General features: G+C 36.8%; 1 protein-coding gene across 1 annotated transcript; it reads left to right on the top strand.

Moving 5' to 3' along the window:
* The first annotated feature begins 29,976 nt into the window (after nucleotides 1-29,976).
* Nucleotides 29,977-143,412, top strand: CaMKII (Calcium/calmodulin-dependent protein kinase II). The gene is made up of 5 exons (XM_073975508.1): nucleotides 29,977-30,639; nucleotides 113,450-114,421; nucleotides 114,849-117,142; nucleotides 139,149-139,168; nucleotides 141,111-143,412. The coding sequence occupies exons 3-5, from the start codon at nucleotides 115,677-115,679 to the stop codon at nucleotides 142,580-142,582; spliced, it is 2,958 nt and encodes a 985-aa protein (XP_073831609.1). The 5' UTR covers nucleotides 29,977-30,639; nucleotides 113,450-114,421; nucleotides 114,849-115,676; the 3' UTR covers nucleotides 142,583-143,412.
* Nucleotides 143,413-144,179: the final 767 nt, after the last annotated feature.

Genomic DNA, 144,179 nt, shown 5'->3' with positions numbered 1-144,179 from the left:
TTTTCGCATTTGGATGCAGATTTCTATGAAGCTGTGCAGACTACATTCACAATATTCCTATCAAATAACTCAGAATCGCAAGTACTACAATCCTATATATGGTTTTTATAAAAGCCTGTTTGCGGAATGAAATTAGAAGAAAATTTCAAAAAACACTGTAAATCTGGCTTCAAAATGTCAGCATCATTTACTAGTAGAAGCAGACGAAATTTTGAAAAGTAATACATTAGTGAGGTGATCCTAATTTAGTTTGCTTCTTCTTTTACTTTGACAGGAAACTCGAGAGAAGTGTGGTTTACTCACAAACAGTGAGATAACAAAAAAAGACATGGTGGCTTCAACCCATTTTCATCAATTTTTTAACATAAATATAGCCACAGCTTCCTCGCAAATTATCTTTTAAGGTCAATATTTTTGGCCACGTCCAGAAACATTTCATTTTATCCGAAAGTATTTAATTTGTATAATATACAATCACGAGTCGCGTGTTCTAAAAGGGTAAACCTTGGCTTCAGCTATGTTAAATTTTCAAAAATATTGGTGATATACTCATCAAGGGCTTTTAAACCAAAAAGGAATTTTCCAACCCCCAAAATTTCGGTTCACAGTGAAATCAGAACTAAGAAAAGGTTTTTCGAGGTTAAACATCTTCCATTATATTCGTACTTTAACCGCTACCGCCGAACATCCTTTGTCCTGTACGAAGTCCGAAGTATACTTCAGTGGTAGTGGTAGAATAAGGTCACTGAACTAAGCAATGCAAACTACGATGTCTTCACAAATCCCACGGCAGCGGGTTCTTTCGTACCGGATTGACCCGGACCACACAACATCAACGTTCCTGCCGGCGGCTGGCACCTCAGTGTACATATGTTTGTACAATTTGTTTCGTTTTTCTGCGTTGGAAGCAGCATATCTCGGAATGCCTGCTTCGAATTCTTTTGGTCCGTGCCGGGACGGAGGAAAACCCATGACAAATATATTTGTGCTCGGTTCGCCACATCCGCATATTACCCCATATCCAATCTTCGGTGAGATGCAATAGATGTTAGGAGTGGGTGCATCTAAGGGGTTGCTCTGGACTTGTCTACGTGAGGGGCTACGACAGGGACTATGTTGCTGCATGCTGCGCGAATACAGTCCCCAGTGAGTTGTCATCGGATTACGAAACTCCCTCGTCGTCTGACTATTAGACTCCCCCACAGTCCCATCGTCAATCATAAGAAAGCTGATTGGCCGAGTTTCAGAGAGTTCACCAATCACCGCATCAGAGAACTGCCCAATCCTTCTGATGTTCGGGTAGCGGAAAGGATGTTCCGAGACAACATCACTGTTGCATCCGTTCGCCATATCCCTGCTGGTCGAATACCCGATTAAGACCAAACTTCCCAGCAGAGGCGACGGGATTAGCAAATGAGCGTGATGAGCTTCTTCAAGCCAACCCCAATGACGCCAGAGTCAGGGAGCTGACACTAGAGGTACACAGGCTGGTCGGCGAGCATAAGCGGAACAAGTGGTTAAACCATTTGAATAGTTTCAACATTGGAGCCGGTATAGGTGAATTGTGGGCAGCGGTTAAGACACTCTCGAACCCTGGAAGAAGGGAAGATAGGACCTCAGTCACGTTTGGCGACGTTACGTTGACTGACCGGAAGAGGCTATTTAAATTTCAAGAGAGTTATTTCAATCGACAGTTTTTCGAGCACCCCGAGAGTGACAGGGCGAAGAGAAGAGTATTACGTCGCATTACATCTCTTCCTGCCGAGGATGAACCACCACAGTTTACAATGGATTATGCCAATGCCATCAGGAACTCTAAATCATCCAAAGCGTTGGGCCCTAATGGAATCTTCATGGTAATGCTGGAGCAGCTGGACGAGCCGGGAGTGGAGTATCACACTAAAGTTCTCAACTTGTCGCTAGACACCCTCATTGTTCCCGAAGTCTGGAAAATGGGCTGGTCCCACTACGGAAGCCAGGCAAGGATGCCAGCAAAAGTGAATCGTACAGGCCGATTTCGATTTTGTCGCCCGTAGCAAAGACCCTTGAGGCCTTAGTCCTCCCCAATATCAGAGATAGGTATCAAGTTGCCGATCATCAGCATGACTTCCGTAAGCAGCACAGTACGACAACAGCGCTGCACGCCATTACCACATATATTTGTCAAAGACTCAGAGACCGCCTTGTGCTAGAGCAGTGATGGTGGCGCTTGACTTATCAAAAGCTTTTGATACAGTCAGGCACTGCCCGCTGTTTGAGGACATTGAGCAGACAACCCTCCAGCCAAGCTTGAAACTTTGGATAATCAATTATATGTGTGGACGCCAGTCGTACGTGGGATTCAGGAACAAGAAGTCCAAACCCCGTAGAGTGAAACAGGGAGTTCCCCAAGGTGGGGTGATATCTCCGGAACTGTTTAACCTTTACCTCTCCTGTATTCCGCCCCTCCAGACGGCATCCAGATCGTAACGTATGCGGATGATTGCACGATCCTGGCGTCAGGTACCTTCCCTGATGACATCTGTGAAAAACTGAAGACCTATTTAACCGATCTTACCACCTTTTTCCACTCGAGGAATATGAAGATTTCCGCCACAAAATCTACAGCCACTCTGTTCACCACAGGTACAGCGCAGTTTGAACGAGAGTTGAATGTCATGGTCGACGGTAGCAGAATTCCGACCGCAAACTGCCCCAAAATTTTAGGGCTCACATTCGACACTACATTCAAGTTGTGCGCACACGCCATAGCTATCTGCGACAAACTGAAAAGCAGGAACAAGGTCCTCAAGTCCCTAGCCTGTAGCACTTGGGGTGCAGATAAAGAAACCTTGTTGACCACGTATAACGCGATAGGTCGGTCTGTGGTAAGCTATGAGGCTATGAGTTTGGTCCCAGGGATTATGCGATACGAATTGGAAAAAGATTCAAACCTGTCAGAATGCCTCCCTGAGCACAGCAACATGGTGCCTCCATCTACATGAGGAGGCTAAGATTCTTCCAGTACAGCAACACAATAAGATACTTTCGTTGCAGTACTTGCTTGCATGTTACCGTGAGAGCCATCCCAATCACCACCTGGTGGGTATGGCCGACACATTCAGGCACATCAGGAAGGATATATGTACACGCTATAGAGGGAGAAGTCCAACAATACAGAAGAGAACGCCTAGATCAACATGCATATCAAGCAGGTTTAAATAGCATTCCCACGGATGCAGTTGCTAAGGCCACAAGCAAATATAGTGTGAATAAAGTTCTCGGGGTACATCCCTCATCTATCGCAGCTAAGGAGTGTCAGCTGCCTCGACAAACCAGAGTAGTTTTGGCTCAACTAAGCTCGGGATATTGCAGTCGCCTATATCCTTTTTGGGCGGAAAACGACCGCGCCGTGCAAGACATCTGCTCAGTATGCGGCATGGGCCGTACGACGCAAAGCACCTTTTCAACTGCCCCGCGAAACCTACTAATCTAACTCCAGTGAATCTGTGGCTACATCCCATTTTCCTGGAACTGGAGATTGACCCAGACCCAGATTGAACAGAAGAACGAACATACAAACATAATAATAAACACTGTTACAACAACAACAACTTCAATTCGTCCGGAACAAGGTATAGACGTGTGTAGTAGGTAGGAAGAACTTTAACTTAATATTTCTATACTAGCAGACTCGGGTTCCGCGTTACTGGCCCGTCGTATTGAGTTCTAATGACAACCTTTTATGGAGTTTATGCTTTACAATTAAAAAATATGTATTTTGTAACTCATTTCTTCGGGTCCATTGTCAAACCGCGTTATTCATTGACGATTTTAAATTTATCAACAGATTTTGTCTGTAACCTTTGTTTGTTCTTACGGACTTTGTCTGAGTTTTTCGCCGATTGAAAGCGATCTATTTATAAAAGTTAAAAAAATGGTATAGACGAATTCTCCCGCTTATTCAGACTTATATGTTTTTAGTTTTTCATGGCTGATGGATCGTTGAACTTCACCATTTAAGAAAATTAGGAAAAATATCGTTTTTCTTAACAGGGGAGATACCGTGTCACCTTCATGCCTACATGTATCACGGCACATTCCACAAGCAAGTTCGGTAAGACAATGTGGCTAACCTTCAAAATACCGTAATACGGAAGGCACCGTTCTAGGGGGGTTGATCTCTACTTACACATTTTTGGCGGAAATTTTGTAGACTCAAAGAAGATTAAATACCAAATATCCGATATTTCGGTAAAACCTTCAAAATGCTGAAAATCAAGAGGTACGTTTCTATTGGGGATATATGAATCCGCGGATCTATACTGATAATTCTCTTCTGGAATATTTAAAAACCCCATGGAAGACTAAATAATAAATTTCAGTCTTTCGGTGGGATATTGACGTCAAAACCTTTAGAATTACGAAATGTGGGAGGTACCGTTGTATTGTGGCTATATTGAAACTTGAACCTATAGCGACGAATTTCATTAGAAAGGCTTTTACCTCCAACAAAGACTAAATACCAAATTTCAGCCATTTCGGTGAGTTGCTGTGTCCACAACCTTCAAAATACCAAAAATCGGGATGTATTGTTCGATTGGGGCTATATGAAGGCATGGACCTATACCGACAATTTTCTGGGGGAGTGATATCGAGGCTAAAACCTTCAAAATACCGTAAATCGAGTGGTACCATTCTATGGGGGCTATATGAAGGCGTGGACCTATGCCGACAAATTGCATATGGAAAGTTTGATACCCCAAGTGAAGACCAAACGAGGACGAAGTACCAAATTTCAGCCATTTCGGTGTGATATCGAGGCTAAAACCTTCAAAATACTGAAAATCGGGTGGTACCGTTCTATGGGGGCTATATGAAGGCGTGAACCTATGCCGAAAAATTTCATGTGGAACGTTTAATACCCCAAATGAAGACCAAATACCATCACCAAATTTCAGTCATTTCGGTGAAATATTGAGGCCACAACCTTCAAAATACAGGAAATCGGGAAGTACCGTTCTATGGGGGCTATATGAAAACGTGAAAATATAGCGGCAAATTTCTGGGGGAGAGGTTTGTACACCAACACAGACTAAATACCAAATTTCATTTCATTTCCATTTCGGTGGGATAATGAGGCGAAAACTTTCAAAATACCGAAAATCGTGAGGTACCATTCTATGGGGACAATATCAAAACGTGGACCGATATAGCCCATTTGCAATACCAAACATCCTAGGAGTAATACAAACTTCTATACCAAATTACAAAAATTGCGAGCTGTATCTTGATTTCAACAGACGATCAAGAATATATATACTTTATAGGGCCTTCAATGAATATTTCGGCGTGTTACAAATGGAATGACAAATTTAATTATACCCACCATATTATGGTGGAGGGTTTAAAAACTGGCCGTGGTCGGGACTTCGAGCACCAAGAAAAAACATTTGATTGGGGGCGCAACCATCGTTGTCTCGAATATAAATTTGCAAGTCGATGCATTCATAAGTTTAGCAAATATAGCGACTATTAAAATAACAGGCCCCCGAAATTTATCAACAAATATATAGCTGTTTGAACCAGTAGTTTGGAAAAAATAATGTACTGAAAAGAGTGGGCCGATATTTTGGCTCCAAATATGTACCTAAAGTCGGAGACACCAGCGCATTGTCTCCCAAAATTAATGCTGAAATGTACCCCCATACTTTGAAATTCATAAAATATACATTGCCACGGCAAAACTTGAGCATTTGCTGCAAATTTCATGGAAATCGGTTCAGTAGTTTTGGAGATGTAACACATTTAAAAAAGTAGGCGTGTTCGGGCCTTTAGGCCCAAAAGAAGAAGATACCTAGATGCTAGATTAATTTGTAAATTTTCAAACCGATCAAAAGAAAAAAATTATCCAAATCCGTCCAGCCGTTTTTAACTTTTGCAATTACCAACGAACGACATTTGAATTTTATTTATAAAGATATGGCGTTTTTTTAAATACAGTATAGGGGAGATACTCCGCCATCTTCAAAATTCAACAAAACATGCATCCTATGCATCCGGCGACAGTTTTGTAGATATAACATACTATAAAAAGTCAAGTGTTTGGGTCACAAATAAGTAAGTAAGGTCGGAGACACAACTACAATCGTATCGCAAATTAATTTCCAAACCGATACATTCGTAATTATTGTAAATATAGCATTTAAAAAAACGCTGTAAAAATATGTTATAGGGGAAGTACCCCTCCCCCTCCGAAATTCAACTAATAATTTCAGGAAAATCGGTTCAGTAGTTTTTGTAGAAAAGATTAAAATTTAAAAAAAAAAATGGGCGTAAAAGTCGGCGCAGCATAAAAACCTAAGTTGGGTTATGCCGAACATTTAAAAAATAAATCTAAATCCGTCCATCTCAACTGATCCAATTACCAACGAACGTCATTTGATTTTTATTTATAAAGATATATTTCCAAGAAGAACTAATTGGGACACGTACACAGAACTAGGAACAATTGAGAAGCTTAATAGATCTATGAACAACTTGACAAACACTTTTCTTTGATGTCTTAAAGGTTCCTGTCCATACAATAGAAACAAAAACACATATTTATTTACTTTCTACTAATGTAAGACCTCCATCGGGAAACGCTAGGCCTATTCTTTTTTATAAGTATTTTGTCTCTTCGCTGCAAATCAAAGTAAACTAGGCAAAGTGCAAAGAGCAGGTTCAATTCTAACAGCCACAACTTTCAGAAAAACACCACAAGCAGCCGTATGCAATATGGAACTTCCGGCAAATGGGACTCAATATTCAATGTCAGGCGGGAGGTAGTGCTCAAAGGTTAGGGAGCGCGAAACCAACTGTGGACATGGATGTATCCAAAGGGTTCTAAATCTTAAATATTAAACTAAGTCCTCTCTGGAAATTCAGCAACTATATTAGTGTTGGGCAACTGAACGACCTAGTTCACTGTCCTAGTTCAAAAACGTATGAGTAAGTCCCAATTTACATTAGGCGAGTTTACTTGCGGCAATTGTCAGTTTGTTGGTGAGAGAGGGTGCTGAGAGGCAAAGGGTTACCATGTGCCTCACCTCTCTCTCCTACAAAATGACAATTGCCGCAAGTAAACTCGCCCAATGTAAATTGGGACTAACGTCATACAAACTACACTTTGTTTATTATTATTTAAATGATGTCAATATGCTTTTGTATCAATATGTTTGTTGTCAAATATGTATTCATATTTTCTGTACAGTTCAATAAACGAATTCAATTATAACAGTTATGGGCCGTTTAAATAAATTTGAAATGGCTGCTAATAATATTGCTTTACCGCTAGAAAGATTGCGCCGACGAGAAAATTTTGACGTGTGGAAGAGGCAAGCTCAATCATATCTGGTTATTAAAGGATGCTGTAAGGCATGTGTTAATAGTGCGGCTGATTTGAATGCGAAAGCTTTAGACGAAATCACACTGATGTTTGAGCCAGACAACTATGGACATATTGCAACTGCGACTACCGCGAAAGGTGCCTGGTGCCTGAATGCATACGAAGATACGGGCCTAACCAGAAGCAATTCGTTAACATCAAGTTACAGAACTATGGATCCATTCAGAAATACGTCAATGACATCGTAATAGTGGCTCTTAAAGTGAAAAATGCTGGTTTAAACATTGACGATGAGTTAACCGCATCTCTAATGTTAGCAGGATTAACGGATGACTTTAAATCGCTAGTGATGGCCAAGGAGAAATTGACAGTGGATAAGGCGAATAATGTTCTACTTCAAGATGCGAAATTTGATCGAGCTTCGGAAAAAGAATCGGCGTTACAATCCAAAAGTATCAAGAAGGGTAAGAAGCAAATCAAATGCTACAATTTTAGTGGTCTAGGAGACATCTCGAAATCAAATAGTAATGGAGCTACAAAGAAGCACGGAAAGAAGTCGGATGTTTTATTTGCTTCAAGTACCGATGTGAGCGCACGTGCCAAAGCTACGGAATCAACATACAGGTATGTGATGAATTTCGAATCGATTTGGTATGAAAACGATTTGTCCAAAACGAGTGAATTTTATTTAGATGTTATGGGAACCGCATCGATTTTCAATTCCACGTTGTTTCAATTTCATTAAATTCCCACATACAAAAAACGGACTAGTGATCCCGAATCTCCAGCTGAAAGCGACATAAAATACTTTTTGGTAAAAGCCGAAATAAAATTTAATGGAAAATAAAATAAATGTGTGTTCTTATTTAAATTGGCCTATATGAGAGTTTAGTGAGGAAATTTTTGTGCTATTACATGATGAGAACTACAAACAGCGCATAACATTGGAGATGTTACAAGTAGAATTTTTGTTCTGTGTTTTTTTTTTTATCGAAATCTCAAATATTTTGTTAACAAAATATTCCAAAAATAAGGAAAATAAATGTTAATTTATCATTTTAGTCCTGTTCTTACATTTCAAACTCTTTCTCATAAAAAATCTAACCAAATTTATTACATCGTTTTTCAATCGAACACAAAAATATGACCGTTTCCAAAACGAAAAAATAAATGATTATCGGATTGCATCACACGTCTCATCAATAGTCTCAATTTTTCCATAGAACAAAATGGAATATGAAACCGATATCGAAAACAATTCGATGTCGAAAATGTACATGCATCACACCTACAGTCGTTTTTGACTCGTTTTGAGTTCGAAATCGATTTTCATCACATACCTGATAAAGTTCAGACTGTTTGAATGCCTGGTAGTGGTGCAAGCAACCACATGACGAACGAGAAGAACCACATGTACAACATCCGTGATGCTGCAAATAAAAAAGTAATTATTGAGGATAAAAATGGACTTGACTCCATTGGAGATGTTGACATTGAAGTTGGATCTGGAAAAAATAAGAGACGTGTTACAATCAAAGACATGGGGTATGTTCCAGATTTGCGCACCAATTTACTCTCTGTTCAACAAATGGCTAATACCCTAGACAGACGGCAGCGTTAATTTGCAATAACTGCCTTAATTCAAATTAATTCGTGCATTATCCACATTCTTAATGCACAAAATCAAACTGAATTTAAAGGGGCATTTAGGTATTTCAATATGGCAATACCGTAGAAGAGAGTCCACATTCATATGAGGGAGAGAGCATATTCATGCTCTGTCTAGGGTATAAAAATTGACAAATTGTGACTTTTGAAGGTGAAAAATGCAGCATTTCTGATAAAAATGGACGTGTTATAGCAACGGCAAGTACGCAGAATCAATTGTACCGGTTCGATAGCAAATCCAAAGAGGAAAGGGGTAAGGCTTTTACTCTGGTCAACGATTTTAATTTGTGGCACCGAAGGATGGGGCATATCTGTAATGCGCTATTGGGTGATGTCAAGAGCGCAAATGTTGGCATAAATTTCGGCAAAAAATTTTCTGAACCATGTGTTGTCTGCGTGAAGGGAAAGCAAACCCGAAAAGTGAGTAGAGAAGTCGGTACTCGAGCCAAAGAGTTATTGGAAATTTTTCATTCCGATGTGGTTGGTCCATTAAAAGAAAGTTCGTTCTCGGTAGCTCGTTTTTTGTTGACATTTGTGGATGATTTTTCAAAAAAAATGTTTATCAAATGAAGAAAAAGTCGGATGTATTTCAAAAATTTTTAGAATTCAAGGATTTGGTCGATAAAAAACAGTGTTCTAAAAACCCGAAAAGTGAGTAGAGAAGTCGGTACTCGAGCCAAAGAGTTATTGGAAATTTTTCATTCCGATGTGGTTGGTCCATTACAAGAAAGTTCGTTCTCGGTAGCTCGTTTTTTGTTGACATTTGTGGATAATTTTTCAAAAAAATAGTTTTTTTTATCAAATGAAGAAAAAGTCGGATGTATTTCAAAAATTTTTAGAATTCAAGGATTTAGTGGATAAAAAACAGTGTTCTAAAAAACAATTTTCTCAATTCTTAAAAAAAGTGGAATAATACATCAAAAACATGTCTATATGCACCCGAGCAAAATTGTGTCGCCGAACGAATAAATAGGACGATTATAGAAAGGGTAAGATGTATGCTTATTGACGTTTTTGGGCAGAAGATGCATCTACAGCATCCTTCTTGATAAATAGAGTTCCACGATGTCCTGAAGAATTATGGTCAGGCCGAAAACCAAATTTGAAGCACCTCAGAGTATTCGGATGTCCAGCTTTGGTCCATGTACATAAACAAAGGAGATCTAAAATTGATCCAAAGTCATTAGAATGTATTATGGTTGAATACAGCATGGAAAGTAAAGTCAGCCGTGACGTGGTATTTCTTGAAAATTGTCACGCAAATAATGAAAAGTCGTATTCTAATATGTACTACCCTTTGCTAACTCAAAATCCGGACGAAGAAAGTCATAATGTTTTGGACCAAACAGTGAACACTGTTTCAACAAATATGGGTTAAGCGAATTAGATGATAGTAATGAGATTCATAATGAGCCTCGTAGTGATTCTGAAACCGATAGAGAGATTGTGGACTCAGATGTCAAGATAACAACGATTATGTGGACCCAAATGATGAAGAATGGGAACCAAATCAATGTAATTCACGACCAATATCTGAAAATATTAGAAGATCAGAAAACAATATTCCAATGGATTATGTATATGGAAATTGTTTTTCCATGTTTTTATACCCTCAGCATTTAACGGTGTATATATAATACACGTTCATACGAGCAAAATGTGCCTCATCGAAATAAAGGTTCTAGACCTCAAGTATGTTTGGACGAAATCCGTTTCAGACAATTTGGAGTCGATTTAGCAATGTCCTTCCGTCTATCTCTCTGGCTGGCTGGAGCGGATTAACCGTATATTTTGTCCAAACTTAGTTTAAGTTCGAAGATAGGCAATATCGGTCCACTCCCTCGGGTACCTCCTCCACAAAAGTTAAATTTTTTTTGCAAAAGTTGTGAGCACGATATCTCTCGAAGGGACTAACCTTTGCACATCGTAATATTTTTACCAGACATATATCAAGTTCGAATATGAATCGGTTAACATCTTCGGGTACCTCCCAAACAAATTTTCGGAAAAGTGCATCCTTTTGATTTTTCTTGCAACAGATGGCGCTCAAGGCCCCTATTACGATGGTGAAAATATGGCTAATCCATACCTAAATGACCTGAAAGCTGTAAAAAAACCCTAGTGCGGAATGATTCCCATAATAAGACTCACTTGCAAAATGGACTATGTTGGTCCGTTCCTTAGGTATCTCCCCCGCATAACTTTGAGTTTTAATCTAAATCAAAATTCCGAAAACACCCTAAATACATAAAATACATTCACACAGGCTGAAGGTATATCTCTGTCGGCAAATCCGACTGATACTTTTTACTTGTTAAACCTAGATTTGCTTCACTTAGGGGCTTAGAATTGCATAGGCTTACAATATGCACATATGCATATTACCTTTTCAATTTTCTCTATAAGGACTTTAGTTGCCGATTCATTTCGATGGATGTTTATCGGGATGACCTCAATTATAAGTCTTCCAGTAAACGGGATTCTGAGAAGTCGCTAGTGGTTTTTAATTCCTCTTGTGTCCCTCGATGCTGTCGTGTTTGCATTACTCGTGGCTGCGTTTTTGACATTCTCGTTCTCGCCGATTCTTTCCCTGCCTACTTTGAAACATATGGCATTTGAGTATGACCATGGAGAGATCGTCAAGTGCCACCTTTATTCACCGCTCTATGAAAGACCTCCCATTTCTTCACGTACCATTTCTGGTTTTGGTTGTCAAAGATTTCGAGCATGTGTTCCGTCTCGAATTTTCTGCTCATTCGTTAACTAACACATACATACATTTTTCGGCTGTCTCTCAGTTGTCCATAATTTTTTCACAAACAGTCGGGTTGGGAAATTTTTGACATTTTTGTGAAAAAGAAGTGAGATGATAATTTAAATGTGTTGAAAACAAAAGAATAGGCACAAAAACAAAATATGTGAACGGAAAACAAAAAGAAATCTATGATTTTCATTCATAATTTTACAACTGTTTTTGCAGTTGTCTGGACGCCTACGTCACAGAGGCAAGTTCTGGGGTTTTGACAATCAATACATGAAGTCAACTGTCCTGTCTTTTGTAAACGCATGGTTAATATTTCCCTTTATGCCCAATACTGATGATTGATTTTTTCTATGATTTTCTCATGGTCCTTATGTAGCCTGCCAGACATTCTACCGCATAATATAGTTCGTCCTTGTATTTCCTTTTGGCTAATTTGGTTGATGGCAGGCCATTTCTTGTCTTCGCGGCAATCTTCGTTTACTGAGAGGTCCGGGATTTTCTTTCAGGATTCCAGTCATATTAGAGGATTCAGAGGTCGGGCTCATTACCACTTTTTCAATAGTTTGCTAATAGTCGCATAACACAGTTCGCCTCTGTATTGCCTTTTGACTACATTGACGGAAGTTAATGGCGGCTCATTACCTGTCTCCGCAACAATGTTTCTCTTCAGTAGTGCGATTCTCTAACTCATTTTTTGAGTTACCGACAAAAATCGGTAACATTAAAACGCAAAATTATGAATGAAATGTTTAAATAAAAGTTGACAACACTGTTGCTAACCGAATAACATAATTAATTACCGAAATTATAAGCGTTTGTCGGTAACTCCAAAAATCTGTTAGAGAATCGCACTACTGAAAGCTACGGCATTTCTTCAGAATCCCTAGTCTCTCCAGAACATTCATTTTCTAGCTCACTGTCAAAGGATACCCTGGACAGTCTTTTCTACGTGGGTCTTGACGAGGTTTACTCGGGGCATTTGAAGACAGGAACATCTGTTTCTTCTTTGCCTGTTGTTCTTTAGCACCATCTGGTTCTTATTAAAATTGCGACGTTGTGCCCTGGCAGCTGTTACTTTTTTGTGAGCTTTACAATACTTTTGCTCACTTCGTCCACCATCTTATAAATACCCAATTTAATAGGGATCTTTACGGCGGTTGTGTTTGTAAGTCTATTGCTGTCGGATACAGATTCTGAGTCACTTCATGTCCCTGATGGTCCTGATGGTGCGGTAAAGATTAAATTTCCCCTGAGTTACTCTGTCTTCTCCTCCTTTTGTTTGTCAGTAGGATGTGTGCTTGTAGCAATACCTTCGACCACAGACGCTAAGCCACCTACATATGCGAGAGAGATTTGCTCATTATGGGAAATCACTAATTACCGGCGGTTCTGGGTCATTTAGTCCCTACACCCTAATTTTTTCCTTTGGTTATAGGTACTCGGACATTTATGACGAACAGACTGTTATGACCCCATGACCCATTGATTCAGCCGCCTACAACATTCGTATAACCATCATATTTCTGTTATTGAAATTTCTTTGATGGACTTATTTGGTCAGATTTAAAAACAAGTTTTTATTTCTATTTTTCCACTCAACGTTTCGTTGCATTTATTTTCAACTTTTTCAAGAGCATTTATTTATTGGCATTTATTACTTATAAATATTAAAAACTGGAACAACAACATTAACATAATATATAATTAAAAGAAAATAAATAAAATCACAGTCAAAATTAAAAGCTAAATCATCTGATTACACGAATCGACGTGCGATTTTTTGCGAAAACCACCTGTTGGACAAATTGAAGCATTCGGTAGATGCCTTCTCTTTCTCCATATTATCATCAAATTTTAATACAGGAAGTGATTGCATGACGCTAATGATGATTTTAATTTTATATCAACCGGATGTTTTTAAAACGAATTACCCAATATCCGTTAAGCATCATCATCTCCGTCAAACCAAAAAAAAATACAACTCTGTTCTTTCTATTCTTTTCGCTGTTTCGTTATTCTGCAGTATCGAAACGAATATAAACAATACAACAATGTCGTCGTTCTTTTTTGTTTATGATTTGGGGTTTTTTTATTCATTCACTCTCCTCATGTGAGAGTGGCAGATTTGTTTACATGCTTTGCTGTTCGAACATTGAGCAGAGGAATTGAGAATTGTTCAAACAAAACTGATAAACTAAGCAGAGGAAAGTGAGACATATACATACATCCATATGTACATATGAACGCCTTGTAGAGAATTATCGGTGCGATATGCTACCACTAACGATTCCAGATAAACGATTGCTTACAGAGGCCTCTGTCACTTTTTTGGCCACTGGCAAATAAACAAAAATTGCCACTGTTTTTTTCTGTGCTGTTTGTCTACCCACAAGATGCAGATGTGGCGAGGGGCTTGTGTTTACAGCTCTTCTTCCCATATCTAAAGAAAAATATATGGTCCGAAAATACCTCAGGCGACAATTGCATACTTAGGCATATTGTTCGTAAAGATTCACCACGGGTGTGTATTATGGTCACATGGGTCAGTAGCAGCAGCAACGGCAGAGCCATTAGGGAGTTTGGAAGCAAAGCTTAAGGGTGTTATATGTAAACTCCATTTAGGGGTATAATATACATTGGAAGATTTACCCCCGGGGACCCACAAACCTAGTTTCTGTTTTATGAGTAGACATCAAAAAAATGACTTCAGTGGTTGATGGTTGTCGGACTGTAATGTCAAAATATTTACATATACAAAAAATCTTGTTTAGAGAAAATTTCTCGATTATATTGTGTTTTTATGTTTGTTTGTTCGATGATTGCTTTATTTGGAAGTGACCCAGTACTTGTTATTGTTTTTGCTGTTGCTGTCATTTATAATTGCCTTCACAATCTGAACAATGACATATTCAAATGTTCTTTTTTATTGTTTTTTTTTTCTTCTATAATTTCGGCATCATCGTTAAGTGTCCTTGATACGAGTGCAATTGTAAATTTCCTTGAAAACAAAACAATTTTTGTTGCTCTTTTTGAATTTCTTGGCGATTAAATATTTTTTAAAGCAGTCTTTTGCCTCTCAATTATTTATTCTCTTTGACAGTCATTGCGCTTGCTTTGACTGTTGTTGATCTGTTGCTTTTGGCGTATTTTTAGCAGCACCACCACACGACCATACACAAAAATTCAACCGGTGCTATGTTTGCTGGAGACAACCATATGGATAGGTCTGGTAAAGACGACATGTGGAATATTGCTGTCTCGTTTTGTTTGTGGTTATTGCGATACAGTGGATATTGTTTTAAAATAACTATGTACATATCTCATGTTTGGAAATTCCTAACCAGACTAATATAGGCCAAACATGTAAAAACGGACAAAAGGCTTTAACTAAACACTTTACCTACTTTGTTAAAAATTATTTCAGTTAAGTTTTAATTGGTATATTTATTCTGCAGTTTTTAATTTGCATACAATTTTTTCATTCTATATAATATATTCGTTGGTGATAGTCTTCTGAATTTTGCTGTTCTAACGTACTCAAATAGGTCGATCGAGCCTGTCCCTAACAAAAGAAATAAAAAATGAGAGAAAAATAAGTAATAAAGTATCAGTCGGCTTTTCGGACATAAATATGCCATCAGCATGTGTGAATTGAAACACCTTTTTCCCATAACACGTATTTATTTAGGAGATTTTCAAATTTTTTTCCGACAAAGAATATGGATTTTGCGGTGGAAGTATCTAAAGGAATTTACCGACAAAGTCCATTTTGGAAGTGGGTTTTATTTTGGGTGTCATTCCTCTCGATACACATCGCGCCCACCAGTCATTTCAGTTTGTCCCCATATAATTTAGAGCTTTTGGACCATTATATAAGGATACATGGACTTGCCCACGAAAACCATAACATCATAAACAGGGCCACTAGGAGTTCCTTCGGAAAAAGTACTTAAAGACAAATCTTGAACATTTGTATGGGCGGTACCACAAGCAGTGGACCGATAGGGCCCACCTTTGAACTTAAGGAGTCAACCTATAAGCACCACCTTCGAATTTCACCTAACATTCAAGGATATATTACGATACGCAAAGTGTGGACCGACGCAATATTCGGTGCAGCTACTACACATGCTGGGCATAGTGGTTTTTTACAGCTTTCGGGTCATTTTCTCAAGAAGTGTGGACTTGCCACTCAAGAGCTTGTACCATCGTAATATGGGCCTTCAATGCAACCTGTTGCAAGAAAAATCAAAACTATTCGAGAGGAGGTCCTAAACTGCACTTTTCCGAAAATTTGTGTGGAATGTATCCGAAGGAGTTTACATACATATATAGTCTATATTCCAACATGATCTATGTCTCGTAAAAATATTATGAGGTCCAAAGTATGAACCAAATCGTTTGCTGTTATCGTTAGTTATCGTAAGCACCATTTTATCGAAAGGTTTTGAACTTTTGTGGGAAAAGTACCCAAAGGAGTGGACCGATATGGTCTATCTGAGAACTAGATTTAAGTTTGGCAAAATATTATGACTGCCAAATTTTGGACAGATTCGGTTTATCCGTTCGTGCGCTCCATCCACTACACATGGTGCCATAGCGGATTTTTACAGTTTTCAGGCCATTTTCTCAGGAAGTATAGACTTGCTCCTAAAAACACTGCACCGTCGTAATGGGGACAGCGAATACAAGTTGTTAAAACAACAAGTAAGAAAGCGTTAAGTTCGGCCGGGCCGAACTTTTTATAACCTCCATCACGAGTTGTATGTACCAATTTACATTAGGCGAGTTTACTTGCGGCAATTGTCATTTTGTAGGAGAGAGAGAGGTGAGGCATATGGTAACCCTTTGCCTCTCAGCACCCTCTCACCTACAAACTGACAATTGCCGCAAGTAAACTCGCCTAATGTAAATTGGGACTATTGAAGTAAAATGGAAAAATTAGTTTCCTTTCGTTTATGAAAAAGAGGGAATACCAAATTTAAGCAATTTCGGTAAAATAATGAGGCTAATTTTAGTCGAAAAGGTTTTATACCACCTACGAAGACTAAATATCAAATTTCACCTATTTCGGTGGAATATTGAAGCCACAACCTTCAAAATACCGAAAATCGGGGGTTACCGTTCTATAGGGGCAATATGAAGGCGTGAACCTATATCTACAACCTTAAGATGGAAAGTATGGCCTCAACATTCCACCATTGAGGTATATTGAGGCCACAACCTTCAAAATACCGAAAATTGAATTATATGAAGGCGTAGACCCAAACCGACAAATTAAGATGGGAAACTTGAAAACCCCCAACGAAGACTAAATAGCAATTTTCTGCCATTTTGATGAATTATTGTGGCCATAACCTTCAACATACCGAAAATCGGGAAGCGCCGTTCTATGGGGGCTATATTAAGGCGTGGACCTGCACCGACAAATTAAGAGGGGAAAGTTGAAAACCCCCAACTAAGACTAAATACCAAATTTCAGCCATATCGATAGATTATTGCGGTCATAACCTTCAAAATACCGAAAATCGGGAGGTACCGTTCTACGGGGGCTATATGAAGGCTTGGACCTATACCGAAAAATTTCATATCGAAAGTTTTGTACTCCAAATGAAGACTAAATACTAAATTTCAGCCATTTCGATGGATTATTGTGGTCATAACCTTCAAAATACCGAAAATCGGGAGGTACCGTTCTATAGGGGCCATATACCAACAAAATACTGGGAGAAAGTTTTCTGCCCCCAACGAAGGCTAAGTACCACATTTCAGGTATTTCGGTGTGATAATGAAGCTAAAACTTCAAAATACCGAAAATCGGGTAGTACCGTTCTATGGGGGCTATATCAAAGCGTGGACCGATATAGCCCATTTGCAATACCAAACATCCTAGGAGTAAAACATACTTCTATACCAAATTACAAAGCTTTATCTTAAAAATTGCGAGCTGTATCTTGATTTCAACAGAGGAGCGGACGGACTTAGACTTTTTCCTGATCAAGAATATATATACTTTATAGGGTTTCCGGCGAATATTTTCATGTGTTACAAACGGAATGACAAATTTAATTATACCCTCCATATTACAGTGGAGGGCATAAAAATAGTGGAGGGTACAAATAAAAATAAATGGACTATTTTCAAACTTGATATATGTCTGGTAGAATTTAAGAGACCAATTTTGAACTTTTGTGGGGGAAGTACCCGAAGGAGTGGACCGATGTCGCCCATATTCGAACTTGAACTAAGTTTCGACAAAATATTACGAATGCCAAATTTTCGAGAGTTATCGTGCGCAGCAGCCAGATAGATAGACATACAGAGTTTGGCTAAATCCAAACTAAATCCAAACTGTATATTACTTCGTTAGCCTAAAGGCTGAGGGTATAAAAACTCGCAAAGAGTCATTCAGGACGATTAATATTGTAAATTCGAAACTACAACCAGTGAAAATATCAATGTTAGCATATGCCGACGATGTGACCGTAATAGCTCACAATCAAGAAAACCTGCAGCTAATGCAAACAAAGGCTGATAGTTGCACAATTGTAAACATTATTGGCATAACTTTGTTGGACATCGAGATGTATGTAGATGCGGTCAAGTCTTTGCAGAAAAAAGCTGGTGAATTTAAAATTTTTGATTGTGGAAACACGCACATCTCGTGTTGATTGCAAAATGGCAAGAACTCCATTTAGTAAAGTTTATGAGTCAAAGTCAGCCGGACCAACTATACGAGGGCTGCACGAAAACTATCTGGCCTAGGCGCCATTTGAAAATTTCTTTGGAAAGTTTGACAGTTTTTACGTACTCAGGACAGTCTGTCGTACGACAATGATGTGTTGTTTACAGTGACTTGAAAAAATCGCATTGCAAAAATGGAATGGAATTTACTCGTAAACATTTTCGTCCAAGAATTTTTCACATCTTTCGATGTGTATAATCACGACAATAATGCATCGATCAAATTAAATCTTTGTATGTCGATACAGGACCTTCTATGAAAAACTGGTTTAATGAATTCAATCGTGACCGGCCCTCGCCAAAAAACGAAGGTGCCAGAAAAGAAATATGTCGTGCGTGACGTTAGATCCAGCAAAATTGGACAATCGCTTAAAAAAGGCTCTTGTGGATTGTTTCAAAGAAATTGTGCATAAAATCGATGCTTCGAACAACTTTTATAAGATCGTCACAGGCGACGAATCTAGGATCTATGCTTAAGAGCCCGAAACAAAGCAGGAATCGGCCGTCTGGGTCTTTGAGCCAAATCCAAGGAAAGTTGTTCATCTAAGAAGCACTTCGAAGCAAAAAGTCGCCTGTTTCTTCGGCTAAATGACCGTGTGGCGACTATATGAATTGAGAAATGTAGGAAGGTTAATTCTGAGTATTACACTACAATTTATTTGCCTGTAGTCTCCTGAATTCGAAAAACGAACAAGAGAAGACGAATCGTTCTGCATCATGACAATGCGAGCTCTCACACATCGATTCAAACCAGCGCCTGTTTGACTGGACAACACGTGGAATTGATGGGTCATCCGGCGTATAACCCTGACTGGGGATCCAATGACTTTATTTGATTCCGGCACATCAAGAAAACCAGTGAGCAAAGGCTATAGTCGGGACGGAGCCGACCATGTGATACCCTACACCACTACCTCTGTGCAAAAGCTTTTCACTGGTAAACATTTCTTTTAGGTAATATAATCCGACTGCCACCAAACCTAATATGCCTCTTCTCTCTGGGACCCCAATAAGCAACCATAATTTCGTGACCACCCGATCAAAATTGCGACCTGTAGCGTGATTGCAAAAAAATGGAAGAATTGGATGCATTACCGACTTTTGTGGTATCTCCCTTGTTTGACCACCTTCGCCAATCTACTTTACACCAATGTAAAGGTAATATTTTCTTCTTCTTCTTTGCCGTTGAAATAATCCTACTAGAAACCGATATATTGACAAAGAATACAACTTTGAATTTGTCTCCACATGAGTTTTTCCCATTCCAACCCCTAAATACTATCCGACTATCATCAAAATCAATAGGCTTCTTCCTCTGTGGGGCCCCCATCAACCCCAAAATTTCGTAACTCCAACCTGTAGCGTGATAACAAAAAATGGAAAAATTGGATATATTACTAACTTTTGCGATATATCGGTTGTTTGCCCACTTACGCCAACATACTTTGCATCAGTATAAAGGAGATCATTTCTTCTTCATCAAACTTAAAAGGCTTATTCCTCTGTGGGACCCGAATCAACTTCCGAAAAATGCGTGACGATCCGATAAAAATTGCGACATGTAGCGTGATTACAAGAAAATTGGAAAATGGGATGCATTACCGACTATTGCGATATCTCTGTTCTTTGACCATCTACGACAGCCTATCGTTGTAAAGGTTGTATTTTCTACTTTCCTTGGCAGGTTTTGCTTTTGATATACCTCTTAAAGAAACAGAGCTATTGGCTTTGAAATAAAACGTTGACCTTTTCTCCAAATAAATTTTTGCCCATTCCGAACCTTAATATTATCCGACCATCATCAAAATCAATAGGCTTCTTCCTCTGTGGGACCCTCATTAACTCCCAAAATTTCGTGACGATCCGATCAAAATTGCGACCTGTAGCGCGATTTCGAAAAAATTTAAAAATTGCATGTATTACCGACTATTGCTATATCTCTGTTATTTGGCCACCTACGCCAACCTACTTTGCATCATAGTAAAGGTGGGATTTTCTACTTTCATAGTCAGGCTTTGCTTCTGGAAGCTCCCCAACCAAAGCTGTGTATTCGTCATGATTATTAAAATCGCAAAAATGATTTACAGACGGACGGACGGACACACATAGCCAGATCGACTCAGCTCGAGAGATTCATTTTGGTAAATATAAGTATGGGTCTACGACCATTATTTCGATGCGTTAAAACTGTTTTGCCAAAACCAACTTATTAAAATCCCTCCCCACATAGTGGTGTTGTAGGGTATAAAAAGGCGGTATCAACGATTTTTGTCGCCTGAAGATGCTGCAAAAGGGTTCAAAAACCATGTTTTGGAGGGTGTAGGGTGTAAAAAGGCGGGGTCAACGATTTTTGTCGCCTGAAGATGCTGCAAAAGGGGTCAAAAACCATGTTTTGGAGGGGTCTCAATCCGAGTCGAACAAGTGCTTCGCCAAGTGTATAAATCATGCTGGAGACTACATAAGAAAACAATAAAACCGTTTTTGATGGTAAATATTCGCGTTTTCTTTGTTAAGCCAGATAGTTATCGTTCAGCCCTCCCGTGATACCCTACACCACTAATCACGGATAAACATGTCTGCTGCCCTGGCTTTTAATCAGCAATCGGCACACAACAACAAAAAATTGAGCAAACACTGCACAGTGGATCCACTTGTATGGAGAAAGTGGCCAAAAATATTTCCCGTGTAAATATCAAGCTAATGCGCTGGTTACAGCTTTGTGCTGCTGCGAAGAGTGTTTTAAGAAACCACGAGCGTAACATTCTCCCCCTTTCCTCTCTGGAGGGGGTATACGGTAAGAATTGTTTTATGCTGTTAATGCAAAATGACACGAACAAGGGTCCCGATTATCTTACGATGCAAAAATAGGCTTGGGGAAACAAAACAATCTCCAAAACAATATAAAATCCAACCAATTTAGCGGATTAAAAAAATCAACATTTTTGTCTTCCTGGAAGGCACGTACCGCCAACGTAAGATAAATTTGGAAGAAGATTTCTTGGTCAAAAATATTTCCCGTGTAAATATCAAGCTAATGCGCTGGTTACAGCTTTGTGCTGCTGCGAAGAGTGTTTTAAGAAACCACGAGCGTAACATTCTCCCCCTTTCCTCTCTGGAGGGGGTATACGGTAAGAATTGTTTTATGCTGTTAATGCAAAATGACATGAACAAGGGTCCCGATTATCTTACGATGCAAAAATAGGCTTGGGGAAACAAAACAATCTCCAAAACAATATAAAATCCAACCAATTTAGCGGATTAAAAAAACCAACATTTTTGTCTTCCTGGAAGGCACGTACCGCCAACGTAAGATAAATTTGGAAGAAGATTTCTTTATCTTGCCACTTATGTTAATGTACGTGGTCAGATAACAGAGTTATACGCTAATATATCCATAGAAACCCTATTCTAGGGCAGCTCTAGTCAGCGGCCCACCGTTTATAGTCTGGCACTAGATGGCAGCTGATTTTAATACTGAATAATCTTAAGCTCTTGAGCTACTTTGGAAAATTATTCCCGAGGTGGGCACTGGTGGGCATCATGACTAAAACCTTAGGTCAAATTTAAGTATATGGTCGAAGTGGCATTACAAAATACACTAAGAAAATATGCAGCTAACTAGAATTCCACAACACGCTAAAACACTATTTTTTAATGAAAATTAAATTATTACCTCCCCCCTTGAAAATCCACTATAATATTTAGCTATACATATTAGTTTCGCGATATTTTGAATATATTTACTTGCACTTAAAATATAGGTTGTACTCACAACAAAAAATATTAGTCAAATGTTCCGACTTTTGAAGCTATTCGTAAGAAGATCGCGTTCGAATGAAACAAAAATTAATATATTCTTTAAAAGGTCCATGTCATAGCTGTCAGAGTTGCCAGATGTTGTACCAAAATTTTGACATTCATTTTTTTATTTTTGGCCAATGGGTGGATCCACTGTGCACCGTGTGATTGCATTGTTTTTCAATGCGTTAATGGAGAGAGAAGCTCTCTTTGCTTGCTCGCGAGTGAAGGGGTGCGGAATGCTGCTTTTAATACAAGATGACTTGAGAGTAGAGACGGGCGCGTGCCTAAGAAATTAGGCACGAACATGCACGAAACACGGCGTTTTTCAAGAAGGCACGAACACGCACATTCACGCACGAAATTACAAAAAAAAAACAAATGGCAAACAAACATCATCTTTTTGTTCTGGCCTCTCTATAACAAAACGGCAAACAGTACAAGACTACAAAATCGAAGCAAATAATTTTAGGAAAACTATAGTTGGTGAATATTTTGGTCGGTTTTAAATTCTTGTTCGATTTTTGTGTTTAGTATGGTCTCTTGCACGACTTCTAAAGGGGCCCAAAAATTTAGCACGATCGTGGCACATAGTGCAGAACAAAATTTCAGAACTATCCGAGAGGAGCTCTTAAACTTCGATTTTTGTGTGGGAGGTACCGGAAGAAGTGGAAGGAACAATACGATGTGCAAATTTTGGACCAAATCGATTGCTCCCTTCGAGAGTTATCGTTCACACTATTTTACAGAAAAACTAAGTTTGGACAAAATATTAATATACCCAAAATTTGGTTCGAATCGATTGATCCGTTCGAGAGTTATCGTGCGCACCAGCCAGCCAGGCAGACAGGCAGACGACTCCAAATTGTCGGAAACGAATTTCGTCCAAACATACTTAATTATTGCAAAACCAAAACTATTACAAAATTTTAAATAAAACACCATTTTATTGGTATAAAGTCTAAAGGGTGTGTTCAATTTGAAAAATGTGCTAAAATTTCTCTCAGCGTATTAAAATAGCGGATGTTTTCATATCAGATTATCTTCCTCTGATTGTGGAGCATATTTACAAACCTTTAAGCGGCGGACTTGTTCGCGGAAAAATCATTTTATTGAACAAAACATCAAGTTTTTATAAGAAATTTTGACGAACCACTCGATTGTATCCGTCGAGGTTGTCAGTGTTATATTCTATCTTATTGTGAAGAAATATGACATAACTGGGCGACACCTATTGATATTCCGAGATGTTTCTATTACCTGTCAATTTAAAACCTTTTACGCTCTTATTTCGGTGTTCGCGGAATTATTTGTAGGTTTTCTTTGGTGAAAAATGATTAGAAAACCATGCTTTATCGACTGAAAGAAAATTCTCACAAATTCGTGAAAATAAAATGACTGTTCTATCCTGATGACTCAAAATAAATGCATATTTTTCAAAGTACTATCGGAAAATTTATCAGAAAAACATTTTGCGAAGAGCTAAAAACATAATTTTTTCTGTGTTTGATATGGAACATTATCGACTTTAAATCTTTAAAAACGTAGATTCATTCGCTTCGGGATAATTAAGCTAACATTACCAAAAATTTAGGTGTTCTATTCTACTGACGTAAAGTGTATTCGTTGGAGAAGTAGATACATATATTCTTGATCAGCATAAAATTCTAAGTCGATATGGCCATGTCCGTCCGTCAATATACAGCTCGCAATATTTAATATAGAGTTTTACAATTTGGTATAGAAGTTCCTATTACGCCTAGCATGTTTGCTAGTGAAGAAATTTTGCAATGACGAAATTAGCTTTCATAAAATTAATATTGGAAATAGTATTGTTGCGAATGTTATATTTATACACTTTCTACTGTTTACACTACCAAAGAATTAAAAATGAGACAAATATATTTGCAATGTATGTTCATCTCTCTTTATTTCCTGCAGATATATATTGGGTAGATATGATATATGCATGTCACCGCTACATAATTTGATTGCTCCTTCCGTTTGTAACATAATTGCAGTGACATTTTGTTAGGTGGAGAAATAAATTTGTCTTCGGTCGAAGCATGGACGCAAATGACGCTGATGTTATAGATATTCAATTTAAAAAGTACTACTTATAGAACATTGGTGGCTTTTTTATTGGGACATCTGTTGCATTTTTTATTTCAAAATAGTATGGCTTAATCCCAGCCTTTTGTTTTAATATGTTGAAATAACAAATTTGTTAGTGGAGAAAAGTTGGCATTGTTTCGAATCTTGTTACAGATTCTCATCAGTTTCCTTGTTCTTTGCTTGCGGATATGCTCAGCCGAATTTACTTTTTCAACAACTTCCTCATGTAATCACGGTGTTACGTGAAGATATACATATGTATATTCCTGGTAGAGCCCCCATATGGTATAACATTTGTCATATCTCGATGAGATCATCCGCTTGTCTGTACATTAAAGACCGCAATATGGACCGATCAAAATTTCGAAATTTTCACGATTAAGAAATTTTTAATGGAGGTCGGAGTTCGACCAGAATATAAACGATTAGTTATTAGTGATGTTCATAAAATATTTAGTGGATGAAATCGACAAAATCTATTTTTACCCGATTTTAAATATGGTTTGATTTTATGACAAAGAAGTAGTTTTCAATTGTATATGACGGACCTTTTGTGTGGGAATTAGTAAACTTTTTTTGACTATATCTTTATTTCTGGTAGGCACGTCCTACTCACGTAAGATACCAGTATATTTCGAAGAGGATAAAGGTCGAGGTTAGAACTTAGATCGAGGAAGATGTGAATAATTCTGAATCATGATCGTATATATTATTAGCGGGTGATCCTCATCCGCTTGTCTGTACATTAAAAATGTTTATCATATCTCAGACCGTAATTAAGAAATTTTTAGTGGAGGTCGGGGTTTGACCAGAATATAAACGATTAGTTATTAGTGATGATCGTAAAATATTTAGTGGGTGAAATCGACCAAATGCATAATTCTTACCCGATTTTAAAAGTTGTCAATTGTTTATGACGGACCTTTGGGTGAAATTAGTAAACTTTTTTGACTATAACTTTATTTCTGGAAGACGCGTCCTACTTAAAGGTTTTCTACACGGTATGTTTTTTTACATAATTGTGCATACCAACTGTCACTTTTTACAAATCTGAATTTTTTACACATGGTGTGAACCATACAGAAATTTCAATGCATCAAAGTGTTATGTGCATACATATGTATATTTTTCGAATAGAACGCGCTCTATTCTCGTCTGTACAACCAAAGGTAAACAGCTGTTTTGTTTGTACGCGATATAAATAAAGAAAACAACAGAAAACGAATGAAAAATAAAATTTTGCCGTGCAGAAGGAATTACATATGGGCGAAAAAAAGTGACAGTTGCTATGTATGAATATGTAAAAAACATACCGTGTAGAAACCCCATTACATATACTCGTAATATGTCGAAGAGGATAAAGTTCGTAGTTATTAGAGCTGGCAAACTATCGATAGTCTGACTATCGTTTTGATTGCTGTCGAAAAACAAGGGTTACATCGGCCACCTAAACAAGCTACTTGGATTATCTGTAGTGGAATTCTGTAACACATTTTTTGAGTTACCGACAAAAATCGGTAAAATAAAAACGAAAAATTATGAATGAAAAGTATCACTAAAGGTTGACAACACTGTTGCTATCGGTAGGACTTAGCGACGGCCTTATTTTAATTGTTAACTTACCAAAAAGTTTCGTTAATTACCGAAATTATAAGCATTTTAATTTTACCGATTTTTGTCGGTAAGTCAAAAAATGAGTTACAGAATTCCACTACTGATATAAACAAAGCTTTCCGATAGGGATCAAAACGATAGTCCGACTATCAATAGTTTGTCAGCTCTAGTAGTTATAATTCAATTCTGACCAATTTTTGTACGAGGTTAGAACTTAGGTCAAGGAAGATGCGAATAATTCTGAATCATGATATATATATATATCATGATATATATAGTATATATTATTAGCGGGTGATCATCATTTTTATGTGAAAAATATCCAAATTATATTTTTGGTCCATATTTCTGTGAGCATATTCCGGTAAAGCCGCTTATATATAGATATACATATGTGTTAATTTACATGTATTAGGGCACGGGTTGGTTCCATATTTGGGATTCCTTTATTTTATATATCCTACACCACTATGTGGGGACGGTATTATAGTTGGTTTTGGTTGGTTGCAACACATCTAATAATGGCGGTAGACCTATACTTACATATGTACATATATACATGTACCAAAATTAATGTCTCGATTAGCTGAGTCGATCTACGAGTTTCCGACCGTCCGTCTGTCCAACTAAACGTTGTAATCACGCAACAGGTCAAAATTTTTGAACAAATCGACACGAAATTTTGTGTGTTGATGATATCTCCGCTTCTAGTAGGGGTATTCTAAAAGCAATCGAAGAAGGAAAGATCGCCTTTACATCGATACAAAGTAGGTTGGTGGTGGTCGAATAACGGAGATATCGCTATAGAAACTGTATTTTTTGTTATAAATTTCGAGATGCATTTCTGGCCACGTCCCTGCAACATTGGTTTGGTGCATTTCAACAAAAGTAAATTGATCCCGATTGCATTACTTAGATATAACTTACATATAAAAATATTGTGGAATTTTATTTCCATGGCGGATATCTCTGCTTGTTGGCAATAGTCACATATAAAATTATTTTTTTATATTGGTTCAGTTAGCCTTATGTCGGTTATGTGCTATAAAAGCAAGGGTGGCTGATAACTTTAGCATCACCCTAAAAATACGTTTACCAGTGAAAAGCCACCACTACTAAGTGTAGGGTATCACATAGTAAACCCGTCCTTTATAGCCTTTGCTCAAATGTTTGTTTGTGTTTAAAAAACTCCATTTTCCTTCGATACTACAAAACTAACAGGCCCGGGTCCACGTTGTTGGCTCGTAGTTTTGGTAATTTAATGACAACTTTTTATGGGCTTTATCATTTCTTCGGGTCTATTGTCAATCCGAGCTATTCATTGAAAATTTTAAATTTATCAACAGATTTTATCTGTAATCTATAATTTCTCTGACGGACTTTGTTGGATTTTCCCTGCTATTGATACTGTTTAGAATTGATAATCGTCCCTATTCCCTATATTTATCTTAATGCGATTTATTTGTAAAAGTTTCAAAATAATTGGTAAATTCGAATTCTTCCGCTTATTGAGGCCGTATATGCCTGCTGATGAACAGATCTACGCTTTTTGCATCGTTGAACCTCACCGTTTAAGCCAATTTGTAAATAGATTGTATTTTTAAAGAGGAGAAATTACCGTGCTCCCTCAGAAATTCATGCCCGCGTGTACCACGACACATTTCAGAAAATTTCATAAAAATCTGTTCTATAAATTTTAAGATATAACATATCGCTCATTATATCAAAGAGTGACATAACTCAAAAATGCGCTTTCTGAGTGAGCAAGTTCTATTTTTTTCTGCGAAATGTGTAAAAATTTTTTTAGTTTTGGAACAATGTTTATATCTCTAAAACCCAACGAGTTACAGCTTATTTACTAGGAGTTTGGCATTAATAAATAAAAAAGTTTGTAGAGTTCATAAGCACTACATTTCAATTCATGCTAAATTTTATTCAACCTCCATTTTCCGAATAATAAAAGATATGAAGTGTTTAACTTTTATTATATTTTGCTTCATGTGTTTGGAGTAAACTTAGTCATTCCTTTGCATTCAAATCGAATTTATATAAGAACTAGCGGACCCGGCGAACTTCGTCTCGCTATTAAGGACTAAAATTTCATACAAAAACTCAATTTTCGATTTTTCCAATTTTCCGACTTTTCCAGAGAGATTTTCCAAAATTTTCTTCTGTAAAGACCTTCTCCTCGAAAATACGAATAACTGACAAAAAATTTTACAGAAATCGGCCTAGCCGTTCTCATTTTATGAATTACTATACATTTTTTACACCATTTTTATATATATATAAGAATTATACAAGAAAAACAAAATAAAGTCAAAAATTAGAGTAAAAAATTTGGCTCATTTGAATAGAACCCCCATTTAAAACTTGCGAATACAGAAAGGTTGTATTAGAATATCGATGCATATTCACTCTATATTAAAAATGAAGTACTTTCAGTGCTATTCAGTAAACGTATATCCCTCCTGATTAAGGATACACCCGTATATCCTGCTTTGGCAAGGATTCTTTAAATAATCAGGTGTAATACGTAACAAAGCTTAATTTTTTCTGTCAAGAAGTTTATTTTTGGAAGCGTACTGTCTCCTAGAGTCGTAAATTTTACGCATAAGTCATTCCCATACAGTTTAGAAAATATTTACCACTGTACAATATGTTGGCCCTTCCAGGATATCCGCATTTCTATTCAAATCTTTAAGTTTTGATGACTCGAAGTGTAAAAATGTTTATAAAATCGTGATGAAATTGCCACTCGGGATATCCGAAAATGTTCCTCAATACTGGAAATGCCTGTTTTAGAACTCCTTTGTAAATTGTCGTGCGCATTTAGGGTAAAGGAAATTAAAGCCCAAGTCCTTCATAATTAGTAATGCGTTCCAGCACAATAAAAAGACATTCATCGCTACAGAAACAAATTAGAAGATTGTCTTCCATTTAATAGACGCGAAAATAATAGTTATATAGTTATGCAATTGTTTACTTAATGAGGAGAGTCCTTAATAATTATGAAGGACTTGGGCGTTATTTTCTTTCACCCTAAATGCGCACGACAATTTACAAAGGAGTTCTAAAACAGTCATTTCCAGTATTGAGAAACATTTTCGGATATCTCGAGTGGCAATTTCATCACGAATTAATAAACTTTTGTACACTTCTAGTCATCAAAACTTAAAGATTTGAATAGAAATGCGGATATCCTGAAGGGGCCACCATATCCTGCAGTGGTAAATATTCTCTAAACTGTATGGGAATGACTTATGCGTAAAATATACGACTCTAGAAGACAGTACGCTTTCAAAAATAAACTTGTGAATCCTTGCCAAAGCAGGATATACGGGTGTATCCTTAATCAGGAGGGATATACTTTTACTGAATAGTACTGAAAGCACTTCGTTTTCAATATAGAGTGAATATGCATAGATATTCTAATACAATATTTATGTATTCGCAAGATTTAAAGGGGGGTTCTATTCAAATGAGCCAAATTTTTTACTCCAATTTTTGACCTTATTTTGTTTTTCTTGTACAATTCTTATATAAATAGAATTTGAATGCAAAAGAATGACTAAGATTACATGAAGCAACATATAATAAAAGTTAAAAACTTCATCGCTTGTATAATTCGGAAAAAACTGGAAGTTGAAAAAAATTTTGCAGTGGTGTTCTATTCAAGTGAGCGGCAGTGTAACTTTAATGTTTTTTTTTATAGATTTTATTAAGCTTCCTGTTCCAATTTATTTTGAATATTTTTAGTCGCAATTCTCTAAAGAAGGGTGTCCAACAAGTCCATAATGTCTACCCAATTGAAGCATGGCAAGTAGAAATCTTGCGCACTGGACGCTTTGGCTGGCATCAACAACAACCACGAAATGTGTTGATGGCGCTGGTGTGGTGGTGGTGGGGCTAAATATCTGTTCTGTTCGGTATACACCACCAAACAATCAGCTGATTGATATGATTCCCATGAGTACCATGAGTATGCCGTCCAAGCAACCAACGCGTTGTTCTGCGCCGTATATGCTCTCGTTCTCTGTCTCTCTAAGAAGAGTTAACTTTTTGTTGTGTTGGAACGATATCTAAAAATAGGAGAAGTAATAGAGACTGAGGAGGACTGAGACTACTGCTTGCTTTGCTTGCTTGCCGATGAAAAAGAAGAGTGAAATAACAAAACTATACCCAAAAACGCGACGACAAAAGGAAAACATAGACACACACTTTTTGCCGAGAGTTCTCCGTGAAAGCGACCCAAAAAATTGTGAAGAAAAGATTTCGAAAAAAGTGAAAATATTATTTTAAAAATATTAAAAAAAAAATAAGAAAAAATTAACACACAAATTTATTGCAAATTAAAAAGCAGACAAAGTTTAACAACAATTTTCGCTCTCTCAATCGAAACGTTTGTTTGTCGGGTATCTCTTTGGAAAACGTAGTAGTAAAGTGAAGTGAAGAAGAAGTTTACCCGTTTTATTTGTTGTTATTTTTTGCGGAATATTTTTCACTTGTTTGGCGCTGCAGACGACGGTCAATCGGTCGACGATTGCAAACAACGTAAAAACAAAAAGTATGAATTAAAACAAAAACAAATCAACAATCAAATCAATCAACAAAATAAAAGTTATTGAATTTTAACGATTTGCCAAGCCATTGCAGAACATCGAAGACAGAAAGTTGAAGAAGCAGCAGCAAACGGTGGCTATGGTGGTGGTCGCTCTCTCCATTTGAGGAGCTACCGTTCGGTGCTACTGTTTCTGAGTTTTTTTTTTGTTTTTTTGGGTGGGTTTTGTGATTTGGTGTCGTGGTCGTCTTCATCGTCGTCTTCGGCTGGCTGGTGGTCCTCCTCATCTTTTGAATTGAATTTCAAATATTTGACCTCCCATTTGGATTTCTGTGTTTCAGTGTGGCCCGAACAAAAAGCAAGCAAAAATCTTTGTCTATCTACCCCGAAAAAGTTTCGTAAAATAAAATAAAATAAAATAAAACAAGAAAAAAAATATAAAAATAATAAGAAATTCTTGGCACGATGCCATTCAAAACGGCTGCACAGTGTCTAGAAACCACAGGGGATTTTTGGAATTGAAAATAAAGGAAACGCAGAACAAAAATATGATTTAAGAAAAATTAAAAATCTCACACTTATTGTCAACGAACGAACAGTCTGCGGTATGTAAAGCGAAGAAGTATTATTGATTTTTTTGTACCAAAATCTACTTACTAAACGCCAACAACTACAACATCATCGGTATTCCCGAAAAAATATGCATATAGTATAAGTGTAATTGTAGTAACACCATGTGCCTCCTCTGCCGGCCTGTAAACGGAACAACGAAGAAGAAATATTTCGTTCTAGTTTGTTAGTCTGGGCGCCGTTGGCCAAACGGCTCCTCCACCTCATTTGGCCTGATCATTATATAGTCATCCATTTGCCTGTTTATTTGCCTGCCAACCGGCCTCCCTGGCAATTGCTGCCATTGCCGTGCCGTTGTTGCTGCCTGCCTGCCAGCCTACCTTCTTACCATAGCATCGAATGTGAGAATTTCTATTTTTAAAAGATTTGGTGGTGGTGTCCAGGTTTTTTGTGTTTGTTTTTGTGGTATTTTTTGAAAAAAATAACACAGTCCTACAAAACTTTGTGAAAAAATACAACTTCAGATTTTACGACGTATTTATGACATTTCTGAGCGCCAGTGTTGTGGAAATGAACAAATTTTTCAGGACTCTAATAGGAATTTGGAAAACGAAATGATATATATATACATATCTTATAGTGGTAAATTTTTAGTATGGGTGTTAGGGTGGTTTTAAAAAATCGATGTTGGATTTTTTTATGTGACACTCCCTAATGTGTTTAGTTATGTTAGATTTTAAGATTGCCAAACTTTGAGCACAATCGGAATATTTTAACACGTGCCACTGGGGCCTCAAAGTTTCCATAGTAATTTGTATCGGGTCAAAGGTGAATTTTTACGAAATTGGTCTAAAGGCCACATTTATTGTCCAATCGATGAGAAATGTTTACCAGTTCATTACTGTTTCTAGAAAACGAATCTTAGAAAAATTTATGAAAATCGGGTAATATTTTGATAGTATATTTGGCCAATTGGGGCCCTATAATATAGCCTTAAATAAAAATCCAGCCGATTTTCACAATTTAGGTTTTAACCTCTATTAATCGGTATCGGAAGGTTGTTTTTTGTTTTTTGGTACATTGACGTCCAATATATTCCTCTAATATATATTGTCGGCATATAGCCCACACTGCATTCATATCATGAAATTTTTTATCCTCCACCATGTTATGGGGGGAATATTGAGTTTGTTTTTCTGTTTGTAACACATGGAACTAATTATTTGTGACCATATAAAGTATATATCGTCACCATAAATCCCCGAAGACGTAACCGACATGAAAATTGAAATTCGTTTTTTGACGTAATCTGATACATAAAACTAAAATGCATGCTCTGGCAAAATTTCAAGCTTCTACGTTCAAAAACAACGATCCTATTCAAGAAATGGCATTTCGGAAAATGGGATAATATTGCAGATTTGTTGTAATGACGGATCCCAAAACCAAGCGTTTCCGCGGTTTTGGTTTCATTAATTACTACCATTCGTGTAGGATTAATAATATCCCGAATACTCGCCCTCATAAGATTGATATCCCATAAAACAGTTTTTCATTTAATAACGTTTTTGCTTCTCCTGTAAAATTTTGATTTTGTGGGTTACGTCTTCGGGCATTTATGGTGACGATATGTATATTCTCAATCAGGATGAAATTCTAAGACGATCTATTCATGCTTGTCCGTCTGTTGTAATCACTCCAACGTTTGCAATAATTGAGATAGAACGCTAGTCTTTTTTCCATAGGCAGTTCAAGTTCGAAGATGGGCTATATAGGCGCACGTTTTGGTATAGCCCCCATAAAACGCTACCACCCGATTTATGGTATTTTGAGGATTTTAGCTACATTTTTTTTGACCGAACTAGCCAAAATTTAGCATTTTAGGTTCCTCAATGGCCAAGAAGTTTCTCCACTAAAAATTGTCAAGATAGGTCCACGTTTTAGTATATCCCCCATATAACGGTACCTTTAAGTATGTTGGGGCTTTTAGCTAAATTACTGATCGAATTAGCTGTAATTTGACATTTGAGGTTCTAAGTAGTCCAGCAACTTCTCCACCAAAAATCGTCATTACAGGTCCATGTTTTGGAATAGCCCTCATATAACGGTACCTCACGATTTGAGGTATTTTGAGACTTTTAGCTACAAATTTTCACCGAATTAGCTGAAATTTGACATTTGATGTTCCCAATGGCCAAACAACTTCTCCACTAAAAATTGCCAAGATAGATCCTCGTTTGGGTATAGCCCCCATATAACGGTACCTCCCGGTTTCAGGTATTTAAAGGCTTTTAATTACATTTTCTGACCGAATTAGCTGAAATTTTACATTTGATGTTCCCAAGGACCAAAAAACTCCTCTACAAAAAATTTCAAGATAGGTCTACGTTTTGGTATAGCCCCCATATAACGGTACCTCCCGATTTACGATATTTTGGAAATTTTACTATTTTTTGTGACCGAACCAGCTGTAATTTGACAGTTAAGATTCTCCGCGGTCCCGAAACTTTTTCACCAAAAATCGTCAATACAGGTCCATGCTTTGGAATACCCCCCATATAACAGAACCCTTCGATTTTCGGTATTTTGAGGATTTTAAGTACAACTTATAACTGACTGTAATTTGACACTTCTCCAATAAAAATCGTCAATATAGGTTCATGTTTTGTTATAGCCCTCATACAACGGTACCCCCGATTTTCGGTATTTTGAGAAATTTAGCTACAATTTTTAATTGAACTAGCTGTAATTTGACACTTGACGTTTTCAGCGGTCACGAAACTTCTCCACCAAAAGTCCTCCACATAAGTCCTTAATATGGGGGATATTAGGTACCAGAAGATTGAAGACATTTTTAGATATTTTTTGACCAAATCTAGGCATTTTGGGTATCCGTGGTCGAACAATTTTTGCACCTAACAGGGAACTAACAATTTCGGTCCGGCCGAACTAATGTTTTTCCTTGTTTTTTTTTTTTTTTTTTACACATTGAAATAAACATTTGCGACCCTATGAAGAATATATATACATACAAATATGATTGACATAAATTCTTGACCAGCATACGATTCTGATTCGATCCAGATATGTCCGTCCATACCTTTGTCGTAATCACTCTTGCGTCCACTATAATTGAGCCCTATATAATGGTGCCGATCGCTTGAAGACTTTTTAAGATACATTTTTTGACCTAAATTGTGGATAAGAAAAAAAAAACTAATTTTTCAATTTTAGTTCAGTAGTGCGATTTTGTAACTCATTTTTTGACTTACCGACAATTGTCGGTAAAATTAATGCTTATAATTTCGGTAAAAGAAAGTAGTCGTAAAGTTCTACCGATAGCAGCAGTGTTGTCAACTTTTATTTGAAATTTTCATTCATAAATTTTCATTCATAGAAAATCGCAGTACAGGTATGAAAAGTTCGGCCCGGCCGAACGTAAATACAAACAACACACATACGTTAAAGGTAGATCAGTGGAAACCGCGTTACATGAGATATTCTTCGATGAGAAAGTGCATATACTCGCTGCCTGAATCGACATCGAATATCGTTTTCAACATCGACGGCAGTGAAACGTTGATCCAACCCTTAGACGAGTTTTAGGTTGGATGGGCTCCTTAGAAATAGATAAACCATATGCGAAGAGATATATGGTTAGTCTGCTTGCTGCATGACTCAACAATAAGAGACAAAGTTGGCCAAGGTATGCCACAGGGGGATTTTATCACCTCTCATGTGCGATACAACCATAAATAGTCTATTAAGAAACCTTACCGAACTGAGGTTTGAATCCAGTCTGCTATGCAGACTATGCTGTAATACTTCTGAGATGAAGAAATCCAAATTTTCCTTGCAGAAAGGTAGGAACGGCCTACTGGACTAGATCGAGAGGTCTTAACGTCAATCCCGAAAACTGGAATTATGTCTATTCATTAGAAAAACGAAACTCGGACCATTCGAGCAATCAATTCCCCTAAATAAGATGACAAAATTTTCTAATAAAGATCTAATTAAGCACCTGGGAGTAATATTAGATAGGTAACTCTAATGGCAACTCGTTATCCAGGGAGGGCTGAATAAAGCTTAATGATTTTGGTCAACAAATAGAAGGGCAATAGACTCAAAATATGGGTTTTAATCCTAGGATAAGACGCTGGCTATAAAGAGGCGTTTAGACCAATTCTAACGTACGCAGCTGTAGTATGGTGGAACGCTAGGGACAAAAGTGTAATGTAAAAATTCTTCAAAAAGTCCCAATAATGTGTTAATTATGCATCAGCAGGGCAAGGGCACCTGCTAGGACATTTGAAACAATTTTATTTGTTCATTCCATAGAAATTCAGGTAAGTTATGAAGTGGTCATCGCAGCCATAAGACATAAAGCGATGACTGAGTTGATCGAAAAGAAGACCACCGAAGACCATCCGTCTGTTTGTCTGGCCATAACTCTCGAACGGATTAACCGATTTGTTCCAATCTTTGGCTTTTGTAATATTTTGTTTTCGTTCGAAGGTGGGGCATATCGGGCCACTCCCTCGAGTTCCTCCCCCACAAAAATTCAAATATTTTCGGAAAAATTATGCGCACGATAACTCTCGAAGGGACCAACCGATTTAGTCCACACTTTGCACATCGGAATATTTCTACCAGACATAGATCAAGTTCGAATATAGACTATATCGGTCCACTTCTTCAGGGACCTCCCACACAAACAAAAAAGTGCAGTTTAAGGCCTCCTCACGAATCGTTTTGATTTTTGCTGTAGCATTTTGTATTCGCTGCTCCAATACAACGGTACAAGTTATGTCAGGGGCAGGTCCATACTTCCTGAGATAATGGCCCGATAGCTCTAAAAACCAGCTACGCTATGGCACCATGTGTAGTGCATGGAGAGCACGATAACACTCGAACGGATAAACCGAATCGGTCCAAAATTTGGCAGTCGTATTATCATGCGCAAACTTAAATCAAGTTCTAAGAAGGGCTATATCGGTCCACTCCTTTGGGTACCTCTCCTACAAAAGTTCAAAACTTTTCTTTAAAATGGTGCGCGATAACTTTTGAAGGCAGTAACCGATTTGCTCCATACTTTGCACATCGTAATATTTCTTTGAATCATTGATCCGGTTAGAATATGGACTGTATATATCAACTCCTTCGAGTACCTCCCACACAAAATTTCCAAAAAGTGCAGTTTAGGATATCCTCCCGAATAGTTTTGATTTCTATTGCAACAGGTTGCACTCAAGGCCCCTATAACGATGGTACAAGTTTTTTTGGGTGGCAAGGCCATTCTTCTTGAGAAAATTACTCGAAAGGTGCGATATCTATCCAGAGGAATGAATCCAAAATATGACCCATTTCCAAAACATACTATGTCGATCCATTCCTTTAGGTGCCTCTACTGCAAAACTTCTGAACTTTAATCCAAATCCATATTTTTGTCGGCAAGTTCATACAGCCAAAATCCTGAAAACCCTCTAAATACATACGTTTTTTACCCTACACCACACTGTGGTAAGGGATATTATGTCTTTGTGCATTTGTATGAAACGAAATAGACCTTTTGGGGATATACATATAATCACTTTCTGAGTCGAATTATGCATGTCCATCCGTCCGTCTCTCTGTCTGTCCATGTATTTTTGTTCACAACGTACAGGTCGCATTTTTTGTGCGATTCGGCTGAAAACTGGGTAATATAATTACAATGTGTAGCACTGAAAATGCAAACAACATCTAGTGGGCGTTTTCTGAAAGTACATATTGAGACTACAAAACCCCTAGTTGGGTTTCGTGTTTTTAAATCGGGTTCGGATTTTATGGCCTCATCTAATCCAGGCTAAAACGACACATTTCCATTGATCTGGGCTTTATCTCAGAAACTAATAAGAATTCTGATTTACGGTCTTCAGCAATATTGTAGTCCTAAAGTAGTAAAACTTAAGTGTCAAGTAGACGAAGTAGGAAAAATCGCATCTAGCGCATCAAAATTGATAAAATATAGGAAAATTTACATAATTTGTTGAATTATGGTCAGTAACAGCTAAACTATTGTGAGTTGAACCATGTAACATTTAGAAAATATTTTGCAAATAATGTGTTCAGTAATTCTTCAGAACATTCTGAAACTGTAAAATAATTATTTCATGTTGTTTAGGCGGTATTTCATATCATAAATTCTACAAAACATATTTCAAACAATGTTCACACAGGCTGTTTATTCACATATTTGAGATTTCAATGCATTGTTTTATAAAATTGTCGTTCAAAAATATGCTACAAATAAAGTTCAAAAATATGCTACAACAACAGAATGTTCTGAAGAGTTGTGTACTTCTTTCCTGCAAATATTTTTCTCAAAGATAACACTACAGAAAATTTAGCGGTTTAGAAGATATGGAATTTTTAGATATATTATAAAATTTGAGGCAATAAATGCAGTTATTCGAGTTCATTTTTACTACAAATATTTTCTTTTTGTTCTTATCTACAAGTTTGCTGTGGATGTCATTTCAAGATTCGTATTGGTTTTAGAGATATAGCCCCGATTTTCTTAAAAATGTCAATATTAAACCGTGTTTAGATAGGGCCATAAAATCCGAACCCGATCTAACAAAACAAAATCCAAAAAGGTATTTTGTCGATAGGGTCTGTACTTTCATAAAAACCGCATTAGAATTTGTTTGCACAAAATTACCTTGAAAATGTTGCACAGTGTTATTTTAGCCATAGGAGGAACGCTATTTCTTTTGGTGAAAATCGGTTCAGATGTGGATATAGCTCCCATATATATATTCGTACGATTTGACGTATTTGCTGCAACAAACACGCTATGTACGTCCGATTTTGATGAATTTTGGAAGGTGTGACTTAATTCAGTCTAGAAATAAGTGTGTCAAATTATTTCGAAATCGGTTCAGATTTGGATATAGCTGCCATATATATTTTCGTCCGATGTCACGTATTTCCTGTACCAAACACGCTATATGTGTTTGATTTCGATGAAATATAGAATGTGTGACTGAATTCGGTCTAAAAATAAGTGTACCAAATATTAAATAAATAAAATAAATTATTTCGAAATCGGTTCAGTTTTGGATATAGCTCCCATATATATTTTTGGCGATTGACGTATTTGCTGCACCAAACACGCTATATGCGTACGAAAAATTGTATTTTTTCTTAGGCATTGTGAAATCTGTCAGTGGAAAATTTGGTTCAACTCTATTTGATACCTTCTACATTTCGCTTGCTGGACAGTGTAATCGTTCATACTCTAATATTTTAATGGTTGTTGAACAATCAAAAATTGATAAAATAGGCGTCATTTAAGTTTGATGTTAGGGTTTGCTGGGTAACTGTTCTAAGGTTCTACCTTATCGAGATTGTATATTTCGGTAGTTTTTTTGCGATTTTATGGCTGGTGGTAGCATGATCGACCGATTGTTGGAAAAATATCGTTTTTTCCGGTATCTATGAACGCAACAAACCCTAACAAGTTTTATAACTGAACGACCTCAATATAATCCCTTGCTGCTGCTGTAGCACAGTGTAATCAAAAATCTTTGTGTATACTACACACGCTCTAATATGTTTGATTCTTGCTTCTTGTTCAGACAGTCTCATTCAGTTAGAAAATTTAGAAAAATCTAAAAGAAAAACAATTTTCTATAAAATCCCATTCACACCCGTCTCTTACACGGTGGAGACCACCATTATTGCTCAGTCTATGGTGATTATAAAGATGCTGCTGATGAGGCAGGAGGCGGCTGGCTGTTCAGAGCCACAAAATAATAAAGATGATGGTGATGGCGATGATGATCAAAACAGCAACAAAAACAACAACCTCATCTACAACGATGATGATGTGATAAATAAAATTTCAAAATAATAATAAAAAATTGAAAATATACTGCTGTGCAGCCAATCTGCCAGTCAGTCAGTCAACCAGCCATTCTGTCAGTTAGTTAGTCAGTGAAAAAAGTGTGGATATAATTTTGTTGTTTGTATTTTAACGGTTCAAGAATGAAAGAAATGACATTGCTTCAAAGTTAAAAATTTTCAAAATTCAAAAAACAAAAACAACAAAATAAATATTTATACATACCTATAGAAAAAAAAACCGTGGATGTATGTAGTGGACATATTCTGTGATACAAACGTATATACACATGTACTACAAAACATTTGACAAAAAACAAAAAATACAACAGAAAATGTGACGTCGTGTTTGCCAAAAAACAAAAATCTTATGTGTGTTTTTTCGGTTTCTTTAAAAAAATTCTAAACACCACGATCACAAACAACAGCAACAACATCAACTGTTTGAAAATCTTATTGTGTGAAAAACAAAGGAATGCTTCTAAACGAAATATCGTTGTTTTTTGTTTCAACACAGCAGAGCAAAGTGATATAAAATTTGCCCCCAAAAGTGAAAATACCAACACCGACAGATATGAATTTAGCAAAAATTCGAAAACAAATATAAAAAATACATACATTCGTGTCACAACGTCCTATATCTATAGCTTCAAATCATTTTCAGGTACCCTACTGTCAGTTGTTTTCTTTTTTTGTTTTCAGTGTGTATGTTGTGTGTATGCTTGTTTGTGATGTGTCCTGTAAATACGAGTATAATATCAAAAAATGAAACTGGAACTAAGGGATTCGCCCATAGCAAAAAATTCAGTTTTGTCCATAATTTTGATTACATTTTGATACGATCAAACATATACCTCGACCAAATCTGTTTCAGCTTATTTCGAGTTGAGTTATCTATGTCTGTCTGTCTGAATTTATGTTCGGTTGGTCTGCACGATAATTCGTAATGGGGATGTCTGATTTGTTTTAGACTGTGAACACCGTCATATTTAGTTCAAACCAGGGTTGCGGAGTCGACCCAAAACTCCGACTTTAGCAGAATTGCTCGACTCTGACTCGTAGGCTCAGATTCCTTGCTCCAAGATCAAACTTGAAGATGAACTATATCAATCCCTAATACGGCTATATCGCCACAAAAGTTCAAAATTCGTTCGCTTAAGGCCAGTTCTAGGCTTGAAATCTGATCGTTTTGAAATCTGATCGTTATTGTTCTGATTGATACAGGAAGCTTTTCTTGAAAATTGTTCGCTTAGGCGGTGTTGAATCTGTCATTCAATTCAAATTAGACCCACTCTGTGTGGTATACTTTCAAAATTGACGATCTCGGACCGTTTAGTTGGATACCTCTAACTTAAAAAAAAGAAATGCGATATAAGGCCTAAAACCGAATCTTAGAACAAATGTTGGATCTTGATGTCGAAGTTGCCTGAAGAACTGAATCAAAAAATAACACGAATAGATCGAACACCAGTTACGCGTACTAAATATTAATTCTTCACTCTGATGGATACCGGGTTGTTGGCATGTTTGCCAACAAATTATAGTCGGATATCGATGTAAGATTCTATTTTTATACCTTTCACCATAGTATTTAAGGTATTTTGAGGATTTTAGAAAATTTTTTTTGACCGAATTAGCCGAAATTTGGCATTTGAGGTTCCCAATGGCCAAGAAATTTCATCACTAAAAATTGTCAAGATAAGTCTATGTTTTTGTTTGGCCCCCATATAACGGTACCTCCCGATTTAAAGTATTTTGAGGATTTTAACTATATTTTCCGCTAAATTGGCTCCAATTTGGCACTTAGAGTTTCAAGATGTCAAAAAACTTTTGCACCAAAAATGGAGATAGATATAGAGATATAGCCCCCATATAAGGGTACCTCCCGATTTTCGGTTTTTAGCTACAATTTTTAACCGAACTAGCTGTAATTTGACACTTGAGGTTTCCGCGAAACTTCTCCACCAAAAACAGTGAACATAGGTCCATGTTTTGGTATAGCCCCAATATATAAGTGCCCCCGATTTTCAGTATTTTAGCTACAATTTTTGACCGAACTAGCTGAAATTTGACATTTGAACTTCACAGTGTCCCCGAAACTTCTCCACCAAAAATCATCCACATAGGTCCATGTTTTGGTATATACCCCTTACAAAGGTGTCAATTTAAGAAACAATGTCTCTAAAATGGTATGCATGATATCTCTGGAACGGGGCAACTAATTTGGTCCAAATGTTGGATCTCCTAATATTTCGTCCAAATTTAGTTTAACTTCTAAAATGACCCTTGTCGGTCCTCTCCTTGGGGTACCTCCTCCACAAAAGTTCAACATTTATCTCTAAGTGCAGTTTAGGGTCTGTTCGAAGATCCTTTGGAATTGTATACCGATGCTGTTCTTTGTGGTCCTGTTTACAGCGATATTATGTTTTTCGTGGACAAGTCCATGCTTCCTGGCATTCTGGTCGCACTGAAATGACTAGTGGGCGCGATACCTATCTAAAAGATATGACTCCCAAAATAAGATCCACTTCCATAATGAACCAAGTCGGTCCATTTCTTCAAGTACCTCCTCTGCAACACTTTTGTACTTTTATCCTAATCCACATTTTTGTCGGCATGTTTAAATGTCCAAAAAGGGCCAAGAATTTAAAATACATTCCATCTGTCCATAGATGAACGTTTAAATTCACATCGCCTTTTACTTGTTTTTACCTAATTTGGTCAAACGATTTTTGCACCTAACAGAAAAGGAATTATTCCATGTTAGTTCAGAAATTTTTATAGTGGAGGGTATAAAAACTTCGGCCCGGTCGAACTTAATATTTTTTACTTGTTTTAATTTAACTTCAGAATTAGTGAAACATTTTTTTAATTATTGTAGCGGGGGTTCCAGAAGAGGATGGACATCTTCCAACTTATTTCGTTCTATGTTTGGAAAAAAGGGTGCCCTTGCCGAGATTTATAGTGCTCTACAATTATTTTAGTTGGTGGCCGTAGAGTATTTTTAGACCTATGGACTTCCATAGGAAAAATGTCATATCATTCTGATTTGGACCAAAAGTTCTATTAACGTTCCATGACGATTCTCAAAAATCCCTTAAACTCAACGTAAATAAACAAAATGTTTAACTTTTATGAGAAATGCACCCGAATGAGTGGACTGGTCAAATCCTTCCTTAAGCTCAAATTAAGTTTCGAAGAAATATTACCAGATGCAAATAGTGGACCAAATCCTCTACTCCTTGCCAGATTTATCGTGCACATGGCTAAATCGATTTAGAATTGTCCGCAATGGATTTTGGTGGGTTCTAAGGCCATTATTTCGGTACATTTTTATCGTATCAATGGCACTCATTAGCCATGAGGCTGATGACATATGATTCCTGAGATCATATTCTTTCTCTGCGTTCATTAAGAAGGAGTTTCAATAGCATTGAGTTAAAAGTAGAGAACCACTCTTCTGATATGAAAAAATTCACTTCCTGTATCTTTTTATTAATTTTCTCGTTTAGAGTTAAGCTTGATGATCGAAACTTTTTTGCAAGTGAAAAAGGAAAGCCAAGTACTCGAACCCACACAGCCACCAAATTAGGTGACCTGGTTTCGCTGTTAGTTGAGCAGCTCTTCAGACATATCGACTGTGGAATGGCTTCTCTGTCCTAGAGCTTTTGGTGCAAATGTGTTTTTATACAATAACGAATATTTGACCGTTGAATTGTATTTCTTCATGACAAACGCTTGTTTTTGCGCTGCCTTTGAAGTTATGAGTTTGGCTTTGAACGCTAACACGCCGTGACAAAATGTTTTCATATGTTTTCAAGGACGTGGGTTAAAATCCCAGCCTGTTAGGGAGAAGATCATTTTTAATAATTTTTATTAATTTTCTCGTTTACTGCATCCTTTATAACCTAAAAAGTCATTTGAATACGGACCTACTGACCGTTTCAACACAAGGGAAGACAGAAACATTCAAGACATTCTTAAGTGAGTGATCAAAATGTGTGTCATTCCGTTTTTAACTATATAAAGCAATCATGGTGGAATGCCGAACACACCCGCCTTGCATTCTGTGTGTCCGGGTTCGATTGCCAGGCAACATCACTTTTTCAACGGTATCAAAAATATCTCTCATCGTATTCTTGTCGACATTTCCAGAGTATCTACTTTTTTAAGCCGTTCGGACTCGGCTTTAAAAAATAATTCCCATAGCATTGAGCTAATATGAATCGGGGTGCACTTATTTATATGTTCGTATGCAGTTTAAAAACAGTTTGAGAATAGTTTTGAAATTTTTTCCGAAGGTAATCTTTGTGGTTCTGTTTGCAGCGATATGTAGTTTTTCCTGCGCAAGTCCATGCTTCTTGTCATAATGGTTCAAAAGCTATAAATAATTCCACGATGGCCAACTAAAATGGCTGATGGGCACGGTAACTACCGAAAGGAGTGACTGAATTTGGTCCATCTTTTGCACATCGTAGTATTTCTCTCAAACTTTAATCATTGATCTACTATATAGGACAACTACATCCGTTATTTCCAAGATTTTCCCATAAATGCGGATTAAAAAGTGTTCGAGGTTTGTTTTGATTTTTACATTCTGCATTTTTTTTCGAAAACCTCAAAGTAATCCTATGGTTACCAAAGAAATATATGCACGATAATCATCGAAAGAATGACTTTTAAAAATAAATCCAGTTCCAAGGTGGATTATGTCATTCCATTTTTGCAGATTTCAGTCCCATTTCCCAACCGAATTGTTTATTAATTGCAATTTTGATGATTAGTAGACCATGCCGCTTGCGAGCTAGAATTGGGCAGCGACACAATGCCGTCATTGTTAAATTTACTGCTAAAAGTTCTAATGTTAGAGAGCCCGGTAGGTAATGATTCCCGTCATTACCCTAAATTCTTTTTTGCTTAATTTTATTGCGGACTCTTTTGTTGATTAAGTTGGTCAAATGGCTCTTGCACCTAGGTTCATTAAGCCATGCTTCTTTAGCTCTTTCACCAAAGAAATTTTCAACGTTTGGAAAAAGTACCATATAGGTTGTTTGATGGATACAGTGGTTGCTAGACTTGTTGATTGTAATCCACACCTAGCTAGTTCATCAAGGATCAGGATTGATGCTAACGGCTTTGATGACTTTAAGAGCTTGACTATTAACAAAAACAGTCACCGGTTCAAAAATCTCAGCATCTAGACTTTTTTATCAATTCTGCTGCCTTCCTGATTGCGTAGATTTCAGCTTCAAATACACTCGTTGTCCAAATTTTATAACTATTCAAGACCTAGCATTATACAGTAGACACCATCTCCGCTACCTTCTTCCATCTTGGAACCGTATGTACAAAAGGCCAGAATGTCCAGAGGAGGCTTAGTTCGATTCCAGTTATCTCTATTTAGGATAAATACGTTAACATCTTCGAATGCGAAGACAGGTGAGATATAGTCTATAAATTGCCATCGAGGGTCCACTTTAAGGTCTGTTCCTAATTCTAATAACCCAGCAAACCAATAGTACCGACATCGTAACGAAATCGGAACGAAATTCGGACGATACGTCCGATATCTGATCCGAAATCGTAACGATATCTTAACGAAAGTTGTATGAAGTGGTTGACATAATTTCGGAACGAAATGTCGGAGCGACATCGGATCGATTTCGGTCCGATTTCGTAACGAAATCTGAAGAAAATCCTTGGGAAATTCGGAAAGGAAATTTCTTTCCAACATTCGTTTAGAAATCGGAACGAAATCTGAACGACGTTGCTTCCGAAATTGTTCAGACTTGTCGGACATCCGACATTTGGTTTGCTGGGAAGATTCAGTACGGTGAACTGAATCATAGATTCAGCATTGCATTCAGTGGTGCTTGTGGAGTACTTCTAAGGGTTCCCGTTCAGCATCTGATTGTAGAGTCCTTCTAAAGATTCCCGTTATTAGAGTCCAGGCTGCTCCAGACGGTCCAGAATTGTACCTAGGTATTTAGCTTCGGGGGAGAGCTGTAGTTGTACTCCGTTCAGTACTGGTAGAGCAAAATCGCTGAATTTATATTTTTTTGTGAACACTACCAGTACTGCCATCGTTGTATTAACTCCAAGGCTGTTTGCTTTGACCTATCGCGACAGCTTTGATAAAGCAACCTATATAAGTTTCGAAATTGTAGCCAGTAATCAGTAGTACTACGTTTTTCGCTTAAGCATCGACTTTAGTGCCCTGATTGCCCAATTCCGTCAGAATGTTGTTGATCACGGGTAGCTACAGCAATGGTGAGAATACCCCCACGCTGAGGTGTACCTCCAGTTTCTGTTTTCCTAATGGTCGTCTCCTTAATACTTCAATTAAAATTCTGCTTTCTAGCATTTTATTAATACAGCTTATCGGGATTTCCAGCGTTTTGACATTTCTAAGTGAGAGGACTTACATAATTAAAAGCTGAAGAAAAGCCGTCAGCGTAAGGTTTGAATGCTCCATGTTACACCCAATATAGCCCACCACCACAGGAAAAGCTGTTTCTAGAACTTTACGACTACTTTTTATCGTTCGCTAACTTACCGAAAAATACAATAAGGATCAAAGTCCTTGCTGTCTGGAAATGGGTAACCGCTAGTAGGCGTAGAATGTCAAGAGTCCAAGTACCATATGGTTTCTTGATGCTCCCAATGGGCTTCGGGTCTTTGGAGAGTATTCTTCGAAACCTAGCGGCGTCGTTTAGTCTTTCTATTGACTTTTATTAAAGCTCGACTTTTATGTGTTCCAATCAATGTAGTGTTGTATCGATGATTTTCCTTAGTTCGCCAAGATCCTTGTTCCGTCACACCGGTTGGAATTTCCATAGGGAAATTTTGGAGCCAATTCCTAGAGTATACCTAGAACCCGGTCTAACCCGGTTATACAGTAGAACCGGGTCTAACCCGGTTTTAAATCAGGTCTTTCGGGTCAAATAACCGGCGGACCATTTCCGTAATCAGCGCAAGAAATCCTACCTTTTGACAAAAATTCAAATTAACCGATTTGGTCCAAAATTTGGCATTCGTAATATTTTGACCAAACTTAGTGTACTTCCTCCACTTCCACTTCCTCGGATACCTCCCCAAAAAAGTTCACATTTTTTCGCAAAAATTATGCGCAAAATAACTCTCGAAGGGATTAACCGATTCGGTCCATACTTTGCACCCCGTATTATTTCTACAAGACATAGATCCGGTTAGAATATTGACTATATATGTCAACTCCTTCGGATACCTCCCACACCAAGTTTCGAAAAAGTGCAGGTTAGGACCTCCTCTCGAATCGTTTAGATTTTTTAACCCTACACCACACTGTGGTAAGGAGTATTATGTGCCAGTGCATTTGTATGTAACATGCATAAGGAAAAGAGATAGGCCCATAGTTCCTTCTAGGGATATGTATAGAAGCACTTTCTCTGTCCGTCCCTCTGTCCGTCCGTTCGCAACGTACAGGTCACATTTATTGTCCGATTCAGCTGGAAACTGGGGAATATTTTTTTAGCAATAGGAAGAACGCTATTGCTTTTGGTGAACATCGGTTCAGATTTAGATATAGCTCCCACATATATTTTCGTCCGATTTCACGTATTTGCTGCTCCAAACACGCTATACACGTCCAATTTCGATGTGAGACTTAATGCGGCCTAAAAATATATGCGCCAACTTATATCGAAATCGATTCAGATTTGGATATAGCTCCCATACATATTTTCGGCCGAATTCACGTATTTGCTGCACCAAACACGCTATATATTTCGATGAAAATTGGAATGAGTGACTGAATTCGGCCTAGAAATAGAGGTGCCAAATTTGAGGGAAATCGGTTCAGATTTGGATATAGCTCCCATATATATTTTCTGCCGATTTCACGTATTTAATGCACCAAGCACCCCATATCTGTCCAATTTTGATGCATTTTTGAATGTGTGACGGAGTTCGGTGTAGATATAAGTGTGCCATTTTATATCGAAATCGGTTCAGATTTAGATATAGCTCCCATATATACTTTACATATTCACAGTGGTGTAGGGTATCAAATAGTCGGCCACGCCACGTGTACGGCCACGTGTACGATGGTACACGTTTTTGCAGTGGCAAGTCCATACTTCTTGAGAAAATTATCCGAAAACTGTAAAAAAATCCCCCTGCGTTGGTCCACACTTTGCATATTTTTTCGAATATTAGATGAAATTAGAAGATAAGACCCATCTATAAAACCCATAGGTCCACTCCTTCCGGTACCTCCCCCCAAAAGTTCGAAAATAATCGCTAAAATGCTAAGCGCAATATCTCATAAACGGAGCTACCGATTTGGTCCAAACTTTGGATCTCGAAATATTTTGTCCAAACTTAGTTTATGTGCAAATGTGGGCCCTATCGGCCCATTCCTTAGTGTAACACCCTTACAAATGATCAACATTTTTGTTTAAGTGCGGTAAGGGTCTTTACGAGTATCCTTTGAACATTTTTAGCGATGGTACTCCTAGCAGGCGAGAGGAATGACTCCCAAAATAAGACACACTTCCAAAATGAACTATGTCGGTCCATTCCTTTAGGTGTCTCCCCAGCAAAATTTTGAGATTTTATCCTAATCCATATCTTTGTCGGCAAGTTCATACGCGCGAAATTCTGAAGACCCCCTAAATACGTACGTTTTTTGGGAAAAAGGTGTTTCAATTCACACAGGTATCACTCGGCTTTGCCGACAGAGGTGTACGGCAAAGCCGAGTGATACTTTTTTACTTTTTTATTTTGTGTTCCGACTTGTTTCTGTCTGATTCTTAGTAGATATTGAAAACTGACATAAAATTCAATATTTGAACAATTTGGAAGTAAATGTTATAAACTAATCTCAAATGACCAAATTTTAGCAGTTTTTTTACAGTTGTAAAGTTGATGTACGTTTACTGTTCGTTAGTTATTGTGCCCACAAGCCAGCCAGATGGACATTGCCAGATTGACTCCAAATTGTCTGAAATGGATTTGGTCCAAACACATGTGGGTTTTAAAAGCCATTATTTCGATTAGTATTAAAGTGTACGTCATAACGCCGAGGGTTTACTTGTTTATATTTTACTCGAATATTCATTCATATGTAAATACAGTTGCTCATCGTAATTTGTTTGCATAAGCAAATTTTTCTGGTAGGATGACACATCTTCATGAATACCTTATCTCAAGATGCAACCATTTTATTTCTCATACCTCAACTTCTTCTAAATAGAGACTGGAAACTACATAGGCATGAGTGGGAATTTTTGCCGAGATAAGTTAATAAGTACATTCAAAGGGTTATTGACTCACCGAGAGTCACATCTTATTTATATATTTATCACAAATATAATCATTGTGTTTTTTTTGTTTTAAATAAAGTTAACGTCACTAAGATGGAAGTTCCTGAACCACATACAGTTCTCAAACAAAATCCTTCATGCTCATCATTGGGTTATTTATCTATCCGAAATTCCAAACTGTAATCCAGTTTTTGTTGAAACAGTGGACGGAAATAGACATTTGGATTAATTCATCTTCGATAGGTCCGCCCACAGATAATTTTCTTCATATAATTAATTCTCTTCAATTCGGTTTACTACCCAAAAATAAAAGCATTAGTTTTCTTCTCCTTCTTACGTTACTTAGGGAAATGGTGTAGTAGTTTATCTCTTATGGCCATTTTATAGCAATCGATTTGTATTTTATGTTTTCCCATAGGCAATTGGCAAGCATTTCGATTGCATACGCCTGCTGCTGCCTACATCAACAAAGCACAACAAGAAGTAGAACAACAAAAACAAAGTGAATGTGTTAATCAAACCATGAAAAGGCAAAGTGTTGTTGTGGATGAACTAAAAGTAATTAATTTATAACAATTATAATTTAATTAACAACCCAAATAAGAAGAAGAGCAACAACAACAACGACAACATCATCAACTACCCAAACAGCAATTCTATTGATATGTGAAATCGATGGGATTGGCTAAAACGCCACCTTAGTGAACAAATGAACCCATTAATGGGCCAATCAAATATTTTGTTAGCCACGATTATGATGATGCTACAGCTAGTGAATGTGTATGTGTGTGCGTTTGGTGATATTTTCCTTTTTCCCTGTTGTGTAGTTAGCTTTTTTACATCAATAGCCATTGACAACAATGGCTATCAATTAAGAGACAAAGCGGTTTTCTTGTATTGTTGTTGGATTTCTAAGGATGATACTTTTGATAGTTTCTATTAATCGCTGGCCTTTAGCAAATGCGTAGACATTTGGTCCACGTCATGTTCTCACTTTGAACACCTTTTCTGTTTGAAACAAAACACTTGTAGTTCCATTGAATGTCTACATCTGTTCCCAGTCGTTCCTGCCTGATGGTGAGAAGATATTGAAAAAGCTAAAAACTCAAATAGAATTCAATATTTAAACAATTTGGAAAAATCTCATAAACTTATCTTAAATGACCAACTGTTTTTGCCATATGTGAAGGTATATTAGGGTGGGAATAGGATTACTTTTTTATGAGGATCCACAAAAAATATAATAATCACGGATTTTTCTTATATAAAACCATAATAACTTCTTTTAGAAGACCACAGGGTTTTCTTATGGAAGATCGCAAGGTCTGGAAGACTATAAGGTCTTTATATAGAAGACTTTATAATCTTCTTATGGAAGACTACAAAGTCTTCTTATAGAAAACTTTAAGGTGTTCTAATAGAAGAACACAAGGCCTTCTTATATAAGACCAGAGGGTCTTCTTATGGAAGACCACAGCATCTTCTTATAGAAGACTGAAGCTTCTTATTATAGAAGATATTTTGATATTCTTATAGAACACTAAAAAATCTTCTTATGGAAAACCACAAGGCCTTTTGTTAGAATACCAAGGATCTTCCTATAGAACAGGCCACCAGGTCTTCTTATGGAAGACCACAAAGTCTTCTTGTAAAATACCACAATATCTTCTTATAGAAAAGGCCACAAGGTCTTTTTATAGAAAAGGCCACAAGGTCTTTTTATAGAAAAGTCCACAAGGTCTTCCTATAGAAAAGTCCACAAGGTCTTCTTATAGAATACCACAAAGTCTTCTTGTAAAAGACCACAAGATCTTCTTATAGAAAAGGCCACAAGGCCTTCTGATCGAAGACCAAAAAATCTTCTTATAGAAAAGACCACAAGGGCTTTATAGAAGACCAAGTGGTCTTCTTATAAAAGACCAAATGGTCTTCTTATAGAAGACCACATTGTCTTCTCATAGAAGACCACATGGTGTTCCTATAGAAAAGTCCACATGGTCTTCTTTTAGAAAATGCCACAAGGTCTTCTTATAGAAGATAACAAGGTCTTCTTATAGAAGATCACAAGGTCTTCTTATAGAAGACCACAAGGTCATCTTATAGAAGACCACAAGGTCATCTTATAGAAGACCACAAGGTCTTCTTATAGAAGACCACAAGGTCTTCTTATAGAAGACCACAAGGTCTTCTTATAGAAGACCACAAGGTCTTCTTGTAGAAGACCACAAAATCTTCTTATAGAAAAGACTACAAGGTATTCTTTTTGAAGACTACAAGTTTTTCTTATGGAAGACCACAAGGCCTTCTTAATGAAGACCACAAGTTGTTCTTATGGAAGACCCCAAGGTCTTCTTACAGAAGACCACAAGGTCTTCTTATAGAAGACCACAAGGTCTTCTTATAGAAGACTACGAGGTCTTCTTATAGAAGACCACAAGGTCTTCTTATAGAAGACCACTTCTTATAGAAAAGGCCACAAGGTCTTTCTATAGAAAAGTCCACAAGGTCTTCTTATAGAAAACCACAAGGTTTTCTTATAGGAGACCACAAGGTTTTCTTATAGGAGACCACAGGAGAAGATCTTATAGAAGACTTTAATGTCTTCTTATAGAAGACTTTAAGATTTTCTTATAGAAGACTTTAAGGTCTTCTTATACAAGACTTTAAAAACTTCTTATAGAAGAGTCTTCTATAGAAGAATTTGTCTAAAATTTATAAGTTCTAAAAGAACACTAATCCCTTTTTGTACCTATAGATTAATTTCGTATTCCACCCTAATGTCACAAACATGTATCACCTTAAATGCTTCTGGGTAGTTTTAATAGTCGGCGATAACCATTCTACATGATTTCGCTATTTAAAGCGTAATCGCTTACTTGTGAATATAGGCACGTTTGTTATTTTGTTTCGCTTTGGAGAGGAACTCTGTAATCCGATATGGCTAACGAAAGTGTCTTTAATGCGGCACTTATAGATCCATCGATCCATCCATTTGTTCGACCGTCCGTTCATCTGCCCCTCTTCAATGTTCGAACGTGTGTTGAGCTTGTTATTGCCGTTTGTCGTTCACACACATAAAACACCGGCTAAATTAACGACGCAAGCCGCCAGCCAACAACCTAAAACAATAATTAGAAAACAAAAAATAATTAAATATATTACGCCCACACAATGCGGCGGTGGCCGCCGATACACACACGGACACGGATTCAACACCGTGCCGAACAAATGTTATTGTTTTGTTTAGTGTGTGTTTTGGTGTTGTTGCTGTTAATTTTTTTTTGGCTCGATTGAAACGTCCATGATGCTCGTGGATAAGTAAGTAAGGGCTGTGGAGGAGATTGGAGATGGGTTACTGTTGTTTGGAATACAAAATAGCAACAACAACAAAGAAGGCCACTTGTAAAGATGGATCAATTTGGTGGCTCTTTTTCTTGGCAACATGACTGGACGGTTGTTGGCCCGCTGCCTGCTTGCCGGCCTGTATGGCTGATTGCCTGTGCCAATGATAAATATTAAGATTCCAATGTGAATATCTTAAGTGTTGGCTGACGAAAGGAACGGAGGAAACTAAAGAAGCACTGCAATAGAATTTTGAAATTTATTTGGATTTCTTTATAATCTCCCAGTGGAGTGGACAGTCGCAGTAAATGAAAATCAGATCAGCATTTGTCTGTCCGTAATTTTTTTGTTGATGAACATCATTAGACAAGAATAAACAAAGCATACAAAAGAGCTAAGACGTATGAAAAGAAGAAAACGAAAGTTGACAAGCTGTCAGCTGTTATGATGGTTGTTGCTGTTGTTTTAGTCAATAACGACAACAATTTTGAAAGTGAATTTGGAAATATTTTCTTTTTCTTTGTGACTTATTGAATCGCAATAACAATGCAACAGCAATGACATAAAGTCGGGTTTACAGAAAGTAAATCTTTTTGTTATTGTTGTTGTAATTCATGATTAGTAAATTTTATAAATTTTTGTGCTCTATCACGTTTCACTTTTGAATTCTCGAGTGTCTGAGCATTAATTTTTTTTTAATTCCTCTGCTTAGGATTTTGAGGTGACAATTAGAGGAATTTATATGTATTTATAATTATAAAGAAAATGCAATTTTAAATAGTTTTTCAAGTTACGTCTCAAAACGAGAGTGATCGAGAAAAAGTTCCATGGAGCCGAATTTGTTTAGAATTTATTTGTCTAAAATTTTTAAAGCAATGCCCTTGCCTCTTTTATTGAATCCCTAATTTTATGAAGTCATGGGCCTATACCAAAATGTTTATTGTGGAAAGTTTTATACCCCCAACGAAGACTATATACCAAATTTCAGCCACATCGGTTGGATATTTAGGCCACAACTTTCAAAATACCCAAAAATCTGGATATACCCCTCTATGGAGGCCTTATGGAAACGTGGAGCTATACCGATAATTCTCTTCTGGAATGTTTAGTACCTCTATCAAAGACAAAATACCAAATTTCATCAATTTCGATTTTATAATGGCGTTGAAACCTAGAAAAAGCCCAAAGTCGGGAGGTGGCGTTCTATGAGGGCTATATGAAAACGTGGACATTTACGGACAAATTTGACCAAATGCCAAATTTCAGTCATTTTTGTTGGATATCGAGGCCACAAGTAGCGATATAGGCCAAGTTCGAACATGATTTAAGTTTGCCATTTCTGTTAGTCACCGTAGGATTTTAGAACTTTTGGGACATTATGTCAGGAAGCATGGATTTGTTCACGGAAAACCTTATATCGTTGTAATCAGAACCATTTGGACTAACTTCTATGAAAATTCCAAAACAATTTTCGAACCTCTCTTTAACTGCATCTATGCGAGAATTTTATACTTGTGTGAGGGGATGCCCGAAGCTGTTGTCCGATTACACCTTCTTGGAACTCAATGCACGTTTGGAAAAAATTTACAATGCTCAAAGTTTCGGCCAAATTGGATACTAAATTTGAATATTTTTGGGTTCATCAGTAATTTTAGTTTGTGCGGATAGAATTTTTAGAGCTTTTGGCCAGTGCCTCAAGATAAGGTCCATCTTCGAATTTGATCTAAATTTTGAGAAAATATCACAAGGTGTAAAGTTGCAGCAAAATCGGTTAATCCATACAAAAGTTATAGTGCGCACCAACTAGCCAGACAGACGGACAAATAGAGAAAAATTGACTTTACATTGTCTGAAATGGTTTTCGTCCAAACATACTTGGGGTCCGTCAGAGGTTTAGAAGATGGTATCACACAAGAAAAATAAACAGCCCTGTCTTCGTTCATATGAACGAATGGAACTTTCTTCAAAATATTTATAAAAGGAGCGGAGTAGGCTTCTATTGTGATGTTTAATTCTTAGGTTAATAGCACTGGAGCCATTAAAACCAGTGCTGACCTTAGTTTTTAATAGGAAGTTGTCCGAACGGATGTCCATCACTTGTAACGATCGTGGGACTAAAGATATTAAACCTCCCGATTTTGCCATTACAATTTCTTATCACAATCTTTATGGCATGACGCAGATGAAGGACAATTAAAAACCCTTTGAAATTTATTGCAATGATCTTTTCATTCAATGGAGTATATTTGGAGACAAGGTCTTTATTATACGTTTTTCTATTAATCCGCCACCTTGCTCATGTATCATTACATGACAGCGTTGCGAACCTATAATAAATGCTGGCAGATATTTTGAACACTGTCGTCAATCCTTACCCAATAGGAATCCACAACCGAAACTATTCAGACTCGTCGAAGCAGGTGACGTTCTTCATCTAGGACGGCATTCACATTATAGTTTTTATGTCATCAGGGAGTAGATTTGTGTGAATATCATTCTGATGATTAGTGTACCACTCACGCTAATGCCCAAGGAGGTACTATAACAAAATCATGTTACTATGGAGACGTACGGAAAGTATCTTAGTCTCCTCATTGGAATGATCCATGGTAGTCATGAGAAGCTACTCTGTAGCATAAGGCGGCGTTCTGGCAGGTTTAAAGCGAGGGAGTAGGCAATTTAATAAGAGCTAACATTTCACAAATATGAACAATGGAACATAAAATCGTATTATCATACACCTTAACAACGAAAGAAACGGAAAAAAGTTGAAAATTTCCCGAAATATGTTAGTATGGGTTAACTCCAGGTTTTACTCTACTGATCTTTATCTTCTTGTTCTACGTTTCAAAGGACAGTTCAGGGTAAAGCAAGGGCCATAATATACACTTTAATTTGCAGTATTGAAGCTCACCATTACCGTATCCTTAGTATCTATTATTCCCTCATCGACGTAGCCTTTGAGTCATGGCTACGTCGATGAGGGAATAATAGATACTAAGGATACGGTAATGGTGAGCTCCGAACCACCCCGAAGTGATGTCAATATGTTTTTCTGGTTATCTCGGTGTGTAGGTTCAGATATGTAGGCTTGGTTTTAGAAACAGTTTTTATTATTATATTGTGTATATACTCCAGTGCGTATGACTACTGTCGACATGTATACGCCAGTATAACTTTAAAGCCGGCATCGGCACCATATACATAGCTTAAGAAATTGTGTGTGTAGAGCAGCAATCGGCACACAACAACAACAATTTGAGCAAACACTGTTTTTCGTGCATGATTTTTCAATTACTGAGGGGAGAGAGAAGCTCTCTTTGCTTGCTCGCGAGTAAAGGGCTGCGGAATGTTGGTGTAGAGAGAAACTCTCTCTGACCGATACTTCGTGGGAATGCCAGCATTTATGCCAACTACGGTATATAAGGTATATGGCAAAAACCAAAAATCCTTTGGAAAAAAATTAAAAAATTTTTTGGTGAGCACATCTACAATTTTTGGCGTAGATGTTAAGAAAAACGTTCTTGTTTCGCGCAAAAGTTATAGCGGTTTTTATTCTCATATAAAGAAAAAATTTTTAAAAATATCTTATTTGTTGTTATGAGAAAACGTATGCATAAATCGTTAACAGCATTCCTAAATTTATTATTATTATTATTATCGCGGAAAATCAACAAATAATAAAAAATTTTGAAGTAAATTCAAATTATCCTGTCCCAGAGTCCGTACAAACCCTCAAAAAATAATTTAAAAAATATATGCGGAATCTAGACAATGCGTAGAAAACTACTATGATACAAAATTTTTAGAGATTGGGTACATAAATTGCATATTATAGCAACAACAAAAGAGAAAACTTATTGTTGGAAACATTTTTGCAAATATATTTATTGGTTTGATTCGAAAAATTAGAAAAAAAATATTTGGGGGTTTTCCAACTATTTCGCTAAAATCCCATACAATAATTAATTTGATCTGCTAAAACTTCTTCAAGAAATATGGTTTACCATCGCGAAAGCTTAGTTGTTTACTGTGATAACTTATAAGGATAGGAAATTAAGAGTAATATTGAAATTACAATCATTCAAAAAATGTGAAAATTAAAAAGCCTATTATTCGCGAATTCGTTAAAATCAGTTGATGCGCATCCGTTTTTGGATACAGCGAATCAATCTCCTTCAATATTTATGCATATTTCGATGTTTCACTCAGCGGTCAAAGTGTGCCGCCAGTTGCATCACACAATGCAAAAAATCTTAAAGTGGCACTTATAAATTTTAAACGCAAAAAATAGGTTTTTTAAGAAAATTCACGCATCAAATATTGGCCTTTAGACTCCAATTACTAGGATGCTGTAAGGAGCACACTCATGAGATATGCATTAAACGACGTAAAATCGCGAGTTATATAATCCTATTATGTGTTTTGAATATTATCTTGTTGCGCGTCCAAATTATTAAAAAAATTAAAAAAAAAAAACGATATTCCGGCTTCAAAATGTCAGCATCAGTTTTAGGTGGATGCAGTGGATATATCGAAAAATAATACACTAGTATCATATTGCCCATGAAGTATTCTTTGAGTCTTTCTTTGGGCATATGTCTATAAAATGTAAGGTTAAGCCAGAAATCGGAAGGGAGCATACAAAAACTTGTTGGTTTCAATCCATTTCTACCTATTTTTCTACATTGAAGCCAACACAGCTTCCACGTAAATTAATTTTAATGGTCGACCTTATGGGATTCCTCCTAAAACACTTCATTTTAAAGAATTTCAGTCATACATATAATTGTTCCACAAACATCCCATAAGGGACAAGGGAGACTTCTCTCATATCAATGGATGCACCCCGATTCATATTAGCTCAATGCCATGGAACCTACAGTTTATTGTCGAGTCCGAACGGCACCACTTTTGTAGAGAAGTTTTACATGGCTGAAATACTCAGGAAATTTCGCCAACATTACTGAGGGGTATTTTGCCACCGTTGAAAAGTGTTTTGATATTGTCTGGCCGGGGAATCGAACCCACGACCTTATGTGTGCAAGGCGGGTGTGCATACCATTGCACCACGGTGGAATTTCAGTCATACTATATAGAATATGTTAACAGTTCGCAAATTCTGAATGGGTGAAACTCGGATTCATCGATTGTAAAACATTTTTGGTTTTTGCCATATACACTTTGATACGACCAAAAATGTGCCTCATCGAGTCGATTTAGCCATGTCCGTCCCTCTGTCTGCCGGTCTGTTTGGTTGGTGAGCACGATAACTCTCGAACCAAATTTTTTACTTCTTAATATTTTGCCCTTAGTTCAAGTTCGAAAATGGAACATATCGGTCCACTCTTTCGGGTACCCCCCACGCAAAAGTTCAAAATATTTCAGTAAAATGGTGTAAACGATAACTATCGAAGGGAGCAATCGATATGTTCCAAACTTTGCCCATCCAGATATAGATCGGGTTCGAATATGGGCTATATCGGTCCACTTCGGATACCTCCCACGCAAAAGTCGGAAGAAGTGAAGTTTAAGAGTTCCTCTCGAATAGTTTTCAAATTTTTTTTCAAAAGCTTGTCCTTGCTGCTCTCTTTACATCAAAACTCTGTAACTTTTGAACATATGGGGATATTTTCATAAAGTTTTTTATTCGACAGATAACATAATCAGTTTTCCGATGCATTAAAAACATTCGAATTCAGTCTGGTAGTTGCAGAGGAAATCAACGTTAAAGTTTAAAATTTTTTTTGCATCAAAATATGAGTGTTTTTGAGATTTCCATATGTTCTAACTATTTAAAAGATGTCAAACACAAATAAACAAATCATAAAAATACAAAAAATTAAAAAAAATCAAAAATTTTTTTTTTTTGAAATTTTTTTTCCAAAATAAAAAATACTCCTTGAGTTTTCATTAAATTCATATTACTCTTATAAAAACTCATATATCAAAAAAATATCAATTTGTGTAAAAAACTGTAATTTATAAGGGAAACGATATGAAAAAAGCTAATTTTACCCATGTAATTTCGGGGAAGGTACAAAAGTATATATGGGCTGAAAGAGGGCACTCTCGGGCGTCATTCTGAATGGCACTTGTAAATTTTAAACGCAAAAAATAGGTTTTTTAAGAAAATTCACGCATCAAATATTGGCCTTTAGACTCCAATTACTAGGATGCTGTAAGGAGCACACTCATGAAATATGCATTAAACGACGTAAAATCGCGAGTTATATAATCCTATTATGTGTTTTGAATATTAACTTGTTGCGCGTCCAAATTATTAAAAAAATTCAAAAAAACCCGATATTCCGGCTTCACAATGTCAGCATCAATTTTAGGTGGATGCAGTGGATATATCGAAAAATGATACAATAGTATCATATTGCCCATGAAGTATTCTTTGAGTCTTTTTTTGGGCATATGTCTATAAAATGTAAGGTTAAGCCAGAAATCGGAAGGGAGCATAAAAAAACTTGTTGGTTTCAACCCATTTTTACCTATTTTTCTACATTGATGCCAACACAGCTTCCACGTAAATTAATTTTAATGGTCGACCTTGTGGGATTCCTCCTAAAACACTTCATTTTAAAGAATTTCAGTCATATATATAATTGTTCCACAAACATCCCATAAGGGACAAGGGAGACTTCTCTCATATCAATGAGTGCACCCCGATTCATATTAGCTCAATGACATGGGACCTACAGTTTATTGCCGAGTCCGAGCGGCGTGTCTAAGACACCACTTTTGTAGAGAAGTTTTACATGGCTGAAATACTCAGGAAATTTCGCCAACTTTATTGAGGGGTATTTTGCCACCGTTAAAAAGTGTTTTGATGTTGTCTGGCCGGGGAATCGAACCCACGACCTTATGTGTGCAAGGCGGGTGTGCATACCATTGCACCACGGTGGAATTTCAGTCATACTATATAGAATATGTTAACAGTTCGCAAATTCTGAATGGGTGAAACTCGGATTCATCGATTGTAAAACATTTTTGGTTTTTGCCATATACACTTTGATACGACCAAAAATGTGCCTCATCGAGTCGATTTAGCCATGTTCGTCCCTCTGTCTGTCGGTCTGTTTGGTTGGTGAGTACGATAACTCTCGAACCAAATTTTTTACTTCTTAATATTTTGCCCTAACTTAGTTTAAGTTCGAAAATGGAACATATCGGTCTACTCTTTCGGGTACCTCCCACGCAAAAGTTCAAAATATTTCAGTAAAATGGTGTGAACGATAACTATCGAAACTTTGCCCATCCAGATATAGATCGGGTTCGAATATGGGCTATAGCGGTCCACTTCGGATACCTCCCACACAAAAGTCGGAAGAAGTGAAGTTTAAGAGTTCCTCTCGAATAGTTTTCAAATTTTTTTCAAAAGCTTGTCCTTGCTGCTCTCTTTACGTCAAAACTCTGTAACTTTTGAACGTATGGGGATATTTTCATAAGGTTTTTTATTCGACAGATAACATAATCAGTTTTCCGATGCATTAAAAACATTCGAATTCAGTCTGGTAGTTGCAGAGGAAATCAAGGTTAAAGTTTAAAATTTTTTTGCATCAAAATATGAGTGTTTTTGAGATTTCCATATGTTCTAACTATTTAAAAGATGTCAAACACAAATAAACAAATCATAAAAATACAAAAAATTAAAAAAAATCAAAACTTTTTTTGGAAATTTTGTTTCCAAAATAAAAAAATACTCCTTGAGTTTTCATAAAATTCATATTACTCTCATAAAAACTCTTATATCAAAAAATATCAATTTGTGTAAAAAACTGTAATTTATAAGGGAAACGATATGAAAACAAGTAAAAAAGTATCAGTCGGCTTTGCCGACAGAGATATACCCTCAGCCTGAATATATTGAAACTTTTTTTTTTCCCAAAAAACGTATGTATTTAGGGGGTTTTAAAAATTTTGGGCGTTTGAACCGACAAAAATGTTGATTATGATTAAAGATCAAACGTTTTGCGGAGGAGATACAAAAAGGAATGGATCGACATTGACCATTATGGAAGTGGATCTCCCGCCACTACATATGGTGCCATAGGGGGTTTTTACACCCTTCGGGCTGTTTGCTCAAGAAGTATGGACTTGCCCCTGAAACAACTTTTACCATCGCAATTGAGGCAGCGAATGCAAGTTGCTTCAACAAAAATCAAAGTGATTCGAAAGCAGGTCTTAAAGTGAACATGTATCCGAAATTTTGTGTGGGAGGTACCGGATGGAGTGGACAAATATAGTCCATATTTGAACCTGATCTATATCTGGTAGATATATTAGAATGTGTAAAGTATGGTCCAATTCGGCCACTCTCTTCAAGAGTTATCGTACGCACAATTTTTCCGAACATTTTTGAACTTTTGTGGGGGAGGTACCTGAAGGAGTGGACCGATATGGCTTATCTTCGAACTTAAACTATGTTTGGACAAAATATTACTAAGGCCAAACTTTGGACCGAATCGGCAGACCTGTTCGAGAGTTATTTTGCCCTCCAACCTCCTCACACGGTGTCATAGGGGTTTTTTGCGCCTTTCAGGCTATTTTCTCAGGAAGTATGGACTTGCCCCTGATGAAACTTATACCGTCGTATGGAGGGCAGTGAATACAAGTAGCTAAAGCAAAAATCAAAGCGATTCGAGAGATGGTCCTAAACTGAACTTTTCCAAATTTTTGTGTGGGAGGTACCCGACGGAGTGGACCGATTGGGTCCATATTAAAACCTGATCTAAGTCTGGTACACGCTCCACGATGGGCAAAGTATGGACCATATCGGTTACTCCCTTCAAGAGTTATCGTGCGCACAAATTTTCCGAACATTTCCGAACTTTTGTGGGGGAGGTACCGGAAGGAGTGGACCGATATAGCTCATCTTCGAACTTAAACTAAGTTTGGGCAAAATATTACGAAAGCCAAAATTTGAACCGAATCGGTTCATCCGTTCGAGAGTTATCGTGCGCTCCAGCCAGCCAGACAGACAGACGGACGGACATTGCTCAATCGACTCCAAATTGTCTGAAACACATTTCGTCCAAACATACTTGGGGTCTAAAACCATTATTTCGATGAGGCACATTTTGCCCGTATGAAAGTGTATATGAAGAAAAGACAAAATTTTTTTGTTTTCCATAAAAAAAAATTAAAAAAAATTTTTTAAGCTACATGAATGATTTTTGGTACATAGATTGGGAAAAAATCCCATTCTTAAATCTGTTCGAGATACTAATTTTGGTTGTTGCGCGCAAAAGTTATGGCGGTTTCAATTCTGATAAAAAGAAAAAAATCTTTAAAAGACTCTAATCATTATATTGAGAAACTCTCTTAATTAGGGGCTCCCTACATACTATATGGTTACTGAGGTCCCATAACTTTAGTGAAAAAGTTGTAAATTTTCGCGGAAATTAGGAAAGCATTCAAAACAATTGGTAGTTTACAACTTGGTCTAATAAAATTTAAGCTATTTATGCATCGGAAAAATATATAAAAAATATGTACGTAACCTAAACATCGCGAAGATTAAAATGAAACCAAAACTATACAAATCCGTTTAGCGGTTTGCATATTATAGCAAAAAACAAAAAATATATTGAGGAAATTTATAAAATTTTTGTAAGAGAAAATATTTATTAAAATTTATTTTGTGAGTTAGTTGAACAAAATGTAAGAAAAATAGGTCGGAGTTTTTCTTCTATTTTAGTTAAATTCCACGCAATAAATCACATTTTTTATTCTAATCACTTCTCGAAAACACGCTAACATCAAGCAGAAGATATGGATATCTTTCAAATAAATGTTGGGTTCCTTTAAATGGGGTATAATCTTGAAATAAAATTGTATCGGGTAATGTTCATTTTGAAATGCGTGTAAATCGCGAAATCCTCAAAATCACTTGATGCGCATGCGGTTTACCAATACAGCGAATTCTTTTCTTTTAATTTGTACACATTTGCCAGGATTTACTTTGGCCGCTAAGATGTAGCATCGTCTGCAGTTTAGTGTGCAACAAACTGTATTACGCTTATATTTTGTACAAAGTGCATACACTTTTTATGCGCATCCGATTTCAGTATCAACCGTGAAAAAATACATCGATCTAAACATATTTCAATAAAATCCATCAAGAACCGTGGATGTAGCATCACACAGTATTTTTTGGATAAATCGGATACAGCTCCCATGCCACTAAATTTTTCAAACCGCTGTTTTCGCACAAACGCGAGTGATGATTCACTTTCTTCATTGAAATGGAAACGATCAACATAAAACGCGAATTAGTCAGCGATATTTTGAAAAACATTTTTCGCAAATTTTTTAATTTTTGCAGTAGCCATTTCCGCCGTTCTAGTAGATGGATTTTTACGATCTGTGATTCATATGATCCGGATCGTCGAAAAACTAAAATATCGCGGGGTACCAGCTCACTCAAAACGATATTGTAAATACTGTACCCAAAAAATAGGTTTTTTAGAAAAAATATCGCACTAAATTTTGGTCTTTGGCAGTAGATTACTCTGCTGCTGTGTGGGCTACATACTCAATATACATATCAGATTATGCGAAATCGCGAGTTCTTTATTCCTATAATTGGTTTTTCGAAATATCCGAATGCGCGTCCCAGTTACATAAAAAATACAAAAAACACCTGAAATCCGGCTTCAAAATGTCAGCATCCATAAAAGGTGGATGCAGTGGAAATTTTGGAAAGTGATACATTAGAAGTGTAATCTTCATTTTGTATTCTCCAACTTTTACTTTGGATAGATGTCCGTCATTTGAATGGTTTAATCAGAAATCGAATAGCAATGTAAAAAACCTGTTTAGATTCAACGTGTTTCTACCTATGGTTTTTCCTTTACGCGGTCGTAACTACCACGTAAATTAATTTTTTTTGCTAAATTTTTGAGCTTTGTACAAAAACATCTAAATTAATCCAGCAATAGTCATAGTTACTGGCAAACTACAATAGTTCGCGTATTATAATAGTGCAAACCTTGGCTTCATGGAAACTAAAAAATTTTGACTTTTCCTCATATACCCTTCATAGCCTAAAGGCTGAGGGTATAAAAAGCAAATTTTACCCATGTAATTTCGGGGAAGGTACAAAAGTATATATGGGCTGAAAGAGGGCACTCTCGGGCGTCATTCTGTGAAAACGGAAATTTGTTCCAAGCTTTTCCCTAATAGTTCTAGTCCACTAAATTTGGAATTTCACTAAAATTGAGTATCTGAGGAAAAATAAAATAGCTCACTTCATGTAAACGCTACGGTAATTTATTGAATCAGTTCTTAAAGACAACAATCTTACGTACCTTACAAAAAACACAAATTGTTACCCATGTAGCACAATACATGTTATAGTTTTCGAGAAATAGCTATTTCTTTCTACAGAAATCTGTAAAAATTACGTATTTTCAAAATTGCAAAAAATTGTCGTCTTTAGGGGGCACGCCACACACACATTCTAATATTTTGACATAATTTGTGGTTTCCTTAGTTTCAATATGTTTTATGTTTTCAAATCCGATATAGAAATTAACAATCGGTGACGACAAAGAGGGGTTTTGGCCAGGAAAATCGATTCCTGAACCACTGTGGCCGGTAAAATTTTCGGGCGCTAGTCCATACTTCCGGAAATAATGACCTAAACTTTCCAAGAAACCCTAACCACACGAAATAAAATGGAAAATCTGCAAAATAGCTCTTGAAGCGAGTTTCTGATTGGGCCAAAATTGCACATTTTTTTATTTAACCCACTCATGTATCAGGTTAGACTATGAACTATATCGGTCCACTCCTTTCGGTACGTCCCACACAAAATTCGGAGAGAGTAAAGTATAAGTGCTGCTCTCGAATCATATTGAAATTTGTTAAGTATGTTGTCCCAGCGGCCCCCTTTACAACGGTAAAAATTTTTCCGGAGTAAATCCATAAGAGATAATGGCCCAAAAGCTCCCAAAACCCTGCCGGCACATACTAAAATGGCTAGTGTGAAAGATAACTTTCAAACTTTTTCAAAAATTTCCTACAAATTATTTTAACGTAATTTGATATTTCGAGTTATCCATGAATCAGAAGTTTGCTCACTAAAAATTTTGGTATATGTCAATGATTTGGTATTGCCCCACATTGCGGCAGCAACAAATTTCACGTATTTTGAAGCAAACTCGTGATAATTTTTTTGGGCAGAGGCAGCTGACTGATACTTTCTTACTTGTTTTTACTGATATAGACGTTTAGACGCCGTTCTCAAATTCCACGTTTCAATGGCCTGTTCTGGTTAGGTCTTCGACTAATCTGTATGGAGATGGCGTACGGTGTTCCACGTACACTGTGCTGCTTGCGAAATCCATGCTGATGATCGGTAAATGGACCAACTTTTTGTGGTATTGAATCTCTCTATTGAATCTCTATTTTCGCACTTTCTTTCATAGAATGTTTCCACATTGATTGAAGAATAGCCTGTTAATGTAAATGGCAAAAGAAATCTTCATCATTTGCAAAATCCTCCTTAGTCTATCAACAAAGTTTCTTGTTGATTGGTTTTTCTCAGTTTTCCTCTGTTACTGGCAGTGATTTAAAATTCTTTAATCAATAAATTGTTTTAGGATTCCAAGTAAATTCCTGGAATTGTTTGAAGTTTCTAAATTGAAATCACATTTTCATTACAGGATTTTCCCCCCCAAACGCCAACCATTTCTCACCATTACCACCCCCCACCCACTTTAATTAGAACCCCCGACTAAACTTTGATGGAGTTTCAACATTCAATACGCTTTCAGGCGGCAAAGGGAGCCATTGGTTGGTTAACTTTGTTTGTTGAATGTTGGTCTGGTGGATATTTTGTTGTTGGAAGTGTTGTTGTTGTCGATGTCGATGTTGTTGCTGCTGTTGTTGTTGTTATTGCTTTTGCTAATTGTTGCGGAATTTGAAAAATGTTCATAAACAACAAAAATCAATTTTTCAAACTGTCATTTGCAATTAGTCGCTGGTTTTTTATTACTATTCGTATTGTTGTTCTTGTTGTTGTTGGTGTTGCTGGTGCTGTTATTCTGTGGGATTTTTTTGGTTTAAATAGTTTAGATTTTCACGCTGTTGCTTAAATTGTTTATTGTAATGAGCGGGTAATTTACATTTTAATGTGGAGAGGGAGTGGGCAGGGAGGTTTGTTTTTTTTTTTCAATTTTTATTTAGATGAGATTTTTTGACTTCTTGTTAATCGAGTGTTCAAACATAACGCCTTTCAATTGCTTTTTATTATAATTTTGTTGTTGTTATTATTTAAAAGCATTTTTATTGGCAATGTCATATTTATTAAATTGTTGCAGACACAAACGCAAACACCCATACGTGCACACATTTATTGGACAGCATGCAAGGAAGGAAATTAACTGGCTTTATTGGACGCAAAGTGATTTGTGTGTGAGGTTTAACCCGTTGCGGCAAGTCTGATTCATGCCACGTCATAATAAAAAAATTAAACTTCAAAGTAGAAGTAAAACATAACTCCCAGAATTTATTCGGGACTTATATCCGTTGAGAATTATGACACTGGGCCGTAAAATACATATATCAGCCCTAATAAAAACGACCTTGCATCAGTGTCAATGCTATCCAAACATGCCTGGTGTCGCTCTAGTTTTGTCATAGTATTGAATCTCTATTTTCGCAAATTTTTTTCATAGAATATTTCAACATTGATTGAAGAATAGCCATTTAGTGTATATGTTGCAGACCTCAGGAAGGCATTCTGGCACGTTTAAATATTCTTACACTTCGTAGCGCAAAAATGTGCATACCACTCTGACATCGCATAGCTTACCACAGACCGGCCCATTGCTTTGTAAGAGGTCAATAACGTTTTTTTTTTGTCAGCACCGCAAGTGCTGCCGGCTAACGACTTGAGGACCTTGTTCCTACCCAATATTTTGGGGTAAGTAGTGGTCGGAATCAGTACATCATCAACACTACGTTTAGTGGGAGCATCATTTCAGCCGTCGAAGTGATGAACGATACACTGTTCACCACTTCGACGGATTTAGCTGCGGATATTTTAATATTTCGCAGATGGAAGAACCTATCGCATATGTCATCGACTTTTTCTTCGAAATTGATACAAGTTTGGACAAAATATTACGAGAACCGAATTCAAAGCCGATCTCCCCCTGGAGGAAATATTACGACGTGCTAAGTTTAGACCTAATCGGTTGCTCCCTTTGAAATTGATACAAGTTTAGACAAAAATGTTGGACCAAATCCGAGAGGTATCGTGCGCTCCAGCCAGACGGACATAGAGAGAGACAGACGGACATGGATAAATGAGCTTCAAATTGTCTAAAACTGTTTTTGTTTTTGTCCAAAGACACTTGGGGCATAAAATCATCATTTCGATGTCGTCGTATCAAGTTGTAGTATATATCCTCTTTAGCCTAAAGGCTGAGGGTATAAAAATATCGTATTTTCCACACTGTGATAAGGAGTATTATAAAACATACAAAGGGAAACGAGATAGACCCATAGTTCCTTCTAGGGATATACTTAGAATCACTGTCTGAGTCGATTTATGCATGCCCGTCCGTCCGTTCTCAACGGTACAGGTTGCATTTATTGTCCGATTCAGCTGAAAATTGAAGAATATAATATATTTTCGGCCGAAAGCACGCTATATATGTCTGATTTCGATGAAATTTGGAATGAGTGACTGAATTCGGTCTAGAAATAAATGTGCTAAATGATATCGAAATCGGTTCAGATATGGATATAGCTCCCATATATATTTTCGGCCGATCTCTCGTATTTGATGCACCTAACACGCTATATATATATATATATATATGATTTCGATGAAATTTGGAATGTGTAACTCAATTCGGTAAATGTGTCAAATTTTATCTAAATCGGTTCAGATTTGTATAAAGCTCCCATATATATTTTCGGCCGATTTCACGTATTTGCATCACCAAACACCCTATATCTGTCCAATTTTGATAAAATTTGGAATGTGTGACGGAATTTGGTATACTAATAAGTGTACCATATTATGTCGAAATCAGTTCAGATTTATATATATCTCCCATATATATAGTATACATATTCAAATTGGTATAGGACATCATACCCCGCCCGATTTTGATTCTTCCCTTGTTGTTTTTTTTTTATTATTTTTCTTTAAAAATAAATAGCAGCTTTCCTGAAAAATATTAAATCAAGGTCCGCTTTTTGGTATCGTTTTAGGTTTTAAATTTGCACCGACAATAGTCCTTGTGGCCCTGACTACACCGATATATTTTTTGTTCTATTCTACCCCAGTGCGTATGATTGCTGTCGCAACGTATACGCCACATTCACGCCCAACTATATTTGCAATATTTTCTATTGTTTGTATTTCAATTCCTCAATAACAGAACTGTTTTTTGTTTGGTTTTATATTGTTTGACTTTAGATCATTAAAAAGCGAAGTTTTTTATTTTAATTCTTTATTTCATGACTTAAAGCCGTTTGAGTTGATCTGAATGATCGAAGATATGAAAAAGGAAAGCCGAAGAGATTCCCACACTAACACAAAATTATGGACTCGTTTCGCTGTTAGTTACGCAGCTCATTAGGAATATCGCCTGGCAATGATACTTATACCAAAGTTATTGTTGTAACTGCGAATATTGTAATTAAGAGACTAAGCTTGGCATCGAACTTTGATTGAATGGAATATGCACACATTCATAATTATCCCGATGGTACTAAGGGAGACTTCTTCCATTGTATTATTTATAGTGGAGTCTCGAGCACACATACTTATAATGACAACACTCCGTAGAGAAGTTATACAAACATACAGATGTTCCAACAAACATCGCCGAAGGGACAAAGGGCGAGAAAAGTCGCATATTAATGAGTTCACCCCGATGCATATTAGCTCAGTTATATTGGACCTATTTTTTATAGTCGTGTCAGAACGGCGACACCACTTGTAGAGAAATAATATGCACCATGCGTGGAAGGTTCGCTTCCTTGTCTTGAAATCGATCCTAAGCATTCAGTGTTCAAGTCGGGCAGACAAAACATTGCACCACGATGAAATTATTATTAATGGGTCCTTACTACAAAAATAAGCATGTTCAATTTGTTCGCTTACGGACTCTATGTGCAAACAATTCGAACTGAGGATTTCTTGAAAGTACAGACCCAAACGACAAGAAGCACTAGTTGGGTTTTTGTTGTGTCAGATCGAGCTCGGATTTTATGAACCCATCTAAACATGTTTAAATATTGAGTTTTTAAACAATTTCGGGGCTATATCTCTGAAACCAATGCGAATCATCTTCTGACTTCTGAAGCAAATTTGTAGATAAGGACAAGAATAAAATATTTGGAGAAATAATGGACTCGAAAAACTACATTTATTGCCTCAAATTTCAAAATATATGCAAAAATTCCACAATTTTTATACATTTCTCACCGTGTCTCCAAAACCGTTAATTTTTTCTGAATATTTTCTTTTGGAAAAATATTCACTGAAATGTAATACACAACTCTTCAGAACATCGAAATACGTGTGGTAAAAGATATGATGCAAAATACCACTGAAACAACATGAAGTAAGCATTTTAGAGTTTCAGAATGTTCTAAAGAATTGTTGAGAACTTTATTTGGAAGATTTTTGCTAAGGGTTACTTGGTTTAACTCCCAATAGTTTAGCCGATACTGACCAGAATTTAAGCAATTATGTAAAATTTTCTATATCTTATAGATTTTGATGCCCTAGATGAAGTTTTTTTAGGTGTTTTTTTTTTTTCAAAAGATAAGTTCTACTAGTTTAGGGCTACAATATTGCTGAAGAAAGCAACGCCAAATTTCTTATTTGTTTCTGAGATAAGGGCCTGATAAATGCAAAAAAGTGTAGATTTAGCCCGGTTTAGATGAGGCCAAAAAATCCGAACTGGATCTGACAGGACAAAACCCTAGTAGATCCAGTTCGGATTTTATGGCCTCATCTAAACCGGGCTAAATCTACACGTTTTTGCATTTATCAGGCCCTTATCTCAGAAATAAATAGGAATTTTACCTTGCTTTCTTTAGCAATATTGTAGCCCTAAAGTCAGAAGAAGATTCGCATTGGTTTCAGAGATATAGCTCCGAAATTGTTTAAAATCTCAATATTTAAACATGTTTAGATGGGTTCATAAAATCCGAGCTGGATCTGACACAACAAAACCCAACTAGGGTTTCTTGTCGTTTGGGTCTGTACTTTCAAAAAATTCTCAGTTCGAATTGTTTGAACAAGATCACCTTAAAAATGTTGCACAGTGTTATCATAGAGTCCGTAAGCGAACAAATTGAACATGCTTATTTTTGTAGTAAGGACCCATTAATAATAATAATTTCATCGTGGTGCAATGTTTTGTCTGCCTGACTTGAACACTGAATGCTTGGGATCGATTTCGAGACAAGGAAGCGAACCTTCCACGCAATGGTGCATATTATTTCTCTACAAGTGGTGTCGCCGTTCTGACACGACTATAAAAAATAGGTCCAATATCATTGAGCTAATATGCATCGGGGTGAACTCATTAATATGCGACTTTTCTCGCCCTCTGTCCCTTCGGCGATGTTTGTTGGAACATCTGTATGTTTGTATAACTTCTCTACGGAGTGTTGTCATTATAAGTATGTGTGCTCGATACTCGACTATAAATAATACTATGGAAGAAGTCTCCCTTAGTACCATCGGGATAATTATGAATGTGGGCATATTCCATTCAATCAAAGTTCGATGGCAAGCTTAGTCTCTTAATTACAATATTCGCAGTTACAATAACTTTGGTATAAGCATCATTGCACGCCGATATTCCTAATGAGCTGCGTAACTAACAGCGAAACGAGTCCATAATTTTGTGTTAGTGTGGGAATCTCTTCGGCTTTCCTTTTTCATATCTTTGATCATTCAGATCAACTCAAACGAGAAATTAATAAAAAAACGTTTGTTTGTGAAAATTCAGTACTATTGTTGTTGTGGATAGTTGACCTGCCGACATTAACTTTTTGGCTTTATATTGTTTGGCTTTAAGTCGTGAAATAAAGAATTAAAACAAAAATAAAAAACTTCGCTTTTTAATGACCTAAAGTCAAACAATATAAAACCAAAAAAAAAAAACAATTCTGTTATTGAGGAATTGAAATACAAACAATAGAAAATATTGCAAATATAGTTGGGCGTGAATGTGGCGTATACGTTGCGACAGCAATGATACGCACTGGGGTAGAATAGAACAAAAAATATATCGTTGTAGTCAGGGCCACAAGGACTATTGTCGGTGCAAATTTAAAACCTAAAACGATACCAAAAAGCGGACCTTGATTTAATATTTTTCAGGAAAGCTGCTATTTATTTTTAAAGAAAAATAATAAAAAAAAAAAACAACAAGGGAAGAATCAAAATCGGGCGGGGTATGATGCTTTCGGCCGAAAATATATTATATTCTTCAATTTTCAGCTGAATCGGACAATAAATGCAACCTGTACCGTTGAGAACGGACGGACGGGCATGCATAAATCGACTCAGAAAGTGATTCTAAGTATATCCCTAGAAGGAACTATGGGTCTATCTCGTCTCCCTTTGTATGCTTTATAATACCCCTTATCACAGTGTGGAAAATACGATATTTTTATACCTTCAGCCTTTAGGCTAAAGAGGATATATACTACAACTTGATACGACGACATCGAAATGATGATTTTAGGCCCCAAGTGTCTTTGGACAAAAACAGTTTCAGATAATTTGAAGCTCATTTATCCATGTCCGTCTGTCTCTCTCTATGTCCGTCTGGCTGGAGCGCACGATACCTCTCGGATTTGGTCCAACATTTTTGTCTAAACTTGTATCAATTTCGAAGATGGTCGGTCCACTCCTCCAAAAACGTTCAAATTTTGTATATAAAATGTTGAGCACTATTACTTTCGAAGGGAGCAACCGATTAGGTCTAAACTTAGCACGTCGTAATATTTCCTCCAGGGAGAGATCGGCTTTGAATTCGGTTCTCGTAATATTTTGTCCAAACTTGTATCAATTTCGAAGAAAAAGTCGATGACATATGCGATAGGTTCTTCCATCTGCGAAATATTAAAATATCCGCAGCTAAATCCGTCGAAGTGGTGAACAGTGTATCGTTCATCACTTCGACGGCTGAAATGATGTTCCCACTAAACGTAGTGTCGATGATGTACTGATTCCGACCACTACTTACCCCAAAATATTGGGTAGGAACTCAAGTCGCTGGCCGGCAGCACTTGCGGTGCTGACAAAAAAACGTGTAGATTTAGCCCGGTTTAGATGAGGCCATAAAATCCGAACTGGATCTGACAGGACAAAACCCTACTAGGGTTTTTGTAGCCTAAATATGTACTTTAAAAAAATTCATACTAGAAGTTGTTTGCATTTTCAGTGTTGCATAGTGTAACACACCTGTCAACATCGATCGAAACTGTATGCTAAAATATATAGAAATTATATTGAAAATACATTGATATTTTTTCTCTATAAAAAAGTTTGGTTGGTCACTGTACGAATACACGATAACACCAATCATACGCACTGCCTTACGTCCGAATTGCTTTTCCTAATGCCGTGCAAAACCTAACCTTGAAGATGGAAAAGAGAAAAGGTGAGCCTGAGATATTTAACATGATAGTCAGACTCAAAATAGAGATCTGATATAATTCATCTAAAAATTGTATCGGTCTAAGCAGTGTTAGTCGTACTATCGAAAGTTTACCACCTCTAGGCTAGTACGTATGATTGCTGTTGTCCGGTATATACCACATACACACCCAATTATCATATTTAAAAGCCCTGTTCCTTTACGTTCAAGAATCTTCAAGTTTTACAACTTTTTACTCGAAAAGCGTTCCTTTACTTCAGACACAATTCAATTCATGTGAGAGCAGTTTTCAACTTTTACTACTTTTGCCGGTTTTACCATTTTCAAGAGTAAAGGAACAGACCAAAAATATATCCTATGATTTCAGTTTAAATTCCTCAATAACAGTGCTGACTATTCATTCCGCTTTAATGGGTTAATTAAATTGAAATAGTTCCATATTGACACCATTTGTTTTTCCACCGTCAAAGAGTAAGTGCTACTGACGCTGTTGTTGTTGTTATTGATGTCATTAGAATGTCCGATATAAAAGCTTTTGTGTGGCAAGTGATGCGGAATAGAAATTACATTTTATTCGCATTGTTGATGTTGATTTCTTTAATTTTCATTCATTATTTTCAATTAAATGAAACACCAATAATGTGTTTTTTTCTTCCAATGACCATTCATATATAAGTAACTAATAATGTTATGGTGTGGGGAAAGATAAAAGAAGAAGGAGAAGAATGGGGGATAATTTTGAACCTTTCAGAAAAGGCAGATTTATATAAAAAGCCGAGCAGCTTTTTGAATAGCAAAATTCTATTATAAAATCGATATACGAGGGGCACTGAAAAACCTTCTGGCCCAGAAGTCATTTGAAATTTTTTTGGAAAGTTTGACAGTTTTTAGCCTAAGCGTACTCAGGACAGGTTGGCATACGACCATGTGTTGGGTTGTTTTCAGCGGCTTGATTAAGACACCCCCAAAACATGGGTTTTGAACGCTTTTACAGCAACTTCTGGCAACGAAAAACGTTGACCTCGCATTTTTTCTTGGATTCATTGGATCCCCAGTCAGGTACACCCCTGACGCATGACCCATCAATTCTACGTTTTGTCCTGTCAAACAGGCGCTGATTTGAATCGATGTGTGAGAGCTCGCATTGTCATGATGCAGAACGATTTGTCTTCTCTTGTTCGTTTTTCGAATTTCTCAGGAGACTTCAGGCAAACAGAATTAACCGTCCTACATTTTTTAAAGCCGTATAGTCGCCACACGGTCAGAAACAGGCGACCATGTGCTTCGAAGGCCCTTTTCCATGAACAACTTTTGTTGGATTTGGCTTGCTCTCGAAGACCCAAACGGTGGATTCCTGTTTTGTTTCGGGCTCCTGAGCATAGATCCAAGTTCCGTCGTCTGTGATGATCTTACTAATGTCGTTTGAAGCATCTCGATTGTTTTTGTTCACAATTTCTTTGCACAAATCCACAAGAGCCTTTTTTGAGCGATTGACCAATGTTGCTGGATCTAGCGAGAAAAATCTATTTTTGCGGTCAGGTTTTCATGCAATATCAAATCTTAGTTGGTGGAAGAAGTGCCCAAGGATGCCTCTATATCGCGGTATATAACATGGCGATCTTGCATTATCCGTTCACGCACGGCTTAATTTTTTTCTGGCGCAACGGCCGATTGTGGCGACCCTCACGACCTTTGTTTTTTTCTTTTTGATCGATCCACTCTTACCGTGATAAACTACGTCAAAAATTTGTGAAAAATTATAGGACGAAAATATTCACAAGCAAATTCCATATTTTTCGCAAAGTGATTTTTTCAAGTTGCTGTAAACAACACAACACATGGTCGTATGTCAAACTGTCCTAAGTACGCTTAGGCTAAAAACTGTCAAACTTTCCAAGAAAAACGTCAAATGACGCCTGGCGACACTACGTGTTGCCTAGGCCAGAAGGTGTTTTAGGGTTCCTCGTAGAGTTGACAAGAAAATCTCGAAAATCCCTCTTGGATTGATTTTACAAAATTCCTATATTTTATTTTAGTTACGCACCGTATCAATTTTTAATTATAGTCATCACATTTTTAGGCCAATTTTCTTGTAAACAAAAGCATTTGTTCAGCAAAATATTTGAAATCTAATATGTAAGGAACTATTTAATAAATACTTTACTATCATTCATGATAGGTAATAAATTTAGTATCGGGTTATATTTAATATGACAATCAGACTCAACTTAGAGAACAGTCTGTGATATGAAATATAAGGGAAATATAATGGAGTCTGAAATAAATTAATTCACACGTAAGTGGATGTATGTATGCGTACGGTGACCAACCGAACGTTTTTATACATACCAGCACTTTTTACGATATATTATCTCAATTTTTTAAAGATATATGAATACAGTTTCTACCGATCCACAATGCGAAATTTGGGAACTTTAGTGGAACTTTAAGGGATTTTCAAAGTACATGAAATTAATTAAACTTTTATTGAATTCGTTAGCTAAGTACTCCACTGCAAATGGTCCATACACAGTTTGGCGATTTACTCCACGAAACGACTAAAAAATGCACTTAAAGTTGCACTTTTGTTTAATATTTTTTTGTAAGAAATGTATTTTTGATTCATTAAAAAATGGATGGGCGCGGACAAATGGTAGGTCAGTATGCCATGATTTATTTTTCTTAATATTTTACAAAACAATTATGATATTTTACACTTTAAAACAATGCAAAAACCCCTTATTGTTTTCGTGCAATTTCAGTCGGAAGAAGTGATTTTTTGAAGTTTTCAAAATTTTAATTTTTTATTTTCCGTGGACATTTCAAAGGTGAGTTCCGTACATTCACGTGTTAAGATATATAATCTGAAAGATTGGATTCTCCTCTGCTGCGGTATCGTGCGGTCTTTGGAGATATTCAAGATTTTCTAAAAAGACTTCGGGAATTTCATTCAGTTGCATTATCCAAAAGTGGAAGGTAAACACGACAAGGAACGCCATTGTTGACTGTGATAATTTCTGTAAAATTAAGAAACCTCTCGCAATTTTTCATAGTTTTGACCTCTAAATGTTGGTGATTTACATATAGTGCAACATTTTTAGATGCTGCGGTGCAAATACCAAAATACGTTAAAAATTTTAATGCAGTGCAGACCTGAACTTTATCTGAAAGACATTATTAACACAATTAATGGTACATACCCGCTGAATGGACCAATAAACATTATACATACAAATGAAAACAAAAAATATTGACATTTTACTCCTTAATAGATGTGTAGGGTTGTGGGGCTTCACCCAGAAGTGGACCTATGTTGACAGCTTTTGTGTGAGGAAGTTTTTTCGCTAACATCTTAAAATTTACATTTGCATTATTGCGGCTCTTTAGAACTATAGGCATATTGTCTTTACTCAATTGGAAAATCAATACCTAAAGAATTATTTAAAGATTACAAAAATAATTATTCAGACAAAAAAAAATTATTGACAAAAATTATTATTGACCTTCCTATAAACTAAATACATCTCGTTGTCTGCCAATAATGTTGACCAATGTATACTACGCTTCAAATTGAAAATCTTAAGTTAATTTCTACTCGTGCTATTAAGTATCCCTAGTACCATCTCTCATTTCATTTGAAAATATTTCAAAAATTTTTATTGGTAATGTGATATGTTGTGACACTTGCTTTGACATCCGCCCATCTCTGTCTCTATTTTTTGACCACAGCAATAAAATTTGGTAATAATGTTAATATAATGATACCATTTAAGTAATATTCAAATATCGTGTTTATTGTTGTTGTTATTGTGGTCGTTGTATGTGCTATATTTTAAATGCTTTTCTTAAATTACAAAAATCTATTTTTGAGGCTGCCAAAATTTCAAATTTAATGACGGAGAAAAACGACTCCAATAATGTTTGCCAAAAAATTCTTTTCTTGGACTCAAATTTTGCTTTGGTATTCCAATATTGGGAAGGGCGTGTGTGTGTGAGTGAGGGTTGGCTGGTCTGTTGTATGCTTTGGTATTAATTGTAAATATGTATGGTTTTCTGTGTTTTTTATTTACAATTTCAGAGTTAATAACCTCAATGATGTCTCCACACAACAATGAATGGGAATAGATAGGGAGAGAGAGAGTTGAAATATATAGTTTTAAATTAGGGGTACATTTGGAGGAAAACAAGTTGTAATAACCTTTGAGAAAAAAGCAAGCATAGATGACAAATTTTGGAAATCATGGATCAAATTTTATAATAACTTATTTTATAATTAAAAAAATTAAAATAAATCTGGTTTTAAATAAATTTGGAGAATAGAAGAACTTTGGTGCGTATGTCTGTTATCATCACTTATTCGTCCAAGAACATCCAGAAGGGACAAGGAAAAAAATCATATCAATGAAGGCAAAAGAACCACATCCATGGACAAGGGGAAACTTCTCCCATAGCAATATTTATAGCCGAGTTCAGCCGTAGGTGAGTTATCAGTGAGCTAATATGAATCTGTTTGCACTAAAACTTCTCTACAGAGTGATGTCGTATGACACGACGATCAGAATTGAACATAGCAAGAGTCTGACCGTCGTGTCATACGACATCCCTCTGTAGAGAAGTTTTAGTGCAAACTTTTTATAGCCGTGCAAGAACGGCGTGACCGAAGACTCTTTTATGCGGAGGTATCGGTACATTTCCCGGCAATTGAAAGCAGTCATTCTGTGTACAAGGCAAACGTGTTAACTAACCATTGAAATATGGTGCAATTATTATGAAAGTATCCGTGCTGCAATGATCAATTTGGTCGCGTAAGGTTTGAAGTTTTAAACTCCGGCATGATAACATCATCATGGGTGCCACCGTAGTGCAATGGTATGCACACCCGCCTTGCACGCTAAAGGTCGTGGGTTCGATTCCCAGGCCAGGCAACATCAAATTTTCAATGGTGGCAAAATACCCCTCAGTGATGTTGGCGATATTTTCTGAGTATTTCAGCCTTGTAAAACTTCTCTACAAGTGGTGTCTTAGGACACGCCGTTCGGACTCGGCAATAAACAGTAGGTCCCATATCATTGAGCTAATATGAATCGGGGTGCACTCATTGATATGAGAGAAGTCTCCCTTGTCCCATCTGGGATGTTTGTGGAACAAATATATATAAAAATATGATAACATCATATTTTCCATCAGATGTTTAACTGTTTTTTTTTTCTTCAAAAAAACAAAAAAAATATTTTCCATTCTATGATGTTCAGATTTGGCAGAAATAACTACTGGTATGAATTCGCACGTAAGTCAGTATGCATAATTGATTACAACAACAATAGTATTTGATATGTTAATTTTTCTGCCTAATCTGGAAATGGGTCTATCTCCAGTTCTAGAAATAAACCTGCTTCATATAGACTTGTTGGTCTAGACGTTCTCTCTTATTACGTTGAACCTCTCTTTCTAGATTATGAAGATCCCTCCTGACATGACTGGGTGGGGGGATTACGATGACTCTCATGGTATCAGCCGAGCATGATCCACTGAAGACATGAGAAGATATGAGCATTCTGTTGCAGTTCTTAAGGCGGCATTATGGCGGGTTTGAATAACACTATGCAACACTGAAAATGCAAACAACTTCTAGTATGGATTTTTGGAAAGTACATATTTAGACTACAAAAACCCTAGTTGGGTTTTGCTCTGTCAGATCCAGTTCGGATTTTATGGCCTCATCTAAACCGGGCTAAATCTACACTTTTTTGCATTTATCAGGCCTTTATCTCAGAAACGGATAGAAATTTGGCCTTGCTGTCTTCAGAAATATTGTAGCCCTAAACTAGTAGAACTTATCTTTTTAAGAAACCACATAAGAAAAGCTACATCTAGTGCATCAAAATCTATAAAATATAGACTATTTTACATAATTGCTGAAATTCTAGTCTGTATCGGCTAAACTATTGGGAGTTGAACCAATTAACCTTTTGCAAAAATCTTCCGAATAAAGTTCTCAACAATTCTTTAGAACATTCTGAAACTCTAAAATGCTTACTTCATGTTGTTTCAGCGGTATTTTGCATCATATCTTTTACAACACGTATTTCAAACTGTTGGTGTGAAAGTTTATTCTCGCATTTCGGATTTCACTACATTATTGACATTTTTATTAAATCGTCGTTGAGAAATGTACTGAAAACAACGGGATAGAGGCATTTTACAACAGTGACATGTTCTGAAGAGTTATGTATTCCATGCAATATTTTTCCAAAAGAAAATATTCAGAAAAAATTAACGGTTTTGGAGATACGGTGCGAAATGTATAAAAATTGTGGTATTTTTGCATATACTTTGAAATTTTAGGCAATAAATGTAGTTTTTCGAGTTCATTATTTCTTCAAATATTATAATCTTGTCCTTTTCTACAAATTTGCTTCAGAGGTCAGAAGAAGATTCGCATTGGTTTCAGAGATATAGCCCCGAATTTCTTTAAAAACTCAATATTTAAACATGTTTAGATGGGTTCATAAAATCCGAGCTGGATCTGACACAACAAAAACCCAACTAGGGTTTCTTGTCGTTTGGGTCTGTACTTTCAAAAAATCCTCAGTTCGAATTGTTTGCACAAGATCACCTTAAAAATGTTGCACAGTGTAAATTTTCCATTGCTTTACGCCTATTAGCGGATCATAATGGCGTCGCATAGCTTACCTAAGATCGACCTATCCCGTTATATGTAGTCAACAAGGTTTCTTTAGCTTTTCACAAATGTTATCAGGTACCTGACCAAGATTTTACAATCATCCGCATACGTTACGATTTCATGCCGTCTGTAGGCGGCGGAATTCAAAAGTGTTAGTGGGGGAACTCCTTATTTCACTCTTCTACTACTACGATTGGCGACCACACATATAATTGATTTTCCAAACTTTTCAAACTTGGCCGGATGGCTGTCTCCTCCATGTCCTCAAACAGCCATCCACACCATCACTGTTCAATCACATAGCTTGCTCTGGTTCCGTGCTGTTTACGGAACCCATGCTGAAGATCGACAACTGGATAGCTATTTCTGACGCTGGGAAGGACGGCGTCAACAGCCTTGCCCGGCTTCAGTAGCGGGACCAACCTGCCCATATCCTATAGCTGACCACTTAAGGCGTCTTCTGTTCTATAGGAGACCGCGTAACGAGTGATCTATTCTTAAGGAAACCCCTAAACGTGTCTTTTATTCCATAAGAGACAGCTTTTAGTCGGCATCGTCCTTTAATGATCTTAAGAAGTTTTGCATCTGGCTTAGCTGCATTTTTCAGCTTTCTAGTTCTGATAAAATTCCAACTTCCAAAACCTTATCAGTAAATTCTTATGGTTTGATGTAGCCCTCCTATAGGTTTAGAGATATGGTATAAGGCGAATAAACCATTCCCATTATGTACAGGCAATAGCAAAATGGTGCGTATGATTACTGTCGATACGTATACGGCACTATTTTAAGAATATTTGCAATCTCACTGTTTAAGTTAGAAACTCACTATTGGTATTTTCACTACAAATCTACAGGCTCCCTTTGTTCGCCTAGTTCGGATCGCAGAGAGGTCTCCCTTCTTTAGGTGTTCTCTACAAACCCTCTGAGAAACTATTTTCACTTACGGCAGACCGTAGGGTGATATTTCCAAGCATTGCCCTACAAATCTTCTCAGAGACTTTGTTCGCTCAGGGCGGATCGTAGAGAGTACTCTCTTGATAGTGGAATTTCTCTGCAATATCTCTCTGGAAATTTATTCGCTCAGTACGGATGGTAGTGAGAACTTTCCAATAAGTCAGTCATCTCTTCACTAGTACGGACGTACTTCTCGGTTTACTCGCGAATTGTAACGCGTCTCGCCCACACCAGGTATAGTCATCAGCGCTTTTCGCCTTAATTAATCTCCTTTTACTTATCGGTTTCACTCGCAGACTTGTATAACTTGCTCATCTCCACAAAAAAACCACTAATCTCTGCTGTCTTTCTGAGCTATCACCTAAACACTCACCATATTTTCAATTTCAATTTTCCATAATTTGGTATCGTAATATTTCATTCAGACATAGATCGAATATGGACTTTATCGGTCTACTCCTCCGGGTACCTCCCACACAAAATTAACAAAAATGCTGTTAAGCTATTGTTCTTTTTTTTTTGCAGCAGTTTGACATAGACTGACTGCCGACTTTCGGCCGGTATTTAAGACTTCAATCCATGGATAGACTCAAACGCGTTGAACATTTTTATCGATATATTTTGGGTGGCTTATTGACGGATATAAGTCCCCAACGTCATCTTGGGTGTTATGTCCGTGGGGTTTACGTATGTCCAAGTACCTAAATTGACCTCAACTAAGTATCTGATTTGCAGAAATTTTAAACTAAGTATAATTTCTTCAAAACTACGTAAAGCTCCAAGAAGGTCTATATCGAATTTCACAAATCACTCTCACAAAAGTTCTAAATCACTCCTTAAGTGGTGTTCAAGCATTGTCTCGAAACGATCATTATATAAAGTTTGTTGATATAATGACGCAAAAGCTCTACAAAATCCTAAATTCAGGATGGACATTCCCGGTTCATTCCTTCAGGTACATCTTCCGCAAATGTTGAGCTTTAAATTAGTTTAAGCCCAATTCTTGGTTTGAACTTTTAATAGAGGAATTTAGGACTACCTTCTCGTACAGTCATAGGATGAGGGTATTCATTAGCGATCACAACAACTATCAATAGAGATAATGAAGTCTTAAGTTGTGCCGAATTCTTATAGAGATATTTAAGTATTTTGTCAAACAGGGGTGCGTATGATTGGTGTCGATACGTATTTTCAGAATATTCGTAAGCTCATCATATTTTCGGATATTACATCAATATTTTACTTTTCATTACAAACCTTTGAAGTCGAGACCTATAAAGATGAAAACATTAGCAATTGTTTATGTTCCAATATTCCATTAATTCTCCGCCCATTTTCCTGCTATTTTCTTCAACCCTACTAAAGGCAGGCAATTTATAACCCATCCAACAATTGGAATTGGTAATTTAGGATTTTAAACATCCTTTAATGTCTTCGTAAAGTTCGTTTCTTGAAATGTTAAAGTGGCAAATAATATTTACTGGCATCATAAAACTTGTAAAGAAAAAATAAAAATATTTTTAAAAATGGACATGGCCGATGGGCAGGGGGAATGGTCATTTTTATTTATTTATTTTATTATCCCTAACATCAAATGGAAAATATAATATGCCTCGCTTAGCTATATACAAAAGCAAATAAAACCAATGGAATGTATGTTTTAATATATATGTAGATGTACATATGTATGTATGTGATGTGTGATACATACATATCTTTTATATCCTTTACACCATATCCATTGGACTAAGAAGGCCGCACATGACCAAATACAATGCCAGGCGTTTATTGATTTTCTTGTCACGACTTAGGAATTTATTGCAAAAACAAAACGTCGTATATGTAACTTTGAAGTGTTTCTTTTTTCCAAGTGTATACAGTCGCCGGAGAGCGAGAAAAGATACATCATGCTCATGACTGACTGAACCGACAACGACCTCCACCCCATCGACCTCTGATATTGATATTTTTGTTTAAGTTGTCATTGTTAGTGGCGTTTCGCTTCTTATTCGTTATTCGTTCTACAGAAGTTGACAAAATCGATTTGAATGGAGTTCTCATAAGAAGAACTTTATCGATGACGATAACAGTTCATTAAACTTCAAACATTTTGTGTGCGAACACAAAAGAATTTTTGTTTATTTCTTCTTTTGCGAAGTATGTAGGGGAAGCAAGGGGGAAGCCAAAATGAAAAACACTTCGTCATCAATAACACAAAACAAATATTTGACCAAAAATGATTATAAGATATAAATTCCATGGTGGTATTTGTTGGAATACAGTCAACTCTGGGTTTAGTGGATTTTGCTGATGTCAAGAAAATGAATTCCAATTTTAATTAGGATTTAATCCAAACCCATCTTCTCGACTTGTTAAAGTTCATAGATGTTCGATTAGTTTGAAATATTAGTTAGTTCCTTAGTTTTAGTTCCTTCGAAATAAATTTGTTGTCATACCACACTGCGTATGATTGTTGTCGCAAGGTATACGGCACACAGTGGTTCAGAATAGATATAGAGATAGAATATAGAGATATTTTCATAATTCTTTTTTGTGAGACAGATAACATAACACTGTGCAACACTGGAAATGCAAACAACTTCTAATGGGTATTTTCTGAAAGTACATATTGAGACTACAAAAACCTTAATTGGGTTTTGTGTTCTTAGATCGGGTGTAGATTTTATGGCCTCATCTAAACCGACCTAAAATGAGCCTCTTTTCCAGTGATCGGACCTTTATCACCGAAACTAATAAAAATTTTGCTTTGCAGTCTTCAGCAATGTTGTAGCCCTAAAGTAGTAGAACTTATGTTTCAAACAGATGAACTAGGAAAAGCTGCATCTAGCGCATCAAACTCGTTAAAATATAGAAAAGTTTACATAATTTCTGAAATTCTGGCCAGTAACAACTAAACTGATGGGAGTTGAAACAAGTAACCATTCTCAAAATTTTCCAAATAATGTGACCATCAATTCTTCAGAACATTCTGAAACTCTAAAAATTTGAGGCAATAAATGCAGTTTTTCGAGTTCACTATTCCTCCAAATATTTTCTTTTTGCTTTTATCTACAAGTTTGCTGCAGATGTCAAAACAAGATTCGTATTGGTTTCAGAGATACAGCCCCAATTTGTTTTAAAAATTCGATCTTTAACCATGTTTAAATGACGCCATAAAAACCGAACCCGGTCTAAGAAAACAAAACCCAAATATGGTTTTTGCCTATTGGTCCTCTACTTTCATAAAATTCTGGACAGAAGTTGTTTGCACGCGATTGGCTGAAAAATGTTGCACAGTGTAATCAGCTTTCCAATGCACCTTCGAATTAGGTCTATTAGTTGCAGGGGAATTCAAGGTCAAAGTTAAAAATTTGTTATTAATTTTCTCGTTTAGAGTAGATCGGAAATTATTTTCAAGTGGAAAAGGAAAGCCAAGGACTCCGATCATCAAGCTTAACTCTAAACGAGAAAATTAATAAAAAAATCATTAAAAATTATCTTCGCCCTAAAAGGCAAAATTTCAAAAGTTTGAGTTTTTGAGTTTTTTATATGTTTCATCAAAGATGAGTGTTTTCGAGTTTTTCGTATGTTCTAACTATTTAAACACGGTCAAACACCAATAAACAAATCATGGTTGGTTGGTTGGTTTACGTGGTGGCCATACTTTATAGCCTCAATTAGTATGTTAGAGATACCGTTTTGAAAAACCACACCACTCGTTCAGAGATTGCTATTTCGTTGTTGCATGTTGACAGTTAAATCCAGCCTGATGAGTTGAGGAATCGCAGAAGGTCTCCCAGACCTACTTCTGTTATCTCTGTGATATCACGAAGGAAAGGTTGTCTTAGAGCTTTGAATCGTCGTTGCATTTGTGCAGGGCAGGAACAGAGGAGGTGCTCAACAGTTTCCTCCTCTTCTTCATTCCCGCAGCTACGGCAGTGGTCATTGTGCGGTAGATTTAAACGTTTTGCATGGTTACCAATTGCCCAGTGACCGGTTAACACTGCAATAAGTCTTGCAAGGTTCCGTCGCGTTTGATTGATTAGGAACTTAGTTCGTTTGGCGTTGTATTGAGGCCACGTTAATTTTGATATCTTGCATGTTGCCGTTTTGTCCCATCTACTTTCAGCCAGTGATAGATAGTGTTTGAAGATATCCCCTTTAACTACTCCCATTGGAATTGCGACTGATGCCTTTGGGAGTTCGTTAGAGGCGGATCCTGCTCTAGCTAACTCGTCTGCTTTTTCATTCCCAACAAGTCCCTTGTGGCCCGGGATCCAGGTGAGAACTACTCTTGACAGACGCACTAGTTTGGCAAGTTCTTCTTTACAATCTTTCACTAGCTTTGATGTGACAGCGTTGGATTTTAGTGCAAGGAGCGCCGCTTGACTGTCGACGAAGATTCCTATTGAGTTTGCTGTGTGATGCTGTAAAAGTTCAGTACAGGCCTCCTTTATTGCCAGTATCTCCGCTTGAAAGACACTACAGTACTCAGGTAGCTTTGTAGATGTGTGTATGTTTGCTTCGTCCGAGAACACACCGGATCCGACTCCACATTTCATCTTGGAGCCGTCCGTGTATACCTTAGTGTCATATGCTATCAATGGTGATCCATTACTCCATTCTCTTCTGCTTGGAAATTTGATTGCAAAAGGCTGATCAAAATCCAATGTAGGTACGCAGTAATCAGCAGTGGTTGTTATTTCTTTCGGAAGTTGTTGAAGCATGCACGCATGTCCGTAAGTTCTGTCTCTCCACATACCTAGAGCTCGGAGTCTTACTGCATTACATGTTGCTGTTGCTTTGATGTGTAAATCAATTGGCAAAATGTGCATCATTATATTGAGGGCTTCGGCCGGACACGTTCGCATCGCCCCTGTTGCCCCGATGCATGCAGATCTTTGTATGCTGTATAGTTTTTTCTGTGTTATTTTCTTGTCCACTGCTGGCCACCACACTAGTGCTCCATAAGTGAGAATTGGTCTGATTATGCTGGTGTACATCCATAACACCATTTTAGGTTTGAGGCCCCATCGGCTTCCAAACAATTTGCGACATGCGTAATATGCAACAGTTGCTTTGTGAGCACGGTGTTCCACGTTACGTTTCCATGACAGCTTAGAATCTAGGATGATTCCTAGGTACTTGGCATGATCTGATAGGGGTATTTCTTGACCTCGCAGTCTTGGGAGATTAGGTATTGCATATTTGGTCTTTGTAGTGAATAGCACCATCTCAGTTTTCCCTGGATTCACTCCCAGACCACATCTTGTGGCCCAAGTATCTAGCGATCTCAGGGCTCCGCTCATAATGTCACTTATTACGGTCGGAAACAAACCAGAGACGAGTATTACCACATCGTCCGCATAGGCAACCACCTTAATCCCCATGTGGTCAAGTTTATTGAGAATTTCGTTGATGACAAGGAGCCAAAGTAATGGCGAGATAACTCCTCCCTGTGGAGTTCCTCTGTTCACGTGCTTTGACAGTGTACTGTTTCCCAGTGTGGCATTAATAACTCTGCTTTGCAGCATGGTGGTAATCCAACTACTGATGAGTGATTCCACGCCGAAGTTATCTAGTGCTTGTTTTATAGCTGATGTACTGACGTTGTTAAAGGCACCTTCTATGTCCAGGAAAGCAGATAGAGTAAATTGTTTGTGCTCTAAGGACTTCTCTATAGCCCTAACGACTTCGTGTAGGGCTGTATCCGTCGAGCGCCCTTTAATATAGGCATGTTGGCTAGAAGATATGATGTTTGAGTTTTCCATCTTTTCTCGAATATACACGTCGATGAGTCTTTCGAGCGTCTTAAGTAGAAATGATGAAAGGCTTATTGGTCTGAAGTCTTTAGCATTTTCGTGACTACGTTTTCCTGCTTTGGGTATGAAGACAACCTTTACCTGTCTCCAACTCGTTGCAACGTAGTTAAGGGAGATACATCTACTATAGATGTATACTAGCCAAGGATTTATTATTTCCTCTGCACATTGTAGCATTTTTGGTATGATTCCATCTGGTCCTGGAGATTTGTAGGGGGAGAAGCTGTTTATAGCCCACGTGACTTTACTCGGACTTATTATCTTATCAACTTCACTGTTGTTTTTATCTACAGCTGTAATGGGTCGCATTTCTTCGGTACTGTCCGAGCAGCCGGGGAAGTGCGTGGTAAGAAGGATTTCAAGAGATTCGGCTGAGTTTTCGGACCAGGTGCCGTTGTTTCTCTTTATATAGGTAGGATTCGAATGACCTTTTGCCATAACTTTGCTTAGTCTGGCTGTATCTTTGGTATTTTCTAACGATCCGCAAAAATCAACCCATGATTGCTTTTTTGCTTTGGCTATGGCTTTTTTGTATTCCTTTAGCTTATCCTTGTATGACTGCCAGGATCCGCTTTGGTAGCTGGCATTGAAAGCTTTCCGTGACTCTTTACGCAGTTTAGAGAGTTCGGATGTCCACCATGGTGGATAGTGTTTTTTCGATCGTGTCATTGGACAGGATACTTTAAAGGCTGTGTCTAGTGATTTCTCCAGAATAGATACAGCTTTGTCAATACATGTTGTAGTGTCGCCTTTTTGAGGAGAGCTGGGGAGTTTATCTTTTAAAACCCTATTAAATTTCTCCCAGTTTGTTCTTTTGGGGTTGCGAAAGCAATTTGTTGGCGTTTCTTTTTCAGATATATTAAATAGTATCCAATTGTGATCTGAGAAAGAATTCTTATCGGATACCATCCAATTAGCAATTTCAATATGTCGTTTATCGGATACTAAGGTTAGATCAATGACATCTTGCCATCCCCTAAAGTTATCCGAGCTTGGAAATACAAAGGTTGGGTTAGTACCTCTATTGCATATAGTGAGATTGTTAGTATTAATGAAATCTAAAACTGACTCACCTCTGTCGTTGATTTCAGAGCTACCCCACAGGGTATGTCTTGCATTTGCGTCGCAGCCAATGATAATGGTGTTGTGTGGGTGTATGGCCCCCAAGGTGTCCCAGACCTCGCTTGGTGGTGCTTCCCTTGAGTGGGCCATATAAGAGGATGCGATAAAGAACTGTTTACCATTTTTCAGTTCCACTCTTGCCACGGTGAAGTCCGCTGTACTATACTGAGGACACAGAAATGCATTTTTTGGCATCGTCGACGTCAACACCATCGTCTTCTCCGTTCGGGCCAAGTGGGCGTAATATCTTAACTTTGGCCTCCCTTACGCCAAAGAACAGTTTGTTGCCTAGTCTCTCCAGTGCCTCTACTCCGGCCTCTGTTATCGAGAGAACCAAGCTCATGCTATTATTATTGGGTGGTTCTATGGCGATTACAGACCATTCATCCATTGGAACGTCTTTGTTCATTTTCGCCAGACCTTGCAGTAATTTGGGGCCGTCGCAGTCTATCTTGGGCAACCAAACTCTGGCTCGAGGTCTCATAGGGATATCTTGGGCTGGTATCAGCCGCAGGCTGATGTCTTCCCAGGCATCGCTGATCTTTGCGATACATTTCTCCAAGAATCCTTTTGAGAACTCGTCCATGCATTTGATTACCCTATAACCACGGTGTACCTCGCTAGAGTCGAAATGGGGCACAGGAGAATCGTCGTTTGCGAAAACATGTTCCATAACTTGTTCTGACAACTTTGTTTCTACCATGCCCCATTCCGCTGTGGTGATAGGGGACAGCTTGTCATTCTTGTCGTTGGCCACGGCAACCGTCAGGTTATCCTTAACGACTTCGTTGAATGGGCGTTTTATTGTTGAAGAGGCAGTGGTGTTATGCTTTAACTTTTTCCTCTTTGCGGGCTTGTTGTCCTCTGTGCGAGAGCGTTCACGCTTGGAGGATGTTGGTTGATCATTTTTAGAGGCTTTAGCTTTTTCAAATTCCTCTACGATTTTGGTGTAGGTAATTTTGTCTTCTTCATCCCGTTCATGGACTGTACCTTCTGCAGCATTCTTAGCAATTTTGCTGAGAATATACTTTGCCTTCTGGTACAGGGCCTTACGAACGTCGGACGGGCTTTTTTTCTTTTTTTTAGACTGACCATCTTCAGTGACGGTCAGAGTTTGTGTGTTTGTTTTATGTTGCTGAAGTGAGTCAGAGCTGTTTGCAGTGCTGACTACACTTGGTTGGCTAGCTGCCAGCTCCTGGCTGGAGGCTAAAAGTTCATCCTCGGAAGAGTTGCCACACTGCATCCGAGGGGTAGTTTTGGTTTGGTTTTTGTTTGTTTTTTTAGTATTTTTTTCCATAGATTGTTCCCACGAGTGTGCCGTAAGGGGATGGACCATCGTACGCAGTGACGGCTTGCGCAGACTAGGCTAATTATAACAAATCATAAAAATACAAAAAATTAAAAAATTGAATTTGTTTAAATTTTTTTTAAAAAAAAATTCAATTTTTTCCAAAATTAAAACAGTCCTCCTTGGGTTTTCATCAAAAAAAAATTATAAAAACTCATATATTAAAAAAATTTCCATTTGTGTAAAAATGCTATAATTTATATGGGAAACGTTATGGAAAAAAACACAAATTTTTACCCATGTAATTTCAAAAAATTAAAAAAGTGTTAAACGGAAGGAACGGGACGTGTACAAAAGTATATATGGGCTGAAAGAGGGCTTCATTCTGTGAGAACAGAACTTTGTTCCAAGCTGTTCCCTAAAGGTTCTAGTCCACTGAAGTTGGAATTTTACTAAAACTTAGTACCGGAGAAAAATAAAATAGCTCACTTCGTGTAAACGCTACGGTAATTTATTGAATCAGTTCTGAAAGACAAGAATCTTACCTACCTACCAAAAAAAAAAAAAAAAAACAGAGAAATAACTATTTCTTTCTTCAGAAGTTTTCAAAAATGACGTATTGCGAAAAAAATGTCGCTTTAGGAGAACGCCACGCCCACACCTTCCAATATTTTGACATAATTTTTTGGGTTCCTTAGTTACAATATGGTGACGACAAAAAATTAAAAAAAAATTATGTACAATAGTAAATATTTTATTTATATTTTATATTTTATCAATTGAATTAATTCATGCTCGAGGTCAAAAAAACCGAAAAAACCCCCCACAACACTTCACAATTTTATATTTTATAGTTTCTATTTCATATTTTACATTTTATATTTAATATTTTATTTTTTATATTTTATATTTTACATTTTATATTTAGTACTTTATATTTAATATTTGATATTTTAAATTTTATATTTTATTTATTTTATATTTTATATATTATATTTTATATTTAATATTTTATATTTGATATTTTATATTAACCGTTGGCCACTGTCTATCTATAAATTACTGTGTTGGCCAAATTCCTTGTAATTGTTGCCGCCATTGGTGACATTTTCATCCAAATTCTCAGAAAACATATGTGGGTTCCATTACTCACATGCATGTGGACACATGTGTGTCTCTTAAGTGAAATAAATGAATATTCGAAATATTTTTTCCTAATTCTTAAATCGGGTATTGGGTAACACACAAAAATATTTTGAATTTTTTTCTGTGTTAGTACATAAATTGATTTATGACACCTTTAGAGAAACATCAACGCTGTCTTAATGACTGTTTGACTGGCTGAATGACTGACTTACGAACTGTGTGTGTGTAACCCAATGGAACAGATGGACGTCTAAACATAATGAACGGACAACTACAAGATTTGGCAGACTGGTGATTTTCCTATTTTGTTTGTCAGATATACACCACACATCTCTGCTGCTGCCACGATCGGTATTTACAAATGTACAGGTTATGCTTGGCCATCCAGTCTGTCAGTAATTGGCTTTTAAGATACTCGTGCCAAGTATTTACCACAAAAAAAGAATCAAAAACAAAAATTGTTAACGAAACTGGATATTGGCTATGATAGTCAATAAGTTTTGTGGCCGCCATACACATATGTAAGTGGGCGCACAGTGGGAACATTTCAGTGAGCTTTTATTTCATGGAAATTTCAGCCAATTAAAACCATCGGCCATTTGAAGTAGTTTTGTGTTTTATGACACGTTTACAAGGAGGTCGCAATGTCACCACAAAGCTAAAAATAAAATTAGGATACACTCTTTGCTATTAGGAAATAATTTTAAGTCCTAGTCTAGCTATAGGGAAATCCAACTTCCCCAAATCATTATCTTTCCTAATAGCCAAATCTAAACATTTTCTCCCCCACTGTGCCACATCTTGGCAAATTGCGTGTGAATGTTCATGTTTATGAAAATTAAGCTAAAACTGTTCTGAATGAATTTTATCTCTTTGGGTGATTTTTGTGTTCAGATTTTGGTTTTCTAATGCCCCTCCGACCCTATCTCTCTCCCCTTCCGAATCATGTAAATATTTAAGCATTTTAATTTATGATACTCTTTTGACATTTTGGTATGCCAAAATAATAAAACAATTACAACACTTTTAACAGCAGCAACAACATCAACAACAACTGCAATAGTAATGCAAATTTTTCTACTGAGACAAGTTAACAGACAGACAGACAGGTCCACCACATATCTGTGGTAAAATAATGTTTAGACGAGTATATTTGTCATGGGTTTTGATTTGAAAATGTTGGGTGATTTTGATTGGGCTTTAAAAGAGTGGATATTTCTTGTTGTTGTTGCGGTTTGACATTTTGCAGCTGCGATTAAAAATTGTTAACACTTGCAGGTAGTCGGCAGTACCATATGAGGAGATTTATTTCTCAAGAGTTGGTAAATTAAAAATAAAAATTGAAAATTGAAAAAAAAATAGCGGATAAAGTTTCCTTTTCAAGGTCTTCAGAATCATTTGCAAGGAATTAGTTTCTCTCCTGATTGACAACGTTTCACATACAATATTTAAGATTTAATTTTGTAATTTTCTCATTTACCATAAAATAATTATTTCATTGTTCTAATTGCCACATCACATCCTCGTGCATTACAATTTTTCATTACAAATTGTATTTATTTATGGCTAGACTCGGTTGTTAAATATTTTCCCCCAAAAACTGCATTTGAGTTTATGAAATAAATCACACGAATATTTCCCAGGTGACCAAAGATGACGCACGTGTGTTTTCCTTCCCTCCACCTTCCTCCGTTACATGCATAATCCATCAAGCTAAACAAAAACAAAAAAAATCATTATTACACATCAGACGCACACAGACACACTCACACCAAAATACTCTGAATTTAGTCAAAACTAATTACATTTCTAATTAACTGAAACTTGAATATTGCCACAAATATTTTATTGTCATTGAATGTTGGAGTGGCAGTCTAACCCACAGGTATTTCTCCAATGGCAAATAGCCCCACAACCAAACTTTGTTAATTGCCAAAGTCTATATACATATGTATATGTACGTATGTGTGTGAAGGGTTATTGTTGGGCCACACACTGGCCATCATCTCATTTTATTGATCCTTTGGGAGTTGATTGAAGGTAACAACTGCAGCTGTTGGTCGTCGATTAACTCATTGTACAAGAGATTGTTGACCAAAAGGCAGAAATGTCTGTGGATTAGTCATAAATACACTGCCGCTCACTTGAATAGAACCCCCCTGCAAAATTTTATTCAACCTCCATTTTTTCCGAATTATACAAGATATGAAGTTTTTAACTTTTATTATATTTTGCGTCATGTGTTTGGAGTAAACTTAGTTATTCATTTGCATTAAAATCCAATTTATATAAGAATTATACAAGAAAAACTAAAAAAAGTCAAAAATTGCTGTAAAAAATTTGGCTCATTTGAATAGAACCCCCCTTTAAAACTTGGGAATGCAGAAAGTTTGTGTTAGAATAGCAATGCATATTCACTCTATGTTGAAAACAAAGTACTTTCAGTACTATTCAGTAAAAGGATATCCTTCCTGAATAAGGATACATCCGTATATCCTGCTTTGGCAAGGATTCTTTAAATAATCAGGTGTAATGCCCAACAATGCTTGCTTATTTCTGTCAACAAGTTTATTTTTGGAAGCGTACTGCCTCCTAGAGTCGTATATTTTACGCATAAGTCATTCCCATACAGTTTAGAGAATATTTACCAGTGTAGAATATGGTGGCCCCTCCAGGATATCCGCATTTCTACTCAAATCTTTAAGTTTTGATGACTCGAAGTGTACAAAAGTTTATAAAATCGTAATGAAATTGCCACTCGGGATATCCGAAAATGTTTCTCAATACTGGAAATGTCTGTTTAGAACTCCTTTATAAGTTATCGTGCGCATTTAGGGTGAACTAAATTGACGCCCAAGTCCTTGATAATTAGTAATGCGTTCCAGCACAATAAAAACGCATTCATCGCTACAGAAACAATTTAGAAGATGGTATTCCATTCAATAGACGCGAAAATAATAGTTATATAGTTAGGCAATTGTATACTTAATGAGGAGAGTCCTTAATAATTATGAAGGACTTGGGCGTTAATTTCTTTCACCCTTAGTGCGCACGACAATTTACAAAGGAGTTCTAAACAGACATTTCCAGTATTGAGAAACATTTTCGGATATCCCGAGTGGCAATTTCATTACGATTTTATAAACTTTTGTACACTTCGAGTCATCAAAACTTAAAGATTTGAGTAGAAATGCGGATATCCTGGAGGGGCCACCATATTCTACACTGGTAAATATTCTCTAAACTGTATGGGAATGACTTATGCGTAAAATATACGACTCTAGGAGGCAGTACGCTTCCAAAAATAAACTTGTTGACAGAAATAAGCAAGCTTTGTTGGCCATTACACCTGATTATTTAAAGAATCCTTGCCAAAGCAGGATATACGGATGTACCTTGATCAGCAGGGATATCCATTTACTGAATAGTACTGAAAGTACTTCGTTTTCAATATAGAGTGAATATGCATCGCTATTCTAACACAATCTTTCTGCATTCCCAAGTTTTAAAGGGGGGTTCTATTCAAATGAGCTAAATTTTTTACTCCAATTTTTGACTTTTTTTAGTTTGTCTTGTATAATTCTTATATAAGTTTGATTTGAATGCAAATGAATGACTAAGTTTACTCCAAACACATGACGCAAAATATTATAAAAGTTAAAAACTTCATATCTTGTATAATTCGGAAAAAATGGATGTTGAATAAAATTTTGCAGGGGGGTTCTATTCAAGTGAGCGGCAGTGTAGTTCATGTTTAATTTTTGTTGTTATTGTTTCCAAAAACAAAAACACAATTATAGGATTCATAAACAAAGAAAGTTTGACCATTTATAATACATATCAAATATTGGTCATTTATCATTGTATTGGTATTTATAAATACATAAACACACAGGTGTATATTCACACATACATACATAGTGTTTATTTAGTTATATTTGTTGTAAATGAAGTGGCATTACTGAAGTGTCCAAATTCAAGGAGGAATGATGCGTAGCTGCTGGGGACGAAGAATTATTACCTTATAGAGAACGGATCAACCGATTATGTTTAAAATATGTTCACAATAATATTTCTTTCATATATACAACAGGTTCGAATACGGACTACGTAGGACCATTCCTTCGAGCACCTCCCACACAAAATTTAATTTTTTTTGCACAAGCTCTATTTAAGGACATTTTCGGATAGTTTTGAAATTATTTTGAGCAGTTTGACAAGTCCATACTTCCTGAGAGACAACAGCAGACACCTTATACAATTACTGATGAGCACGATTACTTGAAATACTCGCATAGATTACACTGAGGGGATTTGACACTCCTTGTCCGAGCTTACTACTTGCCTTCTGCCAAAGGATACTCTGGACCATCTCATTTGAGTGGGTCTTGACGAGGTTTACCCGGGATATTTGAAGGTGGGAAGCAGTTGTTCTTCTTTGGTGATTTAGGTGTGTTCTGTTTTTTAGGATATCTTTTTCTCTTCCCTTACTGTGTGCCTCCGTTCCAGTCTCCGCTGTCTTGTTCCTTTTCTGCAAAGTCCGGGATTTCCATTCGGAGTTCCCAGTCGGTCTAGAAAATTCAGTGGTCGGACTCACTGCCCACTGCCTAAGGATACTCGGGACAGTCTTCTTTGTGTGGGTCTTGACGAGGTTAAGACGAGACATTTGAAAGTGGGACGTTCTTTTACTTCTTTGATGGTTTTGCAATGTTTTGTTCTTCTGGGATTTTTTCCTCTTCGCCGATTCCAAGAAAGTCTAGTAATTGTGATGGAGCTTAGGAGCCCCCTTCCGTTTTATATTTAGCCATGCATGATGTAAATTTATTTGAAAAAAGCTAAGCTCTTGCTGCAGCCTTCCTATTGATGCTTCGGTGAGATTCGGAAGCATAACATTGCTAATCCAAAGTTTAGCACTTGACTCCTTTGGTAGAAAAGTAAGTTGTTCTGATCCACAACGTCTGAACGTCTGAAATGAGGATGTCCCTGAGCTGACCCTCGACTGAGAATCATTGGCTGTCACTGATACACACATGGTTTCTATTAAGACTCCTTGCTCCTCTTCGCAGGCGTGCAAAGTTTTTGCAAATATGAACTGATCATAGGGAATTTACTCTCCAAATCATACGACACAGCGGAAAGAACCGGATTTATTTGTAGGGTGGCTAATCCACGGAGAAGTTTCAAGGAGCACGCGAATTCTCTCAAACTGTCTCCCCAATATCCCCTTTATTGTCCACTGTAAATCAATTAATTCACAGCGCTCCACTCTCTACCTGCGGATGCATCCTGTAGCACCTAGCTCTTCTTAACCGAAGGTCGAAACGTTATTAAATGTTAGTGAGTGTTCGTTTGTATATTTTATTCGGTTATCTGGTTCCGCTGCATCCAGATTCTAAAATGCTGCAACCTGAACTGGCTGCGTCCATAAAGAATCAGGAGATAGGTGGGTTTAGGTAGCTAAACAAATGTAGCTTGTTGTGTGGTCTAAATCCACACGTAGGGTATGTGTTGGGTGTCTTGCCATCACTTCGAGCCCAATACGAATTGAGGCAGCTGCATTGTCCGGATATTAACTGGGCTAAAACCACTGGTGTTTGCTCTGGCAGCTGGCGTTCTTCTGTTACGATGGATAGGGAATTGTTTTCTACTGCCTATGCAACAGCATCAGTATGAAAGCTATTCAAGTTTGCCACTATAACTGTTCGGTCGGGGATATGTGGGGATATGTCGTGTAATGTTGTTGTTACAACAGTGTTTATTATTGTATGTTTGTGTGTAGTGGTGGTTCGGATCGGTGCAGTGTGTAGTGCGGGTCCATGCCGCATGCTGGGCAGATGTTTTGCACGGTGCAATCGATCTTTACCCTATAAGAATTTAGGCGACTGCAATATCCCAAGCGTATTTGATTTAAAACTACACTGGTTTGTCGTGGCAATTGACGCTCCTCTGCTGCCAAAGATGGCGGCCTTATGCCTGTTGATCTAGGGGTTGTTCCCTGTATCGTTGCACCTCTTTCTCTAGAGCGTGAATATCCTTCCTGATGTGCCTGGGTGTGTCGGGCCTACCCACCAGAAGGTCATTGGGATGGCTCTCACGGTAACACCCGAGCAAGTGTTGCTGTACTGGAAGTATCTTCGCCTGCTCATGTAGATGGTCCACTGAAAACATGAGGAAGCAACCTGTTGCTGTTCTCAGGGCGGAATTCTGACAGGTTTGAATATTTTTCCAATTCGCATAACATAATCTCGGGACTAAACTGGAACAGCATAGCTCACCACAGACAGACCTATCGCGTTATAGGTAGTCAACAAGAATTCTGCTACCATAGACCACGACATTCAACTCTCTTCCAAACTGCGCTGTCCATGTGAGAAACAGAGTGAACAGACTGGTGTAATAGGAAAGTTAATTCCCCACCTCCAGTTATGGTGCGATCCTTCCCCAGTTCGAAGTAACCACCACAAGTCGACTATTTCTCGATCTTACCTCGGAGTTCATTGCAATTAAATTGCAAAAAGAATGCATTTTCTGGGATTGAGACAACAAAGGCTGGTGTTAATTACTACGACGAGGGAGTTTCGCAATCTGATGACGACTCACTGGGGGTTGGGTTCACGCAACATGCAGCGACATAGTCCCTGTCGTAGTTCTCACGTGGACAAGTCCAGAGCAACCCCTTAGATGCACCCACTCATCTATTGCATCTCACCGAAGCATGGATATGGGTGAAGATGCGGACGTGACAAACCGAGCACAAATATATTGGTCCTGGGTTTTCCTCCATCCCGGCACGGACAAAAAGAAGCCGGAGCAGGCATTCCGGGATATGCTGTTCCCAAAACAGAAAAACGAAACAAATACAAACATATGTACACTGAGTTGGCAGCCGCTGCCCGGAATACGGATGTGGTGTGGTTGCGGGACAATCCGGTACGAGAGAGCACGCTCCCTTGGGATATGCTGTTGTGGTGCTGTACCTTTGCAGGAATCCATGCTGATGTGGGGAAACAACTTCTTATCACGCGGGGGATGATTTAGCATTTCGAAGGACGCCTGTGACATTTCCCAACGTAAATTATAGTGGTACCTCTTCGGGTGGGAGGGCTCTTTTAACACACGATCCTTTTCGTTATATCTTTTTTCACGGGCTGCTCTATAAACTGCCGGTTAAAAAACAATTTGGATAATATAAATAGATTTTCAAACTTGTTTGGATAATGCAGATGCATTATCCATGTTTTAGGATAATGTAGATACATTTGTCACAATGATTGGATAATGAAAATACATTTTCCATATGGTTCGGATGATACATACACAATATTCACCTTGTTTGGATAACGAAGATACATTATCTGTGTTGTTAGGATATCTAAGTTATTTGAATAATGTAGAATAATTATACACGATGTTTATCGTCATTGCTGGATAATGTAGATACGTTATCCATGCTCTTCGGATAATGTTTATAAATTATTCACTTTCATAGATAATCTTAAAATGTTATCCGCGTTTTTTTATTAATACAGCTACTGTACCCACTTTGTTTGGATACCGTAGATAAAGTATCTGCATTCTTAAAGTAACACGCATACATATGCATGTAGATAACCTATCCACCACAATTATATAAAATACATATTTCATTATCCACGGCATTCAGGTACCATGTCTACATAATCTAGATTAGTTTTATTTATATAAATCCTCGAACTTGGCCTGGCAGAAATAACCTGTCCTGTCATTTAATTTAGAGTTGTTGTATAAGAGTTATGTGTATTCTATTGGACATGGATATGCTGCGTACAAATACACAAATGAACGAACACATACAAACATGAAAGGAAAAACTAATAGAAGATGTATAACAGGATGACTGTAAATGTGTGTGCATTTATATTATTCCAATATATTTTCATTACTCTTTCCACTTGCATACACACACATATGAACACTCACTCACACATTGATAACTGTTAAAAGCTTTTTGTTTCGTTAGAAGAACGAACGTGAAAAAAGGAAGAAAGAAGTCAGAAAGTGAAATAAACACAAAAAACCTTACAAACCAGCTCAACAACAAATAAATAAATAAAGAGTGGCAGTGGGTCGGTCGGTCGTTTTAATTCGAAACAATTTTTGTGCAAACTCACGCAAACAACGGCCGTCGTGTCGTCGTCGAAGGCCAACAAAGCAAAGAAGCAACGATATCAGATTACGTTTTATTTTGGACAGCCGTATGTTATGGTGGGGCTGGACGACTAGCAGCAGGGCAACCGAGGTGATTATGGAAGGAGTTTGTACAAAAGAATGACTGTCAGATATTTGACATTTTAGTTAAACTTTGTAACACCGCACCGGCTAAAGTAACACAAAGCTAGCTAGCCGCTAGTAAGCAGCAGCACGTGGCCTAATTGAGATAAGAGAAGAAGAATACGACAAACGCCGCATAACAAAACAGTTCAAATAAGTCTTGAAACAGTTCTTCGTCTAAGGTTATACCCAATGTCCATTAAAACGAAGAGTATTGCTGTTTAAATGATGTTTTATTTAACTTTGTACTTTGGTTGGTATCTTCCACTTGGTTTCTCAACTAGTGCAATGTCCGAAACTTATAAAAAGCTGGTTGACTAGTTGGTTTCTCAAAGGTTGATCTCAAAGTGATTTTATTAATTTTTATTCTATTTAGGTACTTGGTTTGAGAAGCGCAAAAGTCGTCTAGACTTACATAGATGTGTATTTTAGTAGTAAATACAATGTTGTAATGAAATAGTATGATAATAGAAATATGTACAGTGTTGCATAGAAACCGTTAAAATTTGAAAACATAGAAAATATAAACAGAGTTGTATGGAATATGTACAAACTTACATACTAAACATTGAATTCAAATGAGAAGATAAACTAAATAAGATAATTCATAAAATATAAATAATGGTTTGCTTCAGTCTCCCCCTCTGATGCTGAAATCGTCCCGATGATGCATCAGGAATGATGGGCTGTTGATTTCATCTGAAGGCTCCCCCTAGAGTAGACCTTCATCAGGGTTTGATGGGTTGTTAAATTCTTCTGAGGCTCCCCCTAGAGTGTAGATATGTCGACGGAAAACAATGGCATGAAGACTGAGTCCAAATAATCATCTTGCTCCTTTTTGCTTATCTTAACAGGCGGTCCAAATAGTCTGGATGTGTTTCCGGGCGTTGTTTCATTTGGTGGAATCGCTCCTCGGAATATGCTCTGTATAGAGTGCGGTGAATAATCATTTGTTTTGTCAGCCAGTGGTCGTCGTATTGGTTTTGTTGGAATTGGATCATCACAATTCATTTTATGTCGGGGTGGAAACAAGTCGGATACCAGCTTCGGGGTACTCTCTCCAGAACGCAAAGCTCCATGAAACACTTGTTGTATGGTATGCGGGGAGTAGTCGTTCGGTGGTACTACTGGAGTTGCAGGCAAGGGTGATACCAGATTCTTCTTCTCCACAAATTCTATAACATTTGACATTCCAGTCATAGCTTTATTGGCTGGTGAGTTCTCATAACCAATCACATCCAAAGAAAATAAACTCATTTCCAATGGGTTGGTAAAGCTATTCTTCCTTCTTGGTTCATCGGCAAAATACCAAAGGCGCTGCGGCATATCAAGAACGATACCGGCTTTCTCCAAGAAATCTGTACCAAGCAACGTACGATTTCTGGTTGCGTTTGGTAAACAAACAAACCGTATCTTCTTCTCGCGGCCTCCAATGTTTACGTTACACATGGTGGATTTCACAACACATGTTGTAACTGAGCCGTCTGCCAAACACACATCTGCACACACATTCTCGAACACACATCCATTTTCTTCCAAAATGTTTTTCAAATTCAAACTCGCGACGCTTACTTTTGCACCCGTGTCAAACACTGCTTCACCCAACAAACCAAAGATCTCTATGTGTGTTGTTGGTAGAGTGCGACCGATGATCGTTGGCGAAAATGAATTGAATGAAAGGTTCTGTGGGCTACCTGCGTTGTTGTTGCTACAATTTGAGCAGTTCGACCTGAAAACACCAGGCGCGCCACAGCCATAGCAAGCAATCGTTGCTTTTCTCAGTGATGGTTGTTGTTGTGTGTCGGTTGACCGTTGTGCATTGTCTTGTTGCTGTTTTGTGTGTGGTTGTTGTTGTACATCATTGCGCTGTACTTGTTGTTGTTCATCCCTCATTTTCTTCTTCCAGCACTTTGCAGTTTCATGTTTAAAAGTGCGGCACATTGCACATCGAATAGTCTTCGCTTCTGCTTTCGTTTCAGCAAGGGGGGTTGTTGTTGTTGTTTCATCATACTCAGCCAGCGAAAGTTCAGCTTCTCTGCAGGCGGATAGCAACTCTTCAAACGAGGTAATGCTCTCTCGTTTCACGCGTTCTCTAATGTTCTGCCGGAGTAGACCGAATATCAAATTAATTTGGATTTCTTCGTCAACTGCTGACTTGAGCTGGGAGAACAGCAACCGCTTCTTACAGATGAAAGTGTCTGTGTGTTCTGCTCTCTGCTGCTTGTGCTCGTAAATTTGTGTAAACAACCGCCAGTCTGGTACGGGAGGGGAAAATGTTTTTCTGATTAACGCTTTTGTTTGATCGAAGGTGGTGACATTCTTCTTAACGCCAATCCACCAATTCGCTGCGTAGCCTTCTAGTAGTAACTGCAATCCTGTTACAGCATCGGCGTCGGAGATATTCTCGATGTCTTTAAACACGGTGATGGCAGTTAGGAATTCCTCAACAGCAGCAGGTTCTCTCTGTCCTCTAAACCGCGCAGTGCAATGGGCAAACGATCCAATTCGCTTGTTGTTGTTCATTGCCTGGATGAGTTTCTGGAACTGAGCCTCACTAAGCTGTGCCATTTCTTCTCCTGAATCGTACTCGTCGCTGTTGGATGATGCGTTGTTATCGGGTTCTTCTTCTTTGTGGTCGTGTTCCGTGGCCACTAAGTTGGGCGTCAATGAAACAGTTCTTTGGTGTTTTGCCTCACGTTGGCGCGCCAATTAAGCAATTCTTCGCCTAAGGTTATACCCAATGTCCATTAAAACGAAGATTATTGCTGTTTAAATGATGTTTTATTTAACTTTGTACTTTGGTTGGTATCTTCCACTTGGTTTCTCAACTAGTGCAATGTCCGAAACTTATTAAAAGCTGGTTGACTAGTTGGTTTCTCAAAGGTTGATCTCAAAGCGATTTTATTAATTTTTATTCTATTTAGGTACTTGGTTTGAGAAGCGCAAAAGTCGTCTAGACTTACATAGATGTGTATTTTAGTAGTAAATACAATGTTGTAATGAAATAGTATGATAATAGAAATATGTACAGTGTTGCATAGAAACCGTTAAAATTTGAAAACATAGAAAATATAAACAGAGTTGTATGGAATATGTACAAACTTACATACTAAACATTGAATTCAAATGAGAAGATAAACTAAATAAGATAATTCATAAAATATAAATAATGGTTTGCTTCAGTCTTTATTTTTGGGAAAACAGCAGAAAGAGGAACTTTTTCTAGGTACCTTTTTCATGGTGTGGTATCAACCAGATCAAGATAAAACATGTTTTTTGGGTTTTTCTTCGTTGGTAAAAAATTAGAGTAATTTTTGGTATTCAGGGGCTTAACGTGGAGTTTTGCGGATAATGGGCTATTAATAGCATCTACAACGGTGACAATCACTGCAATAACGGGACTTGTTGGAATTTTTGTGGCTAGAAACACAGATTTGAATTGGATGAATGGATATTAAGTATCCTTATTAATGGAATTTAAACTAATTAAGATGAGGTCTCATCCCAATAAGCAGAGTACATTTTGGTGGATGGTAGTGTACAAATATGAATGTGGGTTTTGGTGAGCTTTACTTTGTATTAATTGAGCCGATTAAAATAAAAGCCCAAACATGAAATATTAGGGTAGCTTGATACATTTTGCTGTATGTTTTATATTTGACCACAGTCTTCAACATATTTGGTCCTGATTTAAAGCCTTGTCTGTTCTTCTTTAACCCTTTGAAGTCCGAATTTTTTTCCGTAGAGATAAAAATATTTTTCATATTTATTATTATGAGTAGTAGTCACGAAAGTAAGTACTCTGCGAAAAAAAAAATCTTATCAATTCCTCGCGGTCAGGGAGTTACCAAATGAACCGACAAAAATATGGATAGGATTAAAGCTAAAAAATTTGCGGGGATGTCGATAGAAAGGGCTTTTTTCGCTGTAAACAGGGCCACTAGGAAAACCTTCAACCACAAAAATGCTGAATATTTGTGTGAGTGGTACTCCAAAGATTGGACAGGTAGAGCCCAAATTTGAACTTAAACTAAGTTTCGACAATATTTAGAGATCCAAATCGGTTGCTATGTCTATGAGATATCGCGCGTACCATTGTAGCAAATATTTTCGAACTTTTGTGGTTGAGGTACCGCAAGGAGTGGACCTATAAGCACCACCTTTGAATTTCATCTAATATTCGAAGAAATATTACGATATCCAAAGTGTGGATGAACGTAGTATTCGGTTAGTGATTTTTTTACAACTTTCGGGCTGTTTTCTCCAGAAGTATGGACTTGCCACTAAAAAACCTTTTACTGTAGTAATTTAGGCTGTGAATGCATGTTGCTTCAACAAAAATCAAAGTGATTCGAGACCATGTCTTAAAGTGAATTTATCCAAAATTTTGTGGGGGAGGTACCCAAAGGAGTGGACAAATATAGTCCATATTCGGACCTGATCTATATCTGGTAGATATATTATCATGTGTAAATTCTGGACCAAATCGGTCACTCCCATCAAGAGTAATCGTACGCACAAATTTTCCGAACATTTATGAACTTTTATGGGGGAGATACCTGAATGAGTGGACCGATATGGCTTATCTTCGAACTTAAACTAAGTTTGCACAAAATATTACGAAGGCCACATCTTGGACTGAATCGGCAGATCCGTTCGAGAGTTTTCTTGCGCTCCAACCACTACACAAGGTGTCACTGAGGATTTTTGCGCCTTTCAGGCTATTTTCTCAGGAAGTATGGACTTGCCGCCGATGAAACTTGTACCGTCGTATGGGGGCAGTGAATACAACTTGCTACAACAAAAATCAAAACTATTCGAGACCAGGTTCTGAACTGAACTTTTCCGAAATTTTGTGTTTTGTTTACAGACAAACTAAAGTGTCAGATTCTTCTCTGCCTTTTTAAAGGTATCACTTATTTCTTTTATTGAACCGACTCCTGATATCAAAGTCGTCGGCATAAGCAAGTAGCATATGACTACTGTTCTATATTGTTCCACTTATTTTATCTTTTGCGTCTCGTATAACCTTTTCCAGCAGGACGGTGAAGAGGTCGCACTGAGGATCGGATATCACTTCATGTCATTTTACAAAACTGATAGTGCTTTTGGAGAATACCAAGAATAGATCAGCATCTCTTGTGTTTTTTTTTCCAGGATTCCGCGTTATATATCAAAATATGGACCTATGTACATTGATGCGAGGTTTTCTACCCATTTAATCCGAAATTCTAAGTTACTGCCACTTCAGTAGAAAAAGCCTTTAGAAGACTTCACAGCAGGCGGTGTCGGTAACCTTCCAATCTGAGAACTTACCGTACGAAATTGCAGCAACCGTTATAAAAATTTTGTGGATACGTTTTTTTAAAACTAGACACCTTAAATTGCAAATTCGAGCTATTTTGGTCAGAAAATGTTGCTTGAGTCCGCAACGTAGCGAAATCGGGCTGTACGACTCACCTCTGCTGGCATCCTTGCCAAGCTCAGTAGCGGGAACATCCTGTCAACTTTTCAGAGTGGCTAACGATAAGTTGAGGACACTAGTTAAGTACTCAACTCCAGGGTCATCCAGTTGCTTAAGCATTACCATCGATATTCGGTGTGGGCCCAACGCTTTCGATGATTTCGCGTTTCGGATGGCCCGTGGTAAATTGTGGTGGTACCTCCTCGGCTGGAAGGGCTCTTCTTATACAGCGTAGCACACTCCTCTTCGCCCTATCAGTAAGGTACGGCGTTCAGAGGTTATGAAATGATAGGGGGTGGTCCGAGCCAAGGGAAATTAAGGGTTGCCTGGATACGCCATTTATCAGACCTGTTGCTACAATTAAAGACACACTTGGCGATGTTCTGGCGCAGTAAACAGCAACATACCTATCGCTGTAATACCGGGTGCTACTATGGCCAGAGCACCCTCGGAACCCATTCCCTACATCCATTACATCTCACCGATACTGACAGGTGGTGGATGCTGATCTGGGGTTCATTTTTATCCCGGCATGGACCAAATGAGGTCGGAGCATGCATTCCGGGATAAATCACAGCTCCCATGATGAAAAAAATACACGAACACAAACACATATTTGTTGCGGTGACGGCCAGTGATCGAAGATTCCTCCGAGTCAATCCGGTGCATAGAACCGCCGTGGATTGAAACAGACCATTAGTTTGCTTTGTTTTTTTTATAGGGGTGGGTTACTAACCCGACCCCCAACCCAACTTTTTATCGTTCTTATGAGTGAACGCTCGGCACCTGTTAGCACACAATTTTTAACGGGTTTGACAGCTTCCTAGGTAACGGCACGGGGAGGTCAGTGTACACTTGAGGTGAAAAGGGCGCCAAGATAAATTCTGAGATTTGCCATGTTAAAGCCCGTCAGAACCTTCCCTTGGTGCATTTCATCTCCTAAGTCAGTTTCTTTCATATGTATGCCCGGTTTCGATTCTCAGGCAGGGCAAAAAACACCATAATTTCCAGCGCTGACAAAGTACCCCTCAGCGTAATGTAAGTGACATTCCCTGAGTATTCCAGCCATGTAAAACTTCTGTAAAGTGGTGTCAAAATTTTTATAACACGCCGTAGCACAGAGGGGAAATTTGTGTTAAAAGTTGATCAAAAGCCCTAGAAAGCTCATTTATAGTCGGATTGATATAAAATTTTGCACAAAGCATATCTTCTGTACAAGGATTAATCCTATAGAAAATAATGAAAATCGGTCCAGATTTGGATGCAGCTTCCATATATATTCGCATCTGATATGAGATAAAAATGTACCAAAATCACTGAAATTTGACACATGCAACCTGAACTAGCCTAAAAAAACATTGAGCCAATTTTCAAACAAATCGGTACAGATGTATATATAGTCCCATATACATATATTTCATTCCAAATTTTATTTTTTAAACTTACTTAAATTAAATTTTTCTCAATTCACATAAGAAAAACCGTGAATGTTTCTGAATAATGCAAATATATTTGATAGGTGTTCGTTTATTCTGATAAATAAAAGACCCTGTTATAAGGCGGAACAAAATATAGTGTGAGTAAACCTTGCAATTCCATATAAAAATATTTCATATTTTAGTTAAGAAAAATTAGATGTTTTCGGAATGGCGCAAATATGCGCAATTTTTTATGATTGAATCTGATATTTGAGACTCATGCGCATAAAACATTAGAAGAAACTATGGTCGGGAAACGTCGGGGAAATAGACTTTTTCACTATTGAAATTGTAGTAATCTTAAAAATTATCATAAAAAATGTTCATAAAGAGGATATGTATCACCATTATTAAAGAGCAAAGATGTAAAATCAATCTGAAAATTTTAAATGCTAATCTTGTTCGGAGACTGTACAAAAACAATAAATCTTGAAAAATATAAATTTTCGCGAAAATAATGTCATTTTAATGTTCACCTAATTTCTTAGTTTTCGAAAATTTACTTTTTGTTTTCAGTATGGCTGAGTTCAATCGACTGCTGCATTTGATTGGTTAATCTTACAAAGTCGAGGATGGTTATAGCAAATGTAGAAAAGAGTCTGGTTGCCGTTTATCAACATTTTTTCATAAAAAAACGATTTTCATATTTTGAGTTTTGAGCAACTTTAGGCCTATGTTTCCCCTCTGTGCGTAGACCCCATATGAATAAGCTAAATGAATCGGCGTGCACTCGTTAATATGAGAGAAGTTTCGCATGTCCCTTCGGGGATGTCTATTGGAACATATGTATGTATGTAATGGTCAGGCCATTCATCTGTGGAAAGTACTTTCTAGCTACTCGTAAGAAACCCTCTGAACCTTTTATCGGAACCTATTAACATGGTACCCATCGTGGTGTAATGGTTGCACACACGCCTTACAGGCATCTTCAAATGAGAGAAGTCACTCTTGTCCCTTCTGGGATGTTTTTGGCACTATATATTATTTATATGAACATGACGGGTGTGGATGTTCCGAATAAATACGTACTAATGCCGCCAATAACTTTTTGTATTTCTTATCTATACGGAACTGGAAATGTCAATATACAGCTAGTTCCGATACATTTAGGTGCCGATACAATTTTTAATACAGAAATTTCCTGTTCAATTAGGGCTGCCAAAGGCAAATTACAGCTAATTTGGTTGCAACAAAAAATCCTGAAATAGGTAGATTTCGTCATATTGAAGCTAGACAAAAATGTGAAGCTACAGCGTCATCATTCGAATCTGATCTAAGTTCGACAGAAATGTTAAGCTGGGCCCGAGTCTGTGATTCGTTCCAGTGTTACACTGTGGAACTAATTCAGTTCAGCAAAAATTAGGTCCATTCTGAGAGAGGTGGGTAGAAGTAGAGGGTAAAGGGAAATTTTGTGTGTACGATAACTCTTGAAGGTAGTAACCGATTTGGTCTATACTTTGCACATCGTAAAATTTTTACCAGACTTAGATGAGGTTCCAATATGAACTTAATCGGTCCACTCAACACTTGTGAACTGTAATCCACATTTTTGTCGGCAAGTTCAAATGTCCAAAAAAATTCTGAAAAGACCCTAAAAACATTCGATCTGTCCGTAGATGAAAGTTTCAATTCACATAGGCTGAGGGTATATATCTGTTGGCAAAGCCGACTGATACCTTTCTACTTTTTTTTAATCGAACTTCGGAGATTGTTGTCAAACATTTTCTTAGATTTTCAACTTTAAACGGGCATAACTTCTATTTTTCACAACGGATTTCCATGGTTTTTCTTTTCATGAGAAGATTCGAATATTATCTTAAAATCGGTTAACAAATGGTTAAGTTAGAGTTGTATAAGTGTGTTTTAAGTTTTTGTTTTTTTTTATATATTTTTTTTGTATTTTTAACATTGGATTGTGGGTGGCGTATAATTTCTTAGTAATAAACATTATACGCCACCCTTGATCGGTGTGACACTGATCTCTATTTTCACCCGCCACTCTCATAGTCAGTGATGCTAGATTTGCCGATTTATCGCCATTATGGCGAGTTTTACTCCAAAAAACAGAAATGACGATTTGACGATTTTTAACCCTAAAATGCCGATTTTTAGTTATGGTAATTTGTTCACATAAAATTTGAGTTTTGTATGAATATTGTGGTTGGTAGCACTGACCTCTGAAAGGCAACTGTACATAAATCTAGCATCACCTCATAGTACGTTTATATATAATGGGTTTTGAATATCAATTCCATTGTGTATACGTCAAATAAATCCTCATAAAGAAGGTTAACCCGAAAAAACTATGATATAAACAGTCCACGTTTAGGATTACCCCCATAGAACGGTACCGCCCGATTTTCGGGGTTTTTTTTCAGGGATTTAGCTGCATTATCCCATAGAAATAGTTGTTATTTAATACATATTTAGTCTTCTTTGGGGCTGCTAAACTTTCCTCCAGAAATTTGTCAGCAGTGGTCCATGTTTTATATAGCCTCAGTAAAATGGTACCTCCGGATTTTAGGGGTTTTCAGAATTTTAGCCGTACTATGCTGCAGAAATGGCTGAAATGTAGTATTTAGTTTTCTATGGGGCTATAATAACTTTTCCCCCTGATTTGTCTGTACATTTCCATGTTTTGGTATAGCTACTGACATATAGGATAAGTACCAGTGTTCGAAATTTTGGGGGTAGTTATGTACTCAATAAACCCACAAAAATATATGTTGATCGGCACACTCCTTCTCGACTTATAGCTTTTTTTTAAAAACAGTGTTTCGTAATATTTTTCAACACATACATACATATGTATATGGCAAAACCATTTACATATATATATACACATTTTACATTGTTGCTTTGTTTTATGAATTGGTAATTGTTTTCTTTACTTAAGATTTTATTATACCCTATACCACAATGTGGAAAAGGGTATTATTTTTTTAACTTATGTATGTTAAATATTGTAATAATTTGAACTGAAATACAAGTAATTGCATTTGCCGATTTTTTGACGATTTTGAAATACTATTTTGACGATTTTATGATTTTGGCAACCGAAAATTGACGATTTTCGACCAAACTTATCTGGCATTCTGCTCATAATGTATCTAATTTTTGCTAACCAGACTTTGGTCTACGGTGTTATCGTGCGCACCAGTCAAATAAAACGATGGATGGATATAGCAAACAGGACCCCAAATTGTCGGAAACGTGTTAGGTCTTAAGATTTGTGGGATCTAAACCACTATTTAGATGATGTACATATTTGTTTCGACATATGGTGAGGGAATAAACTCGTATTAGGACCTTACATGCCCCATTTCCACTGCTGATAGCTGTAAGGATAACTAACTGATGGTCGGATATGCCATAACTAAAACAAACTTATAATAGGCCTTCCGAAATACATGTCAACATTGAAAAAAAAAAACGTAACAGCAACAGCAACAACAACAACAACTGTGTCAAAGTTATGGCCATCAAACTTTGTTTAGATTCGTATCTTGATTTCAGCAAACTGTCATGGACATGACAAAATCCACTTTACCGAACCCACTGTTAATGGATGGTGAGAGGACAGAGCGGACGGACGGACGGCTTGACTAGCTTTTAACAAACAATGAATACTTATTTGTAAACCTAATATAATTTAATTGGATTGCTCAGGCGGCGGCAGCAGCAGAAGCTGTAGTAGCAACCGTGATAATGAGAGATGTGATGTGTGTTGTTGTAGACAACTGACAACCCCATAACCCGGCTGATAGCAAATCGTCCATAACCCACCCCACACCCCTCTAAACATCTGTGAAACCTTGTTGCCTTATTACCATGCAACACGGCCTTTACGACAGACACCAGACGTGGCTGTGGCCGATATCAAATAGATATGCTTGTTGATTGGGAGGGTATCAAGTTAACCATGGATACTTGTAAACAACTTAAGTTAATGGCAACCAACAACAAAAGCCACTGGTAATATTCAAGAAGCCAGTAGTCGTCTGTCTGGTAGTCAACTAACCCCAGAGAGCATCATCGTCATCATTGCCAACATCCACATCTAGGAATAGTTGGTTTGTTGGTATCCTGGAATTTTTGTAATATTATTGTGGTTGGCATGATGTGACATTTTGTTTGAATACCTGTCAATAACATTTGCCTAACACTGTGCCCAGCACAGTGTTGTTGCTAAATTATTCTCTCTACTTGTTTATTATTCTCTGTAAGCGTGTGAGGGTTTGTGTGATGGGAGGGGGTGGTGTGCTCTTGCAAGGTGCTTGTGGGTGGGTGATTGTCGTGTGTATGTGTGTGTGCGTGCTGCCTTGCTTTTGTATTTGATTATAAGCTGCTGTGTTACTGTCATTTTGACAGCATGAATTTTCCATCAACACATGTTTCCGTTTCCCGGAAATATGCCGAGCATATATAAAAAAGCAACAGAAACAACAAAGAACAAGAAAAACGACCATGGTAGCTTAGATAGATAACCAAACCGAACCGACCGACCAAACCATCCATGCAGGCAAAACTTACAGCAAGAAAAACGCAGAATTATGTATGTATAGAGACATGTGTATGGATAGCTAGGTGAGTGGGTGGGTGGGTGTGCGTGTACATGTGTCTTCAGGAGTATGCGTGTAATATCCTACGAATAACAATAACGACAACAACAATGGCAAAAAATCAACATAACCTGTTACACTTTTGCGGGCCAGCGAAAATTGAAAACGTGCTAATGCTGTAAAACGTATGCGATTTCGCCCCAGTGTACATACACACGTACGCATTAACGCAACCAAACAACCCCTCGCTCTTTCTCCTCTACTCTCTTGGTGAAACATAATGTACGTGCATGAAAATATCCTGTGTTTGGAAAATTTTCAGGGATTTTTTTCTTTTCCACTTCTAATAATTTTGTCTTGGCCTACAAATGTTGCGCCTCTCTCTTCTCTCTTTGGTGATTTTGTACTCTCTTTCCATATTGCTCTTGTTACACATGAGTGTTGAGACGACACCGATACGAAAAACTGTGTTAATAAATTAATCAAAAGCATTAATTAAATTTGAAATTAGTTGTAACCCGCACTAGTTTACACTCGTAGTTTCGTTTATATGGCCACACTGCAGAACAAAGACGACCGACCGACCGTAATCGACCACATGCTTTTTGGATATCTTTTTGTGGTTATTGGGCATACGGCTGCTGCTTGCTATTGGGGTTCTTGTTGCGGTTTTTCACGTTTTTGGTTTTCTAGTTGATTTGTGTCTCTTCTCCTTGGCCGCAGTTCAAAACTGTCCTTGACGTCCAACACAATGTATTGGAAGGTGTTTGTTGGTTAAGGTGGCTGGCTGAGTTGGTGGTTGGTTGGTCGCTTAGTTGATGTACTCGATAAGATAGCAATGTTATGAGGTGTGCTGGAGCACAGTGTTTTGCAACAGTTCGAAAATTAATAGAAATAAAAATAATTATAATTAAGCACCTACTATGTAGAAAATGCAGGCAACATTAACTGAGGTATTACCACCGTAATTTCTGGGAAACTATTATCGATATAGGGTTCATTCCTATACTCTCAGCCTGTAGGCTTAGGATGATATAAGACTTTGATACGACCAAAATTGTGCCTCATCGAAATAATGGTTTTAGATTCCAAGTATGTTTGGACGAAATCCGTTTCAGACAATTTGGAGTTGATTTAAATACGTCCGTCCGCCTGGCTGGTATGCACGAGTTCTCGCGAACGGACCAAGCGATTAAATTCAAATTTTGGGTATAGTAATATTTTGTCCAAACCTCCTCCTCAAAGTTAAAAAAATCGCTTAAATGGCGCTCACGATAACTTTCGAAGAGAGTAACAGAATTTGTCATAACTCTGCATATGGTAATATTTCATTCAGGCATAGATCAGGTTTGAATATGAACTGAATCGGTATACTCTTTCGTGTACCTCCCAAACAACATTGGGAAAAAGTACAGTTTTACGGCTCGTATAGGATAGTTTTTGCGACAGTGTCAAGTCCATACTTCCTGAGATAATGATAATCCTCGAAGGGCGAAACCGATTTTGTTCAAACTTCCGTCTACATCGGACCACTCTTTCGGGTGCCTCCCACACACATTTTGGAAAGAGTGCAGGTTTAAAACTCGTCTCGGATCGTTTTGTATTTTTTGTGCAACATGTTCTCTTTTTGAGAGTGTACAATTTTTTCGGGGTTCCAAGTCCATTATTTTTGAGAAATTGACCACAAAAACAAAACTAAAAACCTAGAGACGTTAGAAGTATTGAGTTCCGAGGCTGAGGGTATATCTCTGACGGCACAGCAAAATCGACAAAATCGATTAGTTGTCAATGAGAGCTGTACCTAAAATTTTCTGAGCGACATTTTTGCAGAACATATCGAAGCTGAAAACGTCATCTTGTGGTATTTTATAGCGGCTCTTAAAATAAAGGGCAAAAGGACATTGAAGGAAGCGAGTTAGAAGTTCGAAGTGCTCTACGAAAATAATCCTCATTCGATTTGACTGCAGATAGTCATCTCAAAAATAAGCTAAAAAAACAGTGAACAAAGATATAACCCTAATTCCCTAAAGGAATTATCTCTGCCCCAAAATTTGTGTTCACAGAGGTATTGTTATCATTTTAGAAATTCTGTATCACCGTGTAAATATTGATTTTTTTAATCCGCTAAATTGGTTGGATTTTATGTTGTTTTTGGAGATTGTTTTGTTTCCCCAAGTCTATTTTTGCATCATAAGATTATCGGGACCTTTGTTCATATCATTCCGTATTAACAGCATAAAACAATTCTTACCATATACCCCCTCCAGAGGAGAAAGGGGGGAGGATGTCACGCTCGTCGTTTCTTAAAACACACTTCGCAGCAGCACAAAGCTGTAACCAGCGCATTGGCTTGATATTTACACCCTAAATATTTTTGGCCACTTTCTCCATACAAGTGGATCCACTGTGTATTGCATTATTTTAGCGGGTAGTATAACCTGCATAACACCATGGTGTTATACAATGCAATATGGAGTTTTTTCGTATTTATTTCAAAAGGTTCCGGTGAGACCTTTATAGTCAGTTAAATTTTTTTGGGAATGTGGGTTAGGCCGTTTTGGCGCTGAGGGCCTCATATGTGGAACATTTTTTTAACTCGTTTGCTCTAATTTGGATGTGTCGTTTGGAAGGAAGCCTATCATAGGGTTTCATTATTCTAAAGGGATGTGTGGATATTAGTGGTCATGCTTTCAACTTTAGACGCGACTCGCCCAAGGCTTACCGTAGTTTGTTCTCTCTCATGTTTCGATAAAGAGTTTGCTCTCTCCTTACCCCTAATACTTGCATGACCTGGTACCCATATAGTGTTCACCGAACCATATTGGGAGTAGTTGTTAATTGAATTTATGCAGTCCAGTGTGGCCTGGAGTTAGCATTAAACCAGTTCCTCCTAAGTAATGTGTTATGATTCCGGTTCTTCAATATATAGTTCCAATTCCGCCGCTTCATACAAACAAAATCGGTTTGTGTAGTCCTCATTGCCCGGTAATACTTAATCATCACATTCTTTGGATTTTTTGCAATATTTTCACGTTGCATTTTTGTCCATAGCAGTCCACCATATTACAACCCCGTATCTTAGAATCGGTCTAATTACGCTTCTGTATAACCAAAGTATCATCCTAGAATTGAAACTCCATTTTGAGCCTATAACTCTCTATGTATTGAAAAACATCTGTGGGCTTTTTTAAGGTCTTTCCTTAATATCGTATTTCCTTTTAAGTTTCCTATCTGGAATTACTCCCATGTATTAAAATGATCGCGAAATTTGTATTGAATCCTGGTTCCTCGAAAGCGAGTTAACACTTAGAGTTATCGGTCTGAACCAGTCATAAGTTATTTAAGGTGCGGATTTGGCCCTCCTACAAAGCACATTTGGATTTTTTCCCTTGGCAGTATTGTAGCGTCGTCTGCATACCGTATAGAATCCCTCGGTTAAGGTCTTTAATATGCCTTTATAATATTAAGTTGTGGCCACCTTGAGCGACTTAGTCTCTTTCTGTTATGTCATGTAGCGCGTAACTTATCCATCTATCCCTATATATGGTTTATCAAGTTCCTCAGGACCAGTTCTACCTGAAACTTGTCTAATAAATGAATTAGCGTTTCAGTGCTGATGAAGGCGCCTTCGATGTCGATGCATACAGCGAGTGTGTACATCTTCATTTTGAAAGTTCTCTCTATATGGTGTATTAAATCATGTAATGCGGTTTACACTGATCGGCCTCTAATGTATGTACTCGTATGTTGTTTGCATTTTAGTATATCATTGGGAATGCCACTCTTTATCATGGTGTCAACCGACCGTTCCATTGTTTTGAGTAAGAATGAGTTAAATCTATCGGGCGATAAGATTTTTGTATTGCGTAACTTGTCTTTCCAGGCTTGGGAATGAAAACTACCCTTGGGAGTATACACAAGCGTTGAAGATTCCAACTAGCATGGACGACCCCCCACTCCCTCTCGATGGTAGGGGTACATTTTTGAAACCTATATTTTTGGATACTTTTTAAATTAATTTTAAAAAATTATAATTATAAAAGTTTTGAACTATTAATAATAGTACATAGAATATATTTGCAAAAATATAGAGGAATATAAAATTTATACAGAATTTTTTAAAAATAGAATTTTTACTATTTGTTCCATATCCACACTTATGACACAAATGTGAAATATTGTACACCATATGGAACAAAGTGACACATAAACTTTTCCATTTTTGCCTCAATAAATTAAAAAACTTCTAACTCGAAAATTAAAGTTCTGTTTGTTGAAATGTGTTTATAGATTTGTAAGGTTTTAAAATATTAATATTAAGTTATTATAGCCCATAGAAGACGAAATACAAAATTTTAGCCATTTCTGTAGGATAGTGCGGCTAAAAATCTGAAAAACCTCAAGATCGGGAGGTACTGTTCTACGGAGGCTATATAAAACGTGGACCTGTACTGACAAATTTCTGCAGGAATGTTTAGTGGCCCCAAAGAAGACTAAATATGTATTAAATTACAGCCATTTATGTAGGATAATGCAGCTGACACATTTCGGGGAAATGTTTTGTAGGCCCAAAAAAGACTCAATACCAATCTTCAGTCATTTTTTCATGCCAAAATGATGAACTAAATCAATAAAACAGCATATGAATCAATTTTTTTAGTTCTATACATCTGGGATAAGCGCCAGGGTTCGAAATTTCGAGGTAAATGCAAAATCTGAAATTTTTTGAGTCGATTTTTGACATCAGTGGGTCCTAAATGCCTTTTAAAAGTATTTTTTTCTTAAAAAATAAATAAGAAAATTGTCTCGGGACGGAATGGGTTAATGTTTTTTTGTTTTCCTTAAGGACCGGTTCCAGAAGGACCTGCAGATATTTTCCTAACATCCTTACCAACGTTTAAGTAACTTACTACACCACAAAACACTGTGCAGCAATTGCGTACTTAATCCACTGCCTACCAGTCAGCCTGCTCTTTAGTCGTGCAGCAATAATAAAAATCTATTGATAATCAATAATGAGTGAATTTGTGTGGCAACAAATCCCAAAGAGAGTCCTATTAGATTCTCCCCCGTTTACTCTTGCAATGGCTTGGATTATATGACGTTATTCTCTTTTGTCTCTTTCAGAGAAATAACTACCCCCAGAAAAAAATAAAATAAAAATACGCCTTGCCAACTAAACAAACTTCTAATATCCTATCCTTTCTTTATTTACAGGGTTGTAATTGCCAATAGAAAACGACCATTGGGCTATCATTGAACGGATATAAGAAGAAGCAACCCCTAAAAATACCGGTGTTGCCAACTTTTTATTGGTGGAGGAAATTTTGCCGAACATACTGAGAAAGAGAAAGGAAAACATAACCGCTATTAGAGCAACAGCTAACTGTTATTCAATCACTCAACCGAAGGAAAACTCTTGCATCTGTGTGTGTGAGAGTGTATGCTGCTCTCTAACCCTGTGTGCTCACCCATTATGCCTGGGGATGGCAAATAAGATTGGTGGTTGTTATACAGAGTAACAAAATTTGTTGAAAATTTCCACTTTGTCCCCCTTTGGATGATTCTGCGCAAGCATCGGCTAACCAGCAAGAAAGACGGGAGCGTGTGACAACAGTTAAAATAGCAAAAGTCCAATAAGTAGAAAAATTTCCCAACTGAGTGTGGTTACGTTCTGTTGTGTTCACATTGTGTGTGTTTGTCGCCTGTCTCTCATCGTCCATATCATCACTTCCATCCATCCAGAGCGTGTGTGTGTGAGTGCGCGCGCTGCGGTGTTATAGTTCTTGTGCTCCACACACCACAACTACGACAACCACGACGACGACACAACGACCACGACGAGAAGGAAATTTTCACATAGAAAACGCATCGTCGCAAAGTTGGAAAATGTAGATACAAACTTTTTCTCTGGCTCTGTGTGTTAAGTGTGCTTCGTTCGTGTCGAAAAAGAAAGATTAAAAGTAGTAGTACTCCAGTACTCTCTAGTTTAAAATATAACCACAACTGGAAAAACAATATAAATAATATTAGAAAAATTGAAGACAAACCCAAAATACAACAATTTAGTAAAATTTAGTAGTGAACAACCACAAGAACCTGAAAGAAATTTAGAAAAGCATTTTTTTGTAGCCATCCGCTAGTCAAGAAAAGAAAAAGAGCCACACATACACACAAAACTGTTGAACGGTAAGAAACGAAAAAAAAAAATAAAAACGCTAAAAAACTTGGTCTCCTCCAAGCAAACATTTCCATCCAAATTCACAATCAGCCATTAAAAGATTCATCCATCTAACCATTCCGTCATCCTTTCATCATCCAACCATTCCTGGCTTTTCCCAAAAGAAAGCAAGAAAAAAAGAAGACCAATAGAACTAAACAAAAAAATAAAATTACTTTACAAAATCTCTTCATTAATCAATTGGTATTGTGTGTTTCTTTTTTCTTTTGTTTCGTTTCATTTTTGCAAAAAAAAAAAAAACTCAAAAAACAAAAAAATCCACCAAAAAATCTATCGGACTCAAATCGATTCGGGCGAAATTCATCAATGTGAAAATTGGACCCATAATCTCCCAATTTGGTTTGGTGCGAATACGAAATCAAAAAATCATTACAGGACAAGGACTGATTAGAATTTACATATACATACACTTCCGTTATTCACATTTTTCCCCCTGAATCTGGGTCAGTTGGAGTTGAGACAAGCAAGCAAGCAAAAGCCAGCAAGCAGCGAGCGAAGCAGTCAGTAGCAGAGAAAGCTGTAACACAACATAGACACCAACCAACCATCATAAAAACCGAGTGATTTTTATTTAGTTTTTACGGCGGAAGAGTAGAGCGCCAGCGGAGAAGTGCCTGCCTGGTGTGCCGACAACGACGACATTCAGCACCACCACTAACCATCATCTCTACCACCCCATCCATACGACGACGACGAGGAGGTGTGCCATAGAGAAACAAAACGACATCGACAAAGAAGAAGAAGCACCAGTGAAAAACAGTGTTAAAAATCAATTGTATCGACTACCAACCGACATCACGGCAACGAGTGACTGAAACAATTTTCGTTTTTTCTGTTATTTCATCAAAAGGATTTCGAAATTTTAAAAAAGGCAACTTTTTTCAATTCTCGTAACTCCACTGACTTACATATAAGCCGAGTCTTCTTCTTGTTATTCCACAGAAAAAGGAAAGAATAATCGTTTTCGTTAATACCCAGAGAAAAATAATAATACCAACAACAACAGCAATTATCACGAAGTCAACTCCTCACCTTTAAAGCAAAACACACACTCGCCCGCTCACTCACTTATTCACCACTCACTCACACAGTTTGTAGTGTGGAATTGTCTCGCCCTCCTTTGTCGCCCCCCAGAAAGTTTTTCTCGATAACGGGGTCTTTGGATTTTTCGCCGCAATAGATTTTCTGAAGTGTGCCATCGCGATGGCTGCTCCTGCAGCCTGTACGCGTTTCTCGGACAACTATGAGATCAAAGAGGAACTGGGCCGAGGCGCATTTTCCATTGTGAAACGTTGCGTACAAAAATCGACAGGGAATGAATTTGCCGCAAAGATTATCAATACAAAGAAATTGACCGCACGAGATTTTCAAAAGTTGGAACGCGAAGCGAGAATTTGCCGTAAATTGCATCATCCCAATATAGTGCGACTGCACGACAGTATACAGGAGGAAAACTATCATTATTTGGTATTCGATTTGGTCACAGGCGGCGAACTGTTTGAGGATATTGTCGCGCGTGAATTCTATTCGGAGGCAGATGCATCGCACTGCATACAGCAGATATTGGAATCCGTTAATCACTGCCACCAGAATGGTGTCGTACATCGTGATCTAAAGCCGGAGAATTTATTGCTGGCCAGCAAGGCGAAGGGTGCTGCTGTCAAATTGGCCGATTTCGGTCTGGCCATTGAGGTGCAGGGGGATCATCAGGCCTGGTTTGGTTTTGCCGGCACTCCGGGCTATCTGTCGCCCGAGGTGCTCAAGAAGGAACCCTACGGCAAACCGGTGGACATTTGGGCTTGTGGTGTTATCTTATACATTCTCCTGGTCGGTTATCCACCGTTTTGGGATGAGGATCAACACCGCCTGTATTCCCAAATCAAGGCTGGAGCTTATGATTATCCATCGCCCGAATGGGATACGGTAACACCAGAAGCCAAAAATCTAATCAATCAAATGCTTACCGTAAATCCCCACAAACGTATCACAGCTGCTGAAGCCCTCAAACATCCCTGGATATGCCAACGTGAACGTGTCGCCTCCGTGGTTCACCGCCAAGAAACTGTTGATTGCCTCAAGAAGTTCAATGCTCGTCGCAAGCTGAAGGGTGCCATCCTAACGACAATGTTGGCCACACGGAATTTCTCCAGCAAGAGTATGGTTACCAAAAAGGGCGAAGGTTCGCCCGTCAAGGATTCCACAGACTCATCCAATGCCACATTGGAGGATGATGATGTCAAGGCCCGTCGCCAGGAGATAATCAAAATAACCGAACAACTAATTGAGGCCATCAACAGTGGGGATTTTGATGCATACACCAAAATCGGTGATCCGCACTTGACTGCGTTTGAGCCTGAGGCCCTGGGTAATCTGGTCGAAGGAATTGACTTTCACAAATTCTATTTCGAAAATGTTTTGGGCAAAAATTGCAAAGCTATCAATACCACAATTCTCAATCCTCATGTCCATTTGTTGGGCGAGGATGCCGCTTGTATTGCTTATGTACGCTTAACACAATATATTGATAAACAGGGCCATGCCCACACCCATCAGTCGGAGGAGACACGTGTTTGGCATAAACGCGATAGCAAATGGCAGAATGTCCATTTCCATCGCAGCGCCTCGGGCAAAGTGAGTGGAGCAACGACATTTGATTTTACATCACAAAAGTAGATGGCGACGACTACGAAGACAGTAACAGCTACAGCGACAACAACGACGATGACAACAACAACAACAACCGACCATCAACAACAACAATAACAGCAACAACAACAACATCAGCAGCACTACCACTTCGACGTTAATGACACTGAATACTTCGACGACAAGAATTTCGACGTGACGCCGACGACGACGACAAGCTGTCTACCAAATGCCGTTTAAAACATTTTTTTTGAAAAAAAAAGACTACTGTCGACACACCAACAACAGCAACACAACTATTTACTATTTATTACAACAGCAACAAGAACAACAAAATTAAACAACATAAAAATGATGATGGAGAAGAAAGAATGAGCAACACCATGAACAACATTTAGGAATAAGGCGAAATTAAAGAAAACGAACAAGAAGATGAAGAAGCAGCGGAAGAGAACAGCATCAAGTGCAACAACAACAACAAAACATCGGTTGTGGCAGCAGCAACATATCAAAGGTTGCTGGCAATAATAATCACTGACTGACATTTGATGATGTTATCCAAGAGAAACGAATATCGGATTAACTCTTTTTTTTGTAATAAAAGCTGAGAAGAACACAACAACAACATCACAGTAGCAGCAGCAGCAACAACAACAACTACTACCACAATTATCTTTAATTATTTTGTAATGTGAAGAAGAGCAACAGAAGAAAATAAATTTCATCAACAGTAGCAGCAACAATGGCCGCAGATCTGCAGATACTGCTGTAACCGGCCATTACATTTAACTGCAAAATGAACCGAACCGAGAACAACAAAAACAAATTTTCTTAACTTTCTTAAGAAACTATGCCCACTACACCGTAACTACTCCCTAACTACGCCTACTCCTCCACTCAAACTCAAATAGAAAAAGAACCGAAAAACTGGAGAAAAACATCCAAGAAAAAGAATCGAATATGCTCCGAACCGTCGTAGTTGGACTAGGATGAGACGAGAAGAAGGAGAAGCAGAACGAGAAGAACAAGCCGCAACAGCAGCAGCACTTGTCAGTGTATCAAATTACACAGATATTTTTTGCGTCTACGTCACCATTTTTTTTCTTACTTTAGACTCTTATAAAACAAAACAAATATACTTATAATTATAAAAATAAATGAATAAAGAAAAGAACAAAAAACAAAATAAAAAACCAAAAAACAAAAAATTCGATCGAATTCTTAAATAAATTATATCACAATTTAATAAAACAAAATAAATAAAATAAATGAAAATGAAAACAAAATAAAACATGAATAAACAAAACAACAACAACAAACAAACAAAAACCCAACAAACCCCCCCAAAAAATTATACATGTAAACATTTAAAATTTAACTAACTAATTAAATTTAATTCTAAAATAAATTCTAATTAAATTCTCAAAAATAAAAAAAAAAACCAAAAAACGAGCATTGGCTTTTCATTTGTATTCGCGGAAAGAAGGTGGATAGACAAATTAGAAAACACGGAAACTATGGAAATGAAATCCCTTTGGAGTGATTTGTTTTTAATTGTGAACTTGGGAAATACATATGTTTGTTTATCTTAGGGGGAATGAAGTTATGAATATTCATATCTCACAAGTTAATAGGACTGAGAATAACGATTTTAAAATCACCATTTTTAGAATAAAGTTATTGGAGCCGTTCGAATAAAAATTAAGCATCTTGGCAAAAAATACAAGTTAGATATCAAAATTTGATTTCAATTCATTTGCCTTGGAGGCTTTGACTTACCTCATATTAATTGGATTTTAGGTGAAAATATTATTAATTATGTACCAGCTTTTTTAACTTACTTATCATCCGGTATGGATACTTTTTGCGACACTATTTATGGTCAATATCTAAATCAATCAATACTTTAAATCAGTAATACACACATGGGTTTGATTACATTTTTGTCCCAATTAAAACACCTTGTTGAATGTTTGTTTTATGATTCAGTTTTTATTAATATTATTATTGTAGATTGAAATGAAATGGATGTTATGTCAATGTCATTCACAAAATGGTTATAGATATTGATCGTCTAATATTCATCTTCACACGCTTCATTTCTACTTGTGTTCACTTTTAACGACCTTCTTCTGTGCCTTACCGACTGTGTCTCTATTTTGTCTGCGCCAACTTATGTCTTGTAACGATTAATAGTCGACTACGAATAATAATATACTACGACTAATGGCCGACTACGAATAATAGTTGACTCCGTCTTTCGAAAGTTGAAAAGAACTTTTTTTAAAATTACAAGAACCAAAGATTATGTAAGTGGACCGAAAAAAATAAGACACGTGTATCGGCATTTTGAAAGTTTACGTAGGGAAGTATACTAAATAGGCGTGGCAAGTTCCGCCCATTTCTACAGGTTTTGAAATATTCGACATTAGATTCGTTGGAATTCTTCATTTTAGGAATAAAGTGTCTTTGGCAATATTACTGACAACAATGCGGGGTATATTTTTATAAAAAAATAAGCCCCATGCGAGTCACCAAACGGGTCTCTTTACTCCTTATTTCAAAAACGTTTAAAATATGATCGTATCAGATCAAAATATTCTACAAAATTATTTGTCATAAAATTTTACTATAGGTCACCGAATACACCAAAACTCTAAATCGTACGTAAACGCCAGGAATCTACCAAAAGTAAAATCACGTTTTAAGGTTAATGTTGTACTTTATCTGAGTTTATTAAATATTGTCCCACAAAACTTCATTCTAGATAGAAGACAAAAATATTCTCCATCAAATTTCAATGTAAGTCGCCGAATAAATGAACTATGTATTTGCAATATATATCAAGAAAATATATACATCAAGTTTGCCAACCAAACACCCAAATATTTTTTGAATAAATTCGTTTTGTTCTTTTTTCGAGTTGATGCATGAAAGTAACATGAAAGGTGTTAAAAAGTGAAATATTCCACACAAAATCACAAAGTCCCAAAAAACTAGATACATATGTAAAATACTTTTTTAAGAAAATTATGTTACAAAGTTAGATATTATAGGTAGAAATTATTTGTTAAACTTTTAGACTCTTAATTAAAATTTATTCCATACTGGGTGAAAATCTCCCTAAAATACTTTACTTTTTGGGGATTGTGTCAGAAGAAGAATTGTTCCAAACCAAATTTCATTATGAGTCTCTGAACAAAAGAAATTTGCAGCTATTATATTTAACATCTACAGAAGCTTTCGCTTCTTATATGATTTAGGATCATATTCCAAATTGACTGAATTAACCCTAGAAACTGACATACATATATGTGTGTATCATGAATGATCATAACAAATTTAGTTAGGATATGGCTAGTTACTTCAGTTTCAATGGTTAATGCAGACAATTTTATCAGAGCAGGAGTAGCTGCCATAATTATAGTATTTAGGACCATGCCACAATCATGGATGTTAGGACTCGTATGTCAGATATATGTATATTCACTGGACAATGGCCGTAGACTACTCCCGAATTTTCACATACGATATCAGGAACCTATGACATATCCTGATGACCTTATTTTCGTTTATAGTACTAAAATAAGTAATTTTACAAAGTCCGATCTGGGTTATCAATATTTCCCTATATATATTTAGTAAGGATATTCCAAAAACAGTTTGGATCGAACACACATAATATTCTGAAAGAATTTATTATGAAAAAACACCAATAAAATATATTTTTTGACCGCAGATAACGAAAATGTGAACAAAAACGGTATAATATGGTCCTAAATCATATATAACAAGCGAAAGCTTCTGGAGATGTTAAATGTTGTAGCTACAAATATCTTTTGTTCAGAGAATCATAATGAAATTTGATTTGGAACAATTCTTCTTCTGACACAATCCCCAAAAAGTGAAGTATTTTAAGGAGATTTTGACCCAGTATGGAATAAATTTTAATTAAGTGTCTAAAAGTTTAACAAATAATTTCTACCTATAATATCTAATTTTGTAACGTAATTTTCTTAACAAAGTGTTTTATTTAGATATCTAGTTTGTTCTGGGACTTACAGTGAAATTTCGGGTAGAATATTCCTTCTTTTAACACCTTTCGTCTAAAACTAAATTTCATGTTACTTTCATGCATCAGCTCGAAAAAAGAACAAAACAAATTTATTCAAAAAGTATTTGGATGTTTTGTTGGCAAACTTGATGTATATATTTTCTTGACATATATTGCAAATGCATAGTTTATTTATTCGGCAACTTATATTGAAATTTGATGGAGAATATTTTTGTCTTTGACGTCTTCCATCTAGAATGAAGTTTTGTGGCAAAATACTTAATAAACTCAGATAACCCTAAAACGTGATTTTACTTTTGGCCGATTCCTGGCGTTTAGGTACGATTTAGAGTTTTGGTGTATTCAGGGACCTACAGTAAAATTTTATGACAAATAATTATACCCTCAGCCTTTAGGCTATGAAGGGTATATACACTTTCATACGGGCAAAATGTGCCTCATCGAAATAATGGTTTTAGACCTCAAGTATGTTTGGACGAAATGTGTTTCAGACAATTTGGAGTCGATTGAGCAAAGTCCGTCCGTCTGTCTGTCTGGCTGGCTGGAGCGCACGATAACTCTCGAACGGATGAACCGATTCGGTTAAAATTTTGGCTTTCGTAATATTTTGCCCAAACTTAGTTTAAGTTCGAAGATGAGCTATATCGGTCCACTCCTTCCGGTACCTCCCCCACAAAAGTTCGAAAATGTTCGGAAAATTTGTGCGCACGATAACTCTTGAAGGGAGTAACCGATAAGGTCCATACTTTGCCCATCGTGGAGCGTGTACCAGACTTAGATCAGGTTTTAATATGGACTCAATTGGTCCACTCCGTCGGGTACCTCCCACACAAAAATTTGGAAAAGTTCAGTTTAGGACCATCTCTCGAATCGCTTTGATTTTTGCTTTAGCAACTTGTATTCACTGCCCTCCATACGACGGTATAAGTTTCATCAGGGGCAAGTCCATACTTCCTGAGAAAATAGCCTGAAAGTTGCAAAAAATCCCTATGACACCATGTGAGGAGGTTGGAGGGCAAAATAACTCTCGAACAGGTCTGCCGATTTGGTCCAAAGTTTGGTCTTAGTAATATTTTGTCCAAACATAGTTTAAGTTCGAAGATAAGCCATATCGGTCCACTCCTTCAGGTACCTCCCCCACAAAAGTTCAAAAATGTTCGGTAAAATTGTGCGTACGATAACTCTTGAAGAGAGTTGCCGAATTGGACCATACTTTACACATCTTAATATATCTACCAGATATAGATCAGGTTCAAATATGGACTATATTTGTCCACTCCATCCGGTACCTCCCACACAAAATTTCGGATACATGTTCACTTTAGGACCTGCTTTCGAATCACTTTGATTTTTGTTGAAGCAACTTGCATTCGCTGCCTCAATTGCGATGGTAAAAGTTGTTTCAGGGGCAAGTCCATACTTCTTGAGCAAACATCCCTGAAGTTGTAAAAAACCCCTATGGTACCATATGTAGTGGCTGGAGATCCATTCTATTTAGTATCTCCTCCGCAAAACTTTTGATCTCTAATCCTAATCACCATTTTTGTCAGTTCAAACGCCCAAAATTCCCTAAATACATGCGTTTTTTTGGGAAAAAATTGTTTCAATATACACAGGCTGAGGGTATATCTCTGTCGGCCAAGCCGACTGATACTTTTTTACTTGTTTTGTAGAATATTTTGATACGATCACGAGGGTTAATTTTTTCATAAAAAGATACCCCACATTGTTGTCAGTAATATTGCCAAAGACACTTTATACCTAAAGAGCAAGAATTCCAAGGACTCTGATGTCGAATATTTCAAAACCTGTTGAAATGGGCGGAACTTACCATGCCTATTTAGGTTACTTCCCGACGTAAACGTTCAAAACGCCGATATACCTTTCTTCGTTTTTTCGGTCCTCTTTCATAATCTGGACGAATTATCTTGTAATTATTTTTTGTGTTGTACAGTGTAATCGATAAACCGAAATCGATTTTACGTATCCGCAGTTAGGCCGCCATCAGACCATCTGCTTTTTCACATGTATGTTGTCTCTTTGGGCATACTAATATACAGAACAGCTGATTTCATACATGTGAAAAAGCAGATGGTCTGATGGCGGCCTTAATAATATAGCTACAACATACATTGCATGAATCAAGCCACATTTATATAAGGTATATGCAACAACTAACAAATTTACAAAAACAACATTGTTGTTATTGAAAATAAAATGCCAAAAGAAAATATTGAATAATAGGATCGTTTTAGAATTTTTTTCAGGAAAAACATAAATACATTTGGAAAATCCTCTAATGTAGAAAAAATGTGAATCAAAATGTAAATATAAAGCATTCAGAACTGTCGTAGGTATTTTTTTTATTACAGATTTATGATTAAAAGAAGTATTTTATGGTAGCAAATTTCGATGTTTCAAATTTCATGAGTAGACCCTATTACATTTTGAAAACCAAATTTACAAAAAAGTAAATATACAGCTGTTTGACACTTCGACCTTATATAAATGTGCTTTGGAATGAATCATGAATATATTGAATTTCGATATTGGCTCTGTACAGGTACAATATTCTTGGATTGTATACATTAACAATTTTGTCTTCGAATTTTGTTTTTAAAAATATTTTCGGCATTTTTAAAGAAGACCGAATAGATTGAAAATATTCGTTATAAGTTTGACTAAAATTTTTGTGGGCCAAAAAATATTCAAAATTATGTAATTGTGAAACAATTTGGGAGTCCAAATTTGTCCAAATTCATTTTCCAAAAACATGTGATAATAGTGTGGAGTTTTGGCTATAAATAGCTCAAAGACATAAATACAACTAAGACTAGACAAAATGCATGCAACAAAAAAATGTTTACGAAACTTTGTATAGAAACATTACCCTTAACAGGTTGCAGTTAATTCAACATCGCAACCAAGGAGGAACATTTCATGTAATGGTATCAGAAACGAAATTCAAAGACATAAATACAACAAGATAAGACATTTTTTAGCTATCATTCTTCAGTGAATGGCTTTTGAATTTAACATAATGTTATATCACGATATGGTGATATAACATTTCGTTCTTTTATACATTACTAGCAAAGTGCCCGCAACTTCGTATGCGGAAAGGATATAAAAAATATAAACAATATATAATATGGAAATTGCAAACACTGAAAATGTTGGTCCACTAATACCAATTTTAATCAATATTAATTTTAGTACTGTACGTACCCCTTTAGTTCGATTCTCAAAAAGGTCAACCGTATCTCACCCTTACACATTAACAGCGAGATCAACGTTGCACACCAATACTCACTTTTACTCCAAAAAATACAGATTCCAGCACTGTCCCTACACCCAAAAACAAACTAAGTACCATTAAGTACTTTAAGTATAAAATAATTACAGTAATCGTAATTCTAAATATCAAGATTCCAGCTGTATCCGTTAGTCCAATTCCTAATTTTACCAAATATATTATTATTTGGCACTCTTCGTATCCACAAGTAAGATTTTCCAAAACTACCTCAATCCTTCACTTTAACAGTAATCTTAATTCCAAATTTCAGGATTCCAGCTCTATCCGTTAAACCAAATCCAAATTTTACCAAATTTGGAACAATTTAGAACTTTCGTAGCCATAAGTACGAATTTTTTAAACTTCCTCAATGGAACAGGGATGCAATAATTATAATTTCAAATTGCAGGATTCCACCGCTATCCGTTCACCTAAATCCAAATAGTACCAAATTTAGTGCTTTTCGTACCCATAAGTACGATTTTTCAAAACTACCTGAATCCTACTCTTCGACTGTAATCGAAATACCAATTTTCAAGATTCCAGCTCTATTAATTCACCCAAATCCAAGTTGTACCAAATTTAGTACCATTTAGTACTTTCATATCCATAAGTACGAATTTCCAAAACTACCTTAATCCTACACTCCAACAGCAATCTCATTCCCAAATTTCGGAATTCCAGATCTATCCGTTCACCCAAATCCCCATTGTACCAAATTTAGTACCATTTATAACATTTCGTTCCCATAAGTACGATATTTCAAAACTACTTCAATCCTACACTCCAACAGAAATCTCAATTCCACATTTCAGGATTCCAGCTTTATCCGTTCACCCAAATCCCCATTGTACCAAATTGAGTATCATTTAGTACCTTTCGTACACTCATAGTTTCCAAAAACCCTTTAGTACATCTCTCTTACTCTATCCATTCACCCAAATCCAAACTGTACTAAATTTAGTACTATTTAGTACTTTTCGTACCAATAAGTACGAATTTCCAAAACTTCCACAATCCTAAACTCCACCACTAATCTCAATTCCAAATTTCGAGATTCCAGCTCTATCCGTTTACCCAAATCCCCATTGCAACAAATTTAGTACCATTTAGTACTTTTTATATACATAAGTAAGAATTTTCCAAACTTCCGCAATCGTAGACTCCAACAGTAATCTCAACTCCAAATGTCAGGATTTCAGCTCTATCCGTTCACCCAAATCAATATTGTACCAAATGTAGTACCTTTTAGTAAATAAGAGCAAATTTTCAAAACTACCTCAATCCTACACTCCACCAGTTATCCAAATTTCGAGATTCCAGCTCTTTCCGTTCACCCAAATCCCCCTTGTACCAAATTTAGTACCATTTAGTACTTTTTTTACACATAAGTACGAATTTACAAAACTACCCTCATATCTCAATTCTACACTTTAATAGTAATCTCAATTCCAAATTTCAGGTTTCCAGCTCTATCCGTTCACCCAAATCCAAATTGTACCAAATTTAGTACCATTTAGTACTTTTCGTATACATTAGTATGAATTTTCCAAACCATCTCCTTTTTGAAGCACCACTTCTTAACCTTGATTTCCATACCAAATTCCATGATTCTAGCTATATGCGTTCAAAATATACAATTTGTACTAAATTTTTGTAAATTTTAGTACTTTTCGTACACTCATAGGTCGAATTTCCAAAAACCCTTTGGCACATCTTTCTAACTCTCAATCAATTACCTTCATTCCAAATTACAGAATTCTATCTCTTCCTGTTTGCCTAATTCAAAGGGTACCATATTTAGTACCTTTTAGTACTTTTCGTACCCTTCTAGGTTGAGTTTCCAAAAACCCAGCCTTATCTCACGCCTACACACCAAAAGCAACCCACACCCAAAATTTCAAGATTCTAGCTTCAGCGGTTTCGTCTGGGCGATGATATGTCAGTCACTCAGTCACTCACTCACTCACTGAGCTCTTTTATATATATAGATTATTTATTATTTATTATTTATTATTTACTATTTATTATAATTTCCGGATTCCAGCGCTAACTCTCCATACAAATGTAATTTATACCAAATTTAGTATTTTCCGTACTTATAAGTCCGAATTTCAGAATTACCTCAATCCTACACTTCAAAAGTAGTTTTAATTCCAAATTTCAGTATTCCATCTCTATGCGTTCACTCACATCCAAATTGTACCAAATTTAGTACTTTTCGTACACATAAGTACGAATTTCCAAAACTTCCTCAATCCTACACTCCAACAGTAACCTTAATTCGAAATTTCAGGATTCCAACTCTATCCGTTGAACTAAATTTAAATTGTACCAAATTTAGTACTATTTAGTACTTTCCGTACCCATAAGTATAAATTTCCAAGACTAACTCAATCCTACACTCCAAAAGTAATTTAATTCCAAATTTCTGGATTCCAGCTCTATTCGTTCACCCAAATATAAATTGTACCAAATTTAGTACATTTAGTACTTTCCGTTCCCATAACTATGAATTTCCAAAACTACCTCAATCGTACACTCCATCAGTAACCTTAATTCGAAATTTCAGGTTTCCATGTCTATCTAAATTCAAATTGTACCAAATTTGGTACCATTTAGTAATTTTCGTACACATAAGTATGAATTTTCCAAAACTACCTCAATACTACACTCCATAAGTAATCTTATTTCCAAATTTCAGGCTTCCAACTCTATCCGTTCACCCAAATATAAATTGTACCAAATTTAGTACATTTAGTACTTTCCGTTCCCTTAAGTATGAATTTCCAAAACTACCTCAATCCTACACCCCATCAGTAACCTTAATTCGAAATTTCAGGATTCCAACTCTAGCCGTTCAACTAAATTTAAATTGTACCAAATTTAGTACCATTTAGTATTTTCCGTACCCATAAGTATAAATTTCCAAGACTAACTCAATCATACACTACAAAAGTAATTAAATTCCAAATTTCAGGATTCCAGCTCTATCCGTTCACCCAAATTCAATTTGTACCAAATTTAGTACCGTTTACTACTTTTCGTACCCATAAGTAAGAATTTCCAAAACTACCTCAATCCTTCACTCCATCAGTAATCTTAATTCCAAATTTCAGGTTTCCATGTCTATATAAATCCGAATTGTACCAAATTAGGTACCATTTAGTACTTTTCGTACACATAAGTATGAATTTCCAAAAGTACACCCATATCTCAATCGTACGCTTCAACGGTAATCTAAATTCCAAATTTCAGGTTTTCAGCTCTATCCGTTCAACCAAATTCAAATTGTACCAAATTTAGTACCATTTAGTACTACTCGTACACATAAGTACGAACTTCAAAAATAATTTCCTTATATCAACACCACTTCCCAACCTTGATTTCCATACCAAATATGAACATTGTAGCTATATCCGCTCAAAATATACAATTGGTACCAAATTTAGTAACTTTTCGTACACTTATAAGTCGAATTTCCAAAAACCCTTTGGTACATCTTTCTAAATCTCCATCAGTTACCCTCATTCCAAATTTCAGAATTCTAGCTCTTCCTGTTTGCGTAATACAAAGGGTACCATATTTAGTACCTTTTAGTACTTTTCGTACCCTTCTAGGTCGAATTTCCAAAAACCCAGCCTTATCTCACCCCTACACACCGACACCAACCCACAGTCAAAATTTCAGCTTTCTAGCTTCAGCGGTTTCGTCTGGGCGATGATCTGTCACTCACTCACTCACTCACTCACTTATCACTAAGCTCTTTTATATAATAAGATTACGTATATAACCGAATTTACCGATCCAATTGACATAGAATTATTCTTGAACAGATCCTTGAATTCATAAATTTCGTTTCTGATACCATTACATGAAATGTTCCTCCTTGGTTGCGATGTTGAATTAACTGCAACCTGTTAAGGGTAATGTTTCTATACAAAGTTTCGTAAACATTTTTTTGTTGCATGCATTTTGTCTAGTCTTAGTTGTATTTATGTCTTTGCGAAATTTATGAATTCAAGGATCTGTTCAAGAATAATTCTATGTCAATTGGATCGGTAAATTCGGTTATATACGTAATAATGTATAAAAGAACAAAATGTTATATCACCATATCGTGATATAACATTATGTTAAATTCAAAAGCCATTCACTGAAGAATGATAGCTAAAAAATGTCTTATCTTGTTGTATTTATGTCTTTGAATAGCTAAACAATTTACTGGAATAGATAACACCAATGTTAATAGTCGTGTTTGTGGCTACAATTTGTTTATTTATTTCTATATGTTTTTTATTTAATAAAAAAACAACAATGAATGCTGTCACATGTGGGTTTAAATTTGTATCTTGTCAGTATTCCAATGCATTTCAGAGAATAACAGTTTTCATACACTCTTTACTTAACGGACTGTTTTTTATGATACCGAAATTTCAATATCCTAGCTTTGTAAGTTATTTTTTAATAAATATTTACATGAAATTATTCAAAGAAAACAAAACATTTTTTCCTATATCACTGTGTTGCGACACGAGCAAATTAAAAAAAAAAAACGAACAAACCACATTCTGACACCGCAGCATGATAGAAGACCAAAAATAAGAAGGCACCTGTCACGGCGTTTTTCCACATCACTTCCACTTTTGCGGTTATGGGTTTGAGACATTGTTGTCAAAAGGAATAATTTTACCAGGCTCATTTCTTCTAAACCGGTAAGAATTTTAATTTGCTCTCAGAGGCAAAGTTTTAGCTCTTGTTTAAAGAACTAATTCTTCGCCTTTACAGGCAACATTTCAAAAATAACAAGTAGGAAAAGCGTTAAGTTCGGTCGGGCCGAACTTTTTATACCCTCCACCACAAATTTCAGCCATTTCGGTGGATAAATGTGGCCACAACCTTCAAAATACCGAAAATCGGAAGGTACTGTTCTATGGGGGCTATATAATGGCGTGGACCTATACCTACGAATTTCTGGGGGAAAGTTTTATACCCCAAACGAAGACTAAATACCAAATTTCAGCCATCTCGGTGTGATAATGAGATAATGACCTTCAAAATACCGAAAATCGGGAGATATCGTCCTATGGGGGCTATATCAAAATGTGGACCTATATAAACATTTTATGGTAGAAATGTTTCTTAGCCTCAGGAAATGGAAAATACAAAGTTACAACCGATTCTGTTCTCAAATGGGACTAATACATTCAAAATATATTAAAAGGACGCGTACTTTATATGGGGCGTTATATGGGGGCCAGGGACGTAGCCAGGATTTCATTTCGGGGGGGGGCCCACCTGACCAAAATTTTGAATGTTCATGTTAGCGAAAATGTCTTATTTAGCAAAGATGTAAACCTTATTTGAGACTTATTCTACTGATGAAATAATTTGCAATGCTATTTTTTAGTTCATATAGCGCAAGACTTCTTGGCCAATTTTATCTTTTTTTAGAACTTTTTTGACAATAACAATGAATATATTAATAATGCCATATATCAGTGATGGCCACCAACAACAACTTTCCTATGCCCGCGAGCATACGACACACACGTACACTGTAAACACATTCGTTCGGTTAACGCATTGTTTACGTTTCCACTCACACTAGCGCAAGCTATAATCTGCAAATGTGTGATTTTGGCCACCACTGCCATATATAAATAATATAATTCACATCTACAGTGAATGTTATGAAATTCAGTGATATCACTTCGGTAAGGCCAAAAGAAAGCGAATACAATGGAAAACCTTAGAAATATCATAACATTTAATTTTCAAATATCTTAACATTATAATTTTCAGAAATATGCAATATGCGGCCTTCAGAAATTCTTTGCGATATGTAGACATCGGACTACATATCGCAAAGAATTTCTGAAGGCCGAGAACTAATGCTGAGCAATAGTTAGTCTATCCATCAAGGAATTCTAGCACCTAATCGCGGTTATGTAAATGACAAATTCTGTCGCCAAATCGTGCATCTGTCAAAAGATTAATTTTGGCGTCTAATCGTCGGACTTCACTTACAGAAATTCTGGATCTACTCATAAATTTATCAGGAACAAGGGAACATATGGAATACAGTCTTAACTTCGTTTAAAATGAAATTATGTCGCCCAATCCAAGGTCTATACATGTATACATTCTTTTAGCAAAAATCCATAAACACAATTTTTCCTAATCTACATTTTGTATACTCTCAGCCTTTAGCCAAAATGTGCCTCATCGAAATAATGGCTTTAGGGCCAAAGTGTGTTTGGAAGAAATCTGTTTCGGAAAACTTGGAGTCGACTTAGCTATGTCCGTTCGTCTGGGTAGCCGCCTGATGGCACGATAATTCTCAAACAGATCAACCGATTCGGTCCAAAATTTGGCATTCGTGATATTTTGATCTACTTCGGCAAACTTCCGCAGAGTATTTCAAAAATTTTCAGCGAAGTGCAGTTTAAGACCTCTCTGGATAAGCTGTGTAAGCTTAAGACCTCAATGGTCATGACTTCACATCCTTTATACTAATAATTAGTTATAAGTAAAAATATGAAATAAATAAATTAATAAATAAAAAAACTCTCTGGAAACTTGTTGTTTTTTTGCAACAAGTGTTCTCGGGGCTCGTATTACTACCGTACAAGTTTTTCAGAGGCAAGTCTATACTTCCAGAGAAAATGACCCGAAAGCTGTAAAGAACTCCTAAAGCAATCATGTGTAGTGGCTAGTGCGCACGACAACTTTCTATCCGGATACTGCGTTGGTCCAAACTTTGTTTATGGCAATATTTCAGCGAGCCTTATATATACAAAATTCGAAGATGGTGCTTTTCGGTCTACTTCTTCAGGTATTTTCCCCCACATTTCAAGAATTTTAGCTAAAGTGGTATGCGCGAGTTTTCTTGAAAGGAGCAACAGATTTGGTTCAAACTTTGGATTTATAAATATATTTTTCCCAAACTTAGTTTTTGTTCGAAAATGGGCCGTACTGGGGTACCTCCCTCACAAACCTTCAAAATAGTTGTTTAAATGCAGTTTGAGGTCTATTTGAGGATCATTAGAAATTTTTACTGAAGGTATTCCTTGTGTTTAGAGCGGTATTATATTTTTCGTGGGCAAGTCCATATTTCCTAACATAAGGGTCAAAAGATGAAAATTATACTGTGGCGAACTGAAATGACTGGTGGGCGCAATATCTTTTAAAATGAATGACTCCCAAAATAAGATCTACTCCCAAAATGAACTATGTCGGTCCAGTTCATTTCTCCATACCTCCTCCGCATATTTTGTTTGCAAGTTCATACGTCCAAAATGGCTACAAATTTCTGAAAATCTCCTAATACATAATTTTTTGGTTTAAGTATTTTGGCTGTGTAGCTGCTATTCGATCTTTCTATAGATGAAAGTTTCAATTCACACAGGCTCAGGGTATATTCCTGTCCCCAAAGTTGAAGGTACTACCCAAAATACAATTACTGTGGGTGTCATATAAACCCTTCTTCTGGTTTTATTCAAAGAGTAATCGACAAAATCATTGAAGATGAAATTCATTGTAATTTTGAAATATTGGAAATAATATGTAATAAATCATCAATATATATAAAGTAGAAAAATGTTTGTTTGTTTGTTTGAAGTTTATGGACTCAAAAACCGCTGAACTGATCTTCCTGAAATTTTCAGAGTATATCACTACATGGTCTGAAAGTAACATAGGCTATAAAATTGTCTGAAATTCGGCGTTGATCCGGAAAAATAGCATCAGAATCGGAGGTACCTCCAAAAAATTAGATTTTTTATGCAAATATCTATAGAATGGTAAAAGATAATGTCTCCAAATTTTGAATGTGTGCAGGAATTTGGTCTAGAAATCAATTTGCCAAATTATATTGAATCGGTTCAGATTTGGAAATAGCGCCCATATATATTTTCGTTCGATTTCATGTATTTGATGCACCAAACACGCTTTATATATACCCGATTTTAATGAAAGTTGTAATGATAGACGAGAATTGGCCCACAAATAAATTTGTCAAAATATATTTTACCTTATTTGGGTAGCGAAGCCCACCGGGTTCAGCTAGTAAAATATAAACATTGACCTCAAGCTCAATAATTTTGATTTTGTTAACATTCGAAAGGTCGAACAAAACAAATTCGACAGAAAAATCTTTTTGTCCAATAGACATTTACGACACTGCGGTGGAACAGAAATTATATCATAAAAAATGGTTGATATAGTTTTTCTATTGCAAATTTCAAACATAATAAAGAATTTGTAATTGCTATGAATTTCAAAATAGTTCATTATAAAAACGTGTTAGAGAAAATATACAAATACTGTTGAATTGCTCTTATAAAAAATGTCAAAAACAAAATATCTCAAAAATGTTTTTTGTGGATGTTGTTTATAAGCCAAAGTTTTAATACAAATATACGTTTTGTTCTGAACTCAGTAACACTTACAGTCAGCCTAAAATTCCGATTAAACGCTTAAACAACGCCTTAAAACTTAACAAGAACTATGCATAAAATTCATAAAATTGATCAAAAAGCCTAACTTGTTCATTATTTTTATATTTTCAAATATGTTGGATAATAAGTATACCAATGTAGTTAAATAATTATCTGTAATACTTTCAACTACTTTACATATTTCTTGAACAATTTAAAACAGTTTAAAATTTTACTAAAAAATTTAAAAATGTGTAACATAAGCTAATATCCATGGGAACCAAAAACATTTCGGCTACGTCGGTGATGGGGGCTATACCAAAACGTGGACCTATATAAACCAACTTTGGTAGGAATGTTTTTTGGCCTCTGGAGATACAAAATACCAAATTACAACCAATTCGGTGGTAAAATGGGACAAATATCTTAAAAATTCCTTAAAACGATGACGCGTCACGCGTCATTTTGTATGGGGGCTATACGAAAGCGTGGACCTACATAGCCCGCTTTCAATACCAAATAATAGGTATAATAGATTTTCCCAAAATTTCATCCACCTACGTCAACCCGTTCGGACGCTAGAGTGATTTCCATAGACGGATAGACGGACGGACATAGTTATATCGATGTAGAATTGCACGCTGATCAAGAATATATATAGTTTGTGGGGTCTACAATGATTATTTCGAGTAGTTTCAAACGTAGTGACAAACTTAATATACCCCCTTCCTATGGTGCAGGGTATAAAAAACAGGCTTAGCCCGGCTGGGATTTGAAACCGCGTCCTTGTAAACCTATGAAAAAATTTTGTCACGGCATGTTAGCGTTCAAAGCCAAAACTCATAACTTCAAAGGCAGCGCAAAAAATGCGTTTGTCATGAAGAAATACAATTCAACGGCCAAATATCCGTGAATGTATAAAAACACATGGGTGCCACAGTGGTGCAATGGTATGCACTCCCTCCTTGCACGCAGAAGGTCGTGGGATCGATTCCCCGGCCAGGCAACATCAAAAATTTTCAACGGTGGCAAAATACCCCTCAGTAATGTTGGCGATATTTCCTGAGTATTTCAGCCTTGAAAAACTTCTCCACAAGTGGTGTTTTAAGACACGCCGTTCGTACTCGGCGATAAACAGTAGGTCCCATATCATTGAGCTAAATTTGAATCGGGGTGCACTCATTGATATGAGAGAAGTCTCCCTTGTCCCATATGGAATGTTGTGGAAAAATGTTTTTTTTTTGTTGTATAAAAACACATTTGCATTTGAAAAACCAAAAATTCTAGGACAGAGGAGCCATCCCACACTAGATACGTCTGAAGAGCTACTCAACTAATAGCGAAACCAGGTCACGTAATTTGGTGACTGTATGGGTTCCAGTCCCTGGCATTACATCTGATTATTTAAAGAATACTTGCCAAAGCAGGATATATGGGTATATCCCTAATCAGGAGGGATATACTTTTATTGAATAGTACTGAAAGCACTTCGTTTTCAATATAGAGTGAATATGCATCGATATTCTAATACAATCTTTCTGTATTTCCAAGTTTTAAAGGGGGTTTCTATTCAAATGAGCCACATTTTTTACTTCAATTTTTGACTTAATTTTGTTTTCCTTGTATAATTTTTATAGAAATTGGATTTGAATGCAAATGAATGACTTTGTACAATTCCCAGAGTTGGCCTTAAATGGACTGTAAATTGGTTTAGAGTTGAAGCGGTGGCAACTCGTTGAATTGTAAAGTGCTTGATTTTTTGTGGAAATAAAAGGCAGCGGATGTAATTTCAAATATAAATTATGTTGCGGGTTTTATTGAGTTCCTTGAAACCTAATAGTTTGGCTTCTGTTAAAAATATAGAGCGAAACAAATGGAATCAGGTGGAAAACATAGTAAATGAGTGAAAGCTCATTGATGTAAAATTAACATATTTAACAGTTCTAATGCAGTTCTGTTAGTGTGTTCAAATTGTACTTCATTGGGTTCGTTAAATTCAAATACTTAAACTAGTTGTGGAACAGAGTTCAACAGACTTAGTTTACTCCAAACACATGAAGCAAAATATAATAAAACTTAAAAACTTCATATCTTGTATGATTCGAAAAAAATAGAGGTTGAAAACAATTCTGCAGGGGGGTTATATTCAAGTGAGCGGCAGTGTATATCAGAGTTACTATATGTTCAAAACAATAATCGCATACATTTTTGGGTGTATCATTTTTCAAATAACTCACAAATACAGTAATTGTTACGTAATTCCGTGATATCACTTCGGTAAGACCAAAATAAGAAGCATACAATCGGAAACTCTTTAGAAATATCTTAACATTTAACTTATATTTACATGGAATGTTGAGGACCTTTCCTTTGTTTCCTACTTCACCAAAGTTCAAAATCACAGCTTTAATTTTCCACTTCAATTTTATTGAGTAATTTATGGAAGGAAAATGAGATTGAGAATTGATTTATGCAGAGGGAACGTTTGGATATCATGGCGTTATCCACAAGTATTTTTATATTTAGAGGTAGAATTTAGGAGTTATATAAATAAAGGAAATAACTCCGAGACACGTGTCTTCTTTTTTTGGTCTTTTTTCACGCTGCAGTGTCAGAATATAGCCAATTTTTCAATTTCGGAAATTCAGGTGTCCAATCGTTGTTATTGCCATAAAGAAGCCAATTATAGTTATTTCTCTAAAGGTATTTTGATGTCCAATCGTAGATCTCATCGCAAAGAATTTATGAAGGCCAATAGTGGTTTTCTTGATAGATAACTAATGCTGAGCAATAGCGGATATGTAAATGACAAAATCTGTCGTCCAATCGTGCATCTGTCAATAGTCTAATTTTGGCCTCCAATCGTCGGGCTTCTCTTATAGAAATGCTGGTTTCCTATCGTGGATCTTCTCATAAATTGATCAGGAACTAGGAAAACTCTGGCAACCAGTCTTGAATTATTTTAAAATGAAATTCTGGCGCCGAATCCAAGGTCTATACATGTATACATTCTTTTAGCAAAAATCCATAAACACAATTTTTCCCAATCTACATTTTGTATACTCTCAGCCTTTAGTCAAAATGTGTCTTATCGATATAATGGTTTTAGGGCCAAAGTGTGTTAGGAAGAAATCTGTTTCAGAAAACTTGGGGTCGACTTAGCTATGGTTGGCTGCCGGGAGAACACGATAATTCTCTAAAGATCAATCGGTTAGGTCCAAAATTTGGCCTTCGTGATATTTTGTGCAAATGTTGATCAAATTCGAAGATGGACCTTATCGATCCACTCTTTCGGTAACCTTCCACAGAGATTTCAAAAATTTTCAGAGAAGTGCAGTTTAAGACCTCTCTGAATAAGTAGTAAATATATGTACCTATGTAAGCTTAAGACCTCAGTAGTCATGGTTTCACTTCCTTTTTGGTAATAATTTAGTTATAAGTAAAAATATGAAATAAATTAATAAATAAAAATACCTCTCTGAAAACGCTTTGCTTTTTTGCAACCAGCGTTCTCGGTTCTCCTATTACTACAGTAAATGGTTTTTCAGGGGCAAGTCCATACTTCCAGAGAGAATGACCCGAAAGCTGTAAAGAACACCTACGGCCATAATGTGTAGTGGCTGGTGCGCACGACAACTTTGGAACCGTATACTTCGTTGGTCCAAACTTTGTTAATCGCAATATTTCTGCGAGCCTTATATTAAGTTCGAAGACGATGATTTTCCGTCTACTCCTCCTGGTATTTCCTCCCAAATTTCAAGAATTTTAGCTAAAGAAGAAATTTAGCTGAACGGAGCAACAGATTTTGTCCAAACTTTGGATTTAGTAATATTTTGTCCAAACTTAGTTTTAGCTCGAAAATGGACCATACTAGGTACATCCCTCACAAACGTTCAAAATAATTGTTTAATGCAGTCTTAAGGTCTGTTCGAGGATCCTTAGACATTTTTACTGAAAATATTCCTTGTGTTTAGAGCGGTATTATGTTTTTCGTGGGCAAGTCCATATTTCCTAAAAAATCTGAAAATTATACTGTGACGAACTGAAATAACTGGTGGGCGCAATATCTTGTCAAAGGAATGACTCCCAAAATAAGATCTACTTCCAAAATGAACTATGTCGGTCCGGTGTATTTCTTTAGATACCCCCCTAAAAAAGTCCATATTTTGTTGGCAAGTTCATACGTCCGAAAATGTATATACAATTCTTAAAATCTGCTAATAGATAGCTTTGGGTTAAGCAATTTTGCTTGTGTAGCCGCTATTCGATCTGTCCATAGATGAAAGTTTCAGTTCACACAGGCTCAGGGTATATTCCTGTCCGCAAAGTCCACTGATACTTGTTGAGATTTTGACGACGAAGAAGAATATGTTTCCAATCAATTTTTTTTTATTTCGTTTGTCGTCACAAAGTCCTTTGCCGAAGAAGGAAAAAGGAACATTTCTAGAAATGTGCATCCATTGAAAGTACTTCACAAAATACAATTCAAAGAGCAATCGACAGAAAAACCCCTGAAGATCGAAATATTGGAAATAATATACAATAAATAAAATATAAACATTGACCTCAATATCAATAATCTTGATTTTATTAACATTCGAAAGGTCTAACAAAACATAAAAATGCGACAGGAAAATCCTTTTTTGTACAATAGACATTTACTATTTGTAGCAAGAGACCAGTTTCAAATAGTCCAAACGGACGACACTTCGGTCGAACAGAAATTATATCACAAAAAGGGTTGACATAGTTTTTTTTCAAATTTCAAACATAATAAAGAATTTGTAGTTGTTATGATGTTCCAAATAATTCATTACATAAACGTGTTAAAGACTACACTGTGAACACAAATTTTGCGGCAGAGATAATTCCTTTTGGAGATAAAAACCCTTGGTGAGTATATTAAGAATCTCAAAGGACAGATCCGCCGTGAGTCGAACTTCCGCGTTATGGCGTGATGAAGTTTAAGAGCCGCTATAAAAGTACTACAAGATGATAAATAATCGATTTTGTCACACTCAGTAATAGTGGGAAATTTACTGATCGCATTATTTTTTGCTACTATTGTTGAGTTATTAAATAATTAATTAGTGATATTTTCAAAATGAGTGAATATGGTGCCACGGTTACACGGTACGTAAATTTTGACACATACTCGTATACAGACAGGTGAATAAATACTATATCTTGTTTAGATTTTTATTTATAAAGAATTGCTTGAGTGTTATACAGTGACTGTCACTGAAAATGATGCAACCTGAAATAAAAAAGGAAAACGTCGATAACTGTGAAATGAGTTGAGATTTTTTAACAATTCAAAAAACTATTTTATAGGCGTACAGTACCGTTATACTAAAATTGTAACGAAAAACAAAAAAATGGTCATTATTAAATTTCCAAATATTAGGCTTTTTATGCCATTTTAGTAATCAGAATAGTGGAGTAATAGGTTCCCTATCGTTTTCAGTAGTTTTGTCATTGATTTCAATAGGAAAAATAATGTTCCTGACGTAATTTTGGCATGATTATAATTAAAGTTATTTTCTAACTAATGACTTTGAAAAATCATTAATGGTTATGTCCAGACTACGTACAAACCATCTGGACTTTCCATACTGTATCAGCCAGGCTTGTTCCATATTATAATAGCCCTTAACGACATTGCCCTGTTAGAGCAAAAAATCAGGGCATAGAACAAAAGTTTTCGCACTTTTCTTTGAAAATAGTTTTTAGAAACATGTTTAACAATCTCGTGATCGTGTTTGCTTTTATAACAACATGGGAAAGTAATTATTTATATTGAATCCACACGGTAGACAAACCAGGGGGCGCCCTCAAACAACTTGGAGAAGGTCAGTGGAAGCAGAATTCCAATCAAAGGGAAAACATTTCCTGCAGTATGTACTTTGGAATTAATATCAACTATGTAATAAAAAAATGTATGTATAATCTTAACCTCAGCGTGTGAGAATTGAAAATTTCACACAACCAATATCTGTTTCCCTTAATATTATGTATTTCAGATTTTTGTGGACGTATTTTTGGACGTACCAACTTTCTGACAAAAATATGGATTTGGATTAAAACGCACAAGTCCTTTCGATAGTTACAGCGCCCACTAGTCATTTTAGTTGTTCACCGTATAATTTAAATCTTTTGGACTTTTATATCAGTAAACATGGACGTACCCACGTAAAACATAATATCGCTGTAAACAGGACCACAAAGAGTATCTTCGGTAAATATTTCCAAGAGATCTTCGAACAGACCCTAAACTGCACCTTAACAAAAACGTTGAGCTTTTGTGAGGGAAGAACCCTAAAATGTGACCAATAATGCCAATTTTCGAACTTTAACTAAGTTTGGACAAAATATTATGACATTCAATGTTTGAATCAAATCGGTTCCTCCGTTTACCGGAAGGAATTTACAGATAAGCACCATCTTCGAACAACATTTAAGATCTGCAGAAATATTACGATATGCAAAGTTTTGACCAGCGTAGTATTCGATTCGAGAATTGTCGTGCGCAACAGCCACTACACATGGTGGTCGTAGGTTTATTTACGGCTTTTGTGCCATTTTCTCAGGAAGTATGGGTTTGCCCCCGAAAAAACGTAAAGGCCCAGAGTACAAGCTTTTTTTTTTAAAGTAAAACAATTTTAGCGAACAATTTAGAACTTTTAGAAATATGGACCATCTTCGAACTTAATCTAAGTTTTAGCCTAAAGGCTGTGTATAAAAATCAATATTTGTATGTTCCGTATAGATTCAACAAACGACTGAACCGATTTTCCGGAAATTTGCAGAGAATTTACAGTAATGGCCTCTGGTGAAAATAGAATATATACTTTGCAGAATTTCGGAGGGGGCTTGGTACCTCCCCTAAGAGCATTTTTTAAAGTGGATATTTTGGGAAATTTACGAACGTAGCGGTTTGAAAAGTAATTTGCTAGGTTTTGTGGTCGTTTCTCCGGCCCTAGTAGGTATGTGCATATTTGGGGCGTAAAGGCACGCCATTTTTTTAAATATGTTATCTATGACCTATTTTCTTTAAACGCTACGTATATGCACAACTTATTAAAATGTCGGTATAAGCATTAATCCCTTGGTTATTATTTCAGAGCAAAAGTCCCGATCACGCCCACTTTTCATACCCTTCACCAGTATGTGGGGAAGGTATTATAAGTTGGTTTTGGCCCTAAAGTTTGTTACACATCGAAATAATGGTCGTAGGTCTATAAGCATAGCATATAGCAAAATGAAGAACTGAGACGATCTGGTTGTGTTGTTGTAGAAGCATAGGTTTAATGCTGGGTTGGCAGCCGCTGGCCGAAACACTATGGTTCCGGGTCAATCCGGTACGAAAGAACCCGCTGCCGTTTGATTGATCTGGTTGTGTGTATCCGTCCGTCGGTCCATCTAAACCTTGTAACCAGGCTACAAAGGGAGTTGATGCTGTTCCTATAGAGGAAGGAGTCTATTGATTTTGGTGATGGTCGGCTAATATTTATGTGTCGAAATAGGCAAAATACTTAGATTTGAAGAAAAAGCCAACGTTTTATTCTTATGCAAATATATCGGCTTCTACGGATATTCGAAAAGCAAAGCCTGTCATTGGAAGAGGAGAACATGACCTTTGCAAGTAGATTGACGTAGGTGGTTTAACAACGGAGATATCGCAATAGTCGCTAATCCAACCCAAGTCTTCATTTTGTCATTATATTTGTAATGACAAATATCACAACTTTGATTGTGCAACTTCCAAAAGCAAAGCCGGGCAATGACTGTAGAAAATCTCAACATTTCAATAACGTAAAATAGGTTGGCGGAAACGCGATTCTGAACAACTGTGCAGCGACAATATTACTGACAACAATTCGTACAAAATCTTGGCTAATTTTAATTCATGAGAATAAGGCTGATATTGTATGGCAAATACCGTGCAAGGAAATCTTTTCGGTAATAACCAGAGGAAATATTAATAACAATAACAGCAAACATCTCCATGTCAAATCCTCGCTTTTAAAATCCAAACACACATACACACTCGCTCTTTCAATCACTTATTCACCCATCCCTATTTGTATTGTGGAATTGTCTGTCCCACCCTCCTTTGTCGTTTGTCTCCAAGAAACTATTTGTCGATAATGGGGTCTTTCAATTTCTCGCCGCAATAGATTTTCTGAAGTGTACCACTGCGATGGCTGCTCCTACTGCCAGCACGGGTTTCTCCTACAAATATGAGATCAAAGAAGAACTGGGTCGAGGTGCATTTTCCATTGTGAAACGTTGCATAGAAAAATCGACAGGGAAAGAATTCGCTGCAAAGATTACAAATACAAAGAAATTGACGGCACAAGACTTTCAAAAGTTGGAACGCGAAGAGAGAATTTGCCGTAAATTGCATCATCCGAATATATTGCAACTGCATGAGAGTATACAAGAGGAAAACGATCATTACTTGGTATTTGAGCTGGTCACAGGCGGTGAACTTTTTGAGGACATCGTTGCTCGTGAATTCTATTCGGAGGCAGATGCATCGCTTTGCATGCAGCAGATATTGGAATCGGTTAATCACTGTCACCAGAATGGTGTGGTACATCGTGATCTTAAACCAGAGAACTTATTGCTGGCCAGCAAGGCGAAGGGTGCTGCTGTCAAATTGGCCGATTTCGGTCTGGCCATTGAGGTGCAGGGGGATCATCAGGCCTGGTTTGGTTTTGCCGGCACTCCGGGCTACATGTCGCCCGAGGTGATCAAAATGGATTCCTACGGCAAACCAGTGGACATTTGGGCTTGTGGTGTTATCTTATACATTCTCCTAGTCGGTTGTCCACCGTTTTGGGATGAGGATCAACAGCGCCTGTACTCCAAAATCACGGCTGGAGCTTATGATTACCCATCGCCCGAATGGGATGGGGTAACACAAGAAGCCAAAAATCTAATCAATCAAATGCTTACCATAAACCCCCACAAACGTATCACAGCTGCTGAAGCCCTCAAACATCCTTGGATATGCCAACGGGAACGTGTCGCCTCCGCTGTTCACCGTCAAGAAGCTACTGATAGCCTCAAGAAGTTCAATGCTCGTCGTAAGCTGAAGGGTGCCATCCTAACGACAATGTTGGCCATACGGAATTTCTCCGGCAAGAAGGTTACCAAAAAGAGTGAGGGCTCATCCGTCAAGGATTCTGTTGATTCATCAAATACCACGTTGGAGAATGATGATACTCAGGTCCGTCGCCAGGAGATAATCAAAGTTACCGAAAAACTAATTGGGGCCATAAACAAAGGGGATTTTGATACATACATTAAAATCGTTGATCCGCAATTGACAGCGTTTGAACCTCAGACCCTGGGTAATCTAGTCGAAGGAATTGACTTTCACAAATTCTATTTCGAAAATGTGCTGGGCAAAAATTTCAAAGCTATAAATACCACAATTCTCAATCCTCATGTCCATTTGTTGGGCGAAGATGCCGCTTGTATTGCTTATGTACGCTTAACACAATATATTGATAAACAGGGCGATGCCCACACCCATCAGTCGGAGGAGACACGTGTTTGGCATAAACGCGGTGGCAAATGGCAGAATGTCCATTTCCATCGCAGCGCCTCGGGCAAAGTAAGTGGAGCAACGGAAATTTGATTTTACGTCATAAAATTAGCAACAGCAATACAACAACGACGATGACAACAAAAGTAACAACCGACAATCAACAGCAACAGCCACAACAACAACAGTGACGTTAATGACAATAATATCGACAAGAATTTGGACTTGACGACGACAACCTGTCGTGACAAGTGCCGTATAAAACATTTTTTGAAAAAAAAACAGCAACGCAACTACACGTTTACTATTTATTAAAACAGCAACAACAATATTAAACAACACCATGAACAAAATTTAGAACAAACCTGGCCGCTGAGAACAAGATACCATTTACCAAACGATTCCCTTGAATTATTCACTCATTAATGTTTCAACAAAACCCTAAAGACAATCGATGGGAAAATTTTCACCGTTCTGAACAGGGCTGATTTGAAAAAAGCGAAAGTGAAGTGCAACAACAACAAAACATCGGTTGCGGCAGCCGCAACATGTCAAATATTGCTGGTAATGATAATCACTGAAATTCGATGATGTTATCCAAGAGGGACGAATATTCGAATAACTTTTTGTAATAAAAGCTGAGAAGAACACAACAATAACATCACAGTAGCAGCAGCAATAACAAAAACTACTACCACAAATCTCTTTATTCATTTTGTAATGTGAAGAAGAGCAACAGCAGAAAATAAATTTCATCAACATTGGCAGCAATGGCCGCAGATCAGCAGATACTTCTGGAACCGGCTATAACATTTAATCACAAACAGAACCGAACCAAGAACAAATAAATGTTCTTAACTTTTTTAAAAAAGTACGTCCACTCTTCCATTCAAACAAATAGAAAGAGAAAAAGACAAACTGAAGAAGAATGAAGAAATGAATGGAATATGCTCCGAACAGAACCGAAAATTTTCACATAATAATTAAAATTAACTCTAAAATAAGTTCTAATTAAAATTAAAAAATAAAAACAAATAAATAAATAACAAAGAAGAATTTACCTTAATTTTTTATTAGCTGAAGGAAGGGCAAAATCAAGATTGACAAAATCCTCTTGTAATGGTTTGTTTTTAATGTTGAACTAGGGGAAATAAATTAGTTTCTATGTATGTATTATCTTTATCAATAATAATAATAATAATAATAATAATAATAATAATAATAATAATAATAATAATAATAATAATAATAATAATAATAATAATAATAATAATAATAATAATAATAATAATAATAATAATAATAATCATAATAATAATCATAATAATAATAATAATAATAATAATAATAATAATAATAATAATAATAATAATAATAATAAAAATAATAATAATAATAATAATAATAATAATAATAATAATAATAATAATAATAATAATAATAATAATAATAATAATAATAATAATAATAATAATAATAATAATAATAATAATAATAATAATAATAATAATAATAATAATAATAATAATAATAATAATAATAATAATAATAACAATAATAATAACAATAACAATAATAATAATAATAGTTTTTTATTTTTTTTTGCGGTTAGAGATGGGAAAATGCGTTTACGCATGTGGCGACGTCGTCACAGTCGTCGTATGCCGGACTCATGTCTATACCGGCTAAA

This window comes from Musca autumnalis, unplaced genomic scaffold (assembly GCF_047663935.1).
Source record: "Musca autumnalis isolate F117 unplaced genomic scaffold, ASM4766393v1 scaffold_3, whole genome shotgun sequence".
Classification (NCBI taxonomy): domain Eukaryota; kingdom Metazoa; phylum Arthropoda; class Insecta; order Diptera; family Muscidae; genus Musca; species Musca autumnalis.
This window is presented reverse-complemented; position numbering and strand designations above follow the sequence as displayed.

What these genes read in the sequence shown, in the direction of transcription:
- CaMKII (XM_073975508.1), top strand. Translation starts at nt 115,677, where the DNA reads ATGGCTGCTCCTGCAGCCTGTACGCGTTTCTCGGACAACTATGAGATC. An exon ending in TTTGATTTTACATCACAAAA is followed by an intron (nt 117,143 to 139,148) that starts GTAGATGGCGAC and finishes CGCTGTAAACAG; the next exon opens with GACCACAAAGAGTATCTTCG. An exon ending in GACCACAAAGAGTATCTTCG is followed by an intron (nt 139,169 to 141,110) that starts GTAAATATTTCC and finishes TCGCCGCAATAG; the next exon opens with ATTTTCTGAAGTGTACCACT.